This window comes from Boleophthalmus pectinirostris, unplaced genomic scaffold (genome assembly GCF_026225935.1).
Source record: "Boleophthalmus pectinirostris isolate CB_2022bp ecotype Guang Dong unplaced genomic scaffold, ASM2622593v1 HiC_scaffold_20, whole genome shotgun sequence".
NCBI lineage: Eukaryota > Metazoa > Chordata > Actinopteri > Gobiiformes > Gobiidae > Boleophthalmus > Boleophthalmus pectinirostris.
In genome coordinates, this window is record NW_026571153.1 from 32,346,855 (window position 1) to 32,448,761 (window position 101,907).

The 101,907-nt window shown below is 40.2% G+C and overlaps 1 protein-coding gene and 1 long non-coding RNA gene across 2 annotated transcripts; one reads left to right on the forward strand and one right to left on the reverse strand.

Moving 5' to 3' along the window:
- Window positions 1–1,799: 1,799 nt before the first annotated feature.
- Window positions 1,800–3,881, reverse strand: LOC129409777 (uncharacterized). Its single transcript, XR_008632570.1, has 3 exons — window positions 3,861–3,881; window positions 3,748–3,785; window positions 1,800–2,177 (listed from the first exon to the last, which is right to left on the reverse strand). It is a non-coding gene; the product is annotated as an uncharacterized LOC129409777 (long non-coding RNA).
- A 40,599-nt stretch (window positions 3,882–44,480) lies between these two features.
- On the forward strand, window positions 44,481–82,266 carry dok1b (docking protein 1b). The gene is made up of 5 exons (XM_055156467.1): window positions 44,481–45,126; window positions 69,766–70,080; window positions 76,028–76,118; window positions 78,974–79,146; window positions 81,000–82,266. The coding sequence occupies exons 1-5, from the start codon at window positions 45,070–45,072 to the stop codon at window positions 81,996–81,998; spliced, it is 1,635 nt and encodes a 544-aa protein (XP_055012442.1). The 5' UTR covers window positions 44,481–45,069; the 3' UTR covers window positions 81,999–82,266.
- Window positions 82,267–101,907: the final 19,641 nt, after the last annotated feature.

The window sequence follows — 101,907 nt, forward strand, 5'->3', positions numbered from 1 at the left end:
CCATTGAGACCAAATCAACACTATCTTTGTCATTTCCTACATTTATTTGTATTTTACAGTTATTGTAGGGGTGAAGGTTCTATGCTTCAGGTGCTCTTTCCTGTCATTCCAAGGTGCTGAGCTGGTGGACTATGTCAGTGCTTCCTTCTCAGTCGCCCCCCTTTTTGCCCACACTCTTCTGGGCCTCTCTTGGCGGCCGCTCTGTCCTTCAACTCAGTGCCGCTGTTTGGCTGGTGCTCGGCACCGCATCAGTCCCTCTCTCTATTGTATTACGTAGCATGAAGTGTGCACTTTCATCTCTCCTGACAGTTGCACGTGTGGGCCAAGTCAGTCCCTCGCTCTGTTGAGCTTTGCTGTGCGTCGCTGTGTTCCCTAAATCGTGGCAACAACGTGTTGCATGACTGGCAGCTCACAAAGGTGCCGTGTGTCGGTCTGCGTTGTTTGGACCACATCTGGAGGCAGCAGTGTAAAGTTGTCTTCTGTGATTCAGTGTGGGACTGTGCACTTTTACTTCCAACCGTGGTGTCAGTGGTGGTCTGCAGTGGCTTGAGCACAGCACCTCTGCTGTTTTTGATCTGTTCTCATCTCCCTATTTTGCACATTTGCAATTTGTCTATGTTTGGTGTTTCCTCCACTGTCTTGTTTTACTGTTTTTATTAATTGGAGCTATTTTTAAGGAACTTCAACTTGTGTTTCTTTTAAAATAGAAAAAATAAATATTGTGTAAATGATTCAATCTGGCTCTCTCCCTCTCATTGATATGTTTACCTGGCTGTGTGCCTTATATTTAGACTCTGTTTCCCCAAACTAGATTTGGAGTGATGTGTTTTTTTAAACATGAGTTTCAAATTCCATCCATCATAGCTCCTGGGATCATTCGGGCGCACAAACCCCTCCACCACATTAAGGTGGAGGTTCAAGGAGAGGAGGGGAGGTCCAAATCCATTTGACCAAAACGTTGACATTCTACTTAAATGACAATTGATAGTTGTAGCTATAAAATACTACAACTTAAATGTCAAACCAGAGCTACTGGTAATGGTGAAAACAACCTGCACAGACTCATGATATCTGCACTACTGTCCTAAAGTGACTTGAGACATGAGGGACCAGGACTGAACCAGGACTGAACCAGGACTGAACCGGGACTGAACCGGGACTGAACCGGACTGAACTGAACCGGGACTGAACCAGGACTAATTCAGGACTAAACCAGAACTCAACCAGGACTCAATGTCGGGATGGGCCCAGAGGTGAGAGACTGTCAGGTGACTGCAGGTGAAAGGACCGGCACAGAGCTCCCCGTCCATGGGGCGAAGTGCAGCCATGGCTCGATTATGCTTTGCAGACACCCTGCTCCACAAGTTCGGGGTTCTCCCTCTCTCTCTCTCAAGTCCAACATTAGTCCTGGTTTAGACCTGGTTTAAAACAACACTACAATAAACAAGACAGAAAATTAAACCAAAATCAAAGTATGCAAAATGAAAATGTTGCACACATTGCACACTGACTGATGATACAAGAAATGAAAAAGTGCCATGCTCCCTTCACTTCCATCCTTCATTTTCCTCTTCAGAAATATTCAATGCACCTTCTTCTTGAATATCGTCCATGACGACCTCGATCTGTGGCTCGGCACCAGCCTCATCCAAGTTGATCCAAAAACAGACTGATGGTTCTGTACAATAACTGTACATTCTATAGAGGAAATGTGCACTTTACATTTCCAGCACTTTTTTTTTTCTCGCATTTCTTTTTTTTCTCTATCAATCTGATTTTACTCAGTAAGGAGGGTGTGTTCCAATGTCATGAAGTAACATTTATTTCAAAAACTACTTAAAAAATTACAAATTATTCATAAAAAACTACTCAATTACAGTAATGGGAGGAAATGTAATTTGTTACTTTCCACCCTTGTCTGTGGGTATTTTTGCCCTTCAGCCTGTACAGTAGTAAAAGTGTAATGACATGAGCTACATTCAGATTACTCCCCTCCAATATCCATAATACACCAGGATTTTGACAAGATTTGACAATTCTAGCCTAATAAATGTCCATTAAATCACTTGGTCTCGGATGGAAGTGTAGGTTTGGTTTGGGTCCATGTTGTCCACACAGAGGCTCTGGTAAGTGCAGTCTGCACACTCCTTCACTGCAGCAAGACGCTCGTTTTCACACTATTCAAAACAACAAAGCAAATGAATGACATATTATAACTGGATATAGATTTGTAAAGACGGTGTATCACACTTGTGTGTGTGATTAACTGTAACACATCACAGATTTACATCACCAATATTAACTTTTAGTGTTCTGAAAATGCTATAATCGCCTAAAACTGTGTCACTCCCCCTTCAGAGCAGCATCACATTAGAGTCAGTGTACGTCCCACTGCCAGTGGTGGCTGGTGATGTAAACACAGGGAGTTTTTTTTTTTTTTTCCTCCATAAAAGGCAACTACTAATACTACAATATTCATGAGATATTATTGTAACAAGAAACACTCACTGAGGGAAGACCGAAAAAGAATCTGTGAAGGCCACAGTGTTTGTCACACATTCTGCAATAGCCCCATGGTGATCGGTTTATTTACATAACAGGGGACAGGTTATTATCAATACTTTTGGGACGTACTTTTGGATATACTTTTATTTTACTCCTAAAGGCTGAATGAGTCCATTTTGGACCAGCCGCCACTGATTTATTGTGCAATTTAGACATGTTTAGATTTTTGTTAAAGACACGTCACTGCACCATCAAGCAGGTAAACAAACTCCTGTCTGACTAAAAGAATCACTAATTCTTGTGCGTGTCCTTTGTCTGCAGGTTAAAACACTGACAACCTAGAACTAAAAGTGGAATAGCACAGGCTGCATACAGTTCCTTTAAGGCATGACGCCCACACTTTTTCAACATGCCAGCTACTTATAAAATGACCAAGTCAAAATGATCTACCTACTACAAAGCCAAGCAAACTGTGCTGCACTGAAACACTCTGTGTCCCTTTTGTGGACCCTCACCCACAGTTTGAGAACCCTTCTTTAATTTCCACTGGCACTTTCCACAAAACTGTGAAAAACGATGATGATTTTAAACCTGTTTTTCATGTTCCTGACTGGAGTTACATTCTTTTACTGGTTTTGCAGTGAGATTTAGCCTCTGCACATTTATCCAACCAAACACACACATCGTGACAAACACATTTGCATTTGTGCACTTTTATTATGTAAACTTCAACCACATGTCGCGGTAGGTCTGTTCTGTGCTGTAGATCTGCTTTGTGCCAACACTGTAACATAAATTTAGATTCGTTTTTGCTTCACATTTCATCCTGCTCTTCTAATCAGTGCATTGAGGAGGAGCCTGTGTGCGCTGTACACGGGCAAGCCGCACGCCAGGAGTGTGTGTGTTTGTGATGTGCCTCACAGTATCTATAGGCTCCAAATGAGCACACAGGCTGCAGAGAAACGCCCTGCACGCTCCTGCACACTGGTACTGGTATTTATTGCCGACAGCAGCGACCATAATGAAATATGATTGTTGAGTGTCAGATCTGGAGCGAGAGACAAGACCAAGTCCAAACACAATCAAGTCCAAGACGAGTACTACGACACTCTACCCACACTAAACTGGGGATCGACTGGTAGATCCGATTGACATATTCACTGCCCCTGCTGTGAGGCGTATTTCATTTTTATTTTAGAGAAAAAGTACTGCACATGGTTGGCAATCTCTGTATTGGCTCACCTCTGGAGTTTCACAGTCATCAGCAGCAGTTGGATCTTCTGTAAAATTTTCACAAGTGTAAAATGAACCAGATGGATAAAAAAGTGCATTGTTTCCATTGGAGTGTGGCTCACCTGTTGGTCTATTGGTTTTCCTTTTTCCAGCACCAAATCAAAATACTCCCTGATACAATAATCAGAATGGTGGTTACACTCACAGCAACATACTGCAGCACAACTGAAAGAGACGTGTTCAGAAGTGTCAGTGAAACTCAAATCATGCAGATGTAATTCTGAACATCATTTTTCAGAAGCTACCAGACAGTGTGGATGAGTTGTGCTCCTCCTGAGGTTGCTGTGAGCTCGTCACTTCAGATGCTTCTTGTGTCCTTTGTGTCGTCTGTGCTGGTGTCACATTATGGAGGGATGTGGTGGGAGCAGCTCCGAGGGTCAAACCTGGTGTTGGGGTTTCCACTGCAAAGAAAGATTAAAGGATTAAAGATTCAAGAATATCTATATCACATTACTGGCTGATGCAATAATCGATCTATACAATAACAGGGACAAAAAGACAGATTTGATTCATGATTTTCCTTGTGAGTGAGTGTGAACAGGTCAGCAGTATTTGGCTGCTGGAGTAGGATGGTACAGGTACATATATGGTGATGGCATCTGAACCAATCTGTGACGGCTGTGACATTTAAAAGCTCGGCCAGAGTGAGTGTGTCTGCAATCTTTGACTCATTACCATGTAGCCAAGAGGGCTGTGGGCTAAAAGGGAAAAAACTCTCCACAAATATCTGCATTCTCCTGCATTCAAAACACCATAGCTCCATTTCCATTTTCCTTTATACCCCATACTCACCCTCTGCTCTGGACTTCTGTGTTTTCCTCACAAAATGTGACACATGTAAGATTCTGCATCTATTTAAACAAATTATGAAGGGCAATACTTGACTTTGAAATTTCTGAAAGTGAAAGTGCTTTGAAAAAAAAAAAAAAAAAAAAGGTGCAGGGTCACATTTACTTGATTGTTTTTGCCAGGAATGTTTCATGGTATGGCATTAAACTTAATCTATTACTTTTCATTAATGCCAAAAACTACTTGGTTTGGTGGAGTTATCTGCTGGTCTCCATGGAGATAAGTTTTATACAGTTTTGTGAAACATAGCAGAAAAACGTTAAGACAAAGGTCTTAATGTGGTCTTGTTGTGAAGATAAATTAATAAATAAAAAAGGATTTTGGACCGTCCACTTAAAAACGGACACTACCAGGCAAAAGTCTGGACACTTCTCATTCATGTTTCTGCTTTATTTCCATCACTGAAGGCATCAAAACTATGAATGAACATTTATAGATTGTAGGAACAAAAATAAACTCTAACTAAATCGAAACTTGTTTTGAAAACAGACACCCTTTGCTTTTATCACAGCTTTTGACAATTGGTGTTCCTTGACCCTGACCCTGGTTCACCTGTGAAGTAAAAAACATTTCAAGTAACTTTATTTCTCTGTTACTGGGAAAAGGCCAAGAGTTTGCAGCTCTGTCAACAAAGCAAAGGGTGGTTACTTTGAGGAATTTGAATATAAAATATATACAAATATTTAGTTGAGTTATTTCACTTTTGTTTCTTTGTTTGATAATTCCATACATTTTGCATCATACATTTGAAGTCTTCTGTATGAATCTATAATGTAGAAAGTGATAAACATGAAGAAAAAGACAATGAAGGAGACGGTGTGTGTGTCCAGTTTCTACTGGTCGTGTCCAAAGTGCAGAGTTTAAAATGAACAATCGTCTGGTGATGTCAAATGTGGAAATAACTTACCACTGATGACTTTTAATATAAATGTTGCAATCTTTCCATGTTCCAGACCACATGTGTATGACCCAGCATCAGATCTTCTCACATTTGTGATGATCACATATAATTGTAGTACATTGCGTGTGAGATCCTTTGATAACTTCAATGCCGTATCTTCCATTCTGCAGTCGGTTGTTTGCAGTCTCAACCAAAGTGTCTTCTTTCCCTTTACAGTCATTTTGACAGAAGATTTTTTTGTTTTCATTGAAATAAAGTAAACATTGGGCTGTAAAATTGTGTCCTTCTGTTGCTTCAATCACTTTAGTCTCTGTTTTGCTGAATAATAGTCTTCCATGGCACAACACTGTTGAACACAAGAATGAAAAGTCATTTTGTACAGAAATACATAAAAATACTGGAATAGAGACAATGAGATGGACAATGGAACATGATGCAAACTCAACAGACACATTAGAATTACACTGGCAGTTAAAAGTTTGGACACACCATCTTTCTACATTTTATATAGACATCAAATATACAATGCAAGATGTGTGAATTATGAATCAAAGAAGAAAAAGGTAAATCACTCAATATATATATATTTTAATATATATATTTTACATTTATTTTTTGTTTACTTCATTCCATATGTTTTCATTCATAGTTTTGGAGAGAAAATCTACAATGCAAATATTCATAGCAATAAAAACGAAACATAAACTTCATAAATGCATAAATATGTCCAAGTGTGTTTCTGTATTTTTCATTCTTGAATTTGTTCCTTTTCTGAATATTATGTAAGTGACATTGTTTAGATCATTCTGAACATTCTACATGAATATGCACGATTGCAATGGAACATATAAGAAGGACACATTTATATTTGAACATTCTGATAACATTCTGATGTATTCTGGTGCATTATAAAGAGTCCAAAAGCCAAGTACTCACCAACAAACAGCATCAATAGTGAACACATGTTCATGTTCAACTGATGTCCTTGACACTTTTGGGTTCTGACTGACTGCGAACACTTTTCAGCTGCACAAAAGTCACACATATATCATTTCCTTCCTTTCTCAGGTGCCACTTGTCACGCCTCTCTCATATCTCAGGCTGAAAAAAACAAACAAACATTTATTTATTTTTCAAACAGGCACAGTAATAGGAGGAAAATGTTCTCTCATACACATATGTGATTTATTAATATTAAAATGATTTATTCTTACACTAAAAGTCCAACCTCTCCTCCTCTCCTGACCCTGTGTGTGTGTGTGTGTGTGTGTGTGTGTGTGTGTGTGTGTGTGTGTGTGTGTGTGTGTGTGTGTGTGTGTGTGTGTGTGTGTGTGTGTGCGTGTGTGTGTGTGTGTGTGTGTGTGTGTGTGTGTGTGTGTGTGTGTGTGTATGTGTGAGTGTGTGTGTGTGTGTGTGTGTGTGTGTGTATGTGTGTGTGTGTGTGTGTGTGTGTGTGTGTGTGTGCGTGTGTGTGTGAATGTGTGTGTGTGTGTGATGTGTGTGCGTGTGTGTGTGTATGTGTGTGTGTGTGTGTGTGTGTATATGTGTGTGTGAGTGTGTGTGTGAGAGGAGCCGCTCCAGAGAGAGAGAGAGAGAGAGAGAGAGCCGCTCCAGAGAGAGAGAGCCGAGAGAGAGAGAGCCGCTCTCCATAGACTTCCTGTTTGAAGCACTGTTGGAGCAGGCTACACACTTTAGGTTTTCTGTGTTGTTGCTCACTTCTCAGAGACCACCACATCATGTTTTCTTAGATTTGTATTAGTCAAATAATAATTTCTGTGTACAATAGAGTGTAAAAAGTACAACATTGTCGCTAGGTAATGGTTTTACCTTGGAATTATTACGTGATCTCATTTCCAGTTAGAAATGATAGAAATTTCGCATTGGGGGAAAAAAGTATGAGTTGAAGCTGAGATCAACAATAGACACAGAAACTGAAACTAAATAATAAATAAGTTGGTTAGAGTGTGTTTTATTTATGTGCTAACTTAAACAAAAAATATAGAAATAATCAAATGAACTACAAATAAATTACAGTGAGAAAATGTCAGCTTGCTTAACATTTCCTTTAATGACTTTAGGGTCCTTAAGGGTTCTGCCCACAGAGCCAAACTCTTTTTTTGTTTTAATTGTTGTTACACACACTGTGTCAGATAGTTGAGATGTAACATGTGGTCCTTTATCGGCCACATTACAAAAGTCTAAATGTTGTTGTTCATTGTCTGGATGGTCGCTGTATAGTGCTCCACATTTTCCCTCTCTTTCTCTCCATCACAGATTTGATTATATTATTGTATGAAAAGTCATTTTGTGCAGAAATTATATATATTATATTTATATTATTATGTATATTATATCTTTAAATTTAAATTCCACAGTATTGGTAGTTTGTTTATCCAAAAAACACGACCTGATCAGTTCTGTAAGAGTGACTACAGTCACTAGACCAAAAACTCAGTGTATTACAACAACATCCAAATTGTAAATCTGCAATTTCAAAGGCCCATGCAGTATTAGACTGTTTTCTGTTCCATTCTGTTTTCTCATCACAAACACACCTGGAGTTTTGTTTCAGTCACACATGTTTAACACACAAACCTGCAGATTTAGGCTGAGTTCTTCTCACAAACAGAAAATACTCTATAATACAGGAAGTGCTCCACTGTATTTTTTAAACTCCATACACCTTCACTAGAATCATTTGGAAAATTTCAACTCTGGAATTTTCAGTCTACACTGAACTAAAGGTAGAAGGTAACTGTTAACTGGAAAACTACTGCTTCACAAAGTGTGTAACTCAAACATGTGTGAATGAAACAAAACTCCAGGTCTGTTTGTGATGACAAAACTACATTAGAACATGGAACACAATTCTAAAATTCCTAAACGCTCACAAGAATCAATTTTGAGGAACATAAGACCTTTAACAGTTTTCATTTTAGTCATCTGTATTAAATAATGTTGGTCTATAGACTGTTGTAATGTCATCTGAAGCCCAGCAATGATTATATATATAATATAACACATATTTATCTCCATGGAGAATGTTTGGCTTTAACTTCTCTGGAACCGTTCAGGTGATGTAAAAATAATAATAAAAACTTACCAGGGGAGACCTCAATTTGAAATTGCACCATGGTTGAGTTTTTCTGCCCATAATCCAGACCACACTGGTACAGTCGTGCGTCTGATCTGTGCACATCTGTAATGTTCACAGACATATGCAAAAACCCTGATTGATGTTTCTCTTCAATACTGTATCTGCTGTTCTGCTGACGGGAGCCTGCAGTCTGAACCAGAATGTTTTCTTTTTTGTCACAATCAGCTTTACAAAAGATTTTAGTATTTCCCAAATAATAAACCTGACATGTGACTGTTAAATTCTCTCCTTCAGTGACTTTGAAAAGAGTCGGTGATCTAATGAATCCATGTGGTCCAGCAAACAGCACTGTCAACACATGAACAAAAAAGTGACCTCAACTCTGCTTTGTTCATTATATTTAGACAAAAATCTTTAATTATGCACTCACCAAAAAACTGCACAAAAACTGAAGCAGTTCTCATATTGTGTGGAGTTCCCCTCAACTTTATTTCCAGTGGCCAAAATAAGTTCTCTGTGAAAATGACACAACGTGTGTCTCCTCCCCTTTAGTTGGAAGGATGAAACCACAAACCACAAACTAGTGTTGTGCTCAGTTTCCTGTATTTTTTAATCGGGGTTAAAGAGGGTTGGCTCATGTTGCCTTCATGTGGCTAAACGAGCTGCTCTTTTCTCAACCTCATTTGCACCTCTCTTCTCAAACTGTTCTAGAAATAAAAATAAAGTTACACATTCAAATAAAGTCAATAAAATAGACTTTAATAGAATGGAAAACAAATATACAGTATGAGCAGAATACACAACAGGGTGAGTTGTTGTACAGTTGTAGGGAGTATTATCTGTTACATAAAGGTGAGTTGTTGTACAGTTGTAGGGAGTATTATCTCTTATATTAAGGTGAGTTTTTGTACAGTTGTAGGGAGTATTATCTGTTATATAAGGGTGAGCTGTACAATCGTAGGGAGTATTATATATATATTATTAAGAATAAACCAGGACTAAACCAGGACTAAAGCCAGACTAAACCAGGACTAAACCAGGACTGAACTAAGACTAAAGTAGGACTAAACCAGGACTAAACCAGGAGGATTAAACCAGGACTGAACCAGGACTACGTAAACCAGAACTAAAACAGGACTAAACCCAGACTGAACCAGGACTTAACCAAGACTAAACCAGGACTAAACCAGGATTGAACCAGGACTAAAACAGGATTGAACCAGGACTAAACCAGGACTGAACCGGGACTGAACCAGGACTAATTCAGGACTAAACCAGAACTCAACCAGGACTCAATGTCGGGATGGGCCCAGAGGTGAGAGACTGTCAGGTGACTGCAGGTGAAAGGACCGGCACAGAGCTCCCCGTCCATGGGGCGAAGTGCAGCCATGGCTCGATTATGCTTTGCAGACACCCTGCTCCACAAGTTCGGGGTTCTCCCTCTCTCTCTCTCAAGTCCAACATTAGTCCTGGTTTAGACCTGGTTTAAACAACACTACAATAAACAAGACAGAAAATTAAACCAAAATCAAAGTATGCAAAATGAAAATGTTGCACACATTGCACACTGACTGATGATACAAGAAATGAAAAAGTGCCATGCTCCCTTCACTTCCATCCTTCATTTTCCTCTTCAGAAATATTCAATGCACCTTCTTCTTGAATATCGTCCATGACGACCTCGATCTGTGGCTCGGCACCAGCCTCATCCAAGTTGATCCAAAACAGACTGATGGTTCTGTACAATAACTGTACATTCTATAGAGGAAATGTGCACTTTACATTTCCAGCACTTTTTTTTTTTCTCGCATTTCTTTTTTTTCTCTATCAATCTGATTTTACTCAGTAAGGAGGGTGTGTTCCAATGTCATGAAGTAACATTTATTTCAAAAACTACTTAAAAAATTACAAATTATTCATAAAAAACTACTCAATTACAGTAATGGGAGGAAATGTAATTTGTTACTTTCCACCCTTGTCTGTGGGTATTTTTGCCCTTCAGCCTGTACAGTAGTAAAAGTGTAATGACATGAGCTACATTCAGATTACTCCCCTCCAATATCCATAATACACCAGGATTTTGACAAGATTTGACAATTCTAGCCTAATAAATGTCCATTAAATCACTTGGTCTCGGATGGAAGTGTAGGTTTGGTTTGGGTCCATGTTGTCCACACAGAGGCTCTGGTAAGTGCAGTCTGCACACTCCTTCACTGCAGCAAGACGCTCGTTTTCACACTATTCAAAACAACAAAGCAAATGAATGACATATTATAACTGGATATAGATTTGTAAAGACGGTGTATCACACTTGTGTGTGTGATTAACTGTAACACATCACAGATTTACATCACCAATATTAACTTTTAGTGTTCTGAAAATGCTATAATCGCCTAAAACTGTGTCACTCCCCCTTCAGAGCAGCATCACATTAGAGTCAGTGTACGTCCCACTGCCAGTGGTGGCTGGTGATGTAAACACAGGGAGTTTTTTTTTTTTTTTTTCTCCATAAAAGGCAACTACTAATACTACAATATTCATGAGATATTATTGTAACAAGAAACACTCACTGAGGGAAGACCGAAAAAGAATCTGTGAAGGCCACAGTGTTTGTCACACATTCTGCAATAGCCCCATGGTGATCGGTTTATTTACATAACAGGGGACAGGTTATTATCAATACTTTTGGGACGTACTTTTGGATATACTTTTATTTTACTCCTAAAGGCTGAATGAGTCCATTTTGGACCAGCCGCCACTGATTTATTGTGCAATTTAGACATGTTTAGATTTTTGTTAAAGACACGTCACTGCACCATCAAGCAGGTAAACAAACTCCTGTCTGACTAAAAGAATCACTAATTCTTGTGCGTGTCCTTTGTCTGCAGGTTAAAACACTGACAACCTAGAACTAAAAGTGGAATAGCACAGGCTGCATACAGTTCCTTTAAGGCATGACGCCCACACTTTTTCAACATGCCAGCTACTTATAAAATGACCAAGTCAAAATGATCTACCTACTACAAAGCCAAGCAAACTGTGCTGCACTGAAACACTCTGTGTCCCTTTTGTGGACCCTCACCCACAGTTTGAGAACCCTTCTTTAATTTCCACTGGCACTTTCCACAAAACTGTGAAAAACGATGATGATTTTAAACCTGTTTTTCATGTTCCTGACTGGAGTTACATTCTTTTACTGGTTTTGCAGTGAGATTTAGCCTCTGCACATTTATCCAACCAAACACACATCGTGACAAACACATTTGCATTTGTGCACTTTTATTATGTAAACTTCAACCACATGTCGCGGTAGGTCTGTTCTGTGCTGTAGATCTGCTTTGTGCCAACACTGTAACATAAATTTAGATTCGTTTTTGCTTCACATTTCATCCTGCTCTTCTAATCAGTGCATTGAGGAGGAGCCTGTGTGCGCTGTACACGGGCAAGCCGCACGCCAGGAGTGTGTGTGTTTGTGATGTGCCTCACAGTATCTATAGGCTCCAAATGAGCACACAGGCTGCAGAGAAACGCCCTGCACGCTCCTGCACACTGGTACTGGTATTTATTGCCGACAGCAGCGACCATAATGAAATATGATTGTTGAGTGTCAGATCTGGAGCGAGAGACAAGACCAAGTCCAAACACAATCAAGTCCAAGACGAGTACTACGACACTCTACCCACACTAAACTGGGGATCGACTGGTAGATCCGATTGACATATTCACTGCCCCTGCTGTGAGGCGTATTTCATTTTTATTTTAGAGAAAAGTACTGCACATGGTTGGCAATCTCTGTATTGGCTCACCTCTGGAGTTTCACAGTCATCAGCAGCAGTTGGATCTTCTGTAAAATTTTCACAAGTGTAAAATGAACCAGATGGATAAAAAAGTGCATTGTTTCCATTGGAGTGTGGCTCACCTGTTGGTCTATTGGTTTTCCTTTTCCAGCACCAAATCAAAATACTCCCTGATACAATAATCAGAATGGTGGTTACACTCACAGCAACATACTGCAGCACAACTGAAAGAGACGTGTTCAGAAGTGTCAGTGAAACTCAAATCATGCAGATGTAATTCTGAACATCATTTTTCAGAAGCTACCAGACAGTGTGGATGAGTTGTGCTCCTCCTGAGGTTGCTGTGAGCTCGTCACTTCAGATGCTTCTTGTGTCCTTTGTGTCGTCTGTGCTGGTGTCACATTATGGAGGGATGTGGTGGGAGCAGCTCCGAGGGTCAAACCTGGTGTTGGGGTTTCCACTGCAAAGAAAGATTAAAGGATTAAAGATTCAAGAATATCTATATCACATTACTGGCTGATGCAATAATCGATCTATACAATAACAGGGACAAAAAGACAGATTTGATTCATGATTTTCCTTGTGAGTGAGTGTGAACAGGTCAGCAGTATTTGGCTGCTGGAGTAGGATGGTACAGGTACATATATGGTACAAATGCATAAAATTATAATAGATAATATTTTTTTCTGAGATTTTGAGACACTCCTGTTGTTGCTCGAGCTTGATCCTTTGCGGAGTTATGAGCAAAAACATATATTTGACCTTGTTTACCTTGACCTTCAAGTGACCTTGAATGGTTTCAACCTGTAACATCCAGTGTGCCCCGGTTATGTGTGTGTCAACTTGTGTGATGATTGGGTGAATATTTTAGGCCACAGATGGTTCAGAAATTGCAGAAATTGCCTTTATCCTTTATAATGGCGTGACCTTTCAAACCTGTGTGACCTCAGATGACTTCAGATCGGAATTATCGCGGGTGGACAGACACAGACACAGACACAGACACACTCACACAGACACACAGACACACGCACACACACACACATACTCACATAGACACACAGGGTGAATACAAAACCTGGTGAACCCTTGAGGTAATGAAGGAGACGGTGTGTCCAGTTTTTATTGGTCGTGTCTAAAGTGCAGAGTTTAAATGAACAATCATCTGGTGACGTCAATGTTAATTTGTTTGGGGTTTTTTTGCACTTTGAAGGAGCAGCTCTGCATCTCATTATACTGTGTATAATGACAATAAAGGCTTTCTATTTTTATTTTTATTTCTAAATGTGGAAGTGACTTACCTTTAATGACTTTTAATATAAATGTTGAAATCTCTCCATGTTCCACACCACATGTGTATGACCCAGCATCAGATCTTCTCACATTTGTGATGATCACATATAATGTTTTTAATTGCGTGTGAGATCCTTTGATAACTTCAATGCCGTATCTTCCATTCTGCAGTCGGTTGTTTGCAGTCTCAACCAAAATGTCTTCTTTCCCTTTACAGTCATTTTGACAGAAGATTTTTTTGTTTTCATTGAAATAAAGTAAACATTGGGCTGTAAAATTTTCTCCTTCTGTTGCTTCAATCACTTTAGTCTCTGTTTTGCTGAACAGTAGTCTTCCATGGCACAACACTGTTGAACACAAGAATGAAAAGTAAAATAGAATGACATTAATGATTCAGATCCATAAGACATTTTCAGATGCTATGCTCAACTGTTCATTCAAAAGTGATCATTATAGACTCATATTTTTATTTATAAGTAGTGACACAACTGTTTCATTTCCTCTTTTACACTGTTTGGGCTAATGCAGCTCTATAGACATTTTGCAGTGACATGGACGATTTTGCCAATAATGTTGCATTTTGACACAGAATCTCGAGCCGTACAAACCCTTTAAAATGTTGTAAACAAGGACAAGTTAGAATTTCCCTAAAAGTCTGGACACACCAGCTCATTCAGTGTTTATTTCTTCACATTTATCTTTTTATATTGTATATAAGACATCAAATATACAGTGCAAGGTATGTGAATTATGGAGCAAATAGGAAAAGGGTAAATCACTTAACTAAATATATTTTATATTCAAATCCTCAAAATATCCATCCTTTTGCAATTTTGACAGGCCTTCTCAGTTATTTTTAGTTTTTTGTTTTGTTTGTTAACGGTGTTCCATGTGTCATTCATAGTTTGGAGCTTTCAGTGAGAATCTACTATGTCAATTATTATTACCTTTATTTACTCTATTTTATTTTTTTTACAACAGGGCCCTGTATACATACAAAGACAATTATAACGACAATAATATTTAAACTATTCAGTACAACGTAAACATAACTCATTCCTCAATTAATAAAATACAAAAGAGAAAATCTTTTAAAGAAATGTAAAATGTTCCACACGTGAAAACCAGTAAGATTTAGAGATGATTGCAGTTTGTTCCATCTGTGTGGGCCACAGCCATTAAACACATTCAGTTTATTTATTTATTTATTGTTTTATTCATCAGAGACAATGCACATAAAAACATCGGCCTTCTCAAAGAGGTACTATGTTTGTGCCAGGTTATAACAAAATTGCTATTGCTTTATAAAAAAATGTCCACCTTCAATCATCAGACATGTTGATGTCATTAAAGTTCACTGTTAACAAACGGAACATGTATCATCCAGTGTTGCTGTGCTCTAGAGCTGTGTGCCAGATATTGTGGTTTTCAAGTGACATTAAGTAAAAGGGCAGTTTCTTTCAAACGTCTTTATATTTAAAAACTAGACAGTGTTGATCAGGTCTCTGTGTCATTTCCTTCCTTTCTTGGCTGCTTTCACACATCCCCATGCCACCCTCATGATATCTCAGGCTGAAAAAACAAACATTTATTTATTTTTAAAAAACAGGCACATTAGTAGGAGGAACATTTTCTACACATACACATATATGCTGTTTTATTAAGTTAAAATCCAGTTAAAATTGTCCAGTGCAGCCCTTTCTCTTTTCTCTTTCTGTCTCCGCTCGCCTCATGTGGCTCTTCTCCGCTCTCGTCTTTCTCTCCCCTCATGACTCACACTTCTTTCTTAATAAAGCCTAAACTATGGAAAGTAAACAGCCCTTTTCTGATGATCTCCTCTTCTCTCCATCTACATGTGAGATTGCCCATGCATGCCCCGCTCATGCCCAATAACTGATTTGTGTGTGGTTGAACTGTGGCTTATTTTGTTGTGCGGCAAATGTGGTTTATTTGGAGTGGAGGCCTTTTCACATTATTCATTCATATTGAGCAGTTGATTCAATAAAAAAGGCAAGTGGATTTTATTACAGTGCATTGGGTTGTACACACTGTGACCATTAACTTTTAAAGAGGATCATGTTTTTGTGTTTGTCTGGTTCTGGCAAAGTCACATTTGCTGATCTGGACTAAATATCAGGAGTAAAAGTAAGAGGGGCCTGGGTTCCTGTAACCTTCGGTGGGGGGAAATACTATTTTAATAAAAATCCTCTGGGGGAGATCCCCTGGACATCCTTCTTTTATAAAAGCTGCTTTATCTTTTTTTGATTTGAAAACAACAGAGACAGAGCCAGACTCACCTGCACAGACCCAGACTCACCTGCACAGACCCAGACTCACCTGCACAGACCCAGACTCACCTGCACAGACCCAGACTCACCTGCACAGACTCACATTTTATTTTTTTTTCTGTTCCTAACCCTTCCGTGGTCATATAACTGTTTAAAATGATTCTGACCCTCTCCACCCCCCTGTCATCCAAAAGGGAAGTTTGCAAGGAGCTCATCCCTGAGCTGTGCTCTCAGGAGCTCCTTGAATTAGCTCATTGTTCTGAAATCCATCTGTCACATGTGAGCACGCCGCTTCTCGCCTTTTAGTGGTCTCGCTCCTCCCCATGTATAGCACAAACAGATTTCCTCCTTTATGTGTGTTGATTAGAAGAGCAAGACAAATCAAAAAGCAAAAACTTATTTAAATTTATGTTACAGTGTTGGCACAAAGCAGACCTACAGCACAGAACAGACCTACCGCAACATGTGGCTGAAGTTTGCCAAATAAAAGTGCACAAATGCATCTATGTTTGTCACAATGTGCGTTTGATTTGATAAATGTGCAAATCCCACTGCAAAACCAGTAAGAATAAGAATGTAACTCCAGTCAGGAACTTAAAAAAAAAAAAAAACAGGTTAAAAATACTACCCACTTTCTTCCATTTTTTTCACGGTTTTGTGTAAAATGCCAGTGGAAGTGGGATTAAAGAAGGGGTTCTCAAACTGTGAGTGAGTGTCTAGAAAAGGGGCACAGAGTGTTTAGTGCAGTACAGTTTGCTTGGCTTTGTTGTAGGTTGGTCATTTTGACTTGGTCATTTTATAAGTTGGTCGCATGCTGAAAAAGTGTGGGCACTCCTGCTCTAATGCCTCCTCTATATGATGCAAAACTGACACGTCTTCATCTGGTTTGTGGTATATGCAACAAGAAACAGTTTTGCAGGGTCAAGGTTAATTGTGAAAAAGAGGCTTTCAAAGTTCTTGTGTTCTAAACTGACATGCCATTTATACTTCATACTACTTCCTAAGTATACAACCCCCTATTGTGAATATACTATCAGATACTGCAGTGGTTAAAAATGTCTCTGGGACAACAGTAAAGACCTCTAATATTGGTGAAGATTATGTTACTGTTTTTTGCATCTTACATTTCTTAGTGATTGCTTGATTTCCACAAAGACCTTTAAGTAGGCGGAGCACGAGGGGCTGTTCTCTGCATGTGACTCACTACAGTTACAGCACTTCAGACTACTTGTACAGGGATGTGCGGGATCGGGATCGCTGGAGCCACAGTGGACACAGCAGCACTGAGATTGACAAACAGAATAAATATCCACAATACTTTAAAGCAGTTTAGTCTCAAGTGGCACGATCATACTCAAAACACGTGTTGTTTGGATGTTGCCTTTTCAGAGAATTGACTTCCTTTTGACATCTTTTGGGTACAAAGCTGACAAATGTGTAATCCTGACTCTTCATTTATCTGGCTCTTTGGCCACATCACAGTGAGGCCCAGACATTCATAGTGCATGTACTTCTGGCAGTTGGAGCACTTGACTTCTGCTTCATGTTGAGATGTTATCACACCAACACAGCTTCACAGTCAGGTGGCATTTTGCTGCATGTTACAGTTTTATGTTACTACCTGCAGGCAGCACGGTGGCTGAGTGGCTAGCACTCATGCCTCACAGCAAGAAGGTTCTGGGTTTGATCCCCGGGCCTTTCTGTGTGGAGTTTGCATGTTTCTCCCTGTGACTGGATGGGTTTCCTTCATCAACCCAAAACATGCTACAGGTCTCCATAAACAGTTGATAGTCAAGGTCAGTTAAATACAATAAATTCAGTCATTGTGTCCTTAGGCAAGACACTTCGCCCAGTTTGCCTAGTATGAAAGTGTGTGTGTGAGTGATGGTGGTGGTTGGAGGGACCGATGGCACCGAGTGGCATGGCAGCTGCGCTTCTGTCAGTGTGCCCCAGGGCAGCTGTGGCTACAATAGTAGCTTACCATCACCAGGGTACAGAGTGAATGAATAATGCTGAATAAAATGAAAGCGTCTTTGTGGACAGCGCTATATAAACAAAGACTTACTTGCTTACTTACTTACCTGCAGTTCACGTTGGTATATAAGGCCAGCCAAACATGCATAAGATGCATATTTGAATGACATATGTATGAATACATGAAATATAGAGGTGAGAGCAGCGAAGCCTTCACTTTACCACCGTACAACTTCACTGTCACATGCACAGACAGAGGCAGGAGGAGACTTGCTGATGATATTAAGTTGATCCTAATTTCCTCATCAGATGAACGTGTCAAACAGAAGTTATGCAGTGCTCATTCCTACAAATATTGTAACATGTAAACCGAACACTTTTACCCAATCCCAAGAGAGAAGCCGCCAGCTCCCACAAATTCATCCCAGGACGGACCTGATCTGGCACTTGTGTGGACGCCTGAAAATGTTGATACACTGACGTAGGAGCTCTCGTTGTGTTCTTATTGGACCACGTCACTGTGACTTGCTCCTTCCTGATTCGCTGGGTTCTTGACATCGGTCATGTGACACTGTTGTGGAAAACAATTTAAACAAACCACAGACAAACGGGAAATCCAGTGTTACATTCAGTAACAACTGAACCTCGTCGTCGGTCCACGAAAAGACTGTTTTCATGTTTGCCGTCTTCTCGAATCGAAATTAGCTGCTGCAAATTCAGACATGATTGTGGACACAGAAACGACATGTTGCAAATTGTTTCTGATACGTTGATTTGTTTCAGTGTAAATGTAACCTCAGGCTGTGTGTCTGTTTGTGTAATATAACAATAACATAACAATAAATCTATACTGGTTAACAATATGTGGGTTGTTATAGTGTTGTTCTATGAAGTTAGAGAAAACTAAAACTACACAGACACACACACACACACACACACACACACATACAACAGCAAATACACAAATGTTGGATATTTTATTCCAATCATGTCACATTCAGCTGTTGAGGCTCTTGATAAAGGTAAACATGAACCTACCTGACATTAAGTTAGCAAGAGACTATGAGGTATGCTAACACATATCATTTTGTAACAAGAAATCGTAATTAATAATCAATAAGGAATTGACCTTGTAGACAATTCATTAATGTTACATACCCGTCCTACAGACACTTCCATTTCAGGAGTGTCAAATGTTATGTGTGTCAACTGCTGCCACCTGCTGGTGGTGGGAGGAGGATCTGTTTTTTATAGATCATCCTCTGTACATTTATGAACATTAATGAGACAAAAATAACCCTGTACTGGAGTTCCTTGATGTTCTTAAAGACTTCTCACACTGGCCACACTTGAATAGTGTCTCAGTGTGAAGTCTCATGTTTGTCAAGTTGATGTAGTGAAAACTTTCTCACATTGTTCACATTTGTCTTATCTCCAGTGTGGACTCTGGTGTGTCTTTGGAGATGTGCTGATGGAGAAAAACTCTTCCCACACTGGTCACACTCATGTGGCTTCTCTCCAGAGTTGGACTCCCATATGCCTTCTAAAGTCATCAGACTGTGTAAATTCCTCCCACACTGGTCACATCGGTATGGTCGTTCTTCAGTGTGGATTCTCATATGTTGGTTTAGGTCATGTGTCTGTTTAAAGGTATTGAATTCCTGTCCTAAAAAGCAGCTTCTTCTCTATCCAGTCACTGCAATTTTTCTCCACATTATGCTGTTCCATGAGACAAAATACAAAAAATCAAAAAATCCACTATCAAGTGTGAATGCATCAGGAGGATGAGTCCATGGAGCTGTGGGGTGACGGGCTGAAGCAGAGGTGTGAACGGCTAAGGGAGTGGGTCGGTGTCCAAGTAAAGACATGTGGAGGAGTAGGGGGGACTGACAGAAATGACATATGGAGAATACAGCTTCACGGCAACTGGGAGGGTGCGCCATGCAGCATTCCTGGAAGTGACTGGATGGCTCGACAAAGCCTGGACTTCAGTGAAAACCGAAGTTGCGCAGAGTTGTTCAGAAGTGACACAGAGGATGAAGAATTCAATGGATTTAATGATTTGGAGTGAGATGGAGAGTTGTTGTTTATGATATAGTTATCTGAATAATTGTTCATATGTTACGTTAACATATTAACGCCCATTCAGCCTGTTGTTCTTGATTCTATTTTTATTACTATAACTTGCCTTTCAAGATGAAAGGCAAATTGAAATGAAGATGAAATTAAATTTTCCCACCAGCACCATCCAACTCTTTGTAGGGGAGGTGGAACCTGTTGTCACAAACTGTTTTCCATGTAATTGAAATTATAAATGTCAGCAGTACATCAGGCTTTCACCTGGCTGTGTGCCGGGGCTTTTAGGTTTCTTGTATTTTCACATTTCCTAAAAAACAAAACAAACTTGATGGTGTATTCTGTTAGCTGAAGTCGTTCTCCTCTCATCTTAATAGTTTGAACAATTGAACAACATTTTAACAAATCTGCTCATTTGTAAAAAGTTCTTATTCCTAGTGGCCCGAGTGTCTTAAGTCTTAAGTCCACTAACCTCTCCTCTGAGGATAGTGAGATACAGATCCAGGCAAAAGAGCAGAGGAGGTTTGAGAGAGACCTCATAGAGGCTGTATTTGTCCGGAAAGACAAATCCATCTTTGAACAGAATTTAAGGCCTAAGATATAACTTTTCACTCATTACAAGTCTATCTTCAGACCAAACCAAAACAAAGAAAACATCAGGGCTAATCAGAGTATGGCAACAGGCAGAAGAGGTGTTAAAGAGGGGCGTCGTGGGCAGGTTGACTAACTGGCTGAGATTAATAGAGTCACAAAACCTCTTCAATCCATCAGAAGTTACATTTAGGCAGCCCCAGTTCAAATCTGCAGCCATAAGCAGCTCAGTGTCATTTCATTTAGTCAAAAGATGTTTTAATAAATGAACGCCTCTTTGAATCAGATGGAGGTCTGTAGCACCCAACAACCACAATAGCTAGGGACTCAAGTGTCTTCATTAATAAGAGATTTAGGGCACATTCACTCTAGGATTTTAGAACTGTGCTGTGCTCAAGCACGATTGTGTAGGGTTCTATGGCCCACACTCACACTTGCACATCCAAACTGGGCCATGGTCCGATGACATCATCACATGGCGCTGTTTGTTTAAATGCGCTAATGCTTTAAGCAGAGAAAATATCTATAGTGAGGCTGATGTGCATCCTCTTATGATACGTGCTCCTCCAGGAGTTTATGGATATAAAAACAGTGCGGAGCTGTGATGACAGCTGGACACAAGAGGCAGCTAAACTTCTGTCCTTATTGAAGGTAAGTGCAGGTTTGTCACGTGTTTTGGAGCAGATTTTATTCACAGTTTTCATCATATGAGATTTATCAGCACACATACTGTAAATATTTTAAGTGCACATATTGTAAAATCGTGCATGTGTGTGTACATGAACAATCGTGCTGTGCTTTGGCCCACCTCCTCCAATTGGGCCAAAATCCATTCCGTGCTGTGCTTGAGCATGGTTTGCTTGCGCTCACACTGTACAAATGTACCGAGCTTTAGGGGTGGTCTGTGCGTGGGCATGGTTCTAAAGTCCTAGTGTAAGTGCACCCTAAGTCAGTCAAGATTCACAAATGATCACAACACCTGCACCTGTTTACTTAAACTAAATTCTGACCATGTCCATCTTTGGTAGTAAGCGATATGCATATAACATATTTAAGTCTCTGAGCTCTTATCCACAATCAGCAGTACAGAACCAGGACAAAAACCTAGCACATCGACCAAGCTTCGCCAATTCCAGGAAGATGTAGCCCCCCCCAGAACATTCACAATCCATATATTCATACGTTTGTGACGTATTCCACTAATAGTACCAACTGCCAAATTCCAAGGGGGAAAAAATGCTATAAAATCATTTAAAAACTCCAAAACACAGACAAAGCACATGGTGCCATGTTGGTTTAGGGGCAGGGCTGATCTGAATCAATGTACTTTCAAAAATCTGTACCTTCACACCTCTGCCTCAGCCCATCACCCCACAGCTCCTGGCTCATTCACACCTGATGTTATTTTTTATTTTTTTGTCAATTTCCAAATCCGCCCACCCCCACTGGCCCCTGATTGGCTGCTGTAGGTCAATCAAAAGAATGGGGAGGGGTGGAGGGACACTTAACCAACTGCAGCAGCTGAGAAACCAACTGCAGCAGCTGAGAAACATCCAGAGACAGAGGAAGAACAGTGACTGGACATAAAAGAAGCTGCTTTTTAGGACAGGAATGAACCAGAACTTTTGGGGGACAGAACATTAAGACACTTTTTGATGTAAGAAGGACTTCCAGGGCTACCTTGCTGCTGCTCTTCTTCCATTAAGCTGCTCTCCTGCTTCATTAACTATAAGTATGGCTCTCAGTAAAAGTCTGAGGACTACAGTCCAATTAAAAAAAACAAAAACAAAAAAAAAAACCTCTAGATTCTTGGTAACAAATATTTCGACTTGCCACTCAACAGACATACCAAATTAAACTCTTACAAACAGAAATCAGTACACAATGTAGTTATTTATGGTAATGTATTTTCATTTACATTACCTCTTTTTCTTTGTTCTTACACAGGGCTACAAAACCAAACCACCAACAGAATGGGCTTCACATGTGACCAGTGTGGAAAGAAGTGGTCAACAGCTTCTGCACTCAAAATACACTACAGAACTCACACTGGAGAAAGGCCATACAGCTGTGACCAGTGTGGGAACGACTTTAGAAACTCTAGTGCACTCAGTGTTCATATGTGAATCCACACTGGAGAAAAAACATTCATCTGTGATGTTTGTGAGAAGACATTTTCTCACTCTAACTCCCTAGTATTACATAAGAGAGTCCACACTGGAGAAAGATCATACAGCTGTGACCAGTGTGGGACAGAATTTAAGAAATCTAGCGCACTCAGTGTTCATATGAGAATCCACACTGGGTAGAAATCATCTGAATGTGACCAGTGTGGGAAGGACTTTACACGATCTGATCAGCTTCAAAGACATAAGAAACCACACTGGGGAAAGACCATACAGCTGTGACCAGTGTGGGAAAGAATTTAATCAGTCTATTGCACTTAACACAGACATGAGAATCCACGCTGGACAAAAAACATTTGAATGTGACTAGTGTGGGAACAGATTTTTTAACATCAACACCTCTCCAAACACACACCAGAAGCCACACTGGACAGAAGCCGTACATCTGTGAAGTCTGTGGGAAGACATTTTCTCAGTCCAGTCCCATAGTATCACATATGAGAGTCCACACTGGAGAGAAGCCGTACAAGTGTGAGCAATGTGATAAAGCTTTCCCTATCATCCAATCGCAACAAACACATGAGATTCCACACTAAGAAAAAACTATTAAAGTGTGGTCAGATCAGAAAACATGCTCATCTGAAGCTGCACTGCCTTGAACAAACTAAAGGAGACAGATGTAAAGTCAGACTCAAAAAACTGGAGATCAGGCTTCACAGGTTGCAGACTGGAGAGTTGAGCCAGTAGTAGAGTAGTAGACAGTAGAGTAGAGCCAGTCCAACCAGTTACCATATTTTCTGGGCTATTAGACGTGGTCTTAAGCCTCTAACCCCATCAAAAAACAACTGCGTGCCACGCAAGCCAGATCGCCCTATACACGAATCCACTCAGGTGTCCCAGCACGACTTCAGTAAACTACAAATCCGCACCACCCACAGCACACACAAACACACACGGAGCAGACAGAGACCACACAGCGAAAAACACCCACAGACACACACTCATCACTCCACGCTGATGAGAAACGGAGGAACGACCCAAAAAAGCGAGTGCAATGTGCCACTTCTAGACACAACTGAACAACTGAGTCACTGCGAACACAGCAACAATCCGTTGGTCCCAGACAGCACCCTCCCTACACGCCACAACTGAACAAAGCCCAGAGTCACCGTGAACGCGCCCATCACACTGTTGTGTTTAGTTTAAAGTCCGGTGTGGTTTATTTGTGAAAAAATTTAGAAAATAGACCATTCTATGACAGTGCACCTTATAAACCAGAGCGCCTAATAGCCTGTAAAATATGGTATGTTAATTATTGTTTTTAATTTCTTAATAGTAAATAAATCTGATGTTGTACATTATGTTTGCTCAGTTAAAATAAAGGATGGAAAAATCCCTTACACCTTGTCAGGGTCCATCTCCATCTTAAGTCCACTAACCTCTCCTCTGAGGATGGTGAGGTACAGATCCAGGCAAAGGAGCAGAGGAGGTTTGAGAGAGACCTCATAAAGGCTGTATTTGTCAGGAAAGACAATCCACCAGAAATTGAGGCCTATGGGCCTGTTTACATGAGAACGCTTGTGGGTAAAAATTTTATTGGAAGTGCTTTTCGTTTAGACAGTGGTGGCGTTTTTGGGGTGTAAAAACACAAAACTCTGAATCCACCCTCAAGAGTGGAAAAGTTAAATACACTCCGCCAACAGATTCTGTTTGCTGTTAACAACTTTCAGTGTGGACAAGCCCCTCCTCCAGAGAGAGAGATTTTATCTAGTTCCAGTTGGAGCTGCGTCAGATCTGGAGCTGTAAGATGAAACATATTCACTCTTAAAACTTCACCTACCTAGTTTCAACTGCATGCTTCTGCCTTCCTCCTCAATAGTGTCACATGCAGGAGGATGCGTGTTGTGATCCTTGTCGTATTCTGCCATCTAGTGGGCACAAAATGCTGTAGCATAATATTTAATAACTGCAGGCTGAGGTTGTATGTTGTTCAATGTTTACATTTGACAATTGTAGTATATTTGTCAATTAAATAATTAGCTTAATGGTGTAAATACTCAAAAGATGAATACGTTTGCCTAGATAAATCAGTGTGCTATATCAAAGTGCTATGTCAAGTGCTATGTGTTGTTACAGCTGCACAGTTGCTGTGTATCAAAATGTTTTTCAAATCCAGATTTTACTGCATCAAATAAAAACGGAAATGCACCAGAACACGCACACGCACACACACACACACACACACACACACACACACACACACACACACACACACACACACACACACACACAAAGGCTGAAGCCATGAGACACAACATTATGTCCTGGTGGAACCTGTGGTAGCTTTAGTAGTAGCTGGGAACTAGCAGTGTCACTGAGCATGTTGGGAAGGATATATCTGCAACATCAACAATGAGGCTGTTTGGCAGCTGCTCCCACCCAACCCAGAACTTCATCAGGTCACAAAGTTCTTCTGCTCATGCTATGAAAATGAGCATGGGAAGTTTGACATCTCAGTGTTGCATCTCAAATCTCAAATGTTCTCAATAACATTTTTAATAGCTGTTTTTTTTTTGTTTTTTTTAACTTCACCTGCGTCTTGCACTGTATTTTGAAACTGCCAACCACTCAGTTTTAACACACATAATCCTTTAATTTTCTGAGCAGCTAATCATTGACTTTTTTGTACTTGGAGATTAAACTGTTGTACAAAAGGACATGACAGACATACCTTCTTCAACAAACCACCACAAAACAAAAAAAGTTTTTCATGTATCTGTGTCAGAAGTCTTCATCCTCATCCTGGTCACTGTTACAATTTGGAATTTGGCCAGGAAATGTTCTGGATCAGTATACGAGGTTTGTATGCATGTTAATTGTCTATACTATTCACACAGAATCCATCTGCATCAGAATTACACAGAAAAAAAAAAGTCAAGACAGGGATAGGACGAGCAAAGAGATGAGAAGAAAGGTGACAAGGGCAAGAAAAAAGAAAAGAGAGTGAAGAAGGAGAGAAAGAGTAGGAAAATGGTTAAAGGGGAAAAGGAGAGGGAATACAGGAGCAGAGACAGGAAAGAAGATGAAAACCATTATAAGGTAGCCTACTTACCAGGCGATCATAAATACCGAGCAGCCGGCCTAAGACATCAGAAACTTACTTAGACGTACATGATGTTGGTCAAATTTAGTGTAGAAATGTTTTTTTTAGCTTGATATTCGTTATTCTGTGAAATTCTGCACAGATCTGCACAAAAGACACATGTATTATAGTTATTATACTTTAGTATTTTAACATTTGGGCCCAGTCAAACAGAAGTAAACAACAAGGCCAAAAATTCAAGTTAATGCATCTGATATAAAAATGTATTGAACAGATACATATGTACTCTAGTTTATGAAACTGTTGACCTTTTTTCTGTTCCATTTTTGGTTCTAAAGTTCCATATGTTTTAAACAGACCATGTATGAAACATGGAACAAAAATTATTTCCCAAATTTCAAAGACCTGAAAATCATGTAAATAAATGGATGTATTTCATCATATCTTGTGTTATTCCATCTTTGAACTGTTGATGAAGGTACATGATTAAAAAAAAAAAAAAAAGTATTTAAAATGATAAAAATTTGCTTGGAAGGACTGACATATTTTATAGAAATAGTTTCCTTTCATTTTGAAGTAATATTAAAGTATTCAGAAGAAAAAAGCAACAAATGATGTAAAATCCTGCACCTTCTACTTGTTTGCACAATTTTCCCTCCGTTACTTTTCCCTCGTTACCGTGACCTTTCTTAATCAAAAAAATCTCATGACTCAAAAAGTAAGAGGTTTTTCAACCTAATCTTGTACCATATGGTAGAAAACTATATGAAGCAAATATTCAAACCAGTTTGTTAAGGATATGTAAGTGAGAACCAAGAGTTATCACTGTTTGGATTTATTGCCCAAAAAGTGCTGCATATTTCATTCCCTCCGTTACCGACATGAGTTAGTTTTTGTTTTGTTTTTTTGTCAACATCTTGAAAGAATATCACAGGTTTAACTTGACCCTGTTGGAGTGTAACTCTTTCCTACATTCTGATACTTTACTTATTTCAATAGTCCCTCTAGTTTCTGAATAAGAGACATTTGAATGTCAAAAATCTGCCATTGTTTCCCTCCGTTACCACTTGACCAGACCCATTAATATTATGACATAAATGTACATTTTACCTGCGACTCCACTTTTAGTGCAGACCAGCGCCAAGACAAGGGTGACCACCTCTTTTCATCTCAAGGAAAAGGTAGTTTGCATCAGCTGCTCTATCTGAAGAAGGTTTTTGTCTGTCTTTTACACTCATTTAAAATCTGAAGCCACATCTCCTCCAGGGTAGCATCATTTGGGGGAAATTTGGTAGGTAGTTCACCTCTGCTCTTTTGGGTTTTTTGAAGTTGGTGTTTGGAGGTTGGTGGTTCGGGTTCTTCTTGCTTGTCTTAGAGTTAACAGCTACTTCTTGTACCCCCGCATGCATCAGTTGATCACGATAGTTTCCCATCATACAGGTTAAACTGTTCTGCCATCCATCTCACCCAATCTTTGAGCCTTGCTTTCTGAGGCAGGGGTGTTTGGTAACCAGCGCTTGTGCTACTGTTTCAGTCTCTTTGTCAGAAGGATATGCCTTTAAAACTATGGATCTCAATTGACAAATTCTCTTGTGTGTCATGCTTTTGTTCTTTTGTCAATTTTACTGCATTTCCAGATTTTTGTACATCACATTTCCTTGGGCAAGTATGAATTCCACTTCATAAGAACATTCACTTGTTAGGCTCTCCCTGAGTGTGTTCGGGGGTTGATGTGCGTGTAAGTATTATAGTATCATCTGATGCTATTGAACTTACTCTCACTTTCATAACGTGAAATCTTAACTACTGCTTTTGATGGAAGTTCCTCTATATTTACAAGTGAACAAAGGTGCCCGTCAAAGTCTGAATCTTCATAAGATAGACTAAAGTCAAAGTCAATTTTTATTATGTCAAGTTTATTATGGCATATTTACAGTCATCAATTTATGGAATGTTTCAAATTCACATGTTCCCTATGGAGGACAAAAAAAAAATCATAATTGGAAATAAATAAATTAAATAAATACAAGAATAAATGAGTGCGTTTACATGCACATCAATAACCCGGTTATTAGCCATATCCCGGTTATGTCAGTATTTGGGATACTGCGTGTACATGCACGCTGAGAAACAGGGATACTCATATTCGCGTATACATCATCAAATGTAGTATCCCAGTTTCTTGACATAATCTTACGAATGCGTATGCGCAAAAATTATATACTTTGTAAACCGTTGAAAATACAAGCTATGAGACCAGTTCGGCTTTTTGCGGCATTCGCCATTTTAAATCTGCATTTTATCATCAATTTATGGCTCATCCACTTTATTATGAGCTATGGAAGACAGGAGAGGCTGTGGATTCTTGGTACATCGATACCTTTAAATATCCTGGGTCTGTCTTTGCCTCTAACCCGGACCAAGGACCTGTGGATGAAGATATGGAGCCAGGAGTGGTGGAAGAAAGTTGTCCTCATGGAGTTCACTGACAGCGAATGGAGGGAGAACTTCAGGTTGAGTCGAGCTTCCTTCCACCGGCTTTGTGTTTTGGTGGACCCCTTTATGCGACCGGCAGAAACACCTGTCCACACACCAGTTCCACTACCAATGCGAGTGGCTATATTATTGTATAAACTGGGAAGCTGTGGTTAATATCGCCTGGTCGCCAAACAGTTTGGGGTTCATAAATCAACGGTCCAACAGTTAGTCTACATCAGGGGTCTCAAACTCAAATTACCTGGGGGCCACATTAGATAAAGTCTGAGTGAGGCTGAAGAGCAGAGCTTTTCACACAGATATGTGCTTCCAAAAAGGCACATGGTCCGCCTGAACATCCTTGAAAGCTCAGGGAAGTTGGGTGGTAATTCCCTCAAAAATTGTCCAAGCCCCTCTGCTTTTCCACAGACCTCTCTAAATTTAGCCTGGGGGGGGGGCATCTTGCACATCAACGGAGAAGGGGTCAGCAAAAATTTGAAAAGTGGCTTTGTGTGTTTTGAAGTCTGCAAATCTGTGCTCAAATTCTTCCTGCAGCTTCACAATGGCTTCAACATACTTCTCAGCACTGAATGGTGTGGATGCATCCATAAGTGTCTTGCATGCTGGGAAATGGCATAGATTTTTTGGAGAGAGCTGGGCTTTCCATAATGCAAGCTTTGTGGAGAATGCTCTTACATTGTCATAAGCAGCATTCACAAGCTGCCCTTAGCCTTGTAACTTCTTGCTAAGTACATTGAGTTCCTGTGTAATATCAACAAGAAAAGCTAAATCCATGAGCCATTTTGGATCACTGAGCTCAGGAACAGCCTTTCCATCACTTTCCATGAAGGTTTTCACTTCCACCCTCAAATCAAAAAACCTCCTCAAGGTGGTTCCCCTGCTTAGCCAACGTACCTCAGTAAAGTAGAGAACGTCAGCGTAGGCTGACTCAATTTCTTCCAAAAAAGCACGGAACTGCCGGTGCTTCAGGCCCCTAGATTTGATCTGATTGATACACTTCACAACAACAGACAGCACACTGTCAAACTTTAGGCACTTGCTGCAAAGAGCCTGCTGGTGGATAATACAGTGAAGAACAACTGCCTCTTCTACACCTTCCTCTTCTAATTTTCTTTGAACAAGTGCCACCAGTCCATTTTTCCTGCCTGTCATTGACGGTGCTCCGTCAGTTGTTATTCCAGCAAACCCGGCCCATGGTAAACTGGCTTTTACAATGGCATCACACAGCTGGCAGAATATCTCTTGACCAGGTCTGACCATGCATTGGCACCATTGTGAGCAGCTCCTCAGTAACTTCAAAATTGTCAGTAACACCACGAATGTACACGGCAAGCTGTGCAGTGTCAGTGATGTCTGTGTTCTCATCAAGAGCGACTGAGTATGCACGGAAATGTTTGGCTTTCTCACATAGTTGATTGTATATGTCACCTGACATTTCAGTAATGCGTTCTGCCACTGTGTTGGCTGAAAGACTGATGTTGCCAAACTGGCCCTTCTTTTCTGGACAGACTATATCTGCAGCCTGCAACATGCATTTTTTAATAAACTCGCCTTCTGTGAATGGCTTTCCTGCCTTTGCAATCATCTCACTCACTACGTAGCTGGATTCAACTGCTGCATCATTGTCTTTTCAAGCTTTCTTGAAAAAAATTCAGTTGCTTCTGTAAACATGTTTTAAGATTGGTAACTCGGTCCTCCCTTTCCTTTCCCAGGTATTCTGCATACTCTTCAGCGTGTCTAGTTGAGTAATGACGTTTGATATTATATTCTTTGTACACTGCAACTTTCTCTGTGCATATAAGACACGTTGCGTTGCCCCTGTGCTCAGCAAAAAAATATTCCATCTCCCACTTTTCTTGAAATTGCCTTATTGAATCTAGAGTAACTGTAGCTACTCTAGATTCAATAAGGAGAATAGTAAGCACAAACAACTTTTGTATTAAATGTGATTATTTAATACAAAAAAATTGAAATTAAATGATTCACAGGCATGTATAATATTTTAACATAAAGTGTCAGTAGAGTTGTCTTTTTTTTACTATCAATTTTAGTCAGTGGCCATATGTTTTCTTTTTGTTTATTCTTATCTGCAAATCCAAATAAAAGATTTGTGGGGATGATGGTTCCAGCTCTCTGGATCTTGTGCCAGTCCCAGGTTGCAGTGGTCCAGACAAGACAGCGAGCAGCGGGGTGTGGTCCTCACCTCCCCACAGGGTCTCTCAAAAAATCACCCTGCATATTTACACATTAAATTACCATCACAGTTCATATAAAGGGTATTCTAACATCGAAATTCACATTTACAACCTTGTATTTTTTTTCCCTTCTCTTTCACAAATCAGCTGTTACAGTTTACAATAAAATAGATGGCATAGGCCTTGTTGAAGATAGCCAGGGACTGTAGAATGTGGATTGAACACTTCATCCGAACAATACTCTGGTCATAGAATAAATTAGGACAAGAATGTAATTTTGGAGCCTTTAATGTCCCGTCTTCATTCTCTCGAACTGGTATCTCTGTCACAAACACAGACACAAACATAAAGGCGAGTTTCATTGTTGACAAAAGCGCGCGTCGCATGCTAGGAATTAATTTTAGTCGGCTGCAATAAACACTAATTCAACATGACGGACGGCGCGAGAAAGCACGTAAACGGTATTGATCCCGGTTATTTATCCACTCTAACGGCAGAGGACCCAAGACCATTTGACCAGAAATTGGTCATAAGCATCGATGGAGCCAAATCACCCTTTTCAACCTCTACAAAGCGTGGACTAGGGATGGGCATGATTAGTCGATTAATCGATAATTGATCATTAAGAATTTCATAGATTACGTAAATTTTAATTGACAAACCGAATGTAGGTTGCTGTGTGTATCGTGACCAAACAGGTTTGTACATGTGTCTCTGCATCAGAAGGAGCGAGACACAAACAGTAGGTCAGTCTGCAACGTACCGAAGCACAAATGTGTATTTAACGAAGATTTGTACAAGAAATTCCACACTTTCCGTTGCGTTCAGGACAAGTGTGAGTCCATGTGCACAGTGTACAAAGCAGCACATATGTTTCAGTGTCCAGTGGGAAAAAGCTTTTCCAGGTGAGAGTCGCACAATGTTGATGACGAGTCCCCACCTCCCACCACCTGTACGCTGTCCTGGTTTTGACAAATGCAAATATGGTCACACTAACCTGTATTCCACTGAGTCATGTCCTTTAATCCGACAGAAATTGACCGCATCAGTGCAGAAGAGCTGTAGTTTTATCTTTGCTGAGTTTATGCAAATTAGCGATGCGGTTTTAAGTTTTATTTCTGTGAGAGTTGCGCAAAACTGAATTAAACACATTATAATGTCAAACAGGCTGATGTGGCTCTAGAGTGGTTAGTGGTTTATAGGTCGTAAAGTTGAATTTATTTATGCAGATTAGTAGTGCAGATAGTAATAATAAAGAGGATAACTTTAATATAAAAACATTAATGATTAATTGATAATCGATCATTAATTCTTCCGACGATCGATTAAGAAAATTTCATCGAATGCCCATCCCTAGCGTGGACCAAACCAAATTTCTGGTCAGCATCCCCAACTACCTGGACAAATATTCACTTTGGTGATATCCACAATGACTTGGTGGAAACTCCTGGGTCATTCACAGCAGAAAAGATGAAAACCTCCAAGAGTCTCGATGTGTTGTTGAACTTGTTGGAGTCCACGGTTTGTTAGGATCTTCTACGTTTGCTCTGTGAATGTTTGAAAGTCGTTTAATTCACTGTTAGTGGTTCTTTTCACTCAGAATATGAAAAAGACATTTTCCTTCTTCCGTGCTTCTATTTGTGCATTTGATAACGCAGCAGGAATTTACTATTATCGGGGATAAATACGTGAGGTTACACACTGTGTTTGACGCTATCATGTTTCTTACCTTCGACCAAAATATTTCCCAGCATGCAACGCGGGCTTTTAATAATTAACAATGATGTCAGCTGAAACTCGCCTATTGCTTGATTGATTTGTTAAGACTGTAGACTTTTACTGATTGATTGATTATTTTAGATTGTAGACTTTTATTTATGAACTGATTTCTTGGGCTCTGGACATGCACTTCAAAACTTTCTTTCTTGGTGTTTTCATCTATTGTGCAAACTTGTACAAATGTACATAACCACCTTTTAAATCGTGTACATATAAATAAAATACTGTAAAGAAAATATGTCTTTAAAGACTAACTCTACATTTATTTGTCATCATTTAACTTTACAAAACTTAGAAATGAGTTGTTCAGGGACAGCACCTGAACGCCAAAGAAAAGTGTTAAAATGTAGTTTCATGATGAGTTTACACCTGTGCAAAGTGAAAAGAGTCGCACTTTTTATGTTACAAGTTTTGGGAACATGTTGAGCCAAACACTAACTTAAACAATCTGAATAAGTTGAATTCTAATGAAGCATTGCCCCTTGCAAAATTTTTGACCCTACCCTCCCTCTGGTACCTGTGCTAAGTCACTCCCCCTTCAGATCGATGTATCACAACACAATGAACATGCATCCCACTAAACTCCTGCACATTATATCAGGTTTGTGAAGGTGTAGTGTATTGTTTGGCCTATGCTTCTGTATTCATGAAAACTGTCATGTGGGAGTATGGGTTACGTAAATCTGTGGGAGGAGCATTGGACTGAATCGTGCTGCTCAATATAACGAAGAACTCAATATTGTTACTTGAGTGAAATTACAGATATCAGAGCAGAAAAATACTCATGTGAAAGTAAAAAGTATCAAATGAAAACATCTACTTCAGTAAAAGTACCTGTTTAAAAATATACTGAAAGAGTAAAAAGTTTAAAAAAAGTATTTAATAATAATAAATATAAAATATAGTGTATTTCAGATTTATCCAGTACAGATGTAGATACAGATTGTACAGTCTAAGAATGAAACTTAAATCATATTTAATTCATTCATAATGGAATTAATTTTGAATATTTATAGTCAATGTGATCAGATCTGCTGCTAATTTAAAGGCAAATATATAAATTTAACATGAAATATGTAATGGAATATGTAATTCTCTAAGTTATAAAAGAGAAGAGAAAAGGCAGTATGTATTTACAGACTTAACCGTTATTAAGTACACAACAATATTAGACCATGGATCTATTAAAATAACTGGACAGGATGTTGTTGCTTGTAGCTGCCTCCAGTTGATGTAGTGACACTCACCGGAACTTCAGCAAACAAATCCCATGGGCTGAAAGGATTTTTCTCATAGAGCACAATGAAATCACAAACGTCTCGTGTCTGGCTGACAGGGCACATACAACAACATACAACTTTGTTGTAAAATGTTGTATCTTTTTGCCTATTTTTAGACTATAAACTGTTTCTGAGCTCAAAATCCTTCAGTCTTAAAAAACACTTGATAATCGTCAGCTCTGCTCTGTGATACACAAACCTGTGCTCGTGTGTTGCCGTGTGCCTGCGAGAGAAAAGACACTACTGCACATGCTCAATCCACCCCCAGCCACCGGAAGTACCAGTGGCTGTGGGCCATGTTTAGGTGATAACCAGACAAATGACCAAACTCATTTAAGGTTGACATACATTTTGGAAGTGTATCGTCAGGATTCTGAAGGTATGTGATGATGTCATCAGCAAACAATGCTATTACATGCTCCGTATTTGCTATAGAAACAACTGAAAGCTCCTCGTTTTGTCGAATAACCCTTAAATAGATAAATACATGACAAAAAAATTTATAAATAAATAAAAAGTTTGGATAGCTTTTAATTACTTAATTAATCCCTCAATAGAAGTACTTTAAGCACTAGAGAGGAATATGTAGATCATAGTGTAGGATTCTACAAGGTGTTATGGCTCGCGGCCTGGCTCTGCCTCGCCCAGCGCTCCCCGTTTGTGTTACCGCTTGTGTCTTCAGTATTTGCACATGCTGTGTGGTACCTGGCCCCTGATTGGTGGGGTGTGGTCCCGTCGCGGTTGGGCTGGCTGCGATGTTTGTCGTGCTTGGTTGGAGGATTGCCGTCCCGCTCCTCCAATCCAATTTGTATTTTCTTTTGATTTATACTTATCCCATTAGAGATATTGTTTAGTTGTATTTGGACTTTTTGATTTGTCAATGGTAAAACACCCTTTTTTGTTAGTATACTTACTTACATTTACTTTATAAACACCACTTATATTACATCACATTTGGTTTGTGTTACTTTTCCTTTGTCCCTAGCACTGGTTCATAACACACGGGCATTTCATGTACATGTACATTTAACATGTACAGTGTTTATTTTACAACCTTTAGTCCGATCTGATGACACTGACCTGAAGGCACATGCTCAGCTGCTACTTGGTTAGCATCAGTCTGTGGTTCCAACACTGGCTATGAGAGCGATAAACTTTTCTTATGCCTCATTTCCATGGGACACATTACCAGGTGTAAGGAAATTTGCCTTGATTTGACCTCTAATACAAAATCAGTGAGAACAAAGTGCCATTCACCTGGTATCTTTACATTTCCTGTCTCTACCTAGTCTCTGTATTGATGCACCCAGTGGCTGTATGGGTGCACCTGTGGGAGCCTGACTTGCTCTCTGGCATGGCGGATTACTTTTTAACTTCCAAAAGAGCACATGCTCCTGCCTCCACTCCACATGATACTCCCTTTAGTCTTCATGCCTTGCTACTCAGTACAAAATCATTGTAGTTTAGCATAGCCAAGTGGTGGAGGAATGTTTTTGCAGTCTTTGACATTAGTTTCCCTTCAGCGTTTCCATTAGCATAAATAAAATGATTACGTGTGTAATTTGGCCTCTTAGTAGCCCAGGAAAGCTGTAGCACCCGAGAGGTCAACAAAAAACAAAGAAAAGAAACTAAGTTCTGCACCTTTTTTTTAACTAGCCACACCATGAGTAGATCCGACAGACTCATGACAGACAACAGGCAACCAACATAGTGACAAACAATTCCCATTATATTGCCTGGCCTAAACCACTAAGCCCTAGACAGGTACATCTGAACATTTAAAAATTACTAAATATATTATTACACTTATTTACAAATACCGTATTTTACAGGCTATTAGGCACTCTGGATTATAAGACGCACTATCATAGAATGGTCTATTTTCTAACTTTTTTCACAAATAAACTGCTCCGGACTTTAAAGGAAACCCAACAGTGTGATGGTGAGTGGTTTTGTTTGTTTTGTGGCGTTCACGGTGACTCTGGGCTTTGTTCAGTTGTGGCGTGTAGGGAGGGTGCTGTCTGGGACCAACGGATTGTCGGCGTGTTCGCAGTGACTCAGTTGTTCAGTCGTGTCTAGAAGTGGCACATTGCGCTCGCTTTTTCGGTTCGTTCCTCCGTTCCGTTCCTCGTCGGTGTGGAGTGATGAGTTTGTCTGTGGGTGTTTTTTGCTGTGCGGTCGCTGTCTGCTCTGTGTGTGTTTGCGTGCGCTGCGGGTGGTGTGGCTTTGTAGTTTACTCAAGTTGTGCTGGGACACCCGAGTGGATTCGTGTATAGGGTGATCTGGATTGCGGGGCGTGTGGTTGTTTTTTGATGGGGTTGGAGGCTTAAGAGCACGTCTAATAGCCCAGAAAATACGGTATTTACATTTCATAAACTAATATTGCACATTGTTACGTTAGAATGATCAGCTTTTAAATATTATTTCATGTATAGATAGACAGTTAAAACCATTTTTGCAGTTAAACCTCCCCTCCCCCAGCAGCACTTGGCAGAGTCCAAATCAGGGCGATGGGGTGCACCTGGCCTGTACTGATAAGGACACGCCTCCAAATCAGTGCCTCCACCAATCACCTCAAAGGAAAGGAAAAGAGGAGTGAAACAGGGAAAACTAACATGGCATCAAATGAATATAACTGAAAACATGAAGGTATAGTCGAGTTTTAGCTGACGTCATTGTTATTAAAAGCCCGCGTTGCATGCTGGGAAATATTTAGGTCGGAGGCAAGAAACACGATAGTGGCCAAACACAGTGTGTAACCTCACGTATTTATCCCCGATAATGGTAAATTCCTGCTGCATTATCGGATGCACAAATAGAAGCACGGAAGAAAGAAAATGTCTTTTTCATATTCTGAGTGAAAAGAACCGCTAATGGTGAATTAAATGACTTTCAAACATTCGCAGAGCAAACGTAGAAGATCCTAACAAACTGTGGACTCCAACAAGTTCAACAACACATCGAGACTCTTGGAGGTTTTCATCTTTTCTGCTGTAAATGGCCCAGGAGTTTCCACCAAGTCATTGTAGATATCACCCAAGTGAATATTTGTCCAGGTAGTTGACGATTCTGACCAGAAATTTGGTTTGGTCCAGGCTCTGTCGGGGTTGAAAAGGGTGATTTGGCTCCGTCGATGTTTATGACCAATTTCTGGTCAAATGGTCTTGGGTCCTCTGCCGTTAGAGTGGATAAATAACCAGGATCAATACCCTTTACGTACTTTGTCGCTCCGTCCGTCATGTTGAATTAGTGTTTCTTGCCACCTACCAAAATAATTCCCAGCATCCAATGCGCGCTTTTGTCAACAATGAAACTCGCCTATACACCTGATGAGTGAGGGTGTGCTCTACAGCTCCCTCACAAGTATCCAAACAAATAAATAATATCTGAAAATGTTGTCATTCACTTAAACTTTGTTAATGCTAATACAAAGTGGTCACTGATGCACATTTGGTTTAACAGAATTAACACAAATGTGCCCAGCTCATGCTAAAAGTGAAATGAACATCAGCCAGACTTGCTAGCCTGCCAACACAAATGGTGACTAACATTTGCTAAACATGAACTAAATGCTTTAAAATACTTAAAATTCAGTTCAGTCATGAATAAAGTACTTTAAACTGTTAAATTACGAGGAGATAAATTATACTTACAGTTGATGAACCATCTTCCCCTGCCATTTTCAGCAGTCAACCTGACCTCAAAAAAAAAAAAAAAAAAAAACACAAAAAACTGTGCATCGAACAAATAAACACAAATAAATGCAGGGGCCATCACAAATGTGTACAGTGGTTCATCAGTTTGCAAATACATGTGACTGCAGTGAGATTTGTAAATCGCGTAAGATTTTCTTTTGAGTCGAGAAATGCTTTTGTGAATGTTGTTACTTTTATTTGTAAGTCATGAATTATATTTGTGAATGTTGTTATATTTGTTTCTGGACCATGACATGTATTTGTGAATGGTGTGATATTTATTTAATAATAAAGACTCAAACCTACTGTCACAGGTTCATCCAAAATAAATTTAAAGAAATGATGGCTTAGTCGAAAAACTTCACTTAAGTGTGTTTTTATTCACATCACAGCCCAATGTGCAGATTGGAACTAATTTCTTTACAGTGGAAATTATGTGGTAGAGTCCAAAAAAAAAGCGGCGCGCACTCTTGGGCCAGAGGAAGACTCGCCGGTCAGGTGACGGGGCAACAGGGGCGCTCCGTCACACCTCCATAGTTCTGATAATGATAGCTGTTTTAAAACAGGGATTCTCAAACTGTGGTGAGGGTCCTAGTTTTGTCAGATCTCACTGTCAGATCTTCAAGGACAAATATATACATAACAAAATATTAATATCATATATTGTGTGATATATAATTTCTGTAGATGACAACATTTCTATATGTTGGCTTATGTTGGGGTTATAAATTACAGTCATTTGAATGTGACTGATATACCATCTTGGTCACATCTTACATATGGCTCTTTTAAATAATAAAAGAAGGACAATGGATATTTACAAAAAGATTGTAAAAGAGGGATTAGGCTTGTCATGAGGCAGAATGACATGACTCAATAAATCAAGAAATGAGTGGGTTAATCAATGCTCAGGACACCTTTTATGTTGGCCTATAATTGAGGTTGCAGAGCTCAAGGGGAAGTAACATCTGTATGCAAACTATGCTTAACTCCAGCCAAAAGTCACTGTCTTCAGTCTGTGTGCCATTACGCTGCATAATGCATGTAACGGATGTGTTGGTACAGCCTTGTTACTCTTTGATACAGTGGAATACACCTGTTAAAATAAAGTGTATCAGCTAAGTACCTACATACATACGACATGTATGTCTTATTTTGGAAGATGTCTGCTGTTATGCTCGTACATAAGAGCTGTGTTGGTACAGCCTTCCCCTTGAGCTCTGCAACCTCAGTTAATAGGCCACTATAAAGGTGTCCTGAGCGTTGATTCACCCACTCCAGCATTAGGGTGCCTTGGGTCTCAGTTCAGCTCATTGTCTCCTAGAAGAATTCAGCACTTTGAATACATATTAGTACATGATATTACATATTGTTACACAGGTTGTACCACTGTACCTAATGAGATAGATACACTGTAATAGTAACATTGTAAAATGAAGTGTTACCCTCAAAGGTTGTGCTTACCAACCTGTACATGAACTGAATCCACTTTTGTAGGGGGACCTTGGAATGACTGAATATGGACTTCTGCCGCACAGATGTTTGTGTGGTGTTTCGGTGTGCTGTCCGCCGACATATCCTGTTATTAACATAAAGAGTGATATTCAACATGTGGATGTTAGGCTAAGTAACATCCCATTTTCACTGTATATTTATACTGAATATATGCAGTGACATTATGTATGACTTGTATCTTAACAAAAGTAATGAATACTTGAGTAGATTAAAGTATATCACTTTTATGTATGTATATTTTAATTCAAATATATTTGCCTTGATTGGTAGGCAGCAGTCAGTATCAGTATGAAACTAGATGGAGCGCATAGCGGTACATGACCACAGCATGGTATTGATTTTTGGCTATCCTGCATATGATGTTTGTGTAATTTCACTTTCGTTGTTTTAAAATTTGTGCTAGCAGCGGTCATAATAAAACACGTGAGATAAACTTGATTTATCTCCACTATTTAGGCTAGGCTACTATAAAGATGCACCTTGGGCATGTTATTCACTAAAAGGTCTAAATAATAATAATAATAATAATAATAATAATAATAATAATAATAATAATAATAAACAGGCCAACATATGCCACTTGACAATTGTGTCAAGTCGTATGTCACAGACATATGGGAATAGGCAAGGCAGGCAAAATAACATTTAAACAACCAGTCCCTAATAAAAAAAATGAACAATATAGGCTGACTAATCCAGACACTTTATAGTTGGCCCATGAAGGAGCAATAGCCTGTGAGTATTTAATTATCTGTATTCATAACCTACCAAGCATAATGGTCCACTGTGTTCCACTTCTTTTTCAGCTTCATGTTGTGGTGGCAATTTTTGCATTTCAGTTTCTTCTTTAAAAGTGTGCGTGACTGTAACCAACTGATCATTTTACGAGCTGTCTTAATTGAGCTATCTCCTTTAATAAGTCTTTTCACATAATTGAACTTCATCATGAAATGTGCCCACGACAATGAGCCGATAATTTTGATGATCTGATCAGATAATCTCCCGCCGTTGACGAGGTCTACGTCATCACCCTCGCGCCAGAACCCGGAGCCTTGCAAAAACAGAACAACAACATGGAAAACCAACGGCTTAAAAGGAGGATAAACACCAGAGCTAAAAAAGCAGATGACGTACCAGATGAGGACACTGTTTGTAGTGGTGAGTATTTTGGTTGTATATTTGTGTTTTATAGCTAAGGATACATTGTTAATAGCAAGGGCTTGTTATCTAGCAGTGGTGGAGCGTGCATTTTACACCTGGCTTTCAGTAGTGCTCAGTCTGAAACAATCCACTCCTCAAGAACTATTTTATGGTTACATTCTACACAGTATAAAGAGCCGTGAAGATTCTGTACATGGAGAAGAAGTGAGGAGCACTGGGGTGCTAATCCAGGACTAAACCAGAACTAAACCAGGACTGTTTGACGGGACTGGTCTGAAGGTGCGCCCGTGTAGACTGTGCCTCTGCGCGGAGAACCGCTCAGCGCGGGACTCTGTCGCCTGATTGCCCGTTGTGGACACTGACTCTCTCTCTCACTCGCTCTCTCTCTCAAGTCCAAGATTAGTCCTGGTGTAGTCCTGATTTAGACCTGATTTAGACCTGGTTTAGACCTGGTTTAGTCTTGGTTCTGCTACAGATGCAGTTAGCTGCTTTGGCTGGTTCGTTCTTACTGTCCAATCAGCGGGTCTGAATCCGGTTACATCGTATGTCTGCTAGAAGACCCTTAAAAAAAAATAAAATAAAAATACCAACTCAAAATCTGATTGGTTGAAGCAAAGCAACAGTTTCATTGACATTTATTTTGTGTTCAAGGGCCTGTAGAACGGATTGTGGGACACAAGCTTTGACTTTGACTATGAAAATGCACATCTGGAAGCGGCACGACCATCGGAAAAGCTCTGAAAGCAAGAGGACAGGCCATTTGGAATTATTTAATAATAATATAATTAACCTCAGGCTGTGATTCAGATATTTTTTTAGGCCAACAGAGAAGGACTTGCAGGCCCTGACGCTGAACCACTACTATCAAGAATCGAACCAAAGACATCTTTGGAAAGAACAGGACGAGCACTTTCAGATGATACCATGGTGTATTTTTCAAGATCGTTTACCAAAGATGTTTTTTTTTTAGTAGTTTAATATGCATGCAAATCCATAATGTAAAGATCAGAAAACATTTCACTATATTTTGTTACTCTACTTCAACTTAAACGTATGGGTTACAAAGCGCTAAACAAAATTTGACAATAACGACGTCCTATCTCTACCAAATTCCTCACAGACATTTTATCACAACCATCAGAATGAAAGTCTTACTCAAAAGATCAACTTAATTAATGTTCTGCTGTTGCTGTGTCTTGTGTTTTGACATATCACTCATTGCCATGAAACAGTAGCCTATGTATTTTGAAGTGGTTGTAATTATATTATAATTGCATTGTTATTGTTATGTTGGTATATGAAGTCATTAGTACTGGACAGAAAAAAAAAAAAAAAAGTTCTCTGTGCATGTGTGTATGTGTCTTTCATTGTGGGTCCAATGGGATACTGTAGAACTTTCTAGATTTTATTGATAATAAAGTATTTCTGCTTGTTAGGTGTGTCCATGGCTACAACAGCTCGGCTGGTGGCCACAAATATGGCTCGTGAATTGTAGCTGTGCAAGATGAGGATGAAGTGGCAAAACGACAAAATTGAGGAGCTCCCCACAGAACGAGACTACCTTAAAGAACAACTTACAGCAGGTCTGTCTCACAACACAGTAGTTTAGTTCAAGTATGGTATTATTCTTTGATGTACACTGCACCCATACACTACACTGCACTGACCTAGGCCCAGGCTACTGTTCAGCTGTTCAGTTCATACACTAGGACAGTCCCAGCGCCTGCTCAGCACAGCAGGGGGGGAGTTAGTGTGGCAATGTGTTACTGCTTTTTTACCATAAGAGCAGAAACACATTGCCACAATTAAATATAATAACACAACATTTATTATAATCTGACCATTAATAAACAGAAATTGCCTATTCCAGCTCAGGATTTAATGCATGCAGATTTTACATGTGTTCTGTTCCATTCCTTGTGTATTTTTTTACAGCTCTTAAGAGGGATCCTGATGCCACTAGTACAGTGGGGAGCAGTAGCACAAGGGCGAGCAGTATCTCAGGGGAGAACCATATTCAGGCATCTTCTTCTTCAGATACCTCAGTGGACAATAGCTCTGAGTCATCTGAGTCATCTGCCACATCCTCATCACAGGAGAAGAAAAGGAAGAAGGGGAAGAAGAAGACGAAGGCTGTGAAGAAGTAAAAGAGAGAATCAAAATACATGCAAAGAGGTAAAACAATAATTTAAATCTTACCTCATTTTTGTTCAGTTTATTCCTGCTGAGCTCTTCTGAATGTTGAATTCTCCAGGTTGGCTAGGAGGGGTCCACATGTCCACTTACTACAGTGCATAGAAAATCACTATGCTGTTATTTGAAATGTTATTATCACATTGCATGCAGAGCAGTACACTTTAATGAAAAAAATAAATACAATTTTTTGAGAGACTGAAAAATCTCATTGAAAATTAATGACAGATCTTTGGAATCTGTGCTGAAATATATCTGCAAAATCTACATTTTATTGTGTAAATTACAGGCCAGAAGCCTGATCAAGTTGTAGAAAGGTACAAGAAGATCCTGCACCTTTACAAGAAGCTGGGGATCATGTCTGGTGCATTCAAGCTTGTCAGTATTGACTGCAATACCGTCGTGAAAAATGCTCCCATTGCAGAGTTCTTCATTGTGGCTCCAGACACCTACAATGAGGTGTTGAAAAATTCTGGAATGAAAAAATTTTAAGCGACATTGCTGTTGAGTGTTTGGCCAAAGTTCAGGCAGATCAGGAGCTGGCTGACAGAGTAGCCCTGTTCAAAACTAAACAGAAACTTCTTCCAATAAAAAAGAAGTGATGCAGGCACACGTGGACTTTTTTTTTTCTTTTTTTTTTTTTTTATTGACATTAATTTCAGTTCAGTTACTTCTTGGAATGTATAAGTTTTTTTGTATTAATTTGTTTAAATGGATGCATATTCTTTTCTGTTGAAAAGTTCAATACAACCAATTAAATATTTGTTATTTTCTTTCCCTCTATGGTGTGGTTTCATGACATGTCGTCGTATTAATACAAACCTTAATAGGTCATTTGTACATGTTTTGTAAAGCATATACAGTTCTCACTAGAAGAACTCCCACAAAATACTTAAGTAAGCAGTTATAACTGATGAGTTAATCATGAGTGAGCTTTAAAAGTCATTTGATAATGTTTTGTAAAGCACAGACAATTCTCACTTTAGAAGAATATATTAGCTCCATGAAGGGTGGTCGTCATGTGGTGAGCGTAAACACCCCCCGTTTAACCTATTCTAATGACCATGTACAAGTGCTTATAACTGATCAATACTGGGGAATAACCCCATTAACAAATGAGTAACAAATCATTAGTTGAGTATGTGGGTTAAGAATTTGATAAATTTGGGTGTAACAATGTTTTTACATATGAATAGTTGATTAGTACTAATGAATTAGTAATGATTTACTAATGATGACTAAAGACATTAAATAACGTATTTACTAATGATTAAATCACGTGAAAAAATGAAGAGGTAAGTGTGTACAAATGATTAACCAATGTGTTAAATAATGCTTAACAAATGGCTGTAAGATGACTTCTTCACCATGGACAAAGCATTAACATATACATAGGGTTGGAAAGGTGACTTTTAAAATATATTCCCCTACAGATTACAGATTACATACCCCAAAATGTAGTTTGTAATGTAATCCATTAAATTACTTAAAGTGAGTAAAATAATCTGAATACTTTGGATTACGTGACTTGCGGTAGAGAAGCAAAGACGAGGAAATCTTCACATAAATTTTGTCTGCTTAAAGCCCAGACTTTCCTTAACCGTATTAACAAATATTATTGATAGAAGAGGAGGAGACACGGTCCACACAGCATGATTTAGTCCTGTTAAATCCTGTTTTAGACCTGGTTTTAGTCCTGGTTTTAGTCCTGGTTTAGTGTCCGGCAATGAGTGGAATTACGGCAAAAAAAAAAAAAAAAAAAAAAAAGAGGGGGATACAGCCCAAAATGTAAAAACAGGAAAATATCGCCGTGTAATCAATTTATTTCAACAAAGTAACTGTAATCCAATTACGACTCACTGAAACAGTAACTGTAACTGAATACAGTTACTCATAATTTGTACTCTGATTACATAACTCCGGTACATGTAATCTGTTACTCCCCAACACTGCATATACATCTATAAATGATTAACTGATGAGAAGTAATTAAGAGGTAACTGCTTACTAATGATTAACAAGTGTGTTAAATAATGCTTAATAAGGAGGAGTTATTATAAAGTGCTACCCATTATTTATATTATTTATTTATGCTTCACCATAACGCTGAAACAAGTTCCTAGTTTGTTCCTAGTTAGAATTTTCTTCACTGTCAATGCCAATAAAGAAAAAGACCAGCAGAGGGCGCACGGTACCGCGTTATAACACGGTAAGAACGCCTGACAGCACAGTTTGAAGAGCGTGCATCACTTCACTTGAGTCGAGTGCACATATATACGTTGCAGTCGCGTTTCCCACAGCTCTGCAAACAAACAGCACGGTTCATTTGACCGTAACGTGAGCGCGTGTTGTGGACGAAGTTTCGATCGCTCCGAAGCAAAAGGAGAAGTTACACAAGAGGATCTGCGCGTGGAGGCGGAGAGAAACGGAAGAGGAAACGCGCGCGGACACTGCTGCTGCGACACCGGAGCTTTCAGCATCACATTCTTCTCACTACAGCAGCGTTTTATTTTCTTTTTGATTCCAAAGCCGTTCGTGAATTGTTAAAGAGAGCGACGCATTGCAAGAAACGCTATTTAATTTGAAGGCGCGCGTCGTTTGGTAACTTTACGCACGCGATAGCCAGCCCTGTAACGGGACAACTGGCTTCAACTCCATCAAACTTTACTGGCTGAAGTTTTAACGCCATGTTTCGCTTCGTTTTCCACCGCCGTTTGGATATCGCGATGTTTGGATAGCGCAGTCGCCAAACGGGGCGCAGGGGAAAGAAGTAAGAAGCCCGTTATATTTGGGATTTTTAAAAAGTTTTTTTTCTTAAGACAAGTTCAAGCCAGCGCCTCTTCCTGCGAGACACTGCGCCGAATGGACGCCCACGTAAAGGAGGGACAGCTGTACGTCCAGCATCAGAAGTTTGGGAAGGTGGGTGCTTGGTTAGGATTACGCACGGTACATGGAAAGTATGCAGGCAGCTGGAAAAAAGTTGCAAACTACTCACTGTCAAAGCTGTATGTAGAAGTGATTAAATACGTGGCTACAAGCAGAAATTGGTAGAGGAGACAAAAATTAGTAAGTTTTGAGGAAAGTACTTCAAAATATCTAAATTTAAAGTACAAGGTTCAGGTATTTGGAGAAAGTTAGAGTAAGAATAAGCGTATGGACGTAACATCTGATTTATAATTAAAGTTAATAAGTGTGAGAACAAAACATTAAATCATGCACAAACTGATATTTTCAAAGGGCAAACATAAAAGCGAGGAAACTTGAATCAAATCTGAAGGAGTGATGCAAGAAACAGAAATGCTTAAATCTATTGTCAACAGAAAAGAGTAACCAAAATTGTATTCAGGTAAGAGTATCGCAATGTACAATATATTACTCAAGTAGAAGTACAAGTATAGTGTCTGGAAACTTCTCTGAAAAATACTCAAATCAACTTGGCTGTTTAGACCTGGTTCTTGTTTCCTTCTTACACTTAATAGTTACACGCTTTATGGAAATATGTAAATCTATTGATCTGTAATAATTGACAGAGGTGGATAACCGAAAACTTTACTTCACAATAGTGTTACATAGGTACACAGTTGTGGTGTGAGAAATTACTAAGTAGAGTGACTTAAAGAGTAACATCAGTTAGTATTAGTGTAAGAAAAACGTTTGTCACTTGTGGATTTACTCACAGTGGGACGAGTAACCACAACTTTTACTCAAGTGAGAGTACTGTTATATTGAGCAATAGTAAATGTAACGATATCCAAACCTCTCCGTTCGATATTATCACGATATGCATCTCATGGTACGATATTTATTGCAAGATTTTGAAAAGGCTGATATAATTGTAGATAGAACACTTTTTTGCTTTTGCAGTACCTTGACAAGATTTTGGTGTGAATTATTACCATTATAATCCCAAGAATTCAAGTAAAAAACATATCTTCATGTTGTCTGCATTGAAATGAATCATGGGATATGTAGTTCCCTATATATAAAACCATGCATTTAAGCAAAGAAACTTGTGATTTGATATATTGTGACAGTCCACAATATTGTGAGACTTTTGACGATACGATATCACGATATTTCGGTTATTTTTACATCCCTGTACAATATATTACTCAAGTAAGAGTACTGTCACTGTACAATATATTACTCAAGTAAGAGTACTGTCACTGTACAATATATTACTCAAGTAAGAGTACTGTCACTGTACAATATATTACTCAAGTAAGAGTACTGTCACTGTACAATATATTACTCAAGTAAGAGTACTTATAGAAGACATGACCTGGGCACAGTGTGCATGTGTGTGTGTCCTGGAGTAGAAAGGTGGTGGGGTCACGTGAGCGTGGGTGTGTGTGTGTGGGTGTGTGTGTGCGTGGACGTGGAAGTGTTAAAGGGTGCGCTCTCATCTGGGCCAGGGGGAAGGAGACAGTTGAGTAGCTGTCATTTTTCTTGATTGCTGTTGCTTTTGTTTCTGGTTTTATTTGATCAATACAGCGTTCATCTTTGCAATATTCCTGCTCTCATCCGTACCTTCCCGCTGTGGTTGATAGTATACGGGTTTCCCATTCTTTGCAGATGCACAATGGATCCAGCCTCTTTGTTTTACGCTGTATTCAATGCGTCATCATTTTTACTGGACCCAGTTCTACTTCTTCTCGGCTACCAAGGAACACAGGCATTGTGTAGTACAGAAATGAAGCTTTCCTGAGTATCTATAAAATGATCTTGGTCTGTATCTGAACTAGTATAAGAGCACATAGACACTATGAACCTACTGTACCACTGAGGGATTACACACAAATAAGACCACATGGGAATAGAAACGAAAGTACTATGATTTAATGTTGAAAATCACATTCTATTGCCATTGTAGTATGAGAATCGATATTGAGTATAGAGTCTATTCCTTAGTATTGAGTTAGAAATGTTTGTATCATGACCACACTAGTCAAACTACAAAGTGCTGTCGTATTTATTGACACTGTACAACCATTAGTTAGTTGTTATATTAGGTATTTGGGAAAACTACTGAAGTAGAGTAACATTTATAATTTAGAGTTAATGTAATTGGAAGAAATAAATGATGCACAAAATATGGTATCTTCAAAGGACAGACTTAGAGTGATACTAGAGTGATATAAGTCTGGTCTTCACACCCTCATCTGCATCTTAAGCAGCACGGTACAACTGTCCGATCAGACTTTTGTTTTCAGAGCTCACAGGTCACATATCATTTACATATTACATTGCATTTCTCTCTCCTCAGACACAAAAACGAGACAAATTAATCATATTTCAAGGCGCGCTACAAGTAAATGTAACAGTATCTACCTCTGTCGTAACTGATTAGACTCTAGAACGCTCTGTATTATAAAAAAAAATGCATTTCAACTAGGGATCGGCATGATTAGTCGATTAATCGATAATTGATCATTAAGAATTTCATCGATTACGTTAATTTTAATCGACAAACCGAATGCAGGTTGCTGTGCGTAGCGTGACCAAACGGAGGTCCGTACATGTAGCTCTCTGCACTCAGAAGAAGCGAACAAACATAAACATTTGGTCCGCCTGCAACGTACCGAAGCACAAATGCGTATTTAACAATGACTTGTACAAGAAATTCCACGCTTTCTGTTCCGGTCGGTGTGAGTCCATGTGCACAGTGTATAAAGCAGCACATATGTTTCAGTGTCCAGTGGGAAAAAGTTTTGCCAGGTGAGAGTTGCTCAAAGTCAATGAGTCAGTTCCCACTAGAGGTGAGATCGGGCCTAAAAAATCCAGCCCGACCCGACCCGGCCCGCGGGTATTAAAACCCGACCCGGCCCGAGCCCGACCAATTAACTTGATTTGCAGGCCCGAGCCCGAAGCAAACCCGAAATGTCATATTTTATTTGTGACTCTTTTTGCTCTCGTATGAAGCAAAGCGCCACATTCAGCGAAGACAACGCAAGTTTCTGTAGCATTTTCAACAATCAATTTGAAGCTTTTCCACACCTCACTCTTACCGGTGCGTGTTTGTCTTTTCAGTTCTCCTGCCTTTAGTTTAACTTCTTGCTCCTCCATATTGGGGATACCAGGTCAAAATAGATGCAGACTTGCGGAGGGGAAGATGATTAAATTAAGAGGGCGTTCATGGTGCGCAGAGCTCTGGCTCTGCGGATCCTGTTTAGTAGTTAAATAGCAATTACATTACATTACTTCTCTGTTTTATCCATATTATTTATTTTATAACAAGTATTCCTTAGTTTAGTATCCTCACATCGTTTTAGCATACATTTTATAAACATATATTTATTTGAAGCCCGAGCCCGACCCGACCCGAAGTAATGATTGACATTTTAGACCCGACCCGACCCGAAATTTCGGGTCGGGTCGGGCTTGGGCTCGGTCTTAAGATCTTACCTCTAGTTCCCACCTCCCTCCCCCCGTACGGTGTCCTGGTTTTGACAAACGCAAATCTGGTCACACTAACCTGTATTCCACTGAGTCATGTCTTTTAATCCGACAGAAGTTGAACCGAATCAGCGACACAAGAGCTGGAGTTTTATCTTCGCTGAGTTTATGCAAATTAGCGATGCGGTTTTAAGTTTCATTTCTGTGAGAGTTGTGCAAAACTGAATTAAACACATTATAATGTCAAACGGGCTGATGTGGCTCTAGAGTGGTTACGGTTTATTTGTCTTAAAGTTGAATTTATGTATGCAGATTAGTAGTGCAGATAGTAATAATAATGATGATCATTTTAATATAAAAACGTTAATGATTAATCGATAATCGATTGTTAATTCTTCCGACGATCGATTAAAAAAATGTAATCGAATGCCCATCCCTAATTTCAACTAAGGTTATCGAAAAAAATCAAATCAATACTTAAACTAGATCACATAACGGGATAAAATGTGACCTTTCCTGACCAGTTCCATCTTGAGTTTTATCAGAGCTAGTATGAGAGCACATAGTGTAATAAACAACATTTATTAACAAAATTATTTTGTGTTTAAAATTACAATATTGTCTAAAAAAGATTATTTGGGTATCAAAGTCAGTATCGAGTACACTGTCTATATTTTAGAATAGAAACTGACTCTGTAATGTTAATATTGTGACAACACTAATTTGAACAATATTAGCTGCCCCCATTTGTATGTAACATTATTTCCCTATAGAATGTTGTGAATCATCTGAAACACAACAATAGTTTATAATACTGTATTTTCCACACTATAGGGCGCACTTAAAAGTCTTTAATTTCAACAAAAAACGACTGCACGCCTTATAATCCAGAGCACCTTATATATGAATTTATTGGGGCGTCTTAGTACGACTTTAGTAAAGTACAAAGCCGCACCACTTGCAGCATTACTACTCCCGTAGACAGGAGCATCGCGGAGTAATACATACTGTGATTCCTTTTAATATCAAAATGCACCTGTCAAGAGACACACTTACAACACCCACTTTAAACTCAAGACTATTATAAAGTGAAAGTGTGAGGTGTGTGGGAGCAGTGGATGAGAGAAGGAGAACACACATTCACCAAGACAGAGACAGCGCCGAGCCACTTACACCACGATCTGCCAATGGATGGTGGACGCCTGGACTAAGGATCAGTATCAACTGTGGTCCGAGCTTTCACCAAGACCAGAATCATCACTGAACTGCAGGGAACAGTAACCACACTGACTCGGATAATGACGAGAGGGATGTGGGCGTGTGGACGCCGGAATCACCCAACTGTTTGAACAATTATGACTTATTGTGAATACTCTAACAATTTAGCATCTCAGACAGTATTTATTTTTTTAAGCATTACAATTGAACAAAATTTGACTGACTTATCTATCTGTTGTGTTTCGTTTAATGCGCCTTATAGTCCGGTGCCGTTTATATGTGAAAAAAGTTGGAAAATAGACCGTTCAATGACAGTGCGCCTTATAATCCAAAGCACCTTCTAGTGCAGAAAATAGAGTAAATAAAACCAATTGAAAATGCTGCAAAAGAGCTCATTTAAATTATAATAAACCACACGGGCGACAGTAGCTCAGTTGGTAAGAATGTTTGTCCACTGATCAGAAGGTTGGTGGTATGAATCTTACTCTTGACTTAAACATCTTTGATTGAGCGGGCTGTTGTTATGTCCTTGGGCAAAACACTTAGCTCACATTGTGTCAAGTGTCTGTGTTCACTGGTGTGTGAGTGTGTGAGTGGTTTCTTGTTGTAAAGTGCTTTGAGTGCCTGGAAGGTGGAAAAGCGCTCTATAAAAATGTGACCATTTACTTGCAGTGCTTGAACCTCAAGTGAGACATTTTCAGGCATGATTTAGCACGATTTGGATGAAATGCTCTAATACCCTCTCCATCAAATAAGCATTTGGGAGATTAAACCAGTGGTGAGGAGCTATGAGATATCCCACAATCCACTGCATAGATTAAACCAAACAGATTCTTCATTAAAATCTTCTGCATAAATAAACTCGACTTTACAACATATAAACCATAACCACAATAGAAACACATCAGCAGGTTTGATCATATAATTCAGTTTTGATCACATTTGTTTACATTTTACAGAAACAAAACTTAAGACCGCATGGCTAATTTGCATAAACTCTTAACGCTGAAAAAACTCAAAAAGCTCTCGAACTAAAGGACATGACTCAGTGGAATATAAGTGTTTTTTTGGGGTTTTTTGTGACAGAAGAGGTGCTAATGATGGTGAGTCTGTTCTGTGCTGATACCGTAGGAGATGTTTTAGCTTTTCAGTGATCATACGCGTGCAAGGTCATACAAGTGCAGATTGTACATGTGCAGGTTTAGCACAGCTCTTTATTTTACAGTCATTTCACTCATGTATGGTTACTTTATGTTGGTCACTTTATTTATGTTGGTCTCTTTATTTATGTTGGTCACTTTATTTATGTCGTTACTGTTGCGGTGAAAAGACTGAAAAGTGTTTTTTGGATGCATGCGCACTCAACTTTATGTTGCAGTCACCAGGATACTGTGTTTACATGTCACAGTGTCCCGGTTACTATCGGAATATACCAGCTACAGTATCCTGGTTTCTAATAACCGGGATACTGCACTGTGAAGAAACCGGGATACTCAAAAACCTGTTTTTCTATCTATCAATGTATCTATCTATTCAATTTTAGCCCCCACATCTGTATTGAATATGACTGGCCTGTAGAATGTTGTGATACCATCTGAAGCACAGCCACAGGTGATATTTACTCTAGAGCTGCAACTAGGAGATTTTGGCTAAATCTAATCCAGATAAAGCTCAAGTGAAGCTGCTTGAGGACATGCAGAAACAGAAAACTGTTTATACTGAGGAAAATACTAGGAAACAATGTATCCATTAAAAAAATATATCTATTAAATAACTTAGTGAGTAACATAATCAGATTTTTGGATTACTTGATATTGTCATGCTTTTTAAAACTACATGAATGTAGCAACCACATCCTGAAAATTCTTGTTTGTTCTCTTCAAATGGTCTGTTAGGCCCAAGTCTCCATGAACAGGCATTTGTTTGCTGTAGAGAAGCAAAGACTAGAATATTGTAACATAAGAAGTTTTGTCTGGATAAAGACAATAAAAGGCCCAGTCTTTCCTTAACCCTCTCAGGCTCAAATACATTTTTTGTAACAGGAAAAAATCTGATATTTGGGGAAAATGATCATATGGGGAGGTAATATACAATCCTGACTTTTTTTTGAGAGAGACCTTCACATCCAGTGTGTCTGGGATGTTACAGATTTGCAGCATTGGTCTGGTGGTAAATTAACACTGAAGACTGAAAATGATATGAACACTAACTTTATGTGTAAACCACTTTTCATAACAATGAAAACATAAAGCACAGTGTAAGAGCTTTACAGTGGCAGAACAACATCACTTTTTCATGTGGTTCTCCAAGAAACAATTTTTATCCTTTGTAAACAACAAAAGTACTTTGCACTTCTGGCAGGTCGTTTGTGTGTAGCCGTTCTTGCACAGTCTGCATCGCCCACGTTTATCAGCATGGATGGAAAAAGAGGCTCCTGAGTAAAAAAAGCTCATAAAATATGGATTTGGAGTAAGTAGGTAATTGGCATTTGGCTGTTGCAAATCTGAACGCCTGCCTGGAGAGGGTTAACCATATTAAAAATATCATTGATAGAGAAATGCTTTCTATATGAGATCACCTTAAATTATGTCCACCTACTGTTAGGTATCATATAAGTTTAGTCCTGGTTTAGACTTGGTTTAGTTCTGGTTTAATTTCTGATTTAGAGGCTCACAGGATGAAGCGCGGTCTACGCAGTGTACACAAGAAATACACGGCGCACGGGAGGACGGCAGTGTCTGCGCAGTACAAAAGGAGACATGGTCCGTGCGTTCTCAGTTTGATGACGATGATGAAGGTGGGTGTTTGCGTGCACGTCCCCTCATGTGGCACATCACTATAGAACAGTACTGCAGGTTGTTTTCACCAGTGCCAGTAGCTCCAGTTTGACTTTTAACTTGTAGGCGATTTTGTATTTGTTATGTTTTTATATTTTGCATTGGGAGAAGTGGGTGGACGGCGTACCCCCTGCATACCACGCCCACCACACACCCGTCTCTCTTTTCTTTGAAATTCAGACATCACTTTGTATTTAAAGACACAAATGCATTTTTGCCCGTGCACTGCTGGCTCTGTTCTACTGGCTCCTTGACCTCGTCCACTGTGTGACTGACGCTGTATCTTACATTGCTCTTATTGCGCGTGTTCTGTTTGGGTTTCTGACAATGAGTAGAAGTACCGAAATAAACATTTAAAAAAGGGATATAGCCGTATAATCCAAGTAACTGTATTCTGTTTACCTCTCATTGAAACAGTAACTGTAACTGAACACAGGACAATCACTACTATAATTTGTATTCTGATTACGTAATGCCAGTACATGTAATCCGTTGGTCCTCAACACTGATTATAAGTCACACTTCAGAGCATTATCTCAGCACAATCAGCATGCATCTCACAAATGAAACTCGCACATCACAGGTTGTAGCAGGGAAGTAGACAAGAAGGGACAAATGGCTCTCTTGTTTCGGGCCCCAGGGTTTTAGGGGCCCACAATTGGACCCTCTTCCTTTTAATTTATATTAGAGCGGGGCCCATGTGAGGCTTCCTGTTCCGGGCTCCCAAATTTCTGTCGACGGGCCTGTGTTGTCATGTACAGGTTTGTAACATTTGGTATATTTATGGAAATTTGTCGTGTGGGAGCATGGGTGACGTAGGTTTGTGGGCGGAGCCTTGTACAGAATCATACAGCTAACCATAAGGAAGGTTTAAATAGGGCCAGCAGAGATCACTGGATTACTCAAACCTGCATGCATGATACTTCAACCCTCTCCAGGCAGGCGTTCAGATTTGCAACAGCTAAATGCCAATTACCTACTTACTCCAAATCCATATTTTATGAGCTTTTTTACTCAGGAGCCTTTTCTCCCATCCATGCTGATAAACATGGACGATGCAGACTGTGCAAGAACGACTACACACAAACAGCCTGCCAGAAGTGCAAAGTACTTTTGTTTACAAAGGATAAAAATAGTTTTTTGGAAATGAAAAAGTGATGTTGTTCTGCCACTGTAAAGCTGTTACACTGTGCTTTATGTTTTCATTGTTATGAAAAGTGGTTTACACATAAAGTTAGTGTTCATATCATTTTCAGTCTTCAGTGTTAATTTACCACACCGGACCAATGCTGCAAATGTGTAACATCCCAGAACACACTGCATGTGAAGGTCTCTCTCAAAAAGTCAGGATTGTATATTACCTCCCCATATGATCATTTTCCCCAGATATCAGATTTTTTTCCTTTTACTAAAATTTTATTTGAGCCTGAGAGAGTTAAACATCTTCAGACATGTTATAACAAAAAATAGTTACCCACTCTGTAAATTGTCATGTGTTTTATAGTCTCTTGATGACGGAAGGATTATTAAAGTAGTTATTGATGATATAAATAGTGTATCAGTGATGGTTTTCCTGCTGAGTGGCTGCGGGCCTGCCTGAGCTCCGTGGTGGAGTGGTCCTGCAGCAGAAGAGGGCTGTTGTGTTGTGTGTCACATGACCAGAGCACACAAAGACTCCTCTCAAACTACAGAGCGTCCTGCACCCAGAGGAGGGCACAGGAGCCAAAAATGTACTCAAGTAAGAGTAACGTTACTTTAAAATGATATTACTCTAGTACAATTATAAAGTCGTGGGGCAAGAAATTATTAGTGAAAAGTAAAAGTAACTTAAAGAGTATTTTGGGACATACCATTTGATTTATATTTTGAGTTTATTGTAACTTGAAGGACAAAACATTAATGCACAAAATCTGGTATTTTATCAGAATAAGCAACAAACATTTGAAATGCTAAATCATATTTGAAGGAGCTGCAAGAAACACAAATGTTCATTTCTTATTGTCACATAAAACTTTCGTCACTTTAGACTTACTCACACTGGGAAGAGGAAACACAACTTTACTCAAGTAGGAGTAAAAGTTCTGCTACCCACCTCTGACTTGACTGGCTGCAACTATTATTTTAAAGCAGACTTATTGTTCTTGTTTATGCTCTATAGGTCTAATCTATGGCACATGTGGATCATTCTGTTATAATCTGGACATTTTAAATCTCATTATTGATCTTAAACGACTTAAACATCACCGTAAACCTCATGACAACAAAGGACCGTATGCTGTGGGCCCCGCCTATGGATGTCTGCACATCAGACTAGAGCAGAACATTTTGTTTTTCAGTTGTACCAAAATGACTATGCAACGCTGCTTAATCGACAGAAATTAACATGGAAAACGCAGTGCGTGCATGACAGTGAGAGTACCAGTGGAGGCGAAAACGAGGGTAGATCTGAGCAGTGACATCTTGAATGCAGGAGAATAAAGATGACTCAGACACGAATCACTCCAAATACAACTTCAGAGGGTCAGTGAGCTGGAAACAATCTAATAAGATGGTGAAAAGTTCTGAAAAGTCCATTTTGCTGCATAGTTCTGATTTAACTGAACCAAAACTGAGTGTTTCACAATATACCCTCACAAAACATTCCCAATAATGTACTTCCTCTAAAATTTTCTTTTTTCTAGAACAGTTGTGCCAGAATACTTTGATGACTAAAACAATCATAATTATTATTCTGTTGCATAATCAAATAGCATAATAATAAGAATAATATTTTTTATTGGGGTGTATCAATTCTGCTTTTTCTGTTTAATACACAATTTTGATACTCTCCCGATATCAATACTAGATCAGAGATGTAAATTAGAATGTGTCATTTATTTCATACGGTAAACAATTATCCAAATGTATTTTGTACCTGTTATTTTAGGGATGCACCAATCCAGCTTTATCCTGTGTCCTGATGCAAGTTGCTGTGGTTTTATTAACAGGATGACCACTGATTGTGCTGTGATTGCGCTCTGAAGGGGGAGTGACTTAGTGCAGAGAACAAGAAAGTGAAACTTATTAAACATGTTAATATGTTGTTTTCTGCAAATACAGCATTTTGATAACAATAAAAGGTAACATGGTGATTTAAATATGTTTTGTGTTGGCAGTTAATTTGTCAAATACCCCTCTTTAAAAAGGTCTGTAGATAATGGGACTGGAGGATCTGGAAAGACTTAAGCGGTGCGTAAATCTGTCAGTGATCTGTTAATGTGAGTCACGCTGCAGAGTGTGTGGCTGCAGGGCTAAGACAGGAGTGTGTCTACTGCACAGCGCTGTGAACAGGTCTGCTGTGGTTTACATTCTCATTACTCTGCTCATACACAAGTACAGGTGTGATCATCACATTTTATCATTATGTTTATTGTGAGAACAAAACTAAGAATGATTTGTCTGACCAACATTACATCAGCATTATCTAACCATTGTCTAAAGGCCGTCACAAACTACGGGAATTTTTTTGTCTTAAACAACGTGACAAAAAGCATGCACAGAGACACCAGGAGAATCTGAAGAGATTTTAAATCTCCGATCTCAAAGACTGCAGCGGGATATGTCTGCGTACTACAGGCTACACAGTTGTGAGTGCACCTCACGTCAACTGTTTGTAAAACCACTTGCTTTGAGACTCTTAAGTGTTCAAAGTATCAAAAGCACTGCATTTCTAGTTCAGATGGAAGTCAAAACTGTGTTATTATTTGTGAAATGTGGTGCAATACTTCAGATTTTTAACGCACAGAAGGTTAGTGATCAAGTCCACAGGAAGTAGAGTCAGTGACACTAATCTGCACCTTCACTCCAATCCTCGCGCTGTGTGGATGTAAACAGACACACGTGAGGACCTACTCTCACCTCTTTACTTTTAAATAACGCTTCCAACTGGATTAACAGCGTTTTTTTGGACTGGATGTCATTATTTGCATAGGACAAATTTTTTGGATAATATGAATGAGATACTGCAGTTTAAAAAAAATAAAAAAATTTACAATTTACAAGAGGTGAGGAATAATTATTTTTGCTATTTGATGAGTTTGTATCTTGGGCCTCACTTTGCGCACACTGCTCCTGACGCTCTGTTTTATGGGCTGTTACCGTGGTTTGGTGGTTAGAATCTGATAGAGCAGCTCAGAGTCACACTGACACCACACACTTGAGGAGCTCAGCGGTTTCAAAATCACACACAAAGACAGAAAGTCGGGTCACGTCTTCTAGGACGTGGAAAGAAGCAAATCACAAATCATGCAAATTCTTCTGTAGTATGTGGCAGCCTTAACTTGTTGCTATTAAGTTTGTCAGCAGTTTTCTGAAATCTGTGAAAAACAAAGTAAAGTTAAATCTACAGTATGCAACGTTTTAGCTGACTAAATGACTAAAATATATGCATGTTATTTCATGTTGTAGATTTTTCAGTGTAATGAAAACAACCAAAAAGCATGCATCTTTACTCTGAGCACATTTGCATCTCCACAAAACTGACTCTTATTTGGCTTTGGCCTCCTCCTGTTTGTTTCCATGGAAATGTTGTTCCTTTTGCTATAATTAGGGCTGTCGCGATAAGCGCAAAAATGAATCACTGCAGTACTAAGAGGCCCACGGCGATGCATGTTGGGCCATTGTAATCACTGCACGTGACCAACATGACCCGACCCAGAGTTCTGTACGGGTCTATTTTTGGAGACCGGCACCTGCCCGGACCCTTGATAAATCACACACAAATTAAAAGCATTCTAACTGAAGCATCCATCAGAATAGGCCTACGAATTGAAACATTATGATTTCAAAAATTACAATCATGAAATGAAATGAAACGGTTACACTTTCTTCGGGGTCAGCCTTATCATCAGAAGGTCCTCTAGTGGGAAAATCCATGTTCAGGTAGTGTTACATATTGTTAAAAATGAAATTGTATTTCAAGTTTTAAAAAGTAAATATTAAAAGTAATAAATATATTAAACCCTTAAAATACAGCAAAAATGTTTGAGGAAATAATGATTTGGGTGGAAATGTCTGTCTTTAGTGTAACAGGGTTAATAATTGTCTGATTTTCAGGCAACAACTTGCAAAATGTTCAGTAATTCAAGCTCTACAACCTTCATTTCAATTTTATTTTAAATATTTTTCTTTTAATATAGCATTGGTGGGTTTGTAAACCAACAAATTAAGTAATGCTGGTCTTAGCTAATGCTGTTATGCATGATTATGTGTTTTCCTGTCAATATTTCTAAAAATGTTGATGTTGCAGCCATTTTTAATTGGTAAACATCCAAAAGTTTACTAATTCTTCCCTGATATCCAGGGATTATTCCCTGTTGCTTTCATCAAATATACATTCAATTGTTCAAGAGAAATGTTGCTGACAAACCAAAAGAAGAGGTCATGATTTTCTAGTGGACCTTCTCACTACAGGGCCTTCTGATGATAAGGGTGTAACACTTTCTTCAGTACGGATAAGAATTCACAGACGCGACTCAGCTGGCACTTTCCCATGAAATATCCAAAAGGTAAATTCACATAAGTTGAACCTGAACATTGAGGTTTGTCAAGTTATTGTGTACAGTTTTGTATCATGTTTTTGCATATTTTTGTGCATATTTTGTGTATATTGTAGACTTGTGTGCGGAGCATTGCACAGAACCTTACTGCTAACCGTAAGGAGGGTTCGAGTAGGGCCCGGGAGAGATCGCTAAATGACTCGAAAATGCATGCAAGACATCTAAAACCTCTTCAGATTTGTTTTTTTAAGTGGGAACAATATGCTCCTCACAACTATTATGTAACCCGAACTATCATGGTATTTAATCACTATATTTAACTCACCTATTCATGAATGGATGGAACAGTAATATTTGGAGGTCAATATTTATCATAAGTACTTTTTTCTTTGTACCAGTGGGAAGATTATGGATGTACTAATAATATTTTTTTTTGTAGTACTCTCCTGTTGAGTGAGGAGCTGTGTGTACATGTGTGTTTGACCACAGTGTGCTCTGGTATTCTCCTCTCTGTCCAGACTTGTCCAAAAGGCACGAGTCGAAAACTGAGCCAACAATAAATTAGTACTGCTTTCACTGTAGGTCTAATGATTCACTGGACTTTCTTCAACTATTATAATGTCTTCTTTGAGTCTGAACCCTCCCTGTGGGTCAGATGCCCTCCCTGTGCGTCAGATGCCCTCTCTGTGTGCCCATTGGGGTCTTTTGTCTGTGTACAAGCTGCCAACCCTGTAGTTTAGCCCTCTCTATAAACATGTTCTTTGCGAGTCAGATGCCATCACGTGGCTCCATAGAGCCTTAAAGGCATGGGATTTCTGAATTAGTTTAATGTTCACATTTCAGTTTTGCTCCTCAATGTGTCCATGGGTTTTGTTTTACGGAGATACAGAAGTGCTGAAATCTACTTTCTTTGTTCACCTTTGTTTAGGTGTTCATGTGGGAATTGTCAGCCGATGTGACGCGGAGGTGATGGAGCGGGGGAGGGGGGTCATATGTCAAACGCGTCATAGGCTGCGTTCAGACTGCAACCTGAAGTGACCCAAAACCGATTTTTTGGCCCCATGTGACCTGTATCTGATCTTTTAATGACAGTCTGAATGACACAGATCAGATTTTTTCAAAAGCGACCCAGGACACTTGGATATGTGCTCCTGAAACCGATACATATCCAGTGTGAACGGCCAAAGTGCATTCATCCACCTACACGTTATCAACAAGACACAAACGTCACTATTCTGCGCTGAAGTAGGAGAAAATTGTTAATGAACTCCATGTCACTGAAGTGAAGCACATCACCACTCACCAATCTCAGCTACGTCTCCACATCCACACGTTCCTTTCAATGGACGTTGCTGCCGCTGTCCCACAAAACACAACGGCCAAAAACCTCGTCCTTCTCCTTCTCAATCTCCTCCTTAAATCAAGTAAGTTGTTTATGTTCTGTACGAGAGGAACTTTAAAATCTCCAGGTGCTCGATGCTGCGTCCATGTTTGGACAACTTCAGTAAACACAGAGCACGCTCACTGCGGTTGACGTCTTCGTGTCTCCAGTGCACATGTGGGACACTTTCGGGCCGTTTACTGTTCACACTGGAGTCACATACAAGTCGCATTTAATTGGAAATGTGAACGACCTCACAAAAACATCGGATTTCACAAAAAAAGTCTGAATTGAGCATTAAGCCCTGCAGTCTGAACGTAGCCATAGATGTAGCTGCTGCATCATCGTTGTAGCAGCTTTAGTTCGTAGTCTCGTGGGAGGGTGGCAGAAATTCGCTGCAATATTCTTAAAAAAAACGTTGAATTAATCTAAAAACCACTTCGGTGACATATACCCACACATCACTCTTAGAAGGTAGAAAGCTCTAAAAAGTTGATTTTGCATGAGAAGGGCCCTTTAAAGTTTTTTAATAACAAACAAAGAAATTAAAAAAACTTAAAAAAAATTGAAACTGAACTGTAGGGCTGGGTATCATTAAGAAGTTGCCGATACGACACATACCTCGATACAGTGAGCTTTCGATTCAATACGATATATTTCAAATCGATTCGATACAGATCAATAAAAATAAAGGCTAAATCATGTCTGTGATACTAAAAGTCTTTGTTAAACCACATCTTGTGCAAAGTTCATATGAAACACAAACATTTTAATCCTCAAAACAGTGAAAATGTCAAATGTGTCGCATTAAAAAAGTTTCCTTCCTCTCAACAAACACCAAAACTGTAGCTCTGTAACAAAATAATTTAGTAAAATATACCAAAAATACTCTTGGTGATATATCGATACAGCAGCCCACGATATCAATACTGTATCATCACATTAAGCGATACGATATATCGATATTTCAATATTTTTGCACACCCCTATTAAACTGCCACGACAGGACAAGACACTGACAAAGACACAGACAATGACAAATGCAATGGACCAAGAAAAGCCAGAGGAGAACACCAGGTATAAATGCACACAGACACAGGTGAAACACATCAGGGCGGGGCAAACAATCAAGACAGGAAGTAAAACTAAAAACTACAAACAGACAGGAACATTTCAAAATAAAAGGGCACACAATACTAAAGGAAAAAGACAAAAACAAAATAAGCAAAAACAACTACTACAGAACATGAACCATGACATAGTGCTAGTACAGCCTCTGCAGCTCAGTGAGGGAATTCTAGAGTTTCTGTCAATATACTGTGGTCCCTCGTTTATCACAGGGGTTACGTTCCAAAAATAACCCGTGATAGGTGAAATCTGCAAAGTAGTCGACTTTATATTTTACAATTATTATATCTGTTTTAAGTCTGTAAAACCCCTCACCACACACTTTCTACACTTTTGTCAGACAGGACAGTTACAATCCTTTTTGCATCCTTCTTGAAACTTATTGTTGCTGTTGTCCTTTTGTTATTTTCATTCTTCTTAATGTAACAAGCCGAAGACTCATTTATTCCGTAATGGAGCCCTACAGCGCAGAGTCCTGCACAGGCCCATTTTTTGAGACCTGCACCCGCACAGTACAACACCGCACCCGCCCGTTAACCCGAGATTATATCAAACTTTTGCGCTGCCTATGCCATGGACTGAACCAAGACTAAACCAGGACTGAAACAGGACCCACTGTTGAGACAGGCTCGCAGGAGAAAGGACCGATGGAGAGCGCCGCACCTCAGTCCAAGATTAGTCCTGGTTTAGACCTGGTTTAGTCCTGACCCACCCATGTGTAATTACTACCCACCCCTAATACGCAATAATACACTGTAAAAAAAAAAGCATGCAAAATTGCACTTAAAAAATCCGCAAAACAGCGAGACCGCAGAAGGTGACGCGATATAATGAGGGACGACTGTACTGAAAATGAGACAAACTTGGATGTGTCTCTATCTGCAGGTTGAAGAAGCTACAGCTGATTTGACCATCTTTACATTGTGAAAGTGGTCCAGAGATACTTAACTTTTGCATTCTGAGCATCTTAATTATTCACCGAGATGAGCTCCCAGAGACCAGAGCGCAGTTTTGACTTAATGTGGAATTTACACCAGGAGCGTCAGCAACACATAACGTCTACAGAGCTGCATACGCTCATACTTGAGGGCCTGTTTACATGAGAACGCTTACGGATAAAAATGACATAATATTTTTGTCTTTTGCTTTTTGTTTAGACAGTGACGGCATTTTTGGGGCTTCTAAATGCTAAATCTGAAACCGCCCTCCAGAGTGGAAAAATTAAATAAGCTCCACTGTAGTGTTTATGTCTACACTGCCCAAGACACAAAACTCTGGTCAGATCGTGTTTACGTCACGTTACATCACCACCTAGTATCATCACCTAGCCACCTGGCATGCACACCCAATTGAATTCCACACACTTTGTCTTCACATGCGGAATAAAAAGTGAAGACGCGACTTTTGCGTCGTCTGTTCAGACTGTCATCATGTAAATGTAGCCTTAAAAGCTTCAATTTACACTAGCGGCAACAGAGCTGCTCCTGTGACGCCAAACTCTGTGTATTCTCACATTTAAACACTAAACTTTTTGCATTACTTATGTATTAATTGTTACATGACTAGTGGTTTTAGAGAACGTATCTTGAAAGGGCATCGGGAGTTTATTTTGACACAGTTTGCGTATTTTCTGTTTTGCTCGTGCTAAAAAGCATGGAGACGCTCTGTTGACGCAGTAAAATTAGAACTCCAATCTAATGTGAGCAGTACGTAGCATCATGACGGCCGTTGGACGCGCGTGGTGAAAATTGTGCGACCATTTTGTGGCCGGTTAAAATGGAAAGTGATACCTGCTCGTGTGCTGTGCTACTGCGCTTACACTTTGGTGTAAATTGGGCATACATGTAAGGTTAACAACAACTAGCATGCTAACACATACACCTGATGTTTTATAGTTAGACGCAAACTGTATACAGTAGACATTTTTCACCTTGCTCACACAATAAATTGGCACAGGGGTAAGACTCAAAACATGAGGAAGAAAAACAAGTAGGCTCCAGACGCTTTAAAGCACAGGCAACAAAGAGTCAGTTGTGATTGTAGTTCCTTATTTTAAATTGTAAGAGCTCAGGCTACATACAGTTCCTTTAAGTTTACTGGGCCATACCGGCTTCACTTCCTCCATCTGAAAAAAGCAGTTCTATAGCTATGAAATGCTCACGCAAGTGGATTTAATATCCAAACGTTCCAATGGGTTTGTGAGATCCATATTCAAATACCTACTTCTTCCTTTCGCAGTTTGAAAATGGAGTAATGCTGCTTTAAAGTGGGACTAAACATAGGGTGACCATATTTGTATTTGTCAAAACCAGGACACTGTATGGGGGGTGGGAGGTGGGGCCTCATCATCGACATTGAGCTACTCTCATCTGGCAAAGCTTTTTAATGTTTTTTCAGTGTCCTGTGAGCTTTGAGGTACCTGGCACCCCCACTGGACACTGAAATATATGTACCTGCATTGCACACTGCGCACATGGCCTCCTACTTTCCTGACCGGGATGGAAAGTGGGGAATTTCTTGTACAAGTCTTTGTTAAATGTGCATTTGTGCTTCGACATGTTGCAGGCTGACCGACTGTTTGTGTCTGCTCGCTCCTTCTGATGCACAGAGAGCTACGAGCCACTCAATTTAATGGCCCAATGAAGGGTAATGAAAACCCGGACATTTGCATCACTTTATTAAAAAAAAAAAAAACACGGACGGCCAGAACAGGACGTGAAAAATTGACATGTCCGGGCAAAAACGGACGTTTTGTCACCCTAACTAAACGCAAACTCTTAAACTCGGGGTCTGGAGGTATAAGGAACAGTGGTGTAACAGGTATCCACAGTTCAAACTCCGCCCCTGTTTCTGATTACAAACATTTGGCTGTAATAATCAGGCCAGTCTTGTGTGATGTCACATAGTACTTGAAATTGCAGTGGCCCATGAAGGCAGCACAGAAAGACACAAATTTACGTAGTTAGCTCTAAAATTGCCAAAAAGGAGTAGCAACAGTAGACAATTCTGTATATTAAAGCACCATATACACAGTTAGTAGCAATAAAAGTTGATTTGGTGTTTAGTTCCACTTTAAATAGTACGGCTATTTTCAGTGCGTCCTCATTTTGCTTGTAATTCCAAAAAATAGGCTTTCTGAATTTTTGCATGTAGCCCAGTTACCCAGGTCTTATATCTGAATACTAACTAGTGTATGTGGAAAAGAGGAAGTGAATGTGCCTGTCCATATTTGCATCATTTCCTCTTCCCCGTTTCTGCTGCGGGGCGACTGGAGGCACGTGGCGGCCATTTTGGAGCTAATGCACACATTTGCATCAGCTCCGAGTGAGCTCACAGGTTAAAGGTCAGGTGGGAGGGGCTGTCCGCTGCGAGACGAGACACAGTGGAGTGGATTGTTATGGACTTGGTTGCTCCACGCTGCAGTAAATGATTAACTTTTTTGGCCTGTAATTGTGAAGAGAGGATTATGGTTGAGTTCACATGGCGTACAGATGACAGCTCAGTGTCACGCTGGCAACTTGGACTCAAATGCAACACAAAGAACACAGTCAAACGCAACCGTCTTAGTACAGCTCAACAAAGAGTCCTTCTATAGGTCATGCTTAATCTAATAAAGCAGGCTGATAAACTGCAAATGAATATATGATTTTATGTGAATTAAAATATCCTCCAAAACTGTGAAATTCTTTAAAGGGTCCACCTCATGCAAAATCAACTTTTCAGAGCTTTCTACCTTCTAAGAGGGATGTGTGGGCCTTGTATATGTCGCCAAAGTGGTTTTTTAGATTGATTTGGCGTTTTTTTTTTTTTAAACAAATTGCAGCGTATTTCTTACACCCTCCCACGTGACAACAAACTAAAGCTGCTACAACAATGACGCATTTGATGTAGCAGAAAGCACTTCGCACCCGCCCCCTCCCTCACTTTACCACCTCCACACTGCATCGGCTGACACATGAACACCTAAACAAAGGGACAGCATAAGCTCATTGTTCTACACTGCAGTGAACACGATATAATAAGTTTATCTACTAGTGTTTATTAATACTTTACCAATCAGTAATGTTCAGCTTCGTGCACCTCAAAGTCCTCGTCCGATTCCGGGTCCAACACATGCGGCTGAACGCGCTGTATCGCCATGATGAATAAAAGTTTATTCCTGCCACTATCAGGGCCTGTCTCCCCCTCCCTCCCTGAGATGAGCCTAGGAAGGGCGGCTCACTCGTCGCCTAAGTCACGTTTGGAGGGCGGAGCCTGTGCTTTCTCAGGACGGGCGGGGGGATGAGCAATAGTCGGTCTTTCATAGTACCTGGACTGTGTCTCCAAGAAATCAGTAAGATTTCAGAACTATTGTGTAACGGATGTTCCAAAACCCAAATTGTGCTTGTTTATGTGCAGAAAATACAATGTGAAATGAGTTATTTTGCCTGAGATGGGCCCTTTAATTAGAAAACAGGCTAGGAATAAACTCAGAAACAGGTACTTCAAACAGGGAATAATGCAGAATTGCACAAATTGCGAACAACAGATTTCAGATACATGGTTTTGGATACAGAGCTTGAGTGTCTCTCTTGACTGGTCAACAGTTTAGCAGAGACTGAATGAACAGAGGGAGGATATATAGACTGCCCCGGAACGCTTTGGCAATAGACTTTTTTCACAACAGTCCCTCTAGAGGAACTTCCGGTTAAAGGTTTTCAATTCAAATGAAATGAAATGATAAAGTGAAATGAAACGTCTAGCACATTTTCCACCAGCTTCATAAATCTGCCCCATCACCAAATCTTCATCCAACAAGGTTCACAAAGGATAAACATTCTAACATGAAGAATTTATCCACAACTATCACGGTACAAAAGGCGAAATCTTAAAGGCGAACAACTACTGAGCAAAAGTAACGTTATGGTAATGAATAACGTAAGTAATAAGTAATTCATTATTAAGTAACTTAACTCAGACTGATTCTAGAATTTACATTTTAAATTGATTTCATGATGTAGATATTAGCATAGATAGAGATTTGTGCAGTGTATACGCTACAGATGTTCACAGATGACGTATAAATCTATCTATTTATGCTAATATGGACATGATGAAATTTTTTAATTTTAATTCTAGAATCAGTCTGAGTTAACAAGTTACTTCTCTTTTATTCATGACCATAACATTAGTTTTGTTCAGTGTGTCACTAATGCGTCATCGTTGTTCACCTTTAAGTTTTTGTCTTTCTTCCCTTGATAGTTGTAGATAAATTCTTCATGTTAGAATGTTTAACCTTTGTGGATCTTGTTGGTTGAAGTTTTAATGTTAGGGCAGATTTATGAAACTGGTGGAAATTATGCGAGACATTTCCACAGATATTTTGCGCTAGAAAACCATTAACCAGAAGTTCCGCAACCCTACAGCGGGGCTGTTGTGAAAAAAGTCTATGAGTGGCAGCGTACCTAGAATAAGCATGTAAACAAAAGGCAGAACTGTGACACTTAGACTAACCATGTCCCTAAACCATAGTCAACATAATTATATTTTAGGCAGTGTTGGGGAGTAACAGATTACATGTACCAAAGTTACGTAATCAGAGTACAAATTATGAGTAACTGTATTCAGTTACAGTTACTGTTTCAATGAGTGGTAATTGGATTACAGTTACTTGATTGAAATAAATGGATTAGATAGAGGTATTTTACTGTTTTCACATTTTGGGCTATACCCCCTTTTTTTTGTTTGTTTGTTTTCTTAACAAAAAACAGGTCTAAACCAGGTATAAACCAGGTCTAAAACCAGGTCTAAACCAGGACTAAACCAGGACTAAACCGGGTCTAAACCAGGTCTAAACCAGGTCTAAACCAGGACTAAACCAGGACTAAACCAGGTCTAAACCAGGACTAAACCAGGACTAAACCAAGACTAAAATCAGGTCTAAACTACATCTCAAACAGGATTTAACAGGTTTAAATCCTGCTGCGTGGACGTGTCTCCTCGTCTTCTATCAATAATATTTTTTAATTTGGTTGAGTAAAGTCTGGGCTTTTTATTTTCTTTTAGCAGACAAAACATCTTACGTTATGATGTCCTCGTCTTTGTTTCTCTACAGCAAACCAAGTAATCCAAAGTATTCAGATTACATTACTCACCTTAAGTAATTTAATGGATTACGTTACAAACTACATTTTGGGGTATGTAATCTGTAATCTGTAGGGGATTACATTTTAAAAGTAACCTTCCCAACACTGATTGTAGGTTTTACTAATAGGCTCTATTCAGGCTTACATCACAAACCAGGTAGATGTTTGGAAACATGCGATGACAACTTCCTGCGGTCTCTGTTCTCGGTAGTAAGTTTGACAAAATCTAGGAAAATTGTTATGTTCTGCTAATCAACAATTACAACCACACCTCCTTTTTCATCATTTCCTCACTGACACACAACTCCGAGTGCACTGGGTACATGTGATTAGAAGAGATGAGGGGGCCGCTGATCACATTTACTTCCGTGGGTTTGATCACAGCCCAGTGTCGGGAACTACACCAGAAGTTGTAATCTCATTTTTTTCAAATGTCTTCCTCTTTTGTGACGTAAGTGTGAATAGAGCTTATATCCCCCTGTTTTTCCTAGTTTGACAAATGTAATGGTTTATATATGTAGAGGCAATTCCATAACTCTTACCTTGCAGCCATCATGGACAAAATGTTCTCAATAGATTTTTTATTTATTTTTTATTTTTTTTTTATAATGGAAAACCTGCTCCTTCACGCTGAATGGGCTTGACTTGCATCTTCACAAACCTGACCCTTATTTGTCTTGGAGGAGGGTCTGCTCCCACTTGTTTCCATGGAAATGTCTTTCCATTGGCTACAAGTGTGGTATTTATTAGGCATGTAATAATAACCGAAATACTGTGATATTGTATCATCAAAAGTCTCACAGTAATATCATAGACCATCACAATATATCGACTCACAAGTTCCTTTGCTTAAATGCATGGTTTTATACTAGCAATAGCAAATAAACATCGGGAACTACCAGTGGTTCAGCGTCAGGGTCTGCAAGTCCTTCTCTGCTGGTCTAAAAAAATATCTGAATCACAGACTGATGTAATTATATTATTATTAAATAATTCCAAATGTTCTGTCCGCTTCCTTTCAGAGTTTTTCCGATGGTTGTGCTGCTTCCACACATGTATTTTCATATTAAAGCATTTGACTAATCACATTTCAGCCGTCACTTGTTGCTAGGCAGAGTCAGACACGAAGTGTCCCTGAGGTCTTCACAGGCAGGCGTACGACGTCACCGGATTCAGACCCGGTGACTGGACAGTGAGAGAGCGAACCAGCCAAAAGCAGCAAACTGCATCTGTAGCGGGACCAGGACTAAACCAGGTCTAAATCAGGACTAAACCAGGACTAAACCAGGTCTAAATCAGGATTAATCTTGGACTTGAGAGAGAGCGGGAGAGAGAACCCCCGAAACAACGGAGCAGGGTGTCTGCAAAGTGCCATCGGGCGACAGCTGCACTGAGCCCTGCGCGGTGTGGAGCCAAGCCCCGTGAGTCTATGCGGGTACACTTTCCTGCCAGTCCTGACAACAGTCCTGGTTTAGTCCTGGTTTAGTTCTGGTTTAGCAGCCCGGAGCTCCTCACTTCTTCTCCGTGCACCACACACCCCTCTCCTCACTTCTCTGTGCACAGAATCTCCACGGCTCTTTATACTGTGTTTCTGTAGAACAAGATGCTTTTATAACAATAAAATAGTTCTTGAGGAGTGAATTATTTCAGACGGAGCACTACTGAAGGCCTAGGTGTGAAATGCACGATCCGCCACTGGCAACTACGTATCCCATGATTCATTTCAGTGCAGACAACATGAAGAAATATGTTTTTTACTTGAATTTTGGGGATTATGACAGAAATAATTCACACCAAAATCTCTTCAAGGTATTTTAAAAGCAAAAAAAGTGGCCCATCTACAATTATATCAGCCTCTTCAAAATATCGCAATACATATCGTACCGAGAGATGCATATCGTGATAACATCGTACTATGAGCATTGGCTATCGTTACACCCCAAGTATTTATACTATAAGCACTGCTCTATCTGAGACTTGGTAGACTTAATATTTATTGTAACACAATCTGACAGAGTGAGGTGGTTTGTGCTTTTAAAAAAATGTAATTACTGAACATTCCTCCGTAGAGATGCAGAAGTGTGATGCCTCTGCAAAGTATCAACACAACAAATCTAGCTCCTTAAAGAATGTTTTCAAGTATTGATTTAACTTTCTACAATGTGCAATCAAAACTGCACAGAGGCAGAGTGACTAGATTTTCAAAATTAAAAACTGGGACACCCCCCGGTTTGTGGTGGTTGGCAACAATAAAAATTTGAAACTAGTGCATAATTAAGGAAAATTGTTCTGCTCTCGGCCCACTCATGACTAACACGTGAGTCAGTATAGTCGCATTTTCTTTGTGTTTTGGTCATTTTTCAGCAGCTTTTCTGTATTTTAACTCAACAAGTGACAATGTATGCCTCTCTTTACTTTTGACAAAAGTCAAATTGGTCAAATACAGGGACACCTGGGACATTTCTTGTATAAAACTGGGACATATCAGTGGTTTTGTATAAATCTGCTGAGACAGAGGACACAGGGCTCAAAAGTGGGACTGTCCCGGGTAAACAGGAACATCTGATCACTCTACACATAGGCTTAGGGAGTTTGCAATTATTAAAAGAATACAAGACTGAAGAGCTTGTCTGTATAGAGTGACTTAAATGTCTTGTTGGTGCATCCCTTGTGGTCATACTTGGTCTCCTTTTTATTTATACTTTTATTTATCTTTGTGTTAAAGCATGTGACCCTCTGTCCCAAGACAAATTTCTCCCATGGGGGCCAATAAAGGATTATCTTATCTTATTTCCATGAGTATGGTTTTTATTTTCTATTAGTGTACATTTTAAACTAGAAGAATGGTTGTAGACCTCAGGATTAAAATGTGATTCATGGGAGAATCAATGTACTTTCCCTGATGATCTAACATCTCTGCTCCTTTGTGTCCTCAGAAATGGAAGAAGAACTGGTTCGTCCTTTATCCTGCCAGTCAGAATGGCATCGCCCGCCTCGAGTTCTTCGATTCGTCGGGGTCTGGGGGCGGCTTCTCGGGAGGCTCGGGGGCCAATGAGAAGACTCGAAAACTGGACAAGAAGATCATCCGTCTGTCCGAGTGCATCTCCATCCTGCCCGCGCTCACCGAGAACTGCCCCAAAGACAACATGTCCGCCTTCTGTGTGGAGACCAATGACAAAACGCACGTGTTCTGTGCGGAGAGAGCCACGGCCAAAGAGTGGATGGACACCATGTGTGACATCGCCTTCCAGGTAACGCTGCTCCCACCACTCATGCTTGAGCCATAGACTGTATGAAGAAGTGGACTAAAGGAGTGTGACGTCACCTCAGTGTTCAGCTCCAGTCAAATGAAGCTCATTGAGGCCTGCAGTTATAGGGGCTAAACACCAGGATCAGGTAGAGCAGGTTTATGCGAGCGTTTGAGACGAAAAAGACAGTGCCCTGCAACAGTTATGGTTCCATGAATTTATCTACAACTATGAAGGTAAGAAAGATGAAAACGTAAAGGCGAACAATGATGACACATTAGAGAACTACTCCTGAGCAAAACTCACCTTATGGTCATGAATAAAACATAAGTAACTTGTTCACTCGGACTGATTCTAGAATTAAAATTAAAAATCGATTTCAGGATGTAGATCAGGGGTGTCAAACTCTAAATTAAAAACTGGGACTAAGTCATGGGCTAAACTATAATTTTTTTAAATATATTTTTAAATGTTTTTTGCATGTTTTCTCTTCTTTTGAGATATGTAATGTTAAACCTTTTCTTATTAAAATAAATGTTTAATAATAGTTTTGTTTAAACATTGAATCCAGAACAAGCATCACATAATACAATAACACATTTTTAAATAAATAATGTCTCTTTAGTCTATCTGTAGCCGACGGGCCAGCTCCAATACATATTTGACATGATCTTGCGGGCCAAATATAATTATGTCGCTGGCCAAATTTAACCCCCGGGCCTGAGTTTAACGTGTCTGATGTAGATATTAGTATAGACAGAGAGATTTGTGCAGGTGCAGGCTAGATATGTATTCTGTGAACATCTTTAGCATTCAAACTGCACAAATGAATTAACAAGTTACTTAGTAATAAATTACTTATTACTTCCGTTTTATTCATGACCATAAAGTTAGTTTTGCTCAGGCATAGTTCACTAATGCGTCGTTGTTGTTTGCCTTTTTGTCTTTCTTACCGTGATAGTTCTGGGTAAATTCTTCATGGAAAAAGTTTTGTCTCTGTGCACCTTGTTGGTTGAAGATTTGGTGATGGAGCAGATTTATGAAGCTGACATTTCCACAGATATTTTGGCATAGACAAGCACCAACAGTTCTAGTTCTAACTAAAGTTCTATCACTCTCAAGCAGGACCAAAAAACATAATCTGATTATCGTCATCAAATCAATCTACTGTCAGTCTATCTAATCTATCATAAAAAATCAGTTTAAATATTTTTTTTAATAGAAATATTTAAAGAAGGGGTATTTTACAAAGTTTATTTTTGTTTAGCGTCTTGCCCTGTTATAACACTGTTTCCTCGTCAAAAACACGGAGGCTTTAGGTGTCATCCGTGCATATTTGAATAATCTAGCGATCTCTCCCGCCCCATTTGAACCCTCTTTACGGTTAACTGTGAGATTCTATGCAACGCTCCGTCCATAAATGTACAAAATCAGAATACAAATCTGTACACAGCAACTTGACAAACCTGCTGCGATGTGCAGTGGTTTCATTTCCAGGACGTACCCTGATTGTGTTGTGATATTGCTCTGAAGGGGGAGCGACTTAGCATAATCAATCAATCAGTCAACAACTTTATTAATTCGCACATCTCTGGTTGTGCACAAACCACAAATAATAAAAGAAAAAGAAAAACAGATGCCGTACGTTCAAACCTCAGAGCATCAGGGACACAGTAGCAAATTCACTTTCCATTTAAAAGTTTTATGGCAGAAGGAATAAAAGATTTGGCGTAGAGATTAGTCTTTTGCTGTGGGGTGAATGTCTTTTGCTGTGCTCATGAACTGTGAGTGCACAACAGTATGACTTTAGTCTTTTGGAGCACCAGTTGTCTCCACACAAAGGCCAAATCCTCCAACTGAACACCACTGATTTTACCGCACACTTTTACAATCTGGTTCTTGTCCTTAACAGATAATCCATAAAACCAACAAATAAAAGAAAAGGTCAGCAAACTTTCGATAAAGAAACAATAAAAATGATTTCAAATGTTAGGGGACACATTAAAAGAGCTGAGCTTCCGCATCAAGTGAACCCGCTCTTGTCCTCGTTTGATCATTTGCTCAGTGTTCTTATCAAACCTTAGGGAGGAATCAAACACAGTTCCCAAATACTTATAGGAGTCCAACATTTCTACTACTTTCCCGTGGATGGAGCTGGCTATTGAGCTGTGAACTTTTTTCCGGAAGTCCACAATAATTTCATTGGTTTTAGCTACATTTAGGTCCAGGTGGTTGTTATCACACCTTTCAGTGAAAGCAGGTAGAGCTTGGCCGTGGTCTGAGTTTGCTTCCTGCAGGAGAGAGAGGAGGGCAGGGTCATCTGAAAACTTTGCAGACCTACAACTATCTGTATGCAGAATATAAAGTAGCGGAGACAAAACACAACCCCGGGGGAGGCCAATGTTTGAAACGATGGGAGTGGACATTTCCCCATTCACCAGGACTCTCTGTGTGCGGAGGGTTAAGAAGTTTAAAAGTAGCAATAAAAGTTGATCAGGTAGACCCGGTCAAGTGGTAACGGAGGGAAACAGGGGCAGATTTTTGACATTCAAATGTCTCTTATTGAGAAACTAGAGGGACTATTGAAAGAAGTAAAGTATCAGAATGTAGGAAAGAGTTACACTCCAACAGGGTCAAGTTAAACCTGTGATATTCTTTCAAGTTGTTGACAAAAAATTTAAAAACTCATGTCGGTAACGGAGGGAATGAAATATGCAGCACTTTTGGGGCAATAAATCCAAACAGTGATAACTAGCGGTTCTCACTTACATATCCTTAACAAACTGTTTGAGCAGTTTGAGGAGAAGAACAGGCGTCTGGACAAAAGTGTGCTTCATCTGTGTCCCGTAGCAACCGCAGTCTTCCTCCACATCTGGTGTAAAAATCCTGTAGTATCTCAGTGGTCTATAGCTTACTGCTTAGCTAGGCTCTTGCACGGTCTCAATGGATACAGGAAAAACAAACACCTCTTTTCACACAATCACAAAACGGTCCCTCACCTCTGTCCCCTGAACTGCACATGCTGCATTATACATGGTTAATAACAAACTGGTTTGAATATTTGCTTCATATAGTTTTCTACCGTATGGTACAAGATTAGGTTGAAAAACCTCTTACTTTTTGAGATTTTTTATTAAGAAAGGTCATGGTAACGGAGTGAAAAGTAGCGGAGGGAAAATTGTGCAAGTAGAAGGTGCCTGATTTTGCATAATTTGTCACTTTTTTCTTCTGAATACTTTAATATTACTTCAAAATGAAAGGAAACTATTTCTATAAAATATGTCAGTCCTTCCAAACTAATTTTTTATCATTTTAAATAAATTTTTTTGAAAAATCCTGTACCTTCATCAACAATTCAAAGATGGAATAACACAAGATATGATGAAATACATCCATTTATTTACATGATTTGCAGGTCTTTGAAAATTGGGAAATAATTTTTGTTCCATGTTTCATACATGGTCTGTTTAAAACGTATGGAACTTTAGAACCAAAAATGGTACAGAAAAAAGGTCAACAGTTTCATAAACTAGAGTACATATGTATCTGTTCAATACATTTTTATATCAGATGATTTTTGGCCGTGCTGTTTAGTTCTGCTTGATCAGGCCCCAATTTAAATATCTGGCTGCATCTTGTTAAAAGCTGAAGAGAAGTCCGCAAAAAGTATCTGTGCATAAGGTGCAAACTAAACTAAAGGATGGGAGACTCAGTGAATATAGCTGTAACATGTTGATCTAAATATGTTATGTGTTCGCAGTTATTACAGTTATCACAGAAGTGTAATACCCCTTCTTTAATTATAAATATTTGCCCATAAAAAGCCAGAAAAAAAATCCCAAACCTTTTATTTTGCAAACCCAATACATTTTCTTAGTTAGTTATCAGTGTTCTGAAGGTCATTACTCTGACAACTCTGAATATGCTAATATGACATGGTATACAAGAGAACAGGAAGTTGGGAGTTTCCATGTGAGAAGCTGATAAAGCACACGGCTAACGGGCTAACACTATGACACACTGGCAGGGTAACAGTCACTATGCTCACAGGTCACTCCGACGGCGCTCTTAACCTGATTTTTGTTTCACTTCTCCAAAGAACTGCTCACTTCCAACGTGCACTTGCATCGTACAGTTTAATACATGTTGATGGTACAGTATCGATATCATGGGCTGCTGTATTGATATATCACCAAGAGTATTTTTTGGCAACTTTTACTAAATTATTTTGTTAGAGCTACAGTTTTGTTGTTTGTTCCATGGAAGGAAACTCGTTGATGCGACACATTTGACATTTTCACTGTTCTCATGATTAAACCCGATGTGCATCATGTGCGCTAGAAGTGGTTTCATAAAGACTTTTAGTAGAGCTGCTCAATTATGGAAAAAAATATCACAATTGTTTTGGTCTATTTTGAAATTACGATTATTTAAGATTATTTTTTAGTTACACAATGCATTTAGTCAGCCTTTGTCTACAAAAAAAAACAAAAAAAAACCACCCACTTTGTTAATGATAATTTACATAAAACTTTCAAATAGAAAATTAATATAGGCAACAGATATGTTTACCTTAGAGCAGTTTTGAGATGTATAAGACACAAAATGAATAAAACTGAACTCCGTTACCATGACCTTTCTTAATAAAAAATCTCATGAGTCAAAAAGTCAGAGGTTTTTCAACCTAATCTTGTACCATATGGTAGAAAACTATATGAAGCAAATATTCAAACCAGTTTGTTAAGGATATGTAAGTGAGAACCAAGAGTTATCACTGTTTGGATTTATTGCCCAAAAAGTGCTGCATATTTCATTCCCTCCGTTACCGACATGAGTTTTTTTATTTTTTGTCAACAACTTGTGAATGGCAAAAATAATAAACTCAAAATAAATCAATCAATAAAATATATCCACCCATTGTTTTGAACACTGTTTTGCACTCTTGACATTAATTGACCCTGACACACAGATGTGAAGTGAAACATTTCAAGAGACTTCCTCATGACGCTCACTGGGAGAAGGCCAAGGGTTTGCAGCACTGTCAACAAAGCAAAGGGTGGATACTTAATACTACTGAGAATTTGGATTAATTCATATAAAAACAAATATTTAGTTGAGTTATTTCACTTTTTTCATATTTTTGCTTCATATATTTTATGTTTTCTGTATATAAAATGTAGAAAGTAATGAAAAAATGAAAAATAAAAAAAATGAAAAGAGCTACGATCGTTTTTACTTTTACTTTAACATAAAGGATAAAAAAAAGTATTACTCTGCGGTGTAGGGAGTGTAGTTTGTGGTCTGATCTAGGGTCAGCAGACTCCATGTTTTGGCAGTTTGAGGAGAAGAACAGGCATCTGGACAAAAGTGTGCTTCATCTGTGTCCCGTAGCATCCGCAGTCTTCCTCCACATCTGGTGTAAAAATCCCGTAGTATCTCAGTGGTCTATAGCTTACTGCTTAGCTAGACTCTTGCACGGTCTCCACAGATACAGGAAAAACAAACACCTCTTTTCACACAATCACAAAACGGTTCCTCACCTCTGTCCCCTGAACTGCACATGCTGCATTATACATGGTTAATAGCCCATGATATGATGTTAAAAACAGAGCTCAGAAAGTGCTCAGTGTGTCAGGCATGTAGCCACAAGAGCAGCCAACCACTCTGTTGCCATGGGAGTTTGGGAGCTTGACAAGGAGAAAAAGGGAAAGAAAAAGTTGAAGATTGAAATAGCTACTTAAAAATCATTGTACCTTGTCTTCCAAATTCAACAGTAAAAATGATTCACTGACACATGTCACCAGATGTTTTTGATGGTCAGATTTCTGAAAACTCACACCAGAAATCCAGTCTCATTCTTGGGTTGTCTGATTATTGGAGTGATCTGATTTGCAGTGGCTGTGCAGATGTAGAATCTGTAAATCTGTAAACGTGTGCATGTGTCCCACAGGGAGGAGGGGGCAGTGCTGCTCCTGAGCCCAGCCCTCCAGCTCCAGACCTGCAGATGTCTGAGAACCTCATCTACTACTCCAGAGAGGAGGGTGAGACACACACACGCACACACACACACACACACGCACAGATGCAGACTTTTACACACTGATATTCATTCCTTAAAGACGGGGTATTTGACTTCTATGGGGATGCACTGATCGAGCTGTTTCAGTCCTGATACTGATACCGGATACTCGATACCTGGCTGAAATTAAACTACAGTCTAATAGGGATGTCCCTATCCAAATTTTTTTGAGTATCGATCTGATCCTCTCATTCTAAATGATTTTATTTACACAGTTTAGGGTGAGTCTCTATAAACAATGAAGGATTCCATGCTGAATTTTGCCCCAGTTGAATCAAATGATTTGCAGATGTAAAAAGGTCGACTTAAAATATATATTTACAGTATTATAACAAACGATGAATGTTATAATTAAGAATGTGTTATAATATAGTAAAATAATGTATTAAAGTCCTCCACAGTACAGCAGCTTCAGGACATAGTGGCAGAGGCATTAGGTGTTGTTTTATTTCTAAAAGCAGTGTGTTTCTCCAGATCATGTAGGCTGTTTGAGGCCTGTAAAAAGATGAGAAGCCCGCAGAAGCACATGGTACTGAACATATGTGAACAAGTTAGTGCATTAGGCTCTGCTCCTCCGATTTGTTCAAAGTTTGTTTTTCACTCTTAATTCTCCGTGAAGACATCTTAGAGGTAAAACAAACACTCTCTGTGTCATTAATCATGGTTTTAACAGAGACAGCAGCCTGTGGAGGGCTCTAGACACTGTATCAGCCTGATCTATCCACCCAGTCTGATCCAAGCCAATACCGATACCAGTATTGGACTAGGACATCCCTAGTATTAACCGTAACACACATATTTAGATGAGTGTGTTACCTTTTATTGTTTTGGAAATGCTATATCAATTAGCAATTAGCATCCCACTAATGAAACTACTGCACATCACATCAGGTTTGTCAAGTCGCTGAATACAGTTTTATATCATATTTTTGTGTATTTATGGAGAATTGTTGTGTGGGAGCATGGGTGATGTAGGCTTGTGGGTGGGCTGCAAGGAGGGTTCAAATAGTGCCTGCTAAATCACTCAGACATGCATGGATGACATCTAAAACCTCTTCAGACTTGTTTTGGATGAGGGAACAACATTATAACATGTTAGAAAGCTTAAAAAAAAAAAATGCATAAAACCTTCTCTTTAATCACAATTATTTAACTCTCACCTTAATGGAAGTGTAGATTCCTTAGATTTTGATATTACATTTTAAACGTGATCTATCCTCAGTTATGAAGTAAACATGTTCAAAGTAAGTATTGCTCTTACCCGGGAACAATTGTAATGCAGATTTTTCTTGAGCTTTCTACCATGTTATAACATTTTTCCCTCAACAAAAACATGTCTGAAGTTTTGAGGTTTGAAGATTTGAGATGTCATCCATGCATGTTTGACTCATTTAGTGATCTCTCCTGGGCCCTAACCCTCCTTACGGTTAGCTGCATGATTCTGTGCAATAGACAACAACCTGACAAACCTAATGTGATTGTGCAGTAGGTTCAGCAGCCGGATGCGAGCTTATTATGTTGTGACGTCTCTCTGAAGGGGGAGTGACTTAGGCTACGTTCAGACTGTAGGGCTTAATTTAGATTTTTTGTGAAATCCGATTTTTTTGTGAGGTTGTCCACATTTCCAATTAAATGTGACTTGTATGTGATCTCCAGCGTGAACTTTAAACACCCAAAAAGTGTCCCGCATGCGCATTGGAGAACACGACGACGTCACACACAGCGAGCGTGCTCAGTCGCCTAAACGCTGAGCTTGTCTCCTAAAATACGGTCCAGGTCTTGGGAAAATGGACAGGTTACACGTCCACGGCCGCTTCATTTGAGGCAGGATCGTCTGTAGCTTCGCGCGGACATTTCCTTTGCAATCATTTAAGAAACCGCCCGGTTCTGATAAGACCCCTCCAATTTGGTCTGAATACAGCGATCCTCCTAAATATTAATAACTCGCTAACCGCGCTTTCCCTCCGTTAACTAGACTCTGAGTCTGATGTGTAGGTGGGGTGAGTGTGACCTGGCTGTTCACACTGAAGTCACATGTCAAAAGATCAGATATGTATCGGTTTTAGGAGCACATATCCAAGTGGCCTGGGTCACTTTTGAAAAAAATTGATCTGTGTCGTTCAGACTGACATTAAAAGATCAGATACAGGAGCACAGGGGCCAAAAAATCAGATTTGGGTCACTTCAGGCTGCAGTCTGAACGTAGTCTTAGTGTAGAGGGCAAAGGGAGGGAAGACAGTGTCACGAACGAAAATTAAACTTATAAAAGAAATTTTTGGGTGAATATAGCATTTTTGAAACAATAAAAGGCAACATGGTGATCTAAATATGTGATGTGTTAACTGTTAATATCCCATACAAGTCAAATACTTCAACTTTAAGCACAAAAACACTGGACATGTTTGCCCATTTATTTACATTATACTGCTACTACTACTGCTACTGCTACTACTACTACTACTACTATTACTACTGCTACTACTACTACTACTATTACTACTACTACTACTACTACTACTACTACTGCTACTACTATTGCTACTACTACTGCTACTACTACTACTACTGCTACTACTACTACTACTACTACTACTACTACTACTGCTACTACTACTGTTACTGCTACTGCTACTACTATTACTACTACTGCTACTACTACTGTTACTGCTACTGCTGCTACTACTGTTACTGCTTCTGCTGCTACTACTACTGTTACTGCTACTGCTACTACTACTGTTACTGCTACTGCTGCTACTACTTAAATGTTTCAAAGCAGTTCCAGAGTGTTGTGTCTGATTCTTCCATGTGGTGTTGCAGTGGATGAGTTCTGGGTGAGTGTCCAGCGCACAGAGGCCTCAGAGCGCTGTGGACTGGCCGGCAGCTATTGGCTCAAAGCCGAAAGCGATGTCCTGATCCTGAAGGAGCCAAAGACCAAGAGGACCGTCCAAGTGTGGCCCTACAAGCTGCTCAGGAGATATGGCCGAGACCGGGTGAGTGTGCACGTGTCTAATCATGTGTATGACAAAGGAGGAGATTTCATTTACTTGACCATAATGTGACTGTTTTCATTTCAATACTAAGGAAAAGGCTTTTTAAAACTCCTATATGACACAAAATTGACTCTTATGAGTTTTAAGCCATGTTAGAATGCGCTTACCTCCTCAAAAACGGACCTGGAGTTGTTTCATTCATACATGTTTGAGTAATCCTACATTTGCAAAGCTCTAAATGCTCTGCCTCACCTTGTGATGTCATGTAGTGGTGGTTTACAAGTTAACAGCACCTTTAACTTTAGTGCAGTGGAGATTGGCAATTTCAGCGCTGAAATTATCCAAATGACTCCAATGAAGGTGTGTGGAGCTTAAAAGCACTTTGTGCATGTGGAGCATGTCGTCATAAGGTGGACCAGAGTTTTTTCTGTGTGTAATTTTTATTGTACCTTTTTATTTTATTGTACCTTGAAAAATATGAATTTTCGCTATAAGTGGGATGCCATTTCACAGATCTGACTGGTAACTTGACTGTGTGCTGTCACTTGCTTAGCCTCATAGAGAGATAGCAATGCCACAATGCCATACTGCAGTACTTTCCAGGCAAGCCAGGCAACAGAGCAGAGTCTGTTCTTGCAAAGGGACATGATCATGAGGTGAGAGCACACAGCAGTGCACCAGAGGAGCTTCACAGGGGAAGTGACGCTGACTGAAATAACCCAGACTCTGAACTCATGTGGTTTGTCTGAAACAGCTACTTATATACATCTGTGACATATTTAGAACAGAGTGAAGTTAGCTCTTAGTTACAGCTCGTCTGTTTATAAAGTCTTCTTAAAGTTCTTAGAATAGACAGTGATCTCAGATTTAGTTGGTGGTCCATCTACACACGCACTTCCTCACACACAGCTTCTCATCTGCCCCTGTGTTCAGTCACACCTGAGTTTAAATCTGGAGTCTCCATGTGTCTAGTAGGGATGTACTGATCTGATAGTGATATCGGTATGAGCCTAGGCAGAGTGTTGTCTTGGATTGGACTGGGTGAATAGATCAGATGTAGACTAGACCTGATGTAGTGTTTAGGGCCCTCTGCACGCCACTGTCACTGCAGCTAACATCCAGAGCAGCTTAAACACAAACTGAGGAGGATCTTAAGATGCTAAAACATGATTAATGACACAGAGAGTGTTTGTTTTACCTCTGTGATGTCGTCATGGAGCCTTAAAAATGAAAAACTAATTTTGAGATAAAACATCACATAATGCCTCTGCTACTCTGTCGTGGAGCTGTTGTACTGTGGAGGACTTTAATACATTATTTACCACATTATAAATAATTCATAATTACAACAAATTCAAAATCTGTTATAGTATTGTAAAAGATATATTTTAAGTTAGCCTTTTTACATCTGCTAATCATTTCATTCAGCTGGGGCTAAATTCACCATATGAGTAATATGAGAAATATGAGATCTCAGCAGGTCCCTAAGGCTCTGGGACTGGGACTGAAAAAGCTGGATCGGTGCATTTCAAGCCTCTAGTTTGTCTTTACTAAACTGTAAGTGTCACACTGTGGGACACTCAGGTGTTCAGAACGTAACTGCTCCTCTGTGCCTCTGATGCTCTGTGTTCATTTTGGTTCTTCCCAACACTGTTCCTGTGCTGTGATGTGTGTAGTGTCTGTGATGTGTGTAGTGTCTGTGATGTGTGTAGTGTCTGTGATGTGTGTAGTGTCTGTGATGTGTGTAGTGTCTGTGATGTGTGTAGTGTCTGTGATGTGTGTAGTGTCTGTGATGTGTGTAGTCCTTGTGCTGTCGTGTGTAGTCTTTGACAGTGTTGCTGTGTGCTGTGCAGGTGATGTTCTCCTTTGAGGCTGGCCGTCGCTGTGACTCGGGGCCTGGAAACTTCACCTTTGACACCAAACAGGGCAACGAGATCTTCTCCCTGGTGGACCAGGCTATCCGCTCCCAAAAGGCTTTGGCTGAGGAGAGGCGGCTCAGCTGTAACCAAGAGGAGGGGCCCTCGTCTCTACCGTTCCTGCGCAGTGGGGACAACAGCAGCACCAGCAGCAGAGAGGCCGACGGGGACTCAGGGGGGAGCAAACCGGGCTCTGCTGATGGAGTCCTGAGCCGCAGGGAGGGGGCAGAGGGAGGAGCTAAAGCGGCCACAGTAAATACTCTGAAGGGGCGGGGCCTACCAGACACGCCTGCCATGTTGGGCACTCCGCCCCGCTCTCCCCGCGGTCGGGCAGCAGGGGGCGGCGATGAGCAGACAGGGCTGTACTCTGAGCCTGCAGACTGTGTGCGCCCCCTACAGGCCAATGACTCTCTATATTCTGACCCTGTGGACAGCATCAAGGCTCAGGGCCCCGCCCCCTCCACCTCCACAACTCCTGATCTCTACTCCTACGTATATGACCACATCACCATGGACATGAGCCACAAGACCAGCGCGCTCAGCCTGAACGGAGCAGCCAAGAGCACCGCCGCAGGTCAGGAGGCAGTACTGCACGAGCACATATACGATGAACCTGAGGGCTGTGCCAAAAGTACTTTACCAAAGACTATTTATAACGAGGCCACTGCGCCCTCAATGGGCACCGGCCGAGCCCTGCTCAAAGGGCCCAAGTGGGCCAAACCCCTCACGGCTCCTAAACCTGCTCGTGGTGCTCGTAAAGAGCCCGTCCCTCCCTCGGGAAAGTTCTCCAATGTGAACAATAACAACAGTGTGAGGGCAGGGGGCAGTGGGGAGCTGTACAGCAGAGTGTCCAAGAGGCGCTCCTGCTACAGCCAGCAGCAGCAGAGAGCCGAGCGGAGACCAGACCTGATCTACGACAACCTGGGAGACATCTGAACCTTTTGCTTACAGACAGTCCTAATGATGAGTTAGACACTATGACATTGAATGGCAGGAGCATCTGTGTCAGGTGCTGCTCCTGTCGGCTCTTCTCTGCCCCGCCCCCTCACATGGACCTCTGTGGACAGTGGGGCAGTGTGTGGGGCAGATGATCATGTGACCAGCCTTTGCACAGAGACGTGTGTGTAGGACATGTCCCCATGTGAAGAATGTGAAGACATATGTTTGTATGAGCCGTGCAGTAATAAAAGGCAGAAAGCTCAAAGATGAGATGGAACTTTATTGGTGTCATGGTGAGAAGGTACATGTTAAAGCCACAGTATGTAACTTTTTAGCCAAAAAAGTGACTACAACAAAAACATGTTTTTATTTTCATGTTTGTTATTTTTATTGCACTGTGAAACAGTGAGCAGGCTTGCATCTCCACAAACCTAACTCTTACTGATGACCTGGAGGAGGGCCTCTTCCTGCTTGTTTCTATGGAAACATTCCTTTGATTGTCATGTTCCATAGTATGTATAGTGTGTAAATCTAAATGAACATAGTTAACCCACTAAAACCTCTTCAAACCTGTTCTACATGATCCTGCTCTTTATATTTTGCTGTTCTTTCTGTAAATTTTAAAAATTCCTTTTCCTAATTTGGAACCCGGCTCCAAATTCACCCTGTAACTGCTAGCCTCATGAGCTTCATTTGACTGGAGCTGAACGCTGTGGGTGATGTCACTTAGTCCACTTCTTTATACACTCTATGCAAGTATGACATAGATCATATTTATGTTCTGAAGTACGGCTTTAACATGCCACCTCTGGAAAGTTACATACTGTACCTTTAAGTCTTGAGGTGTTTTACTTCTATGGGGTATTCCCCTTAATCTTAGTCTGAATTTTATTTAAAATGTGATTACTGGCACTCCACTTGTGGGATTACTGGCACAGCCCTACTGACTAGCATGACAAACACAGTGATGAGGTTTGTAGCAGCTGGTGAGGATCGAACACAACAGTTGAACTGAAATGAGACATACACACAGATACTTTATTAATCTCAGGGGATATTCCAGTTTTGCTGCAGCAAACTGTTGCAGCATTTGCAACAATCTAACAGTCCCTTGAGTTCATTCCCTCAGAGTGTTTCCTCTGAGGATCTTCTGACACATTTGCTGCCTCATATGGTGTAAGACACCTGGAGCAGCGCAAATGTCCATCCTCCTTCTCTAGCTCCCGAGCTAGTCTCTTGCACAGTCTCCAGGCAGCCACAAGAGCAGCTGACCACTCCGTTATATATGGGTAATATTCTTTCTCAATATAGTTTTTAATATTCTGATAATATTCTGATAAAAGTAATCAGATAAAAAAAAAAAAAATATATATATATATATATATATACACACACACACACACACACACATATATATATATATATTTTCTACAATCTACGACAACTTTAATAAAATGTGTCTGTAAATGATTCAAGGGTTAAAGAGTGACTGAACTACAGTAAAGCAGACCTGTTGTGTCTGCTGTGTAGTTATAATGTCCCACTTCTGTGGATCATTCTCTTATCATTTGGGCATTTTAAATCACTTCAAATCGACTTCTGAAAAAAAAAAATGTTTTTGTGGGAAAAGTCTGCTTTAACAAAAGCAAAAGTGCACAATAGACTTGCTAGTTTTGCAGTGTCTTCTTATTACCTCTTCGTAACAGCGTTTCCATCACACACCGCACACTCAGTATTCTAAATTTGTATAAGGGCTTCAACGCCACAATTTTAACATGATCTTGCACAGTTTATATGGCCAAAAGAGGAACCTGTGGGCGTATTTCTAATCTAGACGCTGTGCACAGACATGATGGTGGCAGAGTGAATGTGCCTCTACAGCTCTACTCACGCTCTGTGTCCCTCAGCTTTATCATTCTTCTCTCCATCTTTGAACATTTTGGATTTTGTGCATTATTTATAGTTTTGTCTTCATAGTTAATATACAGTTAAAGTACCTGTACTTGTACCTGTACCTTATTTTTCATGTATTTGAGCTAAATGTGCCTTGGCCTAGTGCACATTTGTTGTAAAAGCAGCTCCTGAGCTCAAAATAAGTCCTTCATAACTCAAAACATGCTCAATAATTCAACTCCTCCAGCTAAGGCAGTCCTGATTAAGACTAGATCAAGATCAGGTCACCCCACATCAACTACATCAACCTTAATTATAAAGCGTTTTATTTCTGAGAATTAGGAAGTGTGTGATTAACATGCTAGCTGTTTTTAACTCCTCTCTGTTCTCTTCTAAACTCATTGTGGTGAATGATTCGGATGCTCAGAATAAAGAAGGTAAGATTTTCCATGTTTTTTCTACTTGAGTGATTTCTTGGACCACTACTTTGTACTTCTACTTCAGTGATAATATTTTGAAATACCATAATGTCCTCCACAAAAAAATCTCCTAACCCTGTAGTTTACATTTGTACAAACATGTTCTGAAGTTATGAAAGTACTCAATTTTACTTAAGTACAAATACAGAGTTAAAAAGTTACATGAAAAAATCGTAAAAGTATTCAAGTACCGGTTTGAAAATGTACTTTAAGAGTAAAAAGTAAAAGTATTTCACGTGTTTCAAGTAGGGATGCAACGATATCCAAATCTCTCAGTACGATATTATCACGATGACGATATTTATTGTGATGTTTTGGAGAGACTTTTTTGCTTTTAAAAGACATTGACAAGAATTTAGTGTGAATCATTGCAGTTATAGCCCTGAAATGAATCATGGGATATGTAGTTCCACGCATTTAAACAAAGGAACTTGTGATTTGATATATTGTGAGAGCCCACGATATTACTGTGAGACTTTTGACGATACGATATCACGATACTGTTAATTGTTAAAATGTAGTGATATTGATTTAAAAAGAGACATATTTTGGTTTACAGTAGCAATTTGATTTAACATGGTAAAATAACTGTCATTTGAAAATTTGTGATAAAAAATATATATGTGTTATAACCAGGCTGATGTGGTGTAGAACTGATGATGTAGATGAAAACACGGATCCGCACAGCATTACATTGGTTTAGTCTTCTGTTAAATCTGAACCTGTTTTAAAATCCTGATTTAGTCTTGGTTTAGTCCTGGTTTAGACCTGGTTTGGATCTGGTTTAAATCTAGTTTAGAACTGGTTTTAGTCCTGGTTTTGTCCTGGTTTAGACCTGGTTTAAGACCTGGTTTAGACCTGGTTTAGATCTGGTTTAGTTCTAGTTTAGACCTGGTTTTAGACCTGGTTTAAGACCTGGTTTAGACCTGGTTTAGATCCTGGTTTAGACCTGGTTTAGACCTGGTTTAGACCTGGTTTAGACCTGGTTTAGACCTGGTTTAGATCTGGTTTAGATCTAGTTTAGACCTGGTTTTAGACCTGGTTTAGATCTGGTTTAGATCTAGTTTAGATCTTTAGACCTGGGGATATAACCCGAAATGTGAAAACAGGAAATCACCGCCCTGTAATCCATTTATTTCAACAAAGTAACTGTAATCCAATTACCACTCACTGAAACAGTAACTGTAACTGAATACAGTTACTCATTATTTGTACTCTGATTATGTAACTCCAGTACATGTTTTATTATTGTACTGTTATAATTCACTATACAATGACACAGAAAACAGGGACTAGATTACAGATGAAGTAAAGTACCATAATGTCCTCCAAACAAACATGTTCTGAAGTTATGAAAGTACTGAAAGTAAATTATGAAGTTAAAACGTTACATGAAAAAATCGTAGAAAGTATTGAAGTACTGGTTTGAAGAGTAAAAAGTAAAAGTATTTCACGTATTTCAAGTAGGAATGTAACAATATCCTAATATCGAACCCAGAGATTTGGATATCGTTACATCATTATTAAAAAGTCATTTTTACTTTTCAGTCCAGTTAAAAAAATGTAGGGCAGTAGAAAGTACAGTACCTGCTTTCAAATGTAGTAAAGTCAGAGTAAAAAGTACCCACTGTTAAAAAAAAAGTAACTAGATGCCAAAAAATTCTACTTAATTACAGAATTTTACTCCTTCCACCAGTGCTGAAATGTGATTCTTGTATCAGCTCTAGTTAGTCTTTTTGTCAATTTTCATGGATGATTTTAAAATGTGAACTTTGAATAAAATCTTATTATCATTAAAATACAAATTGCAAATCCTGAATCTCTCTTGTCCGATTACACGACCTATAAAAATCTTCACCTAACCCCATATCCCATGATTCATTTCAGTACAGACAACATGAAGAAACATGTTTTTGACTTGAATTCTTGAGATTATTACAGTAATAATTCACACCAAAATCTTGTTAAACTATTTTAAAAGCAAAAAAGTGTCCTATCTACAGTTATATCAGCCTCTTCAAAATCTCGCAAAAAACATCGTATCGTGAGATGCATATCGTGATAATATCGAACCCAGAGATTTGGATATCGTTACATCCCTTTTAAAAAGTCATTTTTACTTTTCAGTCCAGTTAAAAAATGTAGGGCTGCTTTTAAAAGTGAGGGAGTAAAGTGAGAGTAAAAAGTGTCCACTGTAAAAAAAAAGAAAAAAAAAAAAGAAAAAGTAACTACAGATAAACTACAGATGCCAAAAAAATCTACTTAATTACAGAATTTTACTACTTCCACCAGTGCTGAAATGTGATTCTTGTATCAGCTCTAGTTAGTCTTTTTGTCAATTTTCATGGATGATTTTAAAATGTGAACTTTAAATAAAATCATATTATTATTAAAATACAAATCGCAAATCCTGAATCTCTCTTGTCCGATTACACGACCTATAAAAATCTTCACCTAACCCCATATCCTGTCGTGTTGAGCGTCCTCTGCGACACTCTCATCACAATGGTGCTCACCACAATATTAGCATGGCGGACTTCCTGCTTCATTGTCAGTGTTTTGGTGGTTTTCTTTGGTTTTTATTGTGAACAATAATCGCAGTTTGATGTCATGTGCAGATGCGGACCGCGCTCCTTCCTCCCTTTGTCCTCTCGGGCGTCCACACTGAGGGACAGAGACAAACACAGAAGGACACCACAGACCAGAGGAAGTGAAGACATGATACACAAAAGGTGAAATGTCACGACGCCCACACGCGCTACTTCTTTTGGAGCTGCTATTTACAAGCACGCAGAAAAATAAAATAGTCTCATATAGTATATAATGTCAAAGGGCTGCAGTAGTAGTACTTGGTTACTTTTACTCAGTTACATTTACTTGAGTATCTTTCAAAAGGCTCATATTACTTTATGTTCTAATGTAGTTTCCTCATCACAAACAGAGCTGGAGTTGTGTTTTGTTTCATTCACACATTTAAAACACTAACTGAGGCTGAATTCTTCTCTAAAAATGAAAACACCGTTCTACCTTGTGATGTCATGTGGTAATACAGGAAGTGCTCCACTGTGTTTTTAAACTCCACACACCTTCACTAGAATCATTTGGATGATTTCAGGCCTGGAATTGCCAGTCTCTACTGAACTAAAGGTAAAAGGAGCTGTTGAAACAGACCACTACATGACATCACAAGGTGGAACAGAGCATTTTGAGTTTTGGAGGTGCAGACAGACTAATAACAAAGGGTTACTCAAACATGTGTGAATGAAACAACACAACTCCAGGTCTGTAACATGGCTTAAAGCTCACAAGAATTTATTTTGTGTAATATGACCTTAAGAAATAATACTTGTAGTACTTTTTCGAACTGCTTACTTTTACCCCTACTTGAGGTATATTTGTATTGAAGTACTCTTACTTGAGTAAAAGTTGTGCTTCCTCCTCCTACTGTGAGTGAGTCTAAAGTGACAAAAGATTTACATGATGATATGAAATGATTTGAAAAGTTTTGTTCAACTTTTTTGAAAAGACTAGATTTTATGTATTATTAAACGTTTTCTTCTTTTAATTAAATCAATTTCAAATTATAAATCAAATGTTACATGCAGACACTTGCCCCGTAGTTTTTTACGTCATGTCAGGGTTCAATAGTGGAATACCTAAAGTGCCAGGCAGTGATCAAAGCGTAGAGGCTGTTTTGAATCATATAGAGTTATCCATCCATTTTCTTCCTCTTTATCTGGGGCCGGGTGGTGGGGTCAGCGGTCTGAACAGGAAGACCCAGACTCTCCACACACACCCCAAAGTGTTCCCAGGCCAGCCAAGAAACATAGTCACTCCAACGTGTTCTGGGTCTTCCCTGGGGCCTCCTCCCAGTGGGACATGCCCAGAACACCCTCCCTGGGAGGCACCCAGGAGGCATCCGGAACAGATGTCTGAGCCACCTCAAGCAGCGCCTCTACTCTGAGCTCCTCCCATATGACTGAGCTCCTCACCCGATCTCTAAGGGAGAGCCCAGCCACCCTGCGGAGGAAACTCATTTTGGCCATGATGTATCCGCAATCTCGTCCTTTAGGTCATTACCCAGAGCTCATGAGCATAGGTGAGGGTAGGAACGTAGACTGATGGTAAATCAAGAGCTTTGCCTTTCGGCTCAGCTCCCTCTTCACCACAACAGTGACCTCTTCACCGATACAGCGACCACATCACTGCAAACGCTGCATCAATCCACCTGTCAGTCTCACGCTCCATCCTCCCCTCACTCATGAACAAGACCCCAAGATACTTGAACTCCTCCACTTGAGGCAGGGACTCTCCTTTTTGTTCACTACATTCCATATGAGTCCATTCATAGTTATGATGCCTTCAATGAAATAAAAAAAAATATATAAAATTAAGAAGAAATTAAATGAAAAAGTGTGCCTAAACTTTTGACTGGTCGTGTATATTGATACATTGCTGAGACATCATGCATCATGCATGGGAGTTCTACATTCATCTCTATTGTCAGAATGTTCAGCATTTACCATGGAGACACAATGCATACTTCAGATCATATGAAAACTGAAGACAAACAGCACATTTCTAGGAGCCTGTGATCAGTCCGAGCGTTCACGTCCCTGTTTAGGAGTTTGGTTTTTAACTCAAATGTGAGAGTGACTTGTTTAACAGTACAAATCATGTCACCTGCTGCAGTTCCAGCTGAGTCAGCTCTTTCTGGTCAGATTGTGTTCAATAAATAAAGCTCAGATTAAGTGGAATTTGAGTAAGAGAGCAGTGCTTTCAGTTTGCACACCCCCAGGGAACATTTATGACCTCAGCTGCAGAGTATCAGTATAGATATGTGCAGTGGTTGTGTAGAGTCTAAAACACCCATACACAAGAACCGAGAGACTTTCCTGAGACGTTTTCTGATTAGATCTGCAATAAAACAAGTCTTGAACATGTGTTGACCTGGTCTATGGTTCATATCTCTGTAATTGCCAGGTTAATCCACATGAAACTAAATTTGGCGCAAATTTCAACACCTTCTGTCAGTATAAATGAAGTATTCAACCACAAAGACATGATTTTTGTCAGGTTAAAGGACTTTAAGCCATAAGAATAACATGACACACAGGGGTGTAATGGGGATTTTTTTAAGTGGGGGGTACGTGATTCATGACTCGCTTTTCAGTGCAAACATAAAGACGACAGGTCATTTTTACGCAAAATGATGCGGAATCTTGTGACTGACATTAACACCATTTATAATCACCTAAAAAAGCATAGGTAACACTTTATAATAACTACACCTTATTTAGCCTTAATAAAGCATGAACAAAGACTTAATTAATAATGATTCACGCTTAGTAACTACTTAATTACTACCTGAATTAGCACTTGCACTTCATTTGCCTGTGCTGTAAATAGTTACTCATAATTATTTCAGACTTAATTACTTATGGACTAACCATTTGAGCATTTATTAATCATTAATTAGTAAATTATGAGAGAATGATTTACTAATAATTCATTCAGGCAGCTGTTATCTGTTAGTTAAGTCTTTTTGAGAGATTTTCTAAAGTGAAGACTAATTATGTTTTATTAAGCATTTACTAAGTGTGAATCATTATTAATTAAATCTTTGTTCATTATTAATTAAGTCTTTGTTCATGCTTTATTAAGGCTAAGTAAGGTGTAGTTATTATAAAGTGTTACAAAAGTATAAATCATAGACTACAGCACATGAACCAGGACTAAACCAGGACTGAACCAGGACCAAAATAGGCCTGAACCAGGACTAAACCAGGATTGAACCAGGACTAAAATAGGACTGAACCAGATATAATCTTGGACTTGAGAGCGAGAGAGAGAATCCTGAGCACGTGGAGCAGGGTGTCTGCAAAACGCGATTGGGCGTTGGTCCTTTTGCCCACAGTCACCAGACGGTCTACAAGGGCACACCTCCAGGCCCATCCCGACACTCCGTCCTGTATCAGTTCTGGTTTAGTTCTGGTTTAGTCCTGGTTCAGTCCTGGTTAAGGTCACTCTAGGACAGTACTGCAGATATCATGAGCCTGTGCAGGTTGTTTTCATTGTTGCCAGTTGCTCCGGTTTGACATTAAAAACATTAAAATTGTGGCTATTTTATATTTGTTATTTTTTTATATCTCACGTGGGGAGAACTCGGCGTACTCCTGCGTACCATGACCACTACACCCCTGATGACAAGTTTGTGGAGCCGATCGCGAACAGTTAATGAGCAGGAGAAACATCTGTGGATCATAAGTTTGGAAATTTCTTTGAAAAACAGTGAATCTCCCATAGAGATGTATGTATGGAAACCTGCACATCTGAAATAATGACAGCATCAAAAATGCATAGGTCCATTTTTGGAGACTCGCACCCGTCCACATCCGCCCAGTACAGCACCACACCCACCCGTGATTATATCAACTTTAAATCCACACCCGCCCACACCCGTTAACATTCCACTTGTCACCCACCCGTGCCCATGATAATTCACACACAAATTAAGAGCATTCTAACTGAAGCATCTATCAGAATAGGAATTGAAAAGTTACAACTTCATGAACTGCCATCACGAAATGAAATGAAACAGTTACGCTTTCTTCAGTACAAATACAAATTCCCAGATGCGACTCAACTGGCATCACTTCACAGGCTTTATTTACTGAGCAGAAGAAAGATTGGACACAGGACTAACCCAGGACTAACCTAGGACTGATTCCAGGACTGAACTAGAAGGACTAACTAGGACTAAGCCAGGACTAAACCAGAACTGAACTAGGACTCACTGTCTGGACGGGCTCAGAGGTGCACTCGTGTAGACCGTCGGGTGACCACAGGTGAAAAGATTGGCATAGAGCTCCGCTCCCCGTGGAAGTAAGTGCAGCCGTCGGGGTTCTCTCTCTCTTAAGTCCAAGATTAGTCCTGGTTTAGATCTGGTTTAGACCTGGTTTATTCCTGGTGTAGTCCTGGTTAAGTCCTGATTTAGTCCGGACCCGCCTGTGTGTAATCACTACCCGCCCACATACCCATCTGGAAAATTCCAGAATGTCAAAACCCGCCCGTTTCAGCACTGGGCTTCAGATTAGAGTCGAGTTAAACTTGAATCTGAGCTTTGTTTTAACACAATCTGACCAGAAAGAGTCGATTTAGTTGGAACTACAACACATTAATTTGTTTGTGGTATTAAACAAGTCTCTCTCAGTTTCCCCTTCTCAGTTTTTCAGTTAGTCACTCTCAACTTTTTATTGAAAATCAAACTTGTAAAACTTGCAGTTCGAGCGTTCATGGTCCTGCCATGAACGCTCGAACTGACCACAGGCTCCTGAAGATGTGCTCTTTAAACCCATTTTGGATTATTTCTTCAGTTTTCAGACTCGCTTACAACTCTTTGGGCTGTGTTTGCATGTGTGCATTGTGCCACTATGATAACTGCAGAATATTCCACCATAGGTGGACACCCACGGCATGATGTCACTGCCAATTTTAAGTTAGCATGTGAGCGTGCCTCTGTGGTCTTTGTGTGTGTGTGCGTGTGTGTGTGCATGTGTGCTTGAGCATGTGTGTGTGTGCTTGAGCGTGTGTGTGTGTGCTTGAGCGTGTGTGTGTGCTTGAGTGTGTGCGTGTGTGTGTGTGCTTGAGCGTGTGTGTGTGTGCTTGAGCGTGTGTGTGTGTGCTTGAGTGTGTGCGCGTGTGTGTGTGCTTGAGCGTGTCTGTGTGTGCTTGAGCGTGTGTGTGTGTGTGCTTGAGCGTGTGTGTGTGTGCTTGAGCGTGTGTGTGTGTGCTTGAGTGTGTGCGTGTGTCCTTGAGCATGTGTGTGTGTGTGTGTGCGTGTGCATGTGTGTGTATGAGTGCATGTGATTGTGTGCGTGTGTGCGTATGAATGCATGTGTGTATGAGTGCACGTGTGTGTGTGTGTATGAGTGCACGTGTGCATGTGTGTGTATGAGTGCATGTGATTGTGTGCGTGTGTGCGTATGAGTGCATGTGTGTATGAGTGCACGTGTGTGTGCGTGTGTGTGTGTATGAGTGCACGTGTGTATGAGTGCGTGTGTGTGTGCATAGGTGTGCTTGAGCGTGTGTGTGTGTGTGCATGTGTGTGAGTGTGCGTGTATGAGTGTGTGTGTGTGCATGTTTGTGTGTGTGTGCATGTGAGTGTGTGCGTGTGTATGTGTGTATGAGTGCATGTGTGTGTAAGTGTGTGCATGTGTGTGCGTGTGAGTGCGTGTGTGCATGTGTGTGTAGGGGTGCGTGTGTGTGTAAGTGTGTGTGTGCGTGCGTGTGTGTGTGTGTGTAAGTATGTGTGTGTGTACGTGTGCATGTGTGTGTGTGTGCATGTGTGTGTGTATGAGTGCATGTGTGTAAGTGTGTGTGTGTGAATGCATGTGTGTGTGTGTGTGCATGTGTGTGTGTATGAGTGCATGTGTGTGTAAGTGTGTGCATGTGTGTATGTGTGTGTGTGTGCGCGCGTGTGTGTGTAAGTGTGTGTGTGTGAATGCGTGTGTGTGTGTAAGTGTGTGTGTGTGTGAATGCGTGTGTGTGTAAGTGTGTGTGTGTGTGAATGCATGTGTGTGTAAGTGTGTGTGTGTATGTGTGTGTGTATGAGTGCATGTGTGTAAGTGTGTGTGTGTGAATGCATGTGTGTAAGTGTGTGTAAGTGTGTGTGTGTGTGCATGTGTGTGTGTATGAGTGCATGTGTGTGTAAGTGTGTGCATGTGTGTGCGTGTGTGCATGTGTGTGTAGGGGTGCGTGTGTAAGTGTGTATGTGTGTGTGTGTGCGCGCGTGTGTGTGTAAGTGTGTGTGTGTGTGAATGCGTGTGTGTGTAAGTGTGTGTGTGTGTGAATGCGTGTGTGTGTAAGTGTGTGTGTGTATGTGTGTGTGTATGAGTGCATGTGTGTAAATGTGCATGTGTGTAAGTGTGCGTGTGTGTATGTGAGTGCATGTGTGCGTGTGCATGTGTGTAAGTGTGTGTGAATGCATGTGTGTGTAAGTGTGTGTGCATGTGTGTGTGTATGAGTGCATGTGTGTAATGTGCATGTGTGTAAGTGTGTGCGTGTGCATGTGTGTGCGTGTGCGTGTGTGTGCATGTGTGTGTGTAAGTGTGCGTGTGTGTGTATGTGTGTGTGTATGAGTGCATGTGTGTAAGTGTGCGTGTGTGTGAGAATGCATGTGTGTGTAAGTGTGTGTGTGTGTAAGTGTGCGTGTGTGTATGTGAGTGCATGTATGTGTGCGTGTGCATGTGTGTAAGTGTGCGTGTGTGTGTGTGTGTGCATGTGTGTGTGTATGAGTGCATGTGTGTAAGCGTGCGTGTGTGTAAGTGTGTGTATGTGAGTGCATGTATGTGTGCGTGTGCATGTGTGTAAGTGTGCGTGTGTGTGAGTGTGTGTGAATGCATGTGTGTAAGTGTGTGTGTGTGTAAGTGTGCGTGTGTGTATGTGAGTGCATGTATGTGTGCGTGTGCATGTGTGTAAGTGTGCGTGTGTGTGTATGTGAGTGCATGTATGTGTGCGTGTGCATGTGTGTAAGTGTGCGTGTGTGTGTGTGCATGTGTGTGTGTATGAGTGCATGTGTGTAAGTGTGCGTGTGTGTGTGTGTAAGTGTGCGTGTGTGTGTGTGTGTGTGCATGTGTGTGTGTATGAGTGCATGTGTGTAAGTGTGCGTGTGTGTATGTGAGTGCATGTATGTGTGCGTGTGCATGTGTGTAAGTGTGTGTGTGTGCATGTGTGTGTGTATGAGTGCATGTGTGTAAGTGTGCGTGTGTGTGAGACTGCGTGTGTGTGTGTAAGTGTGCGTGTGTGTATGTGAGTGCATGTATGTGTGCGTGTGCATGTGTGTAAGTGTGCGTGTGTGTGTGTGTGTGCATGTTTGTGTGCGTGTGCATGTGTGTAAGTGTGCGTGTGTGTGAGAATACTTTAAAGGTGGTGACATTGAAAGTGAAGAGGAAGCTGGGACTTCCTCAAACAGCCGTGAGGAAGTGCAGCGTGTCACTGGGGCCTTTGTGATGACGACGCGACAACAGAACCCACCACCTCCGCAGATCTGCATGAGGAAGACCGCAGCTTTCAGGTTCAATACAGGTGTCGAGGTTCTACTCTGATCTCTCATCTCATCAACACATGACGACCGGGGACTCCCTAAAAACTCTGCTTTTCATCTGGGGGCGGGACTTGACGTTCTTTTGCAACCATGGCAACAGTGTCTCCTATTCACCTGAGCCGCCGGGTCTAAAAACACACATTTAACAAGTTGAATTTAGCCCTAAAGTTCGAACAAAAACACATCCAGCTTTTCTTTGACATTGACGCATCAGAAGCCAAACAAAACAACACTTTGATTCTGCTGAAAATGTGGATTTTTGTCAGTATAATATTCACACACACACACACATGCACACACACACACACACACACACACACACACACAGCCAAACACAACCACTCCACACAGGACATGTCATATCTTTTTTTACAAACAAAAATGCGACAATTTCCTCCCAGTTTGGATTTTTTTTTTTAGGTTTGAAATCTGACTTCCTGGTTGGAAATCATGACATCACACTGGGCCAAAACTCCTCCAGTGTACACAGAAATGAATATTTGACAAATACAAATAGAAGATAAGACCTTTATTTGTTGAAATAATGTTTAAAGTGGATGTGTATGGCTGGGATATGTGTTGGTGTGGGAGATTTTTATATACAGTGGTCCCTCGTTTATCGCGGGGGTTACGTTCTAAAAATAACCCGCGATAGGTGAAATCCACGAAGTAGCCAACTTTATATTTTACAATTATTATATCTGTTTTAAGGCTGTAAAACCACACACTATACACTTTTCAAACACAGGACAGTTACAATCCTTTTTGCGTCCTTCTTAAAACTTATTGCTGCTGATGTCCCCATGTTATTTTTCTCAATCCGTGTGTCATTCGTTCATTCGTTTTTCAATATAAAACCCAATAAGAAAACAAATAAACAACTATTTTCTTCATTATTTGTTTCCAAAACCAAAATGAAAAACAGATAATGATTTATTTTTTTAGTTTTCGATTTTGTGTTTAAATGAAAAATGGAAAAACGGATAATGGCCGTTTCCTGTTTACGTGACTTCAGTGAATGCGATGCCGGACTGATAAACGACTCAAACAGGACTACACCGTTTTCAGTCCTGGTCTGGTCCCGGTCTCGGTCCCAGTCTCAGTCTCGATCAGGTCACGGTTTCAATCACGGTCTGGTCCTAGTCTGGTCCTGGTTTAGTCCTGGTGTAGTCTTGGTTCAGTTCTGATTCAGTCCTGGTTCAGTCCTGGTTTAGTCTTGGTTTAGTCCTGGTTCAGTTCTGTTTTAGTCCTGGTTCAGTCCTGGTTTAGTCCTGGTTTAGTCCTGGTTCGGTCCCGGTCTCGGCCCCGGTCTCAGTCTCGGTCTGGTCCCGGTCTCAATCACGGTCTGGTCCTGGTCTGGTCCCGGTCTCAATCACGGTATGGTCCTGGTCTGGTCCCGGTCTCAGTCACGGTCTGGTCCTGGTCTGATCCTGGTCTCAGTCACGGTCTGGTCCTGGTCTGGTCCTGGTCTCGGTCACAGTCTGGTCCTGGTCTCAATCATGTTCTGGTCCCGGACCTGGCTTAGCCCTGGTTTAGTCCTAGTTCAGTCCGTGGCGCAAAAGTCCGGCATTGCAGTCACGGAAGCCACGGAAAAGGGAAATGGTCGTTTTTTTTTTTTCATTTTTCAATTAAACACAAAAATAAAAAATAAAAAAGTTTTTTTTTATTTTGGTTCTGGAGAAAAATAATGAAGAAAATAGTTGTTTTTTCGTTTTCTCATTTTTTGGTTTTATTTTGAAAAATGAATGAACGAATGACACACGGATTTTTCTCCTTCTTTATGTAACGAACCGAAGATTCATTGATTCCATAATGGCGCCCTACAGCTGAGTAACTTCTACCTTCCTTCAGCGTGTCCAGAAGTCCAACTTTGTGCGATGGTCTGCATCTTCCTCTGCCTTTTGGGTGCGACCACAGGAGCCTTTGTCAGTGCAGAACGTTTTGTCGACATTGTGAGTTTTGTCAGAGAGAAAACTTGCAAACAATCAGCACTTCAGAGTGCTGCTGGCAGCTGAACACATTCTGTACTGTACAAGAGACACGGCATGGAGGAGATTGACTGACAATGATCTACAGACCCTTAACCAATCAGGACGCGGGGGGGAACACAATGCACATTCATACACTGTAAAAAAGGATTAAACCAGGACTAAATTAGGACTGAACCAGCACTAAACCAGGTGGACTAAACCAGGACTGAACTGGGACTAAACCAGGACTAATCTTGGACTAATCTTGGACTAATCTTGGACTTGAGAGCAAGAGAGAGAACCCCGAACCCGTGGAGCAGGGTGTCTGAAAAGCACGATCGGGCAAGGGCAGCGCTTCGTCCCATGGGGTGCGGAGCTCTGCGCCACTCCCCCACACTCAGATCTGGTTCAGTTCTGGTTTAGTCCTGGTTTAGTCCTGGTGTAGTCAATCAGGACGCAGGGGGAGGAACACAATGCACGTTCATACGCTGTAAAAAAAACAAAAAAAACATGCAAAGTTGCACCTAAAGAAAATCAAAAAAGCAAAATTCAAATCAATTCCGTTGGGAATGACTGAACTTTTTAAGACTTTTAAAACCCTGCAGCTACCCTGTAAAAACCTATTGCTGCTGATGTCCTTTTGTTATTTTCCTCTTTCTTTATGTAACGAACCGAAGTTTAATTTATTCCGTAATGGAGCCTACAGTCCTGCACAGCTCCATTTTTGGAGACCTGCACCCACACCGTACAACACTGCAGTACAGCACCACACCTGCGCAGTACAGCAACGCACCTGCCCATTAACCCGACATTATATCAAACTTTTGCACTGCCTACGCCACGGACTGAACCAGGACTAACCTAGGACTGATTCCAGAACTGAGGAGGAGGACTTATCGAGGACTGAACTAGGACTAAAACAGGACTAAACCAGGATTAAACCTGAACTGAAACAGGACTCACTGTTGGGACGGGCTCGGAGGTGACCGCAGGAGAAAGGACTGAAGGAGAGCTCCACACCTCGCGAAGGTAAGCGCAGCAATTGCCCAGTTGTGCTTTGCGGACACCCTGCTCGGTGTTCTCTCTCTTAAGTCCTAGATTAGTCCTGGTTTAGACCTGGTTTAGTCCTGACCCACCCGTGTGTAATTACTACCCGCCCATAATATGCAATATGCGTTCATATACTGTAAAAAAAAAAAAAAAAAAAAAAAAAGCATGCAAAACTGCACCAAAAAAATCTGCGAAACAGTGAGACCGTGAAAGGTGAACCGTAATATAACGAGGGATGACTGTGTAGAAATAAATTGGATTTGGATTTGAAAAAGTCTAATAGAGATTGTGACAGAGCAGTGCTTTCAGTTAGCATCACCTCCTCCATGGGCATCAGCTGCAAAGTATCAGTACAGTGGAGTGGTTGAAATGCCTGGGGTAGATGGTCATAGCAGTGGGTGGAATGGCGGGACCCTCATTACCCCCCCAGGGCACGTGACTGTTGATACTTGACTGTGTATGTATGCATCACCATGGTAACTAATGAGCATTCTGCCATACACATACATGCGCAACACCCCCAGCGTGAGGTCACTACAGAGTCTCAAGTGAGGCACAGTGACGTACACGAGGCGTCCCTAACAGAGCGTGTGTTCTCCAGCTCCACACTGGCCCCACGGCGGCCCCCAGGAACACAGACCCCTCTGTCCCCCGACCGAGGGCCCGACCCGGGGAGTGTGCACACGCGAGACCCCCCTCATGTGCATGTGCCGTGTGTGTGTGTGTGTGTGTGTGTGTGAATGAGTGTCAGTGAGTGTCTGTGTGTGTTTATGTGAGTGTGGATCTGTGTGTTCGTGCACGAGTGTGTATTTGTGTGTGTGCTTGAGTATGTGTTTGTGTGTGAGTGTGTGTTTATATCAGTGTTCGTGCATGAGTTTGTACGAGTGTGTGTTTGTATGTTTGTGTGAGCGTGTGTGTGTGAGAGGGCATGTTTGTGTGCTTGAGTATGTGTTTGTGTGTGTTTGTGTGAGTGCATGTTTGTGTGTATGTTTGTGTGTGTGTGTGTGTTTGTGTGAGTGTGTGTTTGTGTGTATGTTTGTGTGTGTGTGTTGTGTGAGTGTGTGTGTGTGTGTGTTTGTGTGAGTGTGTGTTTGTGTGTATGTTTGTGTGTGTGTGTGAGTGTGTGTGTTTGTGTGAGTGTGTGTTAGTGTGAGTGTGTGTTTGTGTGAGTGTGTGTTTGTGTGAGTGTGTGTTTGTGTGTGTTTGTGTGAGTGTGTGTTTGTGTGAGTGTGTGTTAGTGTGAGTGCCTGTCTGCGTCTTTGTGTTTGTGTGTGTCTTGGTGTGAGTGTGTGAATGAGTGTCTGTGTATGTGTGTGTGTGTCTGTGTGTTTGTGTGAGTGCATGTTTGTATGTCCGTGTGGTTGTGTGAGTGTGTGTTAGTGTGAGTGTGTGTTTGTGTGAGTGTGTGTGCGTGTTAGTGTGAGTGCGTGTTTGTGTGAGTGTGTGTTTGTGTGAGTTTGTGTGAGTGTGTGTTTGTGTGTGTTAGTGTGAGTGTGTGTTTGTGTGAGTTTGTGTTTGTGTGAGTGTTGGTGTGAGTGTGTGAATGAGTGTCTGTGTGTGTGTGTATGTCCGTGTGGTTGTGTGAGTGTGTGTGAGTGTGTGTGTTTGTGCATAAGTGTGAGTGTGTGTTTGTGTCTGTGTGCATGTTTGTGTGTGTGTGTGTGTGTGTGTGTGTGTGTGTGTGTGTGTGTGTGTGTGTGTTTGTATGTCCGTGTGGTTGTGTGAGTGTGTGTGTGTGTGTTTGTGCATAAGTGTGAGTGTGTGTTTGTGTCTGTGTGTATGTTTGTGTGTGTGTGTGTGTGCATGTTTGTGTGTGTGTGCATAAGTGTGTGTGTGTGTGTGTTTGTGTGCACGGGTGTTGATGTGTGTGCTCTCAGCTGCTGTGTCATCAGTTTCCATTGTTCTCTTTGAATCTTCACAGTTTGATTTGTGTTTTTATAGAGTTATTTTGTGTTTGTTGCTGAGTGAGTTTTCCATTGCCGGTGGCTCCTCCCACGCCGTAAACACTACAGACCTATTTACATGAGTTAAAGCCCCACTGTGTAACTTTCAGTCTTGAGAAGTTACTAAATAAATGTACTGAAAATGTGTATTCTGCACAGTCATTTTGAACAGTTAGTGTTTCTATTGGTGGTATATTTCTTAGAAGAAAAGACATGGTGGCTGATGGTGTGTTTTTATAGAATGTGTGGTTTGAGTGACACGGCTGAGCCACTGATGCAGGTCACACTGTGAGGACCACACTGTGAGGACCACGCCGTGAGGACCACGCCGTGAGGACCACGCCGTGAGGACCACGCCGTGAGGACCACGCCGTGAGGACCACAGATGGACTGAAGCTACCTGACATTATAGATCTGTGTTGTGTATGAAACCTTCACAAAACTGGTGTGTGCCTCTTTTCTCTGCATTGCCCCCTGTGGCTCAGAGACTTTAAAGCGACTCTGCTTGTACAAGTCTCTACATGGCCGAGCACCAAAGTCCATCTGTGACATGTTAGTGTCACTCTGGGCACCAGCAGAGTCATGACTAAACACGGGGAGTCAGTGTTTCAGATTCATGCAGCTAAACCCTGGACATGTGAGACAGACTCGACTTTGACTCCCGCTGCATATGACTGAAAGGTTTATATTCTGCACTCTTCTCTCTTTTTTTTAATGTTCACTTTATGATTATTTATGTTATGATCAGTGTTGGGAGTAACGCGTTATAAAAGTAACGAATTACAGTAATGCATTACTTTTTGCTGTAACGCAGTAATGTAAGGCATTACAGGGGAAAAAATAGTAATATTTTACTCGGTACAAATGTGAGTAACGCGCGTTACAATGTTTTTTTAACCTGGATTGAAGTGGTGGGTTTTTCTTCATACAAATTCGCTAAAATCACCTCGATATCAGCAGCAGTGAAACACCGGAGATGCTCCTCGTAGACCTTCAGGTAACCGCGGGCGAAAGGACTGACAAAGAACTCCACGCTGTTTAGACCTGGTTTAGACCTGGTTTAGACCTGGGTCAGTTCTGGTTTAGACCTGGTTTACACTCGTCCCTCCCTCTATCGCAGTTTACTTTTCGCGGTCTCGCTGTTTCGCAGATTTTTTTTTTTTTTTTTTTTTGTTTGTGCAATTTTGCATGCCCTTTTTTTTTTTTTTTACATTGTATGAATGCGTATTGCGTTCCTCCCGCTGCGTCCTGACTGGTCAAGGCACTCCTGTCTCCTGTACAGTACAGAATGTGTTCAGCTTCCAAATTTAAATACATGTTCAATCTCTAGCAGTGTGATTCTGAAGTGCTGTACGGTTGCAAGTTTTCTCCCCGACGAAACCCACAACGTCGACGAAACGTTCTGCACCGACAAAGGCTCCTGCACTCGCACCCAAAAGGCAGAGGAAGATGCAAACCATCACACAAAAAGTTGGACTTCTGGACACGCTGAAGGAAGGTAGAAGTTACGCGCTGTAACAGACTCTTGCACCGGCTCGGGAACCTGCCAATAGTTGCTGAAATCAGGGCCGCGAGCCCGAGCAGCAGAGTCCTTAAAGAGCGATCGGGTGACAGTCACTCTTACCTCCGTGAGGTGCGGAGCAGAGCCGCTCCTTTCTCCTGCGGTCACCTTCGAGCCCGTCCCTACAGTGAGTCCTGTTTTAGTCCTAGTTCAGTTCTGGTTTAGTTCTAGTTCAGTTCTGGTTTAGTCCTAGTTCAGTTAAGGTTTAGTCCTGGTTTAGACCTGGTTTAGTCCTGGTTCAGTCCATATACAGCGCAAAAGTTATTTTGGTGAGAGTAACTTAAAGTAATGCAATAGTAATGTAATGCCTTACATTTTAAATGCAGTAATATTGTAATGTAACGAATTACTTTGAAATGACAGTAATAGGTAATAAATAACGCATTACAGTTTCAAAGTAACTTGCCCAACAGTGGTTATGATCTGGTTTTATTGTGATTTTAATGTCTTTATTATTCTGTAAAGCACTTTACTTTCCAAAATAGCCTCACATAAAAGCATTAAAACATTACTGTCTGTGTCTCCACAGACCTGACACTTTTTGGTCTGGAGGAGGGCCTCCTCCTGCTTGTTTCCATAAACATTTTGTTTACAGTATGGTTGCTAGGTAACAGATGGCAATGCTATTATGAAAGTAACACACGCCTCTTCAACAAAGTCTCCAAACTAGAAAAAGTAGATCTTAAATCTAAAGATAAGCACTTTAAACAGCCTGTTAAAACAGACTATAATTGTTGTAGACACACTATTATTGTATATACAGTATAACAGTATGTGTATGTTTGTTTGTTTTTTGTTTTGTTTTTTTTTACTTTTCATTTGTAGTTGTAAGCTACAGTCAGTGACTCCTCAAACTTAAACTTGAAATGAACTAAACAGTTTTCAGTCCAGAAAAATCCTCAGGC

Coding starts and splice junctions, on each gene's coding strand:
- dok1b (XM_055156467.1), top strand. CDS start 45,070: ATGGACGCCCACGTAAAGGAGGGACAGCTGTACGTCCAGCATCAGAAG. Junction 70,081..76,027: donor TGTGTGACATCGCCTTCCAG/GTAACGCTGCTC, acceptor TGTGTCCCACAG/GGAGGAGGGGGCAGTGCTGC. Junction 76,119..78,973: donor CTACTACTCCAGAGAGGAGG/GTGAGACACACA, acceptor GTGGTGTTGCAG/TGGATGAGTTCTGGGTGAGT.